The sequence below is a fragment of the Silurus aristotelis genome (genome assembly GCF_946808225.1).
Source record: "Silurus aristotelis genome assembly, chromosome: 13".
Classification (NCBI taxonomy): domain Eukaryota; kingdom Metazoa; phylum Chordata; class Actinopteri; order Siluriformes; family Siluridae; genus Silurus; species Silurus aristotelis.
Window position 1 is genome coordinate 2,064,601 of NC_139586.1, and position 127,500 is coordinate 2,192,100.

General features: G+C 41.6%; 1 protein-coding gene and 2 long non-coding RNA genes across 4 annotated transcripts; 2 read left to right on the forward strand and 1 right to left on the reverse strand.

Moving 5' to 3' along the window:
• The first annotated feature begins 11,096 nt into the window (after positions 1 to 11,096).
• Positions 11,097 to 70,460, forward strand: pcdh17 (protocadherin 17). 2 transcript variants are annotated; one of them, XM_083557761.1, is made up of 5 exons: positions 11,097 to 11,783; positions 12,645 to 15,424; positions 36,259 to 36,317; positions 36,549 to 36,721; positions 68,523 to 70,460. In XM_083557761.1, exons 2-5 carry the CDS (start codon positions 12,923 to 12,925, stop codon positions 69,176 to 69,178), a joined length of 3,390 nt encoding a protein of 1,129 aa, XP_083413887.1. In that variant the 5' UTR covers positions 11,097 to 11,783; positions 12,645 to 12,922; the 3' UTR covers positions 69,179 to 70,460. The 2 variants fall into 2 exon arrangements, with proteins under 2 accessions (XP_083413887.1, XP_083413888.1); XM_083557762.1 differs by having other exon boundaries at positions 36,552 to 36,721.
• On the reverse strand, positions 56,870 to 92,988 carry LOC310735203. The gene is made up of 3 exons (XR_014536243.1): positions 92,797 to 92,988; positions 91,328 to 91,534; positions 56,870 to 57,072 (listed from the first exon to the last, which is right to left on the reverse strand). It is a non-coding gene; the product is annotated as an uncharacterized lncRNA (long non-coding RNA).
• Positions 92,989 to 93,053: 65 nt separating this feature from the next.
• LOC310735204 lies at positions 93,054 to 101,882 on the forward strand. The gene is made up of 3 exons (XR_014536244.1): positions 93,054 to 93,116; positions 93,227 to 93,304; positions 100,978 to 101,882. It is a non-coding gene; the product is annotated as an uncharacterized lncRNA (long non-coding RNA).
• The last annotated feature ends 25,618 nt before the right edge of the window (positions 101,883 to 127,500 follow it).

A 127,500-nucleotide genomic window follows, 5' to 3' on the forward strand; every position in this document is an offset into this window, starting at 1 on the left:
ATGGAACCGAGTTTGATGATAATGCACTGTTTTGCGTATAGACCCCTGATGGTCCCCGAAGGGTTTTGGAAAGTAAGAAGAGACGAAGGAAAAAAAAAAGAGAGAGGGGAAGGGGTGTAGAAAAGATTCGCATTGGGTTTTATCCGTCTGTGATGGATGGAGGCGGCGAAAAAAATATATATATATAAAAAAAAAATGGAAGAGGCCTCGAATCATTACTCTCGGGTGGTATTTCGCTGGAGCACTTGAGAGCTGGCTGGACTTCAACTCTGATCAATAAGCACACATGTAGGACATTAGGAATTCGTGCCAAGCCTCTGTCCCACTTAGAAATAAATTTCCCAGCCTCGTTGGGCAATCAGGAATTATCCGTCTTGACTCCGGACGACTTACAGATGCTCCTCCTTATTGGTGGTGCCACGTTACATGCCAAAAACACGTTTATTATTGAAAGCTGACAGCAGTCTAAGTGGGACTTCGGAAGATGGAAGAGGAATGACAAATATATATATATATATATATATATATAAAAAAAAAAAGTCGACAGGGTAATGCACTTTGCGAAGAAGCGGGAACGTTGACATCGGATCTCGCGAAACGACACGCTCATTAATTACGCCCTGTTTTCCGCGACGTCGTGCCAAACGTCGGCTAGTTACCGCCGAATCATTTTTGATCGGACCTGACGGCTGACCAGGAAGTTTCGAGAAGCTAATCAGGAGTTGGCTGATGTTTTGTGTCAGTTCCATCGCTAGCTAAACCAGAAAGTGAACCCTTCTTTTCATACCTCTGGCTCAGACAAGCAGCAATTACCGCTAAGTTGTTTGTCTGGAGTAAGAAATGAAAAGGGGGTGGGGGTGGGGGTGGGGTTGAGGGAACAGGTGGAATCAATCTTCTATCAGCGAAATGAATGAAGAATTAATCCCAGTCGTCTCCCATGAATCGTTCGGGTTTTTTGTTTCGTTTTGTTTTCCGGTTCCGAGGAGCACGCTTTCCTTTACTCCTTTTAATCGCCCGGCAAACCTTGAACTGTTTTTGTTTTCTTCATTTAATCTAAAAAAACAAACAACGAAAAAAAACATTCATTAAAAGCGTGAGGCGAAGACAGTCTCTGAGGAGGAAAAAAAAAATAGCGGGAGCGCGGCGCTCCGAATCGCCTCGGTCTGCCGATCGTCCGTTTCCCGAGGTTTGTCAAAGTGACAAAACAATAATTGGAAATATGCCTTCGCGAGCTTATCTCACACCTGCAGAGCAAAGAAGAATGAGGGAGAAGAGAAGAACGAGCGAGAGCGAACGAGAAGAAGGAGAGATCCGGGAAGAGTTGAAAGGAGAATAGGAACGGGAAGAAGTCTGAAGGATCGCAGCAGGCGTCCGGGCTTGGAAACACCCGGCCACGGATTCAGAACATGCACCGATTCGCACGCAATATCTCGCCTCTCTGCATGTGTGTGACCTCCGAGCAGCGTGTGAGCCGGACCTATGCCACGGTGTGGGACATTGTTTGCCGTTCCCTCAGGGTACAAGATCTATTTATCTTCTATACTTAAAGCCCCTTCATTACTGTCTTCTAGGGGCAAGAAGGGGTCCCCACACACACACATACACACCAATACACAAACACACACAGGGCTTAACCCTGTCTCGCTAGTCAGTAAATACAGCCCACACTGAGAAGCATTGCAAGTGATAAGTGGAGTGTAGCTCACACACACAAACACACACACTTAGTGCGACACAGATCTCTACCCACAAAATCTCAGCACTTTGATGGCTTTTCCCAAAAGCTGCTCAGACAATTTCACACAACAAACCACCATCGGTGGGGGGTATTGGAGAGTGTGGTGGGGAAGATGTGTCTGAGATCCACCTCCACACCACACTCTCAGCGATAACATGACGTCCAAGGAGGACAGATGAAGACAGAAAGGCTTCAGGGTCATTTTCGAGGCAGGTGAAGTAGCACAGGGATTTTTTTTTTAAATACAAACAAAATCCTGTGATTTTGAGTAACAAAATCAGCATTTCCGCTCAAATGACGTACGGGTCAAGATTTACTGACACACAACCAACCATCATTATATTTGGTTGCGTTTCAAATATCGATAGCTTGTAATTTTTATTTTAACAAATAGATAAATTCACTGTGCCCTAGAATATTTTTAACGGGGCTTTAATACCTAAAAAACCCGTTTGCCTCTGCCATGAGGTTACAACTTGGGCAGAAATAGAAATGGAAACACAAGATCGATGGGAAACGGCGTGTCCTGGACGTTTGACCCCCGGATTGGTTTGGAACGTGGTTCCACAGGCGAAAACGTCTATGAATAGAAACGGCGCGTGGAAAAGTTTGTTTAACCTCCGACCAAACAAGAGGCTCAGCGGAGTATTCTCGCGAGGGGCGATTAACTATCGTGTTGATAACAAATTTGAAGCTTTTTTATAAATAAAACTGAATATAGAAAGAGCGGAGCTAATGTTAGCACAAAGCCAAAGTCTCACAATTTGTGTAGGATGGCTCTGGATGTGAGGGCATGAAATTTTCCCTTTTGCTTGAGGCCCAAAGTTCTAAAATGAGAATCACTGACGGGAAGATCGGATCATTTTAGCGACTCGGTTCATTGAATCGAAATGAACGAATCGTTGTTTTTTTTTGAGACGTTTAGTTCATTTCTTTTTTAGATCAGAAACAAAATAATGTAATTTCAAGAAAATGTTCAAGAAACAGCTCCCTGAACATGTTTACATACACAAACTTGGACTAGGTTTCCAATAATTTGTCACGTGACAAAAGAACAAAAGACTCTAACCAGACGACTCTTAAGACGAATGACTCAATTCTGTTTCCTGTGTTTAACCTGCATGGGAGTCATTCGATAGAAGGACTGATTCAGACTAGAAGGGTAGAGAGGTAAACTATTCGATTCTGGTTCCTGTACTTACCCTACAGAGATTTAAGGAGATGCTCATCCAGTAGAAAATGAACGAATCACTCTTTTAAGATGAATCCTTCTCCACGTTAAAGACTGGTTTGAAATAAACGAATCGTACATGAATGACTCATCACTAACGAGAATGCTCCTGTCCTCAAAGCCAGCTCCGTGTAGATATGGTCTACATGGTTTGGAAGATGTTTAAGATCTTGCCTGCTCTAGAGCTCAGAACTCAACCCTTGAATTGGAACACAATTTTTCTTCTCGCCCTATATCAGCATCTGACTTCTGGTCTTGCATGAGCCCAAATCTCCACAAGCGTAAAATTTTGTGGAACATCTACCCAGAGGTTTGGAGGTTTAAAAAGCACACACTAGTCTTCTCCTTTAGGTGGACTTCAATCTCTTGTTCAGGTACTTCTCCACACTCAAATTCATTCTTCAGATTTGTTATTTTGTTTTCTTTCAAAGTGTCGTCCGACGCAACGCAAGCGACGGCGCTTACAAACAAATGCACGAACGAACCGCAAATAATGGATCGGTCCCAAAACCGATCCTAACAATAAACGTCTGCTTTGATATCGCCGGAATGCTTAGACGACTTACTCGGGAAATCTAAGTGCGTTATTTTATTGCTGTCCCTCAGGATACGTCTCTCGTCTTACGTCGTCTCTCTCTCATTCCTTCTCTTTCGGCTGTACAGAACTGTCACTTTTTTAGCAGTTGGGCATTTATAAAAGCAGATGATATTCGTATGGATTGAAAAGAAATTCTATAGTTTCTGCATCAGAGAGATTGATTATGCCGGTAAAAGGAGTTTGAGCAAAGTAAAACGCAATCGTGTACAAATGATGCAATGTTAATAGACCTTAATCTTCTTCCAAGATGGGACATTTGATGAAAAAAGACAGCAAACGACTGTCGGAAAACAAAAACAATATATTGATGACAGAATTGAGGTTCTGGAAATACTGCAGACATCGAGACGACGAGACTCCAGGAGTCTCTTTGCGTAGTCTGTGGATCCATAACGGCTATTATCGAGACAGGGCTAAATATAAAGCGGGCTATTAAACGAAGCAAGGTAGCATTTATTTCTATTGTACAGCGGTAGAATGAGACAAAAAAAAAAATCATTCCTGACTTTCAGAGACACAAAACAGACCGTAGGTACGAGCAAAGCCAGTGATTAATAGTCACTGAAAAGAAGTGATATAGATATAATAGACGCTCGCTAAAGACTGGATGATGGTGTGGTGTTTAAAAGTTACTTTATTCTTTAATGAAAAAAGAAATGAATGCGAAACTTTGTCAAATTTTTGAAATTCTTTGGGCAAAAACGTGGCTTAACGCGGCACCGTGGGAGACGGCAGGTGACAAACTCCTACTCACCATATGCAGTGTGTAAATATATCTCGGGATTTGGCATTATAATAATAATAATTATTATTATTTTGATATACTAATAAAGCTACTACTACTAATTAAAAATATGAGTGATGTTTATAATAAACTACTATTAATAATAATGTTAATGATGATTAACAAACTATTACAACTAGGAATAATAATGATACTAAAAAAAAACACTACTACCATTAAAAATATTAATAATAATAATAATAAAATTATAATGATGGGACTTATAAACTACTACTGCTACTGATTATGTTACTAAAAGCTACTAATAAAAATGGACAGACTACAACTACTACTACTAATAATTATTATTTTGGTATACTAATAAAGATACCACTTCTAATAAAAAAATATTAAAGATGTGATATTTAATAATAATAAACTTCTATAATAATAAAAATAATGTTAATGATTATATTACTAACAAACTACTACAACTGAGAATAATAATGATTATACTAGAAAACTACTACTACCATTTATAATAATTATATTAATAATAATAATAATAATAATAATAATAATAATAATAATAATAATAATAATAATAAGACAAACGACTACTGCTACTGATGTTATTAAAAACTACAACTAAAAAATGATGAGCAGACAAACTACTACTACTAAGAATAATAAATAGTAATAGGGATAATGCTACTAAAACTACTACTACCAATAATAATAATAATAATAATAATAATAATAATAATAATAATAATAATACAATTATAATGATGAGACTAATAAACTACTACTGCTATTTATAATGTTACTAAAAACTACTACTAAAAATGATATAATAAAATAATAATATATAATATAATAAAATGATATCATAATTAATATTTTGTTATACTAATAAAGCTACTACTACAAAAAATAATGATGTGATGTTACTAAAAAACTATGACTAATAAAATGATGAGCAGACTAAAACTACTACTAATGATAATAATAATGGAGATAATGCTACTAAAACTATTATTACCAATACTACAACTACTACTAATAAAAATGAGGATAATGAGCAGCCTAAATCTACTACTACTGCTTATGATGATGATGATGATGATGATGATAATAGTAAAATCTACTACTACTAATAAAAATAAAAGGCTTCCCACACTTGTTAAAGCACTCGTCTGCCAACCTTTTTTTCAAAACTGAGCCACTTTCTGTCTGCTGTTTTTCCTCCCCGTGTCTGTGTGAGTTTTCTTCAGGTGCTCTGGTTTCCTCTCATCTCCTGATGCCTGTAGGTGGATTGGCAATGATAAATTGCCCCTAGGTGTGAAATATATATATATATATATATATATATATATATATATATATATATATATATATATATATATATATATATATATATACCATCTCAATCTCGCCTCCCTTACCTTGTCACCAAAACGTCCTACATGCGCTGTCCCTCTAATAAACTCGTTTCTAATCCTGTCCATCGTCGTCACTCCCAACGAACATCTCAACATCTTCAGCTCTGCTACCTCCAGCTCCATCTCCTGTCTTTTACTCAATGTCACTGTCTCTAATCCAGACAACATCTCAAGTCTCACCACAGTCCTATAAACTTTCCCTTTCACTCTCACAGATACTCTTCTATCACAAATCACTCCTGTCACTCTTCTCCACCCTGCCTGCACTCTTTTCTTCACTTCTCTAACACACTCTCCATTACTTTGTACTGTTAACCCCAGGGACCTGAACTCCTCCACCTTCTCCACCTCTTCTCCCTGCCTTTTAATGGGAACTTCATCTGAGGAATTTTGAGGAAAACGCTCCAAATAAACTTTTATGGGAATTTACGAGAATTTATGGTAAATTACAAGAATGAATTAGACATTTGGGGAAATGTATATACAGTATCAAGAGCTAATGTATGCAAATTTATACAGATTTAAAAAAAATGACATTTTTGACTTGTTAGAATAATTTTGTCCCGCAAAACTTACACACAGCTCAATATAAATATGTAACTAATATTGCATTCAATTTGTTTGTATTAACCTCAATTTTCCTGCAACGTCTTTTTCAATCACGTTTAAGTTCTCTGTTGTAGGCGAACCTGCATTTTCGTAAAAAATTCCCAGATTATTCCTATTAATTCCCATGGAAAGTTTGCAGTCTTTAAAAATTCCTGGCATTTTTCTATTCAACACAGACGTCCTTCTCAAATGAACAAAATGCAAAAAAACATGCACTACATGGCAAAAGTTTTGGGACACCCAACTTTCTCACTCTTCAACTGTCACCACAATGTTGGAGACGCACAATTGCACACTACGTCTTTGGATCCGGTGGCATGGAATTTTCCCCTCACTTGAACTCGGAGACCCAAACCTGTATCCAGCATGACGACAAATCCAGCTTTGTGAAGATCTGCTTTTCACGAGTTGGACAATGTGGAAGACCATGAGTGGCCTCCTGATGATTTGAAATGTTGATTGCACCCAATACCACCTCAGGTTACATCATGACCTGAGCATATTAAGGGCTTAATGAGGCCAAATCTCCACAACAATCATCTTCTCAGAGGAGTGGCGGTTCTTATAACAGGAAATGGAGACTAAATGTGGATCAGTTGTCCACAAACCTTCTTGTATCATGAACTCTGCAGATATTTTTTATAATACTACTATTTAATACTCTATACAGTCTTATAAAAAAAACACCAACAAAACCAACAACCTGCCGTGGCATCAATCGGACCACCTGAAAGCGTTGCCGTATAATGAATGCAGTTTTGGTATTTCATGTGAATGTGTGGCACAGACTGAAGCAGGGTTTGTCCTTCGCCCGAGCGTGTCCTTGTCTTGATGGTGGGTGGGGGAACGGAGTGGGAAGGGGGAGGGGGATCGCATAATCTCAGCATCACAGCCACGTGTACCTAATTTAATTTGAAAAGCATTAAACAAACTGAAAAGATCGGAAAAAAAATAAAAACCACAGCAAAAACACTCGTGTCCTTTACGAACCTCGCAAATCGGTATTATTGCGTCGAACGGCATTGTTGAGCCAACAGTTTCGAGAGGGCACTCAGATCGCCCCGCTCTAATTTTGTCATACCGAACGTCTGAATCGAAGTCCGGAACAATTCGTGCCGGCCTTGCACAGGATAAATGGGGAAAATGTTTTGGCAGAAGGAAATACGATTTGTGCAAGTAGCGTTTTTACTACGAATCCCGCCGATTCCACGGAACGCGCTCTGTAGCTATGGCGCGCCAAAAGGGTCAAAAAATCAAACTCGACTGAAGGCCGCGGGTCGCGTTATTTCATTTTGTTGCATTTAAATTAGGCTGCCATGGCTTTCATGATATCTTATTTAGAAATAATGGAATAAAGAGAAAACAAATCTCAGTAATAATCTGCTTTTTTTCAACACAGAAACAATCCCATTTATAATACAGAAGAATTCAAAGCCTAATACGGCTCTTCAGGTGATTTGCATTCCAGCCATATGAGTGCAGCCGACTTACTGACTCAGTCAGGATATTATGTAGGTAAGAGTCAGACAGTCTGATCTACTATGGCTTTTTTTTCCTCCTCATGATGTGATAGCATGATGTGATCATGCTATGATCACATCAAAGGTCACCCCTAACCGTAGCTTAGCCATTAACCATAGTTTAGCCATTGATTTAGCTCAACAGATGGATGGATAGAGAGATATAACTATAACTATGTAGTTAAGTGGATATATAAAGAAAAAAAAAGATTGTGACAAAGAGAAAGAGAGAAACAGAAAAACAGAGAGGGAGGAAGATAGATAGATAGATAGATAGATAGATAGATAGATAGATAGATAGATAGATAGATAGATAGATAGATAGATAGATAGATAGATAGATAGATAGATAGATAGATAGATAGATAGATAGATAGATAGATAAGAAACAGATTGTATAAGAGAGATTGTATAAGAGAGAAAGAGAGAGAGAGAGAGAGAGAGAGAGAGAGAGAGAGAGAGAGAGAGAGAGAGAGAGAGAGAGAGAGAGAGAGAGAAAATCTAGATATGTAGGTAGAGAGACACAAAATGATTAGATGGATGGACAGACTGACAGATAGATATGTAGCTAAGTAGATAGATAAAGAAAAAGAGAGATTAAGAGAGAGAAAAACAGAGAGGAAAAAATCTAGATAGGTAGGTAGGTAGGTAAAGAGAAAAATGGATCGATGGATGGATGGATGGATGGATGGATGGATGGATGGATGGATGGATGGGTCCCAAAATCAGCCTTGAATGCATTTAAAATTTTACCAAGTTTTTGGTACTACATAAAAACTTTCATTTCCGTAGAAGGACAGAGAGAGAGAGAGAGAGAGAGAGAGAGAGAGAGAGAGAGAGAGAGAGAGAGAGAGAGAGAGAGAGAGAGAGTGGTCAATAGAAAAAAAATGTCTGTGAAAAGGAAGAACTTTCTCCCAGGACCAGCCTTGAAAGAAAAATGTAAATTTAATTAAATGTTTTGTACTACGCTCATTTTCCACAGAAGGGACAGAAGAGAGAGAGAGAGAGAGAGAGAAAGAGAGAGAGAGAGAGAGAGAGAGAGAGAGAGAGAGAGAGAGAGAGAGAGAGAGAGAGAGAGAGAGAGAGAGGAAGAAAGGAAGACTTTCCGTCTAGCCTGTCCAGAGCTTAGCCACTCTCTCGGTCTCATTACCTGAAGACAGACTGTCGCCATTAAATTGAAATTTAATTTACGGAATTGCATTTTAACGTGCCTATTCCCTTCCATCGCTCCGAATACGGTTCCCGTTGCTGGCGTGTCCTAAGGACGCCGATTTGGGCCATTGGACGAGTCTTTCCATAGCACAATTTCTATACGGTTTCTTTCGTCCCATTATAGCCTGCGGACATGCTGGACGCAGTCCTGACTTGTTGCACCCTGTTTTTTTTCAGCCATTTTTTTCCGTCAAGGTCTCTGCAATTTTTTTAGTCATTATCCAGAGACTTCCTAGCAAGAACGAGAGAGTGAGAGAGCAAAAAAACAAATGAAACGGCGATCCTTATTGAGTCTCGCATGCTCATCGTGGACGTAGCGCTCCGAAATGTAGTGCGAGAAATGTCACCAAGAGCGCCCCCATCAGCGCATAATCAGAGGGTGTTACAGACTAAAAAGCTTCAAACGGGCTGCATTAAACAGACAGCGGTTTAATGATACGACAAAGGCGAAGCGGCTAAAGAATATCAAACGCATACTGGGGGGGAATAACTAATGAGCTCCTTTGCGCTGCCCAGTGGCAACTCCGTCCACACTTCTTTCCCAGCTACGGAGCAAGTAACGGTTCATTGAAGAAGAAAAAAAAGGTGTCAACTCCACTGTAGTACAATGCTTATCGAATGAAGAAGAAAAAAAACGGTGCAGAACATCAACGCTCAAGGGTATCTGGGGATTTTTATATTCTGACTTGGAGAAGCCTCGTTCCCCCGGAGTGCTTATTCAGCAAGTGTTTGATCAAGAATCGGATTAGCATTTTCACATTTTTATTTTACACTCAGGTAAAAAATTCTAGAATCACCTTCCCTGTGATAGATACACTTTAGAGTAGATTGTCACTTATTTGTACACACACACACACATCTAATGCTCCTAATTTTAGGAATTTATTTGTATCTCTGCCCACCACTATTCCTAACGACCCATTACTAATCACATTGTTCCCAAATAACCAATCACAGAGCACCACCGAACCCAAACAACCAATCACTGATCATTAAATGTTCATAAGAAAAAAACTGGGTTTTTTTTCAATGATATACCACTGACAAACATTGTACCCAAACAACCAATGACTGATCACAGATGTTCGCAAAGACTAATCGCTGATCACATTGGTGCCAAACAACCAATCACTGGTCACCTTGGCTTCCAATGACGTCAACTAATCTTTTTTTCACCCTCACTGACAATTTACTAACAAACTACTAGCAGATCTATTTTATATATCTAAATATTCTCAAATATATATTCAAAAAAAAGAGTTTGGGGTGCATTGATTAATATAATATCATTTCATAAAATCATAAAATCATTTATCAGCCACTTTCCTCTGAAAAAACTTGGCACCAACGGCCGAAGAGTGAGAAGTCACCACTAGAGGGCAGTAATGAGCTAAATGGACACTGAACCAAAGTCTGCCAGGGATTTTACCGTTACCGTTTCACTACCAGGCAGATATGTGAAGGGTGTTTTAGGCCAAAAACTGATCTTAAGAAGGAAATGTGTGTCATGAAATCAGGAAGGCAAAGGAGAAAGAAGAAGAAGAAAAAAGGTTGGGGTAAATAGATACCATGATAGTTATAAAGCAAAACAATTTTTTCAATCTGTTTATGTGGATTGAATGTGAAAGAAAGAAAGAAAGAAAGAAAGAAAGAAAGAAAGAAAGAAAGAAAGAAAGAAAGAAAGAAAGAAAGAAAGAAAGAAAGAAAGAAAGAAAGAAAGAACCCCATCACAGAACAGTCTATGGGATTGAACCATGTCCATATCCAGAGGTGTAACGGACATCAGTATCACCACCATCCTCCTCCTCATCACCATCATCATCAGGATTTCAAATCCCGCAAGGGTGAGATTTTTGAAATCTCGAGCCTGGACCAGGAGGGACGTCCCACTTGGCGCACCGGTCGCCTAACTCCGCCTCCAAACCTCGAGCGCACGATTTGATTGGCAATCCGATCCGGAAGCCACGTCCCTCCGCGTCGCGCATTGGCTGGCGTCGGATCAGCAACGACCTTTAACGCACAGTGAGAGCGAGTGAGTTGAGTCAGAGCGAGCCGTGGAGAGGATGGAACCGGTGAAGGCATCAGACGCGCACTGCTCCTAACACCTCTGTTGACACCACCACCACCACTGGGATCTGTTCAACTTTTTATATCTAAAAAATAAAAACAAAAAACTGTGCGCGCTTCCTTTTCTTTACTTGCGTGGATCGTCTTGGCGCAAGGACGCACGGGGTTTGACGGCGGCGGCGATGCGATGCGCCGCGTCACGCGCTTCACTCCAGCGCAGACGCCCTTTGTGGATCTATATCGCGCGTCCAGGGCAACCAAGCTCTCCTAAAGGTTCCTCAGAAGGTTCCTCGGAAGCCCGGTGACTCAGTGCATGCCGCAGGCGCGAGCAGAGGGGACGCGCTGCATTCTAATAGGAGGAGAGACGCGGGAGACGACTCGCCTTGGTCCTATTACACACGCGCGCACACACACATACACGCGCACACACTCGCTGCTGGTGCACTTTGGATCCACGTCCACGCACCGTAGCGCGCTGGACCTCTCCGTGGCTTCCGTTTGGCTTTTTTTCCCCTTTTCTTTTCACAAGAGTGCGCATAAAAGGATGTAACCCGGGTATTGGTGATATATTTTTTATTTATTGATTTTTTTTTTTTTTATTTTTTTTTTTTGCAAACTGGATAGCAGCCCGCGTGCTGGGTAAGTGTGCATTTCTAATCTGTGATGGGATGTGATGGGGATGTGGGAAGAGACAGGGAATGAGAGATGTCCATGCGCGCGTGCAACCCAGAGCAGGACTTTGGTGCAACAGATTTTTGTTTTTCTTTTCTCTCTCTTTTTTTTTTTTTTTTTGCATCCGAAATAGAAAAGAAAATGCATCATTGCAAAACCCTAGAGTGGAGATGGTGAGAACGTGCGTGAAAGAGCAGAGAATTTGGGGAGGGGGGGATTTTTTTTTCTTTTTTTACGCATCTGTATTCTTAGGGTTGCCTCAAGACGGACAGGTACAGATGAGGGGGGGGGGATACTTTTTGTGCTCAATGAAAGAAAAAAAACAAACAGCATTTGGGGTGTGTGTATGACAAGTGAGCTCAAGTGTGTTTTATGTTTTTTTTTTTTTTTTTTGGCTCGTGCGCTTTTCTATATATATCCTTCATTTTCTTCTTTATTCAGGAAGCACGTTTTGCTACAGCACGATAAATAAAAAAAAAAAAGAAGAAAAGATCGAAAGAACCACGGAGCGCCGGTGATGTCGCTGTCAAAGCGTCCGACGCGTTTCAAGGTTACATTATTTACACGCCGTTCACGTAGTTCTCCGGGAGGAACGAGGAATATTACGCGTCGGATGCGCTTTTTCGTGAGGACGGAGGAAAGGAGGGGGAGAAAGAGAGAAAGGAAGAGCCAAGCCGCATTAAAAAAAAATAAGCAAAAATAAATAAATAAAATAAATACTCGTACTTGAAATTATGACAAAAAAGAAACCAAGAAATTACCAGATAATTGTGCACGGTTTTGCATGAAATCTTTTTTTTCCATTCTTCTTTCTGTGTATTTGTGCAGGAGCAAAGAATCACCGAAAGGCTGCTCGCTCGTGGAAGCCGGATGGTGGTGATCCAGGGCGCGCAGGCTTTCAGCAGAATATCAATTAGATGTTGAGCCGCAACGCTGCTGCTCGTGGAAACGTCGGAGACACTGTTTGACAGAGGAGGGGACAAAAGAAAAAAAAAAGGAGAGATGTCTTCGCATTCAGCACGAACATACTCGTAAACTGAAAGGTGTGAACTGTGAGCTCGCTGGACGGATCAACAGGTCGCAAGCGTAAAGCGCAATCTGGAGCCATGGCGCTCCCGTTGAGACGGATGCACCTCACCGTTTTGTCTTTCATGCTCTTGTGGGCGCGGGCCCTGACGCTGAAAAACTTAAACTTCACCATTTCCGAGGAGAAGAACCAGGGGGTGATCGGAAACATCGCCAAAGATGCAGGGCTCGAGCTCAGAGAGCAGGGCAAGAAATCCAACTTCAGAGTGCTGGAGAATTCCGCTCCACACCTCATCGATGTGGACCCAGAAAGCGGGCTGCTCTTTATCAAGCAGAGGATCGACAGGGAAACACTGTGCAAACGCAACCCTAAGTGCCAGCTCTCTATGGAAGTCTTCGCCAATGACAAAGAGATCTACATGATCAAGGTGGACATACAGGACATAAATGACAATGCACCCAGCTTCCCTTCCGATCACATCGACATCGATATTTCGGAGAACGCCGCCCCTGGCACGCGGTTTCCCCTCGCTGCGGCCTACGACCCCGACACCCGGGAAAACGGCCTTAAAACCTATCAAATCACAAGAGACGATTACAGCATATTTTCTCTGGATGTAAAGTCTAGAGGAGACGGAACTAAATTTCCAGAACTGGTCGTCCAGAGGTCTTTAGATAGAGAGGAGCGCAGCCATCATACTCTAATTATAACTGCCACAGATGGAGGGGAGTACCCAAAGTCAGGCACAATGCAAATCAATGTGAAAGTAATTGACTCAAATGACAACAGCCCCGTTTTCGAGCAGTCTTCGTATGTCGTGGAAATTCCTGAGAATTCCCCACTGGGCACGGTATTGATCGATTTAAACGCCACCGACCCCGATGAGGGAAGTAACGGACAGGTAACCTACTCTTTGAGTTTTTTTGGCTCGGATCGAATCAAAGAACTGTTCTCGATAGATCCCAAAACGGGCATAATAAAGATTCAGGGGAAAATCGACTATGAGGAAAACCCGATTATCGAAATTGACGTTCAGGCAAAAGACCAAGGGCCGAATCCTGTTCCAGGCCATTGTAAAGTCACTGTTAAAGTGCTTGACAGGAATGACAATTGGCCGTCAATAGGCTTTGTGGCGGTTCGGCAGGGGGCCGTTAGTGAAGCAGCGCCCCCAGGGACTGTCATTGCTTTGGTGAGAGTGACAGACAAGGACTCTGGTCGAAATGGGCAGCTGCAGTGTCGGATTTTAGGCAACGTCCCCTTTAGACTTGAGGAGAACTCGGACAATTTTTATACAGTGGTCACGGACAGACCGCTGGATCGAGAGGTCAAGGATGAATATAACATTACAATTATGGCCAAAGACAGCGGAAACCCTCCACTGAACGCCACAAAGTCTTTCACTGTCAAAATTCTGGATGAGAACGACAACGCCCCACGGTTCACAAAGATGGTCTACCTCCTTCAGGTGCCTGAGAACAACATCCCAGGAGAATATCTTGGCTCAGTTCTGGCTCACGACCCAGACCTAGGCCAAAACGGGACAGTTTCTTATTCCCTCCTTCCATCCAATGTAAGCGAGGAATCCATTACCACCTATGTGAACATTAAACCAACTGATGGAGCCATATATGCTTTAAGGAGTTTCAATTATGAGCAGACAAAGTATTTTGATTTCAAGGTACAGGCTAAGGACTCGGGCAGTCCCCATCTGGAAAGTAACACGACAGTACGTGTGAGTGTACTAGATGTCAACGATAACATCCCGGTCATTGTGCTGCCTCTGTTGCAAAATGATACAGCAGAGATCCACGTCCCACGCAATGTCGGTGTGGGTCATGTCATCACGACGGTCCGGGCTGTGGACAATGACTTTGGCGAGAGCGGCCGGCTCACATACGAGATCACGGATGGCAATGAGGAGCACTTGTTTGAGATCGATTCTGTGACGGGAGAGGTGCGAACGGCTCAGCCTCTGTGGGAGGAGGTGTCTTCTGTCGTGGAGCTCATCATCAAGGTGACAGACCATGGAAAGCCCACACTGTCGGCCATGGCCAAGCTGGTGGTGAAGGCTTACTCGGGGCCCCTGCCAGAGGGCGAGCCGCGGATCAACGCCGAGCAGCACGGCTGGGACGTGTCGCTCCCTTTGATAGTCACGCTCAGCGTCATTTCCGTCATGCTGCTGGCAGCCATGATCGCGGTCGCCGTAAAGTGCAAGCGGGAGAACAAGGAGATCCGCACCTACAACTGCCGCATCGCCGAGTACTCGCACCCGCAGCTGGGCAAAAGCAAAAAGAAGAAGATCAACAAGAATGACATCATGCTGGTGCAGAGTGAGGTGGAGGAACGTGACACTATGAACGTCATGAACGTTGTGAGTAGCCCCTCGCTGGCCACCTCGCCGATGTACTTTGATTACCAGACGCGCCTCCCCCTAAGCTCTCCCAGGTCCGAGGTCATGTACCTCAAACCGACAGCCAACAACCTTAGTGTTCCCCAAGGTCACGTGGGGTGCCATACAAGTTTCACGGGACCTGTGACCAGCACCACAGAGACGCCGGTTAACAGGATGTCGATAATTCAGGTAAGCAAGGCTGTGTTGCCCTCTTTTTTCCCTTTCTGATCACTCTGACCATCCTGCTTTTGCTTCCCCTCTTTTCCTCTGTCTGTTCAGGTGAATAAGTATGTCTATTCTGAGCAGCTGGCAGAACGCCTGAGGAAGGAGAGGGGAGAAAATGCGAAGAGTAGGTAGGAAGGGGGTCCGTTTGTTGTTTGTCACCCTAGTTTTTTACATACTGCAAAAGCCAACCTCCCAATCCGTCTCAGTCAGAAGCGTCTTTGCAAGTATTGTTTCAAGGTAATGCGTTTTGGCGAATCAAACTGATAGCGTAATTGTATTACAGACATTTTGTTTAGATGCACTCGGAGGTGTAAGTGAGATGCTGATAAATAGACAGGCGAGGTGTCTTGCGTTTATTTTATGAATTACTGCTTTTGTTCATGAAGGGTACTCCACAAGCCTTGGCAAATGAATAGAGCTTTCATCAATCTTAAGCTTATTGTCCCTCCTCATTGTGTAATGGGGTTTAATTTACTTTTACCACCGGATTCTCTTACATACATTCTTCCTTGTTTCCTGCGTCTTCACGTGCAGCACTTTGAGTAAGCCACTGCCAACTTCTGTACGTCTCTTAACACTAAGCCAGTCTAAATGCATTTGAAATCCATCGTGTCAAGCAAGGCTAACGTCCCTATTTTAAACCACTGTGACGCCAGGTGCCGGCACGCAGACTTTGAGATTACAGCTAGCTACAAGTCATTTACCTGTCGCTCTGCCCTTTCATTCCTGTAAGCTACTATTTCTTTTTGTGCTCGCAGGGAAGTTCTGTCGCCTTGAGCCTAGCAGCACGTTCCGTACGAAACCCGATGACGTATTGAATTTGTCTTATCATATTTCAGAGAAAGTGAAGGTTTAAAGAGAGGCAAAATTGTTCTGCGTCTGTGCACTTATCATAAAGCTGTGGATACGTGTGTGTGTTCTGCAAGAGGTGTTGGCTTTGTGTGTGCAAGCTGTGAATGGGCGTTCCGGTCTATCGTTATGTACAGTGTGGCAGATTGTAGGTCAGCGTGTGTGTGAGTGTTTATTACGGGGCTAATAATAAGCAGAACGGCTGTCGCCAGCGAGGTGCAATTCATCAACAAACCGTTACCACCTCTTCATCGTGTACAATCAAAACACACTCTTCAAACAGCGCTAGGTGAGCAGAACAAGCTTTATACACAAACACACACACACTACTAGTCAAGCTTCCCCCTATACATCAGACTGAGTGATATCACTCTTTCTTTTTTGTCCCCCCCCCCCCCCCCCCCGAAATGATGGAAGGACACCAAGCACGGATCCCGTTACAGAAACCGTAAAGCAATCGCAGCTTGCCGAAGTCGTAGATCTGAGAAGCATTCTAGGAAACATGTCGATCGAAGTTCATCCCGCACTTGACAGACTGACCAGCGTCGATACACACACATTCCATCAGCCCTGAATAAAAAAAGCCAAGCTGCACAAGGGCACCTTAAGCAGTTCCCATCAGGCCTCCAGGATTTTTAATGATATTTTATAGCAAGAGGTCCAGGGGTTGAGAACAGCTGGCCACACCATGAGTGGGGATTGTTTGGAATAAGAAATGACTGCATATTTGTGTGTGTGTTAATGTGCCACTGCCGCAAGCTCTTGGTGAGTGGAAACGTCATGTAATTCGCCTGGTAGTGATGGAGCTCCATGATAACAGGATGGAGGATGAGTAATGGCACTTAATTGTGCTGCAGGCACCCGGGTATATTACTTACTGCCGAATCAAGGTTAAAGAGAATTATCCGTGTGATCCCTCCAAGCCAAGAGCAAGGGATTTCACTAATTTGTTCGGGAAAAAAAGTGCTCCATCTTTCTTTTCTCTCTTTTTTTTTTTTTTTTTTTTAGCGGTCCTTACCTTCAAAACGATCCACGTGCTACTCGAATTAAAGCCGAGACAGGATTATCTATCGGGGTTCTTTCTTGCATGCGACGAATCATCTCACTCGGGCCGTAATGGGTTTTTATGTACCACCTGACAGATAGCGAATGTAATAACCAGCATATCACGAGCCGAGCGGCGAGACACGAGTGCACTAAGTGCACTAAGGGGAGGGTGGCTGTGAAAAGTTGCCTCTAGGTGGCGACAGTTTGCCTAGAAAGTATCTGAGATGCCTGGAGGATCAGAGTTGCACAGGTTTGAATTTAAATAAGAGTTTTTTTCTGTCGTATGCAAAAAAAAAACAAAAAAAAAAGGTTGGACGCATGCAATCATGTCATAAGGTACAAATCCTGCTGTGGTTTAAATGTAAGGCGATTCGATTACTCCTGATCCTGATACAGTATGCTTTTGCCCCCCCCCCCCCCCCCCCCAAGGTAAAATATGCAAGAATTCCTTGAAGATTTCACGTTTCTAGGGTTAAATATGTGGCAGGTTAAGTTTGTGCGGTGACGCTAATAGTTTTTTTGCGATCTTGTTTTCTTGTCGCATGCGGCAGGCAAATTCATCAGGTACTCGGTGGCACATGGGAGAAGCGAAACGAAACGACGGTATTTTAAAGAGTCAGTACGTGTCTACTACGTAACCCCCTTACGGTTCTGCATCTCGTTTTTTCTCCGCCACTTGCATGCTCGCACTCTCTCGGCCGCTGTGTGTGTCTGGTAGCGTGTTTTCGACATAATTCAGTGCGCGTGCGAGGAAGCGCAAGTGCAGTCATGCATGCTAATAGATATGTCCTTGTGTAGAGACCGTCGGCAGAGCACAAGCTGCAGAAACGCAGTGCCTGCAAGGAGCTTTTCCACTTTATTTATTTTATTTGCTCGCCTGGACGGTGGGGTGGGAGGGGGTATTGAAGGGGGCATTATATATTCCAGGCATGGCTTAGTCATAGCGCTTCCTTTATAGGTGTTCGACAGCCAACTGTTTGTCCTTACCATTCTAAGGCCTTTTCTCCTCTAGCACCCTCCCTCTCCTCTGCCTATAAAAAAACCCCCTTCTCTTTCTTTCTCCTTACCTCTGCTTCATTCGTTTCCTTTCCTGTGCGCCCCTTTATTTATTTTTTTTATATTTTTTCCTCCCCTGCAACTCGATCTAGTACAGAAATTGTAGATGCACTTGAGTGAGCAGGTGAAGGAAAATAAATGTGTGTCTTGTTTGTTTGTTGCTCTGGGTTTTATGTAAAGGACGTAATCTGAGAGTGTATGGGAGGGAGGTCAGGGAAGGATAGAAAGAAGGATTCGGAAACTTGAAGTTAGAGCGTTATGGTGTATTTTTTTCTCGACATCCTGTCCGCACCGTGAATGCTGAAACAAACGAACGGTTGGAAAACGGACATTGTAGAGTGAAGGGAGATAAACAGACATATTCCAGAACAATGGCCTGCTTCTAGGTGCGGATACGGTCACGTGACGAGTTTGACACAAAACAAACAAGTTCATCCCAAAGAGCTCCACAGCAGGCAATTCAAGATCTTCCAACCCATTTAAACTTTTAACTAAGGCCAAGGGCCTTGCTGAAGGACCCCAAAGTGGCAGTTTGGCGATACCAGGGCTTCAACCAATGATCTTTCGATCAGTAACCCAAAGCCTTAACCACTCAGCTAGCTGCTTGTATTAACAGGTTTGGGTCCCTAGTTAAAAATTCCACGCTACCGCACCCAAAGACGTCCTATGCAATTGTTTGTAATAGACCACAAATAGCGGGAAAAATTATGTGCCCCAATGCATTTGTCAATATAGAGTGAACAAAGAGATAGAAACGATGTGGTCATGTTTTTGTTCACACATGCATAGTACCAGCATGTAAGTGTTTTCACACGTCTCAGTGTGGACGAGTGTTTTTTTTTTTTTTTTTTTGTCCCCCATTGCTTTCTTCTTGTACGTGTCTCAGTGTCTCCCCTTTCCGTCTCCTCCATTTGCCTGCGCATTAAACAGCCTCGTCGTCCCGCTCTCGGCGTATCGTTCTTTATTTCCAGATGCCGATACGACTGTGAATTATTGATGTCAGGTTTTTTTTGATACACACGCACGCCCGAAATCAATGTGTTTTGCAGGCTGCGAGTGGAAAGAAAAAACATGCATGCAGATTAGATCGCGCTTTAGAACCCGTTTGGTTTTGTACTCCTTTGGAACATGGTTGTGAGCCAGAGGTTTTATTTGTCACCTTGTTAACACTATGTATTAGCGTACGTGTGTGTGCGCAAGACCGAGATGGAGCGTACACGTCGAACGCTGCACTCTGATCCCGCGCTATATTTAGTCCTTCGTTAATAAATCAGCAGGTTTAGCCAATCAGACACGAGCACCGGATGTCAAGATACTCTGAAATCCTTTATTACATGCTCTGTGATCACAAGAGGAAAAGGTGTGCTTGTGTGTGTGTCCTCATTTGTATACAAGCTTTCATAATTCATTTTCAGATTAAGCGCACACACTCCCTCACGCTTTCACACCCGGTTTATTTACGCTGCACGCCAAAACTGGGACTCGAGCGACGATTTAGAAACAAATTAGAGATTAGCCTCTTTTTATTTTCCCCCTCCTCTTTCCTTCTAGCTTTTGCTTATGTGCGCTGAAGTAACGTAGTGACGTAGCACGGAGGCTAGAAAGCAAACTTCGATCGCACGTCGACATGATTAATTAGCTAGTCGTACAAAGTGCCAACGTCTAACGCTAACACACGGGGCGTTTGTCGAGCTGGCGTGCATTATGTATGACGGTCGTGGAAATCCGAGTCACGCCGTTGAATTATTTAGCGACTTCTATAGCCGTAATCCGGCTCGTGCCACTTTGCCGCGGACGGGGGGAAAGGGTGGGGGACGGGGGATAGGTTGGGTGTTATTATTAACTCATAACCCGATACCCCTTTTACTCTCTCTGTATCTCATAGACTCAAGAAATCATGGACACCTGAGGATGCATCTATTTTTTAACATACTTTTCCACATATGGTCCCCATTTCCTGTTAAATTATGCTCCACTCTTCTGGGAAGTTGTTCCACTAGATTTTGGAGGGTAGTGATTTGTGAGATTTTAGGTACTGATGTGAGGAGGCCTGGGGTGCACTCAGCATATCTTTATGGAGCTGGCTTTTGTGGACATGGGTATAGTCATGCTGGAACAGGTTTGGGTCTCCTTTTCAACAGTTTGGGGGGTAAAACCACATATGGCTGGAGAAAACAGGTGTCCCAACACTTGTCCATAAAGTTGCTAACACCCTTGCAGCTAAATGAGTCCAAATCTCCACAAGCACACACTAAAATCTAGTGAAACATCTTCCAAGAAGAGTGGATGGGACAATGGGGACTCAATATGGAATGGGATGGTCATGGTCAGGTGTCCCACAAACTTTTTTTGCTGTGGATGTGAAGGCAGCAGCAAGCGGTTTCGGAAGGTTGAGTCCAAATCCCAGTACTGCCAAGCTGGGCCCTTGAGCAAGGCCCTAACACTTAACTGCTCTGTTGTAAGTTGTTTTGGATAAGGGCGCATTTGCGTATGCACGTGTGCATCTCAAGGTCTACAAGTCGTCCTTGTAGAAGGCTGAAGAAATATCGCTTACTCAGTGTTGCATGGTCGGCTTATTTAATTACCTACGCAGGCAACACAAAGCTATTAGCGTACACTGTAGAGCAGAGAGCGAAAGAAAGAGATGAACTGGCGTGATGATGCGAGACCACAAAGCCCGGCTCACGAAGCAGCAGATACAAAAGTACTTCATATGCGCCGGACTTCGCAAGCACTTGCGGTTTAGGTTTTTTCATTGTTGTTTATTTTATTGCGACTTGTCAAACCGGAGCGATTGCGGCGGACACGCTCGCCATTCTGCTTTTAATTTACAGGCTTCAAGTTGCTCTTCATGATGCCTGCTTGTTTTTCTCTCTTTTTTTTTTTACAGGATTTTGAGGTTTTGTTTCTTCCATCGATCTTACAGTGAACACAGGTTTTTTTTTTTCTTTTCTCCTCGTACAATGCGCAAGGTGTTTGAAGAGAGCAGCCTGCCACTGTTAATCCCCGTCAATATTTGCTCGTGTTCCTCTGGTGCGTGTGCTAGGACCTTAACCGCTAATGCTAGACATGGCCAAGTGCTGAAAGGCCTCATCATTAGACGTGCAATAGATCATACTCTGGTGAGAGTTTATGTTTGTTTATTGGGGGGTAAATGTGTGTGTTTTTGCAATACTGCTTTCTATAGAACTCCAACTCGTCCCAAAGGTTTTAAAATCGGGTTGATGTTCAGAGCTCTATAGCAAGCCATTCAAGATCTTCCAACCCATGCAATTATGTCTTTATCAAGCTTGTGCACAGAGGGGAAAATGTCATGCTCTCACATCTGAAGACATCCGATACAATTGTGTGCCTTCATTTTTGTGCTAACCGTTTGGAGAAGAACCACATATGGCTGAAAAAGTTCAGCTTTTCAACATAGTGTAGCACAAATCTCTTTAAAATCTAGAAAGAGTAGAGATTATTATACCAGCAAATGTGGAATGGGATGTTTAAAGGGCACACAGGAAACTAAAAGCATTGTTTTAAGTGATAAAAAAAATACTATGATGTAGTAAATCTCTAATATGTTCATGCTACAAGGATGAGAACACCAAGTCGAATTTACGCATTTTTTTTTAGGAAATATGCAGTATAATAGTCAATTATAGTGAAAGATAAAAGGAAAATGGCAACCTTGAAACATAAGCCATGTTTTCATGGAAATAAATAATTTTTTTTTTTTTATTGGAGATACTTGTTTGTGTTTGTTGGTCGGTTCTGTGGTTTTGCTGATCCTGTGAGAAGTTTGTGGTTGTCCCCTGCCCTTATGTCACTGGAGAATATGTTTGTTCAGACCTTTGTTTGGTTTTGTTTGCTGTGTGCTGTAGATTGGAATGGAGGGGTGTGGATGGTCTTTCTAGTTTGGCCCGTTGTCAAATGCCTTTGTTTCCTCACTGGATAATCAGTAATGAAATGTTTTTTGAAATAATAGGAAATTGATCGATCAAACAAATACTTTAATTAGTACATTTTAAGGATTTAAGTAAAGTTCCTCTTATTATTTTTGAATAAGAAATCCTATCCTGTTGGAGCATTGTGGGTAATTTTAGGAAACAAACACGTTCGGGTTCCGAATAAATCTAGCCTTAGCGCCTCGAGAAGTGGTTTAGGGTGGATTTTTTCCTTGAGCACGTTCTGGACCAGGCTTCAAAACAGTGAGGAGTCTCTTTTGGAACTGTCTTCAGTCAGAGATGAACAATTTGTTCACTCCATGCTGTGACCCCAAAACACACACAAAAGCCGAGTTTTGTGGTGCACTCTGCCTCGGGGGAATGAATAGAAGCCGAATGCCGCTGATTCTTCGCTGCCTGGGTGGGTTCAATCACCAGCTGTGTTTTGAAGTACCATCGCGCTTCTTTATTATTTCCGAATTATTCCGCCGGCCCAGCGGGGCATTCCGGAAGTCCTCTAGGGCCCTCGGGCCATTTTCTCACAGGGCCTTCTTGAGCTTAATTGTCTAAGTGGGAAGATCAACTCTCACGGTTCTGTTTGTTTGGTTCCATTTTTTAGACCCTTCGGTTTCTAAAGGACTTCGGTCTTGTTAGCTGAATTACGGGGGGGACGCGTTCATTAGCATTCCGTAGGACGAAGGCGAATTTTACTGTCTGGATTTAAAAAAAAGAAATGTGTGGACGGTTAGTGTTTTATTTCAATGTCAAATCAAGTGGAACTTTTTTTATAGCGTTGGCAGTCACCCAAATCACACCTCATCTCCTCTTTGAGTGCCCTCAGGTAAGTTCCTGTGCTCGGGGAATGAGTCTTTCTTCTGAGAAGCCGACAGAGAGAGAGAGAGAGAGAGAGGCCCTTCTTTTTCACGCCAAACTCATTTGACTTGCAAAATTGTCCTGTTCTTTTCTTTTGTCTCTTTAACTATAATAAAACACTCATTTGAGGAATAGCGATGGGATTTATATTTATTTATTTTTGGAAGCACTGCTGTCACTAACAGGCACTTCCATGGAGGGTATTTTCTTTTTTTTCTGGCAAGGGGGATGTACAGCACCTGTGAAAATTAGAAAAAACATACTAATCTATGGTTTTTGATTATACACAAATGGATGTCCATTTTATTTCTATGCAACAAACTTGTTTGAAAATGTTGCTTTGCCCAACAAATCTAGAAATGTACAGATGTTTAACCTAATTTCCACTGAAAAACCCATTCTTGAGGATTGAATGAATAACATGAATAACAGATTTACACATCCTGGACAGTTTCTCCAAATGTTTAGCTGAAATACTTTGCCGTGCCTCTTGGAAAACTTGGCAAATGTGTTCACTGGTTGGAAATTTCTTTACGGTCTAGTTCATTCCAGAGCAGTTCAATAGGCTTTAGGTGCGGTGACTGGGCAGGTCATTCCATGGTAACACTCCAGACGACTGGGCAGGTCATTCCATGATAAATAACACTCCAGACGTCGTCTATTTCGTATGGGGAAGTCTCTTCCAACGAGCCGCTGTCCAGACGGAATTGCATGGTATTGAAATATGGAATAGGAGCCATGTTGATTCAGGATTTCCTGCTCCAAAACTACCCAAAACCATTACGCTTTTACCTCCATTTGTGGGGGTAAGGCAGTCTGCTATCATCATTTATTCTGGTCAATGTCTTACATAGGTCTTCTTTTTTTCTAAAGAAATTTTCAACTCATCGTCGTTTACTGTCTAATTCTTGTTTTTTTGTAGCTTAGTTTGTTGCATAGGAACAAAAGGAACATGCATGATTCTGCAATTACTTTCCCGCAGAAATCGACTCCATATTGTAAAACGTGTCGAAAGTTGATACGACAAAAAGGATCGAATGATACCGGGCGCATTCCTGAAGTACGGCGTAGCCTCAGTAAAAAATGGTCACCTTTAATGACAATCCTGATACAGGATTACCAGCGGGTAATTACAGGCCGCTGGTTCGACCCCCGAGTGCTTGACCTCTTTTTATAGGGCGAAAGCTATAGCTAGTGCCCAAGAGAGTGGTTTCTCAGGTCACTGATGTCAAATCAATGGTCAAGTCCAAATGTGGTAAACAGTTCGACTTTCCACGCCTTTGCACATGCTTGTTTTCCTTTCCAGTCTTCTTAGACTGCTAGAAGTCCTAGGGGTGGGGCGGAGTGGAGTAATATGAACCCGCTGACTGTGGCCTTGTCTGTTACACAAATCGGGCTTGTCAGCACTCGTGTTTTGTACACACGATTATCTGTTTATGGTGAAGTCTTGCCCCGCATTGCCTTTTTTTGCCACTCGCCCGGGCCCATCGTAAATAAAGGATCCATTGTTGCCATAAGACCGCCTGAGTGGCAGGACCAGTTCAAACACATGTATCCTGATACACTATGGACTGATGGACAAGTATTAGGAGACTTGATTTTCCAGTCACATGTGGTTCTTTCCCAAACTGTTTCCACAAAGATACACACAATGGTATGGAATGGCTTTGGATGTGAATGTTCCGTTTATTGAAACTAGCGACCCAAACGTGTTCCAGAATGACAATGCCCCTGTGCACATAACCAGCTCCGTGAACATGTGCTTTACATTATATGCAGTGGAAGATTTTTGGTTAAGTCCCCACTAATACATTTTTGTTTGAAAACGCATTTTTTTTCTCAGTTTTGTCCTAAACAGAGACGGCGTTTTCAGTCAACGAAAATGTAGCTTTTTGAAAACTCTCCCCAGAGTGGATAAATCTGAAAGCTCCATTTTCATGTCACTGTGTGGACTGTGAAAAAGGAGGCTTTCGAAAATGATGACGCATTTTTTGTCATTGCCGTGATATTTCAAAGAGCCAGAAAGTAAACATTTGGTGGAAACGATGCGGGTTAAAGTGCCTTACGTTTTAGACAATAATGCCATTTTCGAATGTATTCATTAGTGTAGTGTAGATGTACCCTTAGGGAAATGGGAGCCAAGTGGACAAGATGTTGGACTTCGGATCGGAAGATCATGGGTTCAAATCCCAGCACCACCAAGCTGCCACTGCTGGGTCCCTATTAAGCAAGGCCTTTAACTGCTCAGCTGTATAATGGATATAAATGTAAGCCGCTCTGGATAAGCGCGTCTGCCAAATGGCATTAATGTAAATGAAAATCTTGAGCTTTACTAACCTGAATCCTCACAAGCACACTCCAAAATCTAGACATCAGCTCAGAAGAGTGGAGGTTATTACAACAGGTAATAACACATATGAGACTTTAGGTCTGGTCAGGTGCCCACAAACTTGTCTCTAAAGCATATCAAAACGTATAGGAGACACTCAGGTTATTGCATATGCAGAGTTTCATATGCATGTCTTTTTGAGTTTACTTCGAGTTCTCTGATTTTCTAGAATCGGAAATGCATGTGAACATTTTGTGGACTCATGGTCCCAGGCAGAGCGCTCTTTCCAGCCCCATGTTCTGAGTACTAAACTAATAGAAAGATGTATTTTTAAAAATCAATATTTGCTTTTTATTCCTTTCTTCATTTCTTTTCTATCTCTTGAGGAATGCTGGCGCAACAATAATAGACTTCTATGCTGGCACTTAACATTTTTCAGTGAGGTTTTAACAGGCGCCTTTTCGAACTTAGATCCATCTACAGACTCAGACCGGGCCGATCCGATTGATCCGGAGAGGGAGGAGTTTGTAACTCATTTCGTCTAGCCGGAGAAATTGTTTTTCCCGGCTGATAAATACGCACATTCTCATGCTCTACCACACACACAGTTCATTTTTGTCGTTTGAAATCATCGGCACGATGGTTCACGTCCGCGACGACCCGAGCCTGGTACCAGATGATGAGATTATCCTGTCATCGACGTGAACTTTGCGCATTCTCCACAATCGATCGGGTGGAAAATGGGTGTGTGTGTGGTGTGGGTGGATGGGGGGAGGGTCTGTCAGGAAACGACTCACCGCTTCATAACAGCGTTCCATTTCCCGTGACGGAGGTTTTCTGAGGTTTGATTTCTGCGGTGTCGTTTAAAGGGCAAATGGCTTTATTGGTGCAGATTATGTACAACTGTATCTTCAGAGTTTTGGTGAGATTTAGAGATTAGATGAATGCCTGAATGATACCTTGTCCATCAACTCGCAAAAAGGGAGGTGCAGTGTTTCTTTGAGCATGTGTATACACTGTATTAGGAACATTCTTCTTTGCTCTAGTGTAGTAGGCCAAAAAAAGTGGATAGATACAGTGGTTCTTTATGCAGGATATGGGCACCACTGCTTTTCTTTTTAATCCAATACCAAGAACCTTCAAAAACCAGAATGGTTCCATTTGCTCTTATAAAACTTCCACTCTTCTGGGAAGATGTTTCACCAGCAACTGAAGTGTGCTTGTGGACAATTGTGGACATTCAGCAAACAAGTGTCTTGATGCAGCAAGAGGTGTGGAGGTTGAGGTCAGAGGGTTGAGGTTGAGATCAGAGCCGGAGCTGGCTTTGTGCATACAGATGTTATACAGGTTTGGGGTCTTCTAGTTTGAGTGAAGTGGAAATTTCGTGCTAGGGCCCCGAAGACATTCTATACAATCGTGTGTCTCCAATTTTGCGGTAACAGTTTGGGGAAAAACACATATGGCTGGTAAAAGGCTGGTGTCCCACTACTTTTGTTCAAAGAGTGTATGGTCGTACTCTGTTATGTTTTCATTGGTAGCCCACATTTTACTTTATTCCAGCTACAGACATTTTAACATTGAAAGAGATATGCCTGGGTTGTTATATATAGATTTGTTTGCCGTGTGCTGTTTTGTACAGTTTGCCGATTGCGATCTCATCAATCTCATAATTTTTCTCCTGTTCCAGAATGAAAACAGACATCCTGCCCAAAAAGGCATTTTTTGAATTCATCCAGTTTTTTGTTACACGCAACTTTTGGGAAAACGCTCTCGAAACACACGGAACTTTTTGCGAACGCCCTCCGATCTCGATCGCATTGTGGACTGTAAAGAACGCTTCTACCAACCAAGTGTGCATTTCATTGACCGAAAATGCCATCGCATTGTGGACGGAATGCCAATACGGAGAGAAAAATACCTGTTTTGAAATGGAAAAGTATTAGCGTGGACTTACATGGCGTTAGAGAGCAGTTTCTGTCGGCCAGTTTAGAGAAAGCCTGTTCTATTTTCACGTGAGAAGCATGTACATCGTGTTGCATTATTATTTTTGCATTGCTTCTGTATTCATTTCGTTTTTCTGAGGTAAATGTTAACAACGGTACATATGGAACTAATACTAGTTCGTCCCCTCGACATTTGGCAATAAGACACTGTCCAGCTTACTCAGATTGACCCACACCAGGTGGCTCACGGCCAGTTCTTGCCCCGTCTCAGAGATGCTTTCACAGACATACAAGCATAAGGCAGGATTATGGGGTCCTTTAACCCGCTGCACACATACAACATACCCCTTGTGATTACCATAAGCGTCTTAGCGAGAGCAAGTCCTGACGGGATGTTTACAAAAGGAAAGAGAAATGTCTAAGCTCAAGGACCAAATAAATATGAAAAAAAGAGAGAGACTGAACAGATTTATGTTCTACATTTTCAAACACAGCAGGATTCAGTGGTGTGTTTGTTTGTCTTTCGCTTCCCGTAATGGGAATTGAAGGTGGCGAGAATTTGCGTTGCTATCGATTGTTTCTTTGGTCCTTCTTTCCTTCTTTTCCGTCTGTCAATCCTTTCACACTTCCTCCCTTACTTCGGCGGTAATCCGGGTCCTCGTTCTCTGTTGAAACGTTACGTCACCGGTGAGTCATGTTGCCCTCACCGAGTGTTAAGAGGCGCTGTCCGAGTCAGGGATATTGATTTTATGTACTTGCCGTGTCATCTCTACCTCCCTCAGAGTCGCTGTCTTTCTCTCTCACACCCGCTCTCTCTTCCTATCTCATGTCAATAAACCTCGCTTACCAGGGTATTAAAGGTGTGAATCCAGAAGGTTGTGGCTTTTATTTTCGTTCTAGAGGTCATATATATGTGCATCTATGAAATTTTCCCTTTACTTGAACTAGCAGACCCAAACCTGTTCCAGCATGACAATACCCCTGTGCACCAAGTCAGCTCTCTGAAGATATTACATGGGTTGGAGGAACTTGAGTGGCCTGCACTGAACCTTTGGGATGAATCGGAACAGCACCTCAGGCCTCCTCACCTACTTTATTACCCGACTTGGTGGTTGAATGCGCACAAATCTCCACACTCCAATATCTAGTGGAATGTCTTCCAATTAGAATGGAGGTTTTTATAACAGGAAATGGGGACACAATTTAGGAATGCGCATACTAATCAAACTAGGAGACCCAAACCTGTTCCTGCATGAGAATGCAGGGTTATGACTTGCATGGGTTGGAAGATCTTGAGTGGCCTGCTATTAAGCTTCGAACATGAACACTTTAGGGATGAACCCCAAGCCTTCTCGCCTCAAGTGCATAATCTTAAATGAAAGGGTTGCCAGGTTTCACCAAATTTCATTAAATGACATGCTCTACCTTGCCACTCGAACCCAGTAGTGGACTGTAATAAAGTAAATGAATTCCTTCGCTACTCGAGTAGTAGCTTTTTCGCATATCTGTGATGTACTTACTACATTTTTGCTAAATCAGTCGTTCTTTTTATTTATGAGCAAATAAAACAAACCACCAAATCAGGGTACTGGTGCCAGGTACCTTGTTTTGCTTGGCGCTTGGTGGTATCTACTGTACACAAACATACAGTTTAGCGTCGGTTCAACAGCAAGCAGAACATTTAGAGAGAAATAAATGATGGAAGAAACATCTGACTCGAACTCGCCAAAACAATCGTGGCCTTATTTTTGCGATTTTGTTTTATTTAATTTTTTCAAGTAAGTAAAAAGAGGTTTTGGACTCATTTGAAAAGATATCAGTGTCTTTCACATACAATGAATTGATTAAGCAAAGAATCTTGTGACACAATGATAATAGGAACATTATAGCCATAATACATCATAATACTTTGGATACCTGGGGACATTTAAAGGAAAATACTTTTGTACTTGTAGTTTAAAGGGAGCTTTTTACTTTCATCAGAGACATTTTAGAGTAGAGCGGATCTCTACTTCAACTCAACTACACGGTTTGCGTCCACCATTTCTCGAACCTCGCCCATCCGCTCGCCTGTTGTTCCTGTCTTTTGAAATATTTGTTGTCATCGACGTATTGTGTGTCTTTTGTGTCCGTTTTTAGGACTTTAAAAACATTCGCCTTTTGCATCCGAATACACTTCTTTGTTTGTTGTGGACGCTCGTGTTTTAGAGGACAGGGTTTCAAGGACTTTTCAGACCTGCCCACTTTTTTTAGTTTTTATGTCTGTGTGTTTGTGTTTTAAAAGGATTGTTGGTGTTCATTGTGGACGTTTTTTTTAAGGGAGACGTGCCACTACAAGAGACTCGTAGGGAATCGGTCGAGGCAGAAACATTAACCTGAAATCGCTTCGTGCATTCGGGTATCAGTTACACGCCGCTTTTGCCAACAGTGTTACCGCGCCACGCGTTTTGTTTAAGCGACCCGACGTGCAACGTTACACCACAGTCGCGTCTCAGGAAGCAGTCCAGAAGCCATTTTTGTAAATATGTGATCTTGGTATGATTTCGGAATAAACTGTAAAAATACGGACAGCAAAACCCGGCCATTTCTCTCTCCTCTATCTGTCCTTGTGCGGGGAGAATTAAGCAGCCCAGGCTCACGCACTCTCAGATTACAGGATTATATTCTGTTATTTTGAAAGCCGAAACCGAATTACATCCATCATACATCATACACACATCTGCCTGCACGACCTTACCTCTGTTTAACGATCAGACCATGAGGTTGTTTGAGGGAAATCGGACATGAAATTCGGTTCTAATTCGACTCTGGGTTTAGGTCCAATTTTTAAATGGGTTTATTTGATGAAAGAGGAAAAAACAACAACATTGATTACTATTGAAGATATGAGATTCGTTCAGTTTGTATTTAAAGACCAACTAGGACAAAGAGTACAGATTTTTATAGATATTATTATAAAGTTTTTATATACTTAATACCTTATTATATCATTAGAATTCATAATTTGTACTTTTAATAAAAAAAAACAACAACTATATATTTAATTCTTTATTGCACATAATGCCTGCATTTTTTCATTTTCAAACCATTTTTCTCAGTATTTATTATATTAAACTTATTAATCAAACGATGCACACGTTATGATTGGACTTATTTTCTAAATTAGTGCCTTTATTCTTTCATCCATACCTTTATTCATTCCTTAATTCTACGATTCATTTTTTCCTTAATTTATTTATTCATGTATGCATCCATCTACTCATCCATTTTTTAAACTGCTCGAATGTTTATTTATTTTTAATGCCTAAATTGGCCCATTTCCAAATTTTCGCGTATTTCCAAATTCCCAAGTATTTTGTATTTCTTTATTTCTGATCTTTTATATATTTATCAAAAGCCATACAACCTCATACACAGCGATAAAAGCGAAAGCCAACAACAGTAAGCCATCCTTCATTGATCTGTTCCTTCATTCCTTAATTCCATCATTCATTTATCTACCCATCCCTTCATTTGATACTGAATTTCATCATTCCATCATACATCCATTCCTTATTTTTTAATTCATTTTTACATCCATTCCATTAATTAACCAATTTATTCATTCATTCATTCTTTCGGCTGTTCCCGTCAGGGGTCGCCACAGCAGTCCATCTGTCTCCATAGTTTTTCTTTCTTTCTTTTTCATGCATTCATTCATGATTCGTTTATTTATTGTCCATGCCTGAATTCGCCCAATTCCAAACTATTTTTTCAACCCAATTTCCTCGACACCGTTCTGAGACAGACGTACACCTTCTACACAGCGAGTAACGAACCACTAAGCCTTCAGTCATGCAGCTGTTCCTCCATTCCTTCATTTACTCTTTCCTTCTTTCTTTCATCCCTCCAATCGTTCAATTTATTTATTCGTTTGTTTATTTTACACGCCTGGATTTGCCCATTTCCAAACCATTTTCTAAAGCAGATTTCCCCCGACACCGTTCTCTTTTCTTTATGATATTTGATGTATTTATCAAAAGCTGTACACCTCATACACACCAACTAAAGTGATACAATGAAATGAGTGATACATGTGAAAGCCAACAACACTAAGCCGTCCCCCGAGAATAATTTAGCGGGATTCATTTGGCAGTTTAGAGTAAGTCATCTAGTGTGTGTGTGTGTGTGTGTGTGTGTTGCATATTCACTGATAGACCACTGTTCGGAATTAGGACGACTTTTCTTTGTTCGTTAGTTTTTTGTTTCGAGTCCTAAATAATGCAGAAGGTTTGTGGCACGTCTTTCTAATTAATCCGGATGGATCCGGTTCCTGGCCGCAAGTTTGAAAAAAAAATTCCCAAATTTCGAAGCAGACGGGAAATGAATGACTATGGCATTTAGTTCGGTAAGGCCAGAAGATTAATTGGCTCTGTAGCCACAGAAAAACACGCATCTGATTAATTTAATCCGTTGGAGAATGGGCCTGATCGATGCCACCGCGCGTCTCTTTTCCTTCTTTGTCTCCCCGTTTTTCCGTCTCCCGTCTTTTGTGTGCATCGGTCCGGGTCATGCTTGAGGTCTGGAAAAAGTCTGGTAGAAAAAACAGCCTTCGCTCTAGCTTTTGTTTTCTCGAATCGGGGTCGTGCGGATACTCGTCCAGGCCCTATTTACGACGTTCTTGTAAACATCGATTGCTCTTTTGTTGCACGTCACTTTATAGTACATGCATACAGATGGCGGTTCTCCCTACGGGCCCTCGTGCCTAAACAACAGCTCACACAGTCTGCTCCTCTGTTCTTGAGTCTCCTGCTGTAAAAAAATATATATATTTTATTTTACTTAGGTTTCCCTGAGAGTCTAAAATCTGATTATTTGATCCTACATAATTGGAAAAGATTGTGGGGAAGTGAAAGATTGTTTTGGAATCTCATAAGGACCTTGGAGAGCGTAAATTGTTCTGAATGCTTTTTCCTCAATGACTCAAACATGTGATCAGGACAAGCAGGTGTACCGCAGGTGGCGGCTGGTATGTTGGGGGTTGTCAAAAGATGGTTACTGGAATGTTTTGGGTCCAATTAAAAGAAACGGCTCAATGCAAATCAATACACCGGTTATTTATTACCCGTATCTACTGTCCCGATGGAAACACTCACTCAGTTGACAGATCAACACAGCACAAGACTTTATTGAACGCATGGACGAGTATGAAAACGGTGCAAGTCAGACGTGACGGATTTTACAGGCTCTAGATTGACATCTTACACCTTCATTACAATAAAATCTGCATAGTTCAATTGAGCTTCTTTTGCATAGCACTTTTTCTTCAACAATGGACAGCATTCATTCATCCATTCATTCAAAACATTAACATTCTGTCAGCTTTATTCATGCCTTCATTTCAATTCTTTCTGTCCTTCCTTTATTCATCAGTTTATTCATTTCCTTCATTCCATTCATCTGGAGAGATAATGGACTGAATAAAGGAACAATTAAAGGGATGGATGGATGGATGGATGGATGGATCAAAGGAATGAAGGAATGGATGTATAGTAGAATGAAGGAATCATTCATCATTCCTTCATTGGTTAATTCATTACTTTCTTTAGTTATCTGTTCCTTTTTTCCTTCCTTTCATCTGTCTATCTATCATACAGGCATTCCTTTATTATTAATTTATCCATTCATCCATTCATTCCATTTCTTCCTTCCATCAGTCCTGTTCCTCGCTTCCTTTCTCCATCCACCCATCCATTGATAGATTCCATCCCTTAACCTGTCATCTGTCCAATCATCCATCCATCCCTTCATTTGTTCCATCGTTCCATTATTCATTAATTCAATCATAGATCAATTCCCTAATTCTTTAATTTATTCAATCAACCAGTATTCATTCATTTCTTCCTTTATTCATTCATCCCTCCATTACCTCCTCTCTTCCTTCCTTCCGCCTCCAGGCATCCCACAAGGTTATCCATTTTCATTCGGTCTTTCTATCCCTTCTATCTCACCACCTTTCCCTTGTTCCTCTGTGCCTCTTTCCCTCTCTCAACCTTATTTATAAACACACACACACACCCTTGTGTTCATTTGTCTCTATTGAGGGGTGTCTTCAGAGAGACCACTGAGGATGCACCGAAATAGATCAGCCATTTTATACTGAGAGCGAGAGAGCGAGTATACACTCACTCACATCAGACTACTTGTACTTTTTTTCCCCTTCCCTGAGGTGTTAGCCATATACCACTAACACACACACACACACACACACAGAGCCAGCAAAGAAAAGACATCCTGGTAGGCCCAGGAATGACTAGAGCGCTTTTCACTGAGAACGTTGGCAAGTTTTCGGCAGCTGTCAATAAAATGGTGTGTGCCGGGAGGGAAAGTCCGTGTCTGAGCTCCTGCACCTCAGGCTGTTCGATGATGTGATTTTTTTCAGCACGAAAACGTTTCGCACCATTCCGCACTCGTTCATGCGTAGCTAGCAGGAGCGTTTTCAGATTCCGAAATTTAAAAGGAACATATTCTAAAAATTCCTCCGCATTCCGAGTATAGACCGCCATCAGCTCTCTTCACACACTCTCTTTTTTTTTTTTTCCTCCAGGGATCGTTTAAATGCAGGCATATATTGAAGGAAAAAAAATTCTTTCCGGAAAAGTGCTCTAATCGTCCATTTTAGAGTGAAGAAGGCTAGGTCATGGTCATGCGATAGCACGTAGCGCCTTCCTAGCATCAGCCTGGAACAAGGTGCTAATGCGGGCTAAATAAATTAACCCCCCGTTTGCCTTTTGCAGTTTCTCGACAACTTTTGTTTTTTATTACGCGAACATCAGACAAAGGTCTCAGTCTGTAATCCTAGCCCAGGTTAGCATTTAGCATCCACTTAAAGATTATACAGACCGAATGAAACCCAAGTTGCCAGATATTTCACCAGACCCCGAACCAAGACGCATTCTTGGTTGCCTCAGATCTCTACACATTTTAACGCCACGTTCCACGATTTTCTTTTTTTTTTTATTAGACATCCCCTTCCGATGACTGCACAAAGCATTCAGCAAAGGTTCTTGTCATTTAAGGAGGCTAGTTGGACCTTCTCCAGCGCCTCCATCTTGCTGATATCCTCCCTTTTTTTGTTTTGTTTTCCCCTCACACATTCTTTTCTTTGGTACCTTTTTTTTTTTTGAATACTTTGAAGTAAGGTCATGAGCCATCCATGAAAAGAAATTTCAAGAAAAAAAAAAAAAAAGTGTCCTTTCTTGCTTGTTTTATGTTCACCAGATGAAGATTGGAGACATGGAGACTCCTTCTGCAAATCTTCCTGTTTGCCTAAAGTTTCTTTCCTTTTTTTGATTCAACAAGTCAGTCATCCATTTCTTTATTTGTTTTTTCTTACAGGGAGGTGGTGGCTTAGTGGTTAGGCATTTGACTTTGGATCCGAAGGTCAAGTTCAAATCCCAGCCACACCAAGCAGCCACTATCGGGCCCCTGCGCAAGGCCCTTAACCCTGTAGCTGCTCTGTTGTACAGTATGAATAAGAAAATTTAAAGGCGCTGTGGATAAAAAAGCGTCTGAAAAATGACGTGTAAATCGGGCATGCCGGTTAAAAGGTTTCCTAGGTTAGTTGTTGCCATGGAAACAGTGACGTATTCGAAGGAGCACGTTCGTTAGCTGTTAATCAGCTTTAAACTATCAGCCGAACTAGAGTTTGAGGGAACGTCATATCATCAAAATTTGGAAATATTCCAAATTGGAATATATGGAAATTTATAGGAATTAGAAGTTTGAGGAAAATTTACATTTTGCAACTAGGGGGCGTGGCCTCAGTAACCAGAAATACAAACGTATATGCAATCTATAATATGGAAAAATTTCCAACTGAACTACGTTACACTTTGGCAGAGTGTGTTTGAAATTCCAGGCCTGCCTTCGAACTTCGAGCCCATGAGCTCGGCTGGACCGCTGGACCGCATTCTTTTGAGGTTATAGGGTTCACCTCGGGTCCGAAACCTCAGATTTGCGCGTTTCAAAGCCGTTGTTTTGCTGCTAAGTTTGTGAGGCCGAGGGAGATCGAGACAGGCGAATGTCTCGTGTGATGTGAGACGCAGAGTGCATTAGCCTTCGTTCGGAGGGGGTGAGGGGGTGTATTCAGCAGTGTCGATATCGTCTGGACCACAGCTCATGCCTCCTGCTCTGTCCTCTCCACCACTCCGTATCGACTCTGTGCTGCAAAGCAAACACTCCGCGGCGACATCGACGGGACCCCGCGAGCCGAATAACTGCGACCCGTACGAGACGGAGCGAACGACCTGTCGAAAAGAAGAGCAGAGAATGACGTTTTTACGTTTCAAGCGTCGATTCACGACAAGCCCAGACATGAGAAACAATACATTCAACACACCTGGGTACGCACATGGGTAAATACAGTACTTAATGCAACTATAGCAAAACCCAGGTGTGTCTCTTTGCCCTCTGTCTGCATTTCTTTCCTTTTTTTTTCCTCTCTACTACTGTATTTCTTTACTTTCCTATTTATATCCGTGAGGTCGCAGCGAGTTCGCACTTGCTCGAGACAATGTTTTGAATGTTTAATTGCTGTATTATGTTCAATAATTAAAACATACAAACGCAAAGATTAAACACCACCCCCCTCCGTCCTTCCCCTTTTTTTTTTTTTCTTCCCCTGAATAATTCATAAATTCCGTTCAACTCGGGAGTTCTCGGCGCACGCTTAGGATGTGTCCGGATGTCGCGCGATGCCTTAATTTCCCTCTCTTTCCTCCTTCACAGACCGACAACTTCCCCACCGAGCCCAATTACATGGGGAGCAGGCAGCAGTTTGTTCAAAGGTAAGTTCTATTAAACGGCTTGCTCAGCCGTCTCGGATGCCTGGACACCTCGAAACCCCCCCCCCCCAAACACACACACACACACACACACACACACACACACACACACACACACACACACACACACACACACACAGGTATTTCTTTCTACACATTTTCATATAAACGTTGACGTGTCAAATTAAAAAAACGTCCTCGTTGCTACACGTTGCTTTTTTCCACCTGATGTAGCAGTTCGACGTTTAAGGACCCCGAGCGAGTGAGCCTGAGGGACAGCGGACACGGGGACAGCGACCAGGCCGACAGCGACCAGGACACCAATAAGGGCTCGTGCTGCGACATGTCTGCCAAAGAGGCGCTGAAGATGAAGGCGACTGGGCTCAAACCTCAACCTCTAGAGCAGGGTGAGTTTTCTACGTCTTACAGGACCCCCATCATATATATACACAATAAGTGTGCAACGGATCGCAGCAGGGATCACGACTCACGTTCCGGCGCGAGTGAACCGCGGATCAGTTCATTTTTTTGTGTAATCAGTCAACAGCAAACCCTGGTGCAAGAACTTCCTTAGGGCAGTGAGCTTGGGAAGAGTTCATCCAATGGGCTGATGTCCAGGTTTGCTGTAAAGACCAATGGGAGCCCAGTGTAGGCATTTTTACAAAACATACGTGTTTCGGGTCTTTTTTTTTTTTTTTTTTTTTTTTGCTATTCAATGCTCAGGAACTTTGAGTGTCAGAAGACAGTGAAGGAGATCTTCAGAACTGAGATGTGTTCTCGATATCGGGCACACCCAAAAAAAAACCCACATTCTGAAATTGTCCTACAAAATAATGCCATGTTAATAGATTTATTTTTATTCTATTTATTTAAGGTTATATACGTTTACAGAATTGAGCATACACCCTTATAGAGAGCATACAATCATCCCATTTGAGCAACAGTGCCAGCTGGTGGTTCTGGGATTTCTCCTGACCTTCGGATAATATATGCAATATTATTAGGACCCCCGACGTTTCTCATGTGGTTCATCTCCGAAACGACATTCCCCCTTCACGTGCGTAAGCGCCGTGAAGATGCTTTACGTGGGTTGGAAGATCTTGAATGGCCACGAGGCACCCCAGGCCTCCTCGCTTCCTCCCCCGTCAGTACTTCAGTCGCTGAATGACCTCCAAAAGTCTAAATTTATTGAAATATCTTTTTTAAGAAGGTAGAGTACAGCAAATGGCGACTAAATGTGGAAATGGATTTTCGAAAACACAACTTTTGCACGTGTAGTGTATATGGTACGTCAGCAGTGGACAGTAATGAAGTAAATGTAATCGTACTTAAGTAGCTTTTTCACATATCTGCACTTTACTGAAGTGTTTCTATTTGGGGAGACGTTAAGTCAAATATAAAATATCTAAATAAACGATAATAGGAAAATTATAGCCGTAATAAATCATAGTACTTTGGATACTTGAGTCCATTTGAAAGCTTTGTATTTCTACACAACTTTTAATGGAGCACTCGTACTGTTACTGGAGTCACATGGTTGGCGGACGTCGCCCACCCCTGCTAGCGTGATCTATATGATTTTACCTCTGCGCTTACCGTAGCTCAACAAACCCCCCCTTCCTCCCTTTTCGTTCCTCGAGATTATTCGGCTTCACCGACATGACCCCCCACCCCGCGCGTTGCCAAAGCAATTACAAGTCGGTCCGACGACATATAACGCACCCGCTGCCAACATATAAACAACATTAATAATTTACATTGGATCCCCCGCCGCTAGCTCTCATTCTGTGTAGCGCGTTTCGTTGGCCTGTGTGCGTTACAAGGCAGCGCTGCCAAAGCAATTACAAGTACCCCCCCAAAAAAAAACAAGATTCCAACATACGTAGAACATTTCCACTTTTCCTTAAATTTCCCGCTTCTCCGCTATTCCTATTCTCGGCTTCATTTCTGTGTTATTTGTCGCTATTACATTGGATCATCCTGGTTACATTAATTCCTTATAATCCCATTTCATATTTTGTTTGATTTATAAACCCCAACACCACCACCACCACCACCAAAACCCCTCCTTTTCTTTTCTCTGAATATTCCATCTCTCTCAATAGCCTTTACAATCGTTCCTTTTTTTTCCGTCCCTGGCCTAACCAACCAATCGTGTTCTGTCATGTCTTACTCTTGACACATACTTTCTCTCTTTCTCTCTTCCTGTGTGTGTGTTTGAGTGCGTGTTGTATTCCAGCACCGTTCTCGGTTTATCAAAGCAGACAAGCCCATTATGATTTTATAAGCCGAACCACTTTAGCCTTTCCATTTAGTCCACGCTGGGGGGAAGGCGCTTTTCTTTCCTACTTCCATAATAGAGCACGGAAAGCGACTTATCGCGCAGCAGGAGAAATGACATGCTCGGCCTGATTAAATATGAATAATTATTCGCTGTTCCGTGTCGACGACTAGCGACACGCGTCAAACGATCCCCCCCCCCGACGGATTCAAAGGTTTGAAGAAGGCTGGGGAATCGCTTGCTCTTGTTTGGAAAATTACAGGTTCCATAAAGGAGTCACATCTTAGGCTAATAGTTTGATTTTTTGAGAGAAAGAAAAAAGTGTGTGATGCAGAAACGGCTTGTAAAAAAGAAAAAGCAATAAATCAGATATTACAGTGCAATTAATCAATAGAACTGAAGAAATCGTGCGCTACGTGGGTCGAGACAGTGGAGTAGCACGCCATTGATGTCTTCCTCGATTTAACCGCGTCTCATTGTGATTCAAGAAAGACAACGAAGAAAAAGAAGTGAAGCGAATACACTGGCAAGAGAAATTGGCCAATTAAAGAGGGCCATATGTTTCTTATTTTTATGACAGTAGTCATTTAATGGTGCATGGGAATAGTTGGAAAATGGCTGAAATGTGTTATTTTAGCTGTGGGACTTACTCATGTGCTCAGCAGAGCGATGTGTGTGTGTGTGTGTGTGTGTGTGTGTTGGGAAGCAAGGCAACAATCTAAATGGGGGGATTTTCGTGATACCTGATGGGAAGATCGGATCGTTTTCGTGACTCGATTCTTTGAATCACAAAATGAACGAATCTTTTTTGAGTCGTTTAGTTCATTTTGTTCTTTCAATTAGAAAACGAATCAAATCTTACAAGAAAACAGAAGTTTGGATTGATAGCTGTTTTTAATGATATTTAGTCCATACAAATGTTATTATTTATTTATTTTTTTACATTTTCAAGTAACTAGATACTTCAAAACTATGGGAGTCGCTTTGAGAAAAGAACAAACGACTCAGACCAGAGGACTCATGAACTGAACTACTTGTTTCCAAACTACTCGAATCTGTTTAAAATACATCCATTGTGTGTATTTTTATTTATTTTGAAGATCCTGGGCTTTGGAACGGAGATGATCGTGTTGTTCGGAGGCGATGAGAGAGCAGTATAGGCGTCTTATCGCAAGCAAAGTGATCCATAATGCATTATATTGCATTACCGCTGCGTGGTTTAAAGTGGAGGCTTGTAGTTTACAGCAAGCAGGGGGCAGTGTGTGTGCGTGCCCGTGTGTGTGTGTGTGTGTGTGTTTGAACACAGCCCTTGTAGCAATTGTATTTTCGTCAGTGCCGGAATGCATTATCCGGGGAAATGCCTTAAGGCGGCGTAAAGTCCGTCTTATCACGTCCTTCTTTCCTTCCTATTCTTTCTGTCTATGCCTTTCTAGTCCTTTGTCCTCCCCTTTAATCCTCGTTTCATTTTTAAGAACAGATTAAATAATCGATACACTAAATGGACTAGTTTTTGAACATCTCACTTCACACACACAGAGTTTGGATTTGCTCTTATAATAACCTCCAGTCTTCTGGGAAGATGTTCCTCTAGACTTTTGTTGTGGAGATTTGAGCTCATTCAGACATGTAAGTAAAATCAGGCAGTGATGTAGGAAAAGGTAAAGAGCCCCAGCATGGGCTCCAATTCATCCCAGAAAGGTTGAGGTCAGAGCTTGAAAGCAGGCCAATCAAGCTCTTCCAACCATAGTAAAGCACGTGTTTGTGGCGTTGGCTTCGTGTACAGGGGTTTTGTCATGCTGGAACAGGTTTGGACCAGAAAAGTACAAGTGACGGGAACATTCCATGGCAACACATCAGGAAAAAAAAAAATCCAATACTGTTGTCAATATTGTGTAACTTATGTAGAACTAATATTTGTTATTGTATCCGGATTGTTCTTGCATTAACCAGTCAATTGTACACACACACTAATTATATATATATATATTTCTGAATTTCCTCCCTTAACTGTAGATTTGTTTCTTCTCTGTCTCGCACTTTCAACTTGAAAACATAAACAATGCCAGGGGTTTAAAAAAGAAACGAGTTAGCGCAGTGTCACCGTGGCGACTCACTGTACTGGAAATACGATTTGTAGCATGTCGTTTTGCACTTGAGCGAAATCGGTGCACTTCCAGCCATCGCGAACGCTAACAATATGGATTCTTTAGCATTTTATATCCAGTTTCAGGAATTTCTTATAAAAGGAGTAAATCCTGACAATTCCCCATGTCGAGGGAGTGAAGGAATAAAAGATGGAAGGAATTAAGACATTCGTTAAAGTCTGCTAAAATAGATAACCGAACACACCCACACTTATAGATACATTTGTATTACCAAAATAGGGTCTAACAAAGTTAATGTCAAGTATTAACAAGTATGACAAGTATTAATATTTTTCAATGTATTTAATTTTATTGAATCCGTTTCATTTGTGCCAATTTAATCGCTTACGCAATTTAAGCGATATAATAAAAAGTGCTGATTTATTCGATTTTATTTCTTGGTTTTATATTTTATTTTTTATAAAAAATTATTAAATATATTATTTTATATATTATTTAACCAAGCAGGCATTTTATTTTAAATTATTCAAATGTTAATAATAATAAATAATGAATTTTAAAGAAATTACATTTAAGTTAAAAAAATTACAAAATGACAAGCAAGATTATATTTCTTCTAGATAGATAGATAGATAGATAGATAGATAGATAGATAGATAGATAGATAGATAGATAGATAGATAGATAGATAGATAGATAGATAGATAGATAGATAGATAGATAGATAGATAGATAGATAGATAGATAGATAGATGTGGACAGACAGACAGACAGATAGAGGTGGACAGACAGACAGAGGTGGACAGACAGACAGAGGTGGACAGACAGACAGAGGTGGACAGACAGACAGATATTTCTTGAATTGTCTCTCAGTTGATGCTTATTAAGCGATAAATCTTCAGTATCACGAAGGATCGAAGCGTTTAACACAACGCAGGCAGATGGCTGAACTCTAAAGATTTATTCAGCTGCCTCAAAAAAGAAAAAAAAAAAAACTCCCGGATCCGTCCTCTTGAACAGTCAGTAAAGCATTGTCGTGGCAATCGAGTAGCCCAGAGCATGGACAGTTCATCCTATCCATGTGCAGGTCCACGTTCGCTCCTTGGGCCATGTTTATTAGGCAGTAATTCAGTCCGAGACAGAGAAAGCGAGAGCAGGATCAAGGCTTGAGGCTCTGCTGCACATAAATAAGCAATGCTGCTCAGAAGTGCGTCTCTCTTTCTCCATTTCTTTCTCTTTGGACCTACAGACGATCCACTCCAATTATGTCGTACCCTACAGCGTCCATTTGGTAGATTTCGGACAGGAAGTCGAACCTGACCGAAATGCACGACTAGCACGAATTCAACAACCGACTTGATCTTAAACTATACTTTGTCCCAGGACAGACACCATAGATAATCTTCTGCCACTTTAGCGACTCAAGAAAGATTGCGAACACCAGAGCATAAGATTAGGACTCGCTTTTTGAGCATCCCATCCCACATTTAGTTTTTTGTTTGCTCTTATATAATAAGCTCCACTCCTCCGAGATGATGTTTCGCATCAAGAGTTGGGTGTCCCAATACTTTTGTTTATATCGCGTATATAGATTTCTCCATTTGTACATGTCTCTCTCTCTCTCTCCCTCTCTCTCTCTCTCTACTTCTTTTCCCTTTTTCTCATCTGGCCATAATTGCATAATTGGATTAAAACCAAATTGCTCCACACACACACACACACACACACACACACACACACACACACACACACACACACACACACACACACACTCTGTATTCCCCATCCACACTGTCCACTGCATTAAGACCATGCTTTTTCTGTTTTCCATTTCCTTGGATTAATTAAGCGTCCCCAAATTGCAAACTGTGTATTAATTAAGCAGAAGTGTATCACGCGCTTTGTTTTTTTTTTCCGTTGTTTTTTTTCTTCTACTTCCTCCAGCGCGTGTCTATTAATTGGTGATTAATTGATGCGAGGACTCGCCCAGAGCACCGTCTAATCCTGGAACGACTTCATCACTAGCGATTCAGTCCTATTTCTGCGTGTGGTGATGCCTTTGCATGATAAAGTGTGTGTGTGTGTGTGTGTGTGTGTGTGTGTGTGTGTGTGTGTGTGTGTGTCTGGGGGGTGGTTTCTTTAGATTGCAGGGTGAGTGTTCTGGATGACCTCGTCTAATTGCGTTTGATTGAAGCGCGATAATCAAATTGCTTCCCTTTTTATTGTCCCTTCTCCTCTCTTTCATTCAGCATACTGCCACGGTAACCTTAGCTTATTACGGAGTGACACACACACACACACACACACACACACACACACACACACAGACGAAGAGAAAGAGAGCATGGTCTTTTTCAGCAGTAACAGCAAGGACTAAGCAGCATAGAGAAAGACAACAGGCTTCTCGACACATCTTGTCTCTTTGGCTTGCGTTATGGAATCGGATTTCTCGTAAACATCTCGGCGTATGATACAGTATGAGACACACAGACTCACCCTAGGTCCAGACTCGACAGGTGGAGGGGACCAACCAACACCAAAACCATCAGCACCATCATTATGCATCACCAACACCATCGGCATCATGATCTTCAGCACGAGCATCACTAACACCATGACCATCACCATCAATACCACTAATACAGTTTCCAAAATAAACACCGTCAGTAACATGATCATTAAACATTCTTCAACAAGTTTGATACCACGATCCCCATCAGAATCACCATGATCATCACCACGCATATCACACCATCAGCATAACGATCATTACGGCTTCAACACCTTCAAACCCAATAACAATCACCATGACCATCAGATCTATGAAAATATGAAACTCAGCAAGACTCACACCATCATCATCAGTTTCACCAACACTATGACCAACACCATCACTAACTTCACCAACACTATGAGTCAGCATGACCGACACAATCACCAACACTATAACAGTCAGCATGACCTTCACCATCACCAACACTATGAGAGTCAGCATGACCTTCACCATCACCAACACTATGAGAGTCAGCATGACCTTCACCATCACCAACACTATGAGAGTCAGCATGACCTTCACCATCACCAACACTATGAGAGTCAGCATTAACTACATCACCAACACAGAGTCAGCATCACCTACACCATCATTAACACTAAGAGTCAGCATGACCTACACCATCATGAACACTGAGGGTCAGCATGACCTACACCATCATTAACACAGAGTCAGCATGACCTACACCATCAACACAGACGGGCAGCATGACCTACACAATCATTAACACTGAGGGTCAGCATGACCTACACCCTCATTAACACTGAGGGTCAGCATGACCTACACAATCACCAACACTATAACAATCAGCATGACCTACACCATCACCAACACTATGAAAGTCAGCATGACCTTCACCATTACCAACACTATGAGAGTCAGCATTAACTACATCACCAACACCGAGTCAGTATGACCTACACCATCATCAACACAGAGTCAGCATGACCTACACACTCATTAACACTGAGGGTCAGCATGACCTTCACCCTTATTAACACTGAGGGTCAGCATGACCAACACCCTCATTAACACTGAGGGTCAGCATGACCTACACCCTCAATAACACTGAGGGTCAGCATGACCTACACCATCATTAACACAGAGTCAGCATGACCTACACCATCATTAACACTAATAGTCAGCATGACCTACACCCTCATTAACACTGAGGGTCAGCATGACCTACACACATTATCACTGAGGGTCAGCATGAGCTACACCCTCTCCAACACTATGAGAGTCAGCTAACAACGAGTGCGGCAGAAGGTAACGAAGTCTAGGGTTACCGTGGAAGAGACCGAGGGAGTCAGTGATGTAAACATGAGGGAGAACAGAGACATTCCTGATCATCTTTTCTCTGCTTGTGTTCTACATGGTGGTTGTTCAGCTTGGATACATTCATTAGCTAACATTTAAAATTTGTTTGTATTAATATATTAATATGATGTGAGGTCCAGTTACCAGCGCGACACAAACAGCTAGTAGCAATGGCTACTTTTTACTTAAGTACATGTCGGAACCTAAACGTCTTTTTAAGTGAAAAAGTGTAGTCAGAACTTTTATCGTTTATCAAAGTCTTTTAAAACATAAGTATCAGTACTTCTACTTGAGTGAAAGATGTATGTACTTTTGCCATCTCTGACCATCACAATCCCACCACTTACTGATGTTTCTATGACAACCAGTACTAGAACCGCCTCCTCGTGACCTCATATTGACTTGTAGCAATGCATTTTTTGGTTTGGAGTTCTGCCACATCTACATGTACACTCTCTACAATCTCTTTACAGAATTTAGTGCAGCGAGTTCAGGCCTCTGTTCAGGTACATGTTCGCGCTAATTAAAAGTGTTACCCAGAAGGTCATGAGGCAATCGCAGTAAATTCAGATAGCAGAAAAATAATAATAACGTTAACACCAGTAATAATAATGAGCCACTCGTGGCATCTCGCTAGTCCTCTTTCTTTTCCAGCTCTAGACCCCTGCAACTCATTCACTTCTAAGAAGTCAAACAATTAATTAGTGGTTTGTGTCCACATGCCCTTTTTAAGTAGCGTGCTACCAGGTTGCACAACGAACCGGGATTCGGCGCAATCCTTACCGATCGACGTTCTAAAGGTCGTTCACATTCGGCTGCAAAGAGTCCTGAAAAAAGTGCAAATCGGCCGGTTTGTTTTCCCAAAATGCCTCGCATTTACAATCCACCCTTTTCTTGCTAACCAACGGAATAAATTGTGTTTCCTGCTTGTTCCTTGGTAATCGCTAGCATAAGTGCAACAGTATTCAAATCGCAAAGCAAGTCGAAGTGGTCGTGATTTTCTAGGCCAGTAATGGGCGAGACTGTGGGAAAGCATTAGCAGCAGGAAGGTAATGTCTTTTGAGATCCCTAGCTAAAGCTGTTTAAGATCTGGCCAGCCAGATATCAAGCAGTTGCACAGTCAGTTTCCCAGGTTTGGGGTAAAAAAAAAAAAAAAAAAAAGACGCCGTACTGGGGGCTGCGATAGAGACCATCTGCAAGGTTTTTGCTTCGAGTATGGCACCTAGTTATTATTAGCTAATCCAACACATTTCGATGTATTTAAATTGTAGTCTCTGGCTCCTAACAGCTGGCTCTTGTTTGCCCAAAATCCCCCTGTAAAGGGAAAAAATATATAAAATTGTATATATATATATATATATATATATATATATATATATATATATATATATATATATATATATATATATATTTATTTATTTATTTATTTATTTATAGGTAAGAGAGTATAAAGAGTGGTGACAAAGAAAAAACTAGACGTTAGCATTTGCTTTAAAGTGCAGAGCGCAAAATAAGTCTACCAGGCCTTGAAATTTATTTCCCTGAAGCTGATACAGATGAAACCAGGGGCCTAGTTGAATTTAGATTAATTAAAAAAAAATATATATTTTATCCATATTCTTGGTGAATTTACGGAGCCCGGTGCCAGCAAGAATAAATTACTAGCATGGTGGCTCAAACAAGAATGAATATCATATGTTTTTTGACTGTTCGCATATTATTTATATTGTGAAGGTAGCTTTTTTTTCCATTCACTTAAACTAGGAGACCCGATTAACTTATGGCTGATATGGCTCGATCTTGAGTGGTCTGCTATAGAGCTCTGACCTCAAACCAATTGGGATGAATTGGAACGCACCCCAGGCCTCCTACATCAGTACCTGTCTTTACTAATACCTTTGTTTCTGAGTGGGCACAAATCTCCCCAAGCACACTCCAAATTCTAGTGGAAGATGTTCCCAGAAGCTTAATAGAACAGCTAATGGGGATTAAATTTGGACTGTGGAAGGTGGTAGCTTAGTGGTTGAGGCAGTGGACTTTGAAACCACAGGTCAAGAGTTGAAATCCCAGCTGCCACTCATGGGCCCCTGAGCCCCCGAAGCCACCCTGGATAAGGGTGTTTGCCAAATGCCATTAATTTTAATGAATGGGAGTGTCAAAAAGGGCACGACAATCTTGGTGTCCGCCAACTTTTTTGGCGATGATAACAAAATAAATTTTGCCTTTTGAATCGAATCATTCTTGATAAAGTTAAGGCTCTGGGTTACTATTCGCGGTCAGGGTTTCAAGTCCTAATATTGCCAAGCTGCCACTCTTGGGCCCTTGAGTCCGACCCCAACTTCCTGACAACCTGGGTTATGCGAAGAAAGAATTTCACTGTGCATATATGTAAAAGCAAAAAGTAAAAAGCCCCTTGTTATGAGCACGAGACGAGGCCGGACCCCAAGTCCGTGGTAAAGCAAAATCCAGAATCGGCCTCGTAACGAATACAGACAGCTTGGAACGTACAACGATCCAAGCGCTGATGCTACTTTTAAAGCATCCTATCTGATCTCATTCGGCAACATGAGCTCGGTTACGGCTCAGGCTCCCGGTAGGGCGCCCACGCTGCGAAAGCGAAGGGGATAAACATTTTGCGTCTTGATGTTCCTTGAAGATGATGCGCCCTTGAAAATGAGAGCTGTTTATTTTTTCCCCCCACTGAGCTCGAATGCGTCGACGAACCCACCATTAACGTCTTCTGTTTGATGTTTGGATCGACCCCTCCCCCCTTTTGACAGATGTTATGCAAATTTGCTTTCGTGCCGCCGCGTTTTGTTTTTCTTTCAAAGCGCGCCCTTTTTCACGGTTCGCTCCAAGTAAACAGTGTTCCTACGGTATTAATGGCAGAACAGCTGGAGTGGGTCGCCTCAATCAGGAACGGTTTAATCGCCGTGTTTGCATTTGCGGACGTTCAACTGCTATTGTATTGCAAACTTCTTGTACAAGATGACATTCCATTCCGGATTTCCAAAAAAGGAGAAAAATATTGTTCTTTGTTTGGACTGATGTCCCACCCCCCCCCCGTTATTTCTGGATCAATTCTTGCCGAGGGAATGCGAGCCTGTGTTCGGAAAGCATTTTAGCCCGCTAAGCCACTTCAATCCCGTAGAAATGCTGCGAATCGTTTAAAAGGAATATCACCATCGTAAGCCCCCCATTTCGTTTTATTTAAAGGGTTTAAAGGATTATTTCTTTTTTTTTCTTTACTTATTATTCTTCTTCTTAATATGCAAGCTTTGGATCTATTGTTTGAACGGAGCAGCAGGGCAGTCTCGGCGTTTCTTTGCTGTATTTTATCCCCGACATGATTCGCTCGGATGTCACACCCACACACACACACACACACACACACACACACACACACAGCTTTAATCCGCAGCTCTGCAGCTGGAGTTCGGAGGCCTCGTTAGCCTCCGGTCGTGATATCCGAGGTAATAACAAGACAGTGTCCTTTTGGCTTTTTTCAGGGAGCCGGATATACATCTGCGACATTTGCTTAGCGGTGCCGCGCTGACTAATTGCGGTCCGTTTCTGAAAGTAACGGCTCGTTCGTCACGTGACATCACTATCGGCTCACAATTCGGACGTCTCCAGTCCTTCCAATTACACCAAGTCATTTACCAAGAACGAGAGAACGAACGCATTTGGAGATCTTTTCCTTTAGGTCATTAATTAGTGCACGAGTTAATTCCTAATTCAAAAAGCACTGCCTTCATTGCCCCCGCCAAAGATATCTTGAAGGCAGGGCTTTTTAATTGGCGGTGGTCAGGACACTGTGATAGTCCTCAGCCTTTCCTCGTTCTTTATGATCTTTCTCCCCATTTGACCTTATCACTCGGATCCAGCCAGTTTGACTTAAAGGTTGGAAACAATGTTTGGCGTTTTGGGGGTGGGGGTTTGGCCTAAAAAGGCTAGTCCACTTCATTTTGAGAATTGTTTCATTTTCTTTAAAAGTTTCACCCAGATTGATTCATTTTTAAGAAAAAAAAAAAACAAAACAAAAAACAGAATTGTCAAATCAATTATACATACAAAAATACATTTTTAAAAAGTCGGGTCCCGATTCTACGAGAAGTCACGAGTTTTCACAATGCTATACAAATCCGGTAAGACCAAACATTTCATTGGGACAAAAGAAATACTCTATAAAAGGAGGAGGAGCAAATGGAAGCTACCTCGCTCCAGTGGCTGGGCTTCTTTACTGGAAGATGGATGTTTTTTCTTCCTGTCATCCTCATGATGAATTAAGATCATCCTCATGATGACTGTTAATTGATTAAGAATCCTACAAACCCAAATTGCTCAAAAAAACCCCTGAATAAATAAGATGCTAAACGAGGCATAATCTTAAATCGCAAGGACCCGGACACTTTCTCCTGCTTTCGAAAGCCCGGAAATATCTGACGTCTGTTTTTTATTTTCCTTGGTTTTCATTTAGCAGCTTACTGTAACTGGCAGGCAGCACTTGTTTGTTTGTCGTTTTTTTTTTTTGCTCTCGCTCCCTCTCTCTCTCTCTCTCTCTCTCTCTCTCTCTCTCTCTCTCATACGCCTCTCTTCAGGTCCATGTCAGTTTCGTCTGATGAACATCTTCATAAGTGTGATAAGCACACATATGCTAGATTAATTAATGAAACGCATCTCCCCTGGGCGTTAGCAACCCATATTTTGAACCTTTTTTTAAAGGCATTGTCGGCTTTATAATTACGTTTTGCTTGATTAGATCTATTAACACTACTGACGAGACAAACCGAGGTAGAATTTCTCGATTCGAGTACAAGGAGTCGCTAGATATAAGCAGCATGACTTTGTTTATATTAAAGACGAGTACTTGAGCAGTCGTCCAGCAGCCACGTCTGGTCCGAGTCTGGACGCAATGCCTGTATCCAGCAAACGGTTGCAAAAGGGGTGGGAAATGTCCGGAAACTTTCTACAGAAAGTTTATCTGGGGAATTTGGGAAATACTCCAAGTTGGAAACTTACCAGGAATTAATTACCAGGAAATTCATTCATTAATTAGGGGAAATTTATATAAACTGCATCAAATATAAACATTTTGTTTGGTCCTAAGCTGACATGCATGCAAACTAATACATATAAAAAAAAAAAATTATAATAAAAAAAAAAAAAAAAAGACTTACTAAATTGTTGTACAAGTTTGTGGTATAAAAAACTGTTTAAAACAGATTTATGTTACATTTCTAATTTCAATTCAATCCTTCAATCTGGTTGTTTAAATAAAAGATTATCTTCAGATTTTTTACATAAATTCCCTGTTATAGAAAAAATAAATCATCTTTTTTTCTCATTAATACTCATGGAAAGTTTCCGGTCTTGTCTCGGAATTTTGCAGCCCTAATCCAGCGTAGACAAAAGCCTGTCCAGAAGGCCCGTCTTTGCCACGCCACTTGTTTGGAGTCTGAACGCAGTGCCAATATCTTACATGGACAAAGGCCCAGCTCAAGGATAATCATTCTCCTTTTACACACACACACAGCTCATGAAAAGGGAAATTGATTGGGTTTATCGCACAATAATCAGCTTTTGTTATTTCTATCTTTGGCTTCCGCTTCTAACAACCCGCTTCCCCCATGTCCCCCCCCCCCGGCTCCCCCGTCCCCACCCCGGCTTTTGTAAGAACTTGGATAGCCGAATAAATACTGCAAAAGAAACGGACCCAATATTTTCCTCCGTTCTCCTCGTATACCCGCTTGTCCACTGATTTAACGATGTCCCATTTCACATCCTAGGGTTTCTGAGCGGCGCTCTAAGGTTGCTTAGCTAATATGCTAACATACTGACAGAAGTGTATGCTCCTGCATGTCCATGTCCACTTCAGAACCTAAGAGAGATTTATGAAATGCATCGAATATTGCGATTCGGCTTATGCGCAAGCATGAATTCGTATATTCGCAAAGTGCGTGATGCATTTTTTAAGATGTGGTCAGAAATTGTGTTCTGAAGCAAATGGAATCAAGGAGTTGCAACATCATTGGTAGCTCATGTGGACAATACATACTTCATACTAAAACTGGATGATTGGTGTGTGTGTGTGTGTGTGTGTGTGTGTGTAATTAAATGTGTGTTAGGACATCGGAGCTACAGGGATCTTACATCAGACTTACAGCCTGCCTCTTTTTCTTAGAGTAATGGCACGAGTTGTGTGTGTATGTGTGTGTGTGTGTGTGTGTCAATGTCCATCCCCAGACTCAGTCAGGGGAAACGTTGTCCAGAATCGCCATGACGATGACGCCCCAGAAGGAGATTATGATGATGCGTCCTCACATCTTGGCACCCCGCCACTTCTTCCCATCTGTCCTCTGTCTTCATTACAGCGTGGAATTGTGTGTGTGTGTGTGTGTGTGTGTCACAGTTAAGCTGTGACACTAATCCAAAGCACTGTCAAAGGAGGCTTTATATGGCGTTCAGGCTTCACCCATTATGGACTGGTGCACTTTGTTCTTCTCTTGACATCATAATAATTCCTGAATCCTGACCTTTTTTTTCCATTTTTTTGGGGCCCTGCATTTAAAATTCATCGATTTCTACTGTGGCTGCTAATAAGTTGGGTCTCAGTGAGCCCGAGTGCCTGATAGGAACCGAAACATCGTCTCATGAATGCCAGGGTTGATAATTTGATCAGTAAGATACTTTTTCGAAAAAAGAAAGAAAGAAACAAACAAACAAACCGAGAATGTACGACGGAGATACTCAAGAAGGGTGTATGATTGAGTTATCAAGTCTGTGTGTGTATATATATTTGAGTGTAACCCGTCCTATTTGCTGCAATGCGGGAGATTTGAAGGGGGTTCAAAGTGACACCATGTTGAGCTTTTAAAAAAGAAATTAAAAAACCTAATATTTATTCATGCAAAAGCCTAGCTTAGCACCCTTCAAACAAGGAAACGCAAACTCCACCAACTCCCGTGTCCCTTTTTCATCTTCCTCTCCCCTACAACCGTATCGACGATCCGGCGTTCTTCCGGCGGCACGTCTCTGTCGCCGTGCCTTCCCTCCCGTAATTGCATCACCTTACCTTTTAACGGCGGGACGCCTCTCCTTCGCCGTTGGCGAAACTACTCTCGAAGGCACAGAGCCGCGGACGTTACGTGCCTCGCTTAAGTAAGCGCCTGCAATTACAGTGCATTAGTACACAAAGTTTTTCTGAATGTTGTACTCCTAAAGAATGCTTATCGGGCGCAGAGGTTTTTTTCCCCCCGCTCCTTTTCCTCCCGATAAACAGATTGAAGCTGTTTGTACGAGTCAGATTTCATACCACATTAAGCTATGCAAATATTTCTCTCGCTGCACGACGAAACGTTTTCCGCATTTTAGTCGCGTCGCATATTCAGCCCTCCAGCATCGGCTTCAAAAGGCATCGTTTTGATCTTCAGAATTTTATTCCCTCCCTCTCACCCCCTGCTACCCCATGCTCCCTCTCTTACAGTTTGGATGTCACTAGTCATGGCCTGGCTGCCTCCTGCGGAGAGCGAGATGACAGCCATTAGGAGAAATTGGGGAGGAAATAGAACAATGTTGATTCGGGGTTGAGAGAGGAAAAGAGAGATGGAAAAAACGATGGTAGAATATGCCAGATGAATCAGTGAGGGAGGGGTGCATGGAGATCCAAGGCTGAGAGGTTGGATTTGAGATAGGACGGTGGTAAACGGAGAGCTCGAGAGCCACACAACAGGGAGGGACTGAGGGCAGAAGAAAGGATGGAACAGCAGGCATTTTCGCAGTAGGAGGCAGGTTTAAGCAGCATACTTCTTCCCCTGCTTTCTGTGGGCAAAGAGCCACCTACAGTTCAAATAATAATCAAAAGGAAGGCTGGCGACAGAACTGTGGTGTGGAGCTCTAGACAGGGGACAGAAGTTTGGAATATTTCAAACAAGGTCTTTTTGGAATGCAAGGGTACGAGGTCCATTTGAATACTGGCAATGGGCAATGCCACGAAGGGATACCTGAGGACAAGCTAGTTAAATGGGGTAGCTTTAATCCGAGTCCCCAGCCAAGCAATATCTATGAAATTCATGTAGACAGGATGGAGAACAGATGTTGGTCCAGACCAGGATGGGGGACTGAGGCGGAGGGGGGCGGTTTGGGTGGTCGAGACAGGAGAAATGGGCAGTGTAGTAGTGCAGTGTTTTATAATCCAGCCACCTGTCTTTTGTCTTCCTGTCTTGTACATGTGTTGTATTGTAGAAGCCGGAGTGGCACCAGGGGAATCGAGGCAGGTCGACCTGCTTAATCGTCAGCTGTTAAATCCGGCAATTAACACCGATCCGAGCATGAGGCGGATCAATTATGGAGATTTGGACTCTGAAATCTCTCGGGTCGGCATGCGGGAGTAAAGAGTAAAGCATGAGCTTGGGATTTGGGGTGTTTTAGTAGAAGGGCAAGGCGGGGTACTTGTTCAGATATGTGGGCGCTGGAAATCCACCACAAATCCAGGATTTACAGAAATATCAAGATCAGGCCTTAAGTCTTCACATCCCCCAACACCACCCAGCAGACACCTAACCCCCACCCCTCCACTGACCCCATCCCCTTAAATCCAGAGCTCCAAATGGGAGAGAACCAGATGACAGACATAATCCAGTCAGGCGCTTGCGATAATTCCCATTGACACAGCCAGGGACAGGGGACAAAAAAAATAAAAAAAACTAACTCTATAGCTAAGCAACAACAAGAGCATTTTTAAAGCTGGGAAATCTGAGACTTCCCTCGTTTTGTCAGAGACCTGATATACAAGGACTCCCCATCACACCAACATTTTTTGAGCTTTCTAGAAACAATTAAAGTTTTTCCACGGGTTCCATTGCTATTCTTTGTTGCTTCCAAGCTACTAATAGAAGAACTGCAGAAGATTTGGATGCTGGTTGTTGATCGAGGTTTGGGCAATAGGCCACCTGGAAAGATGGGGGTTTAAAGACAAGGGGAGGGAATGCTATAATGGAGTGTTGGTATGACCCTCAATACACTAAGTAAAAAAAAAAGATAGCCGTGGCATTCAAAGTCATTTGCATTTTATTTGTTTTGCTCAAACTTGCCATGCGCCCAGATGTCAACCCGAGTCCCTAGCATCGTTTAATTAGCTTGAACTCGAGCTCCGAAATGTTGACGGCCTGCCACAGACTCAATACGGTGCAGTGCTTTGTTCGTGCTACGTGGCCCGGGTGCGCAATAAGGACAGGCGGATACATTATCAGAGGGCTTCGTGTCAATAATCCCGACTGGAACAGGATTTTTTATTTTTTTAAAGGACACGGTCCTGCTGTTGTTATTCCCGATACAAATCATCATTTTGGATTTGCCGGTGGGACGTAGTACACAATATTTCTGCCCTGGTGGTTTTATTTGATTATTGATTTTTTTTTTTTTTATGATGATTTTTTTCTAATATTTAGACATGTGCTTAAACATCTCCGAGCATGTATAATCCTGTTCTGATCCCTTGTAAGCCGAGTAATCTTTGACCTTAATCTTTATATAATGCTTATAGTGGGTTTTGTTTTTAGGATCGCACCCGGCCTTTATATGAACTGAGACCTTTCAGCATAAAAATTTGGTTTGCAAGCTTTCAGTGAGGGAAGGGAAAAGAAAAAGGCTCGTGATTCTTGATCAAGTTGAATAGATATTTTTTTTGCCATTTGATTTTATTTATCACAACATTCTTTTGAACCAACTGAAGAAAGCGCAAGAATGTTGAAGGCCATTGAATACATAAGCAAAAAATAATTTGGGAGTGGGGGAGGGAACTAAACGAAAGCAAGAAAGCGCAATCTCACAATGATTATCCCTCGACAACCCAAAAGGCTAATAGTCTCTTATTGCATTTCGTTCCAACGTCTCGTCCTAATTTAATCACATTTATGAAAACAAAGCAAATATATATTTCCAGGCTACGTTGCTTGCCGGGGGAGGGAGTGGGGTCTAGCCGGCAAAATGAACAGCGGCGTACTCTGGTAAAAAAAAAAAAAAAAAAAAGGAAACGTCGATGCTAACTCGATGGAGTTGAAACAGCGAGCCGGCTAGTGCACTAGCTAGCTAAGGCAGGATATGGGTGGAGGAGATGGAAGATGAGAGTGGACTGGATCGTAGCAGGAGTGTGTCAGTTAGCATTTTAACCGCATTAGCGCCATGCCTTCGGAAACCAATACTTCGCAGCAAGTCCCGAGTCTCGAGGCCTGCTTACGTCTGGGATTCGGGATTAGCTCGGCAGCTGGTTTCATGTAACAGTCGAGATCTGATTAGGCCCGAGTTTTGCTGGGCCTGTGTGCTTGTTGACGTTGGGGAGCATTAGAGAATTGATAAGGACAGTACTCAAACATTTGAGGGCATTATTTCCTTCCTGGCTGTGGATGTTTCGACAAGGAAGCGACGTTCTCTTGCTAATTATCAGCCACTTCATCTGTTGATGTTTTGTCTGTGTTTATCTATTTACACACTTCTTGAGCTTTTATTTTTTCCTCTTCCTGTCTGGAACCCGTCCTGGCGATAACTCTAGGCCACATGCAATCAACTAGGAAACAAACAGCGACACCAGACACCAAAGTTTGGACCAACCAGAGTCTGAGAAGGCTAGACAATTCTCTGTTGTACTTTATTATATTTTTTATACTTTACAACACAGTGACATTTTATTTGCACATTCCAGAGATATTAGGAAGCTGAGATCAGCTATAATACAGTGGAGGGCATTGCTGAAGGGCACCAAAAGTGGTCGCTTAGCGATACCTGTGCTTGAACCCTTGATTGTCCAATCAGTAATGCAAAGCTTAAACCACTGAGCAACCACCTCCCCAATTTTTGCATATCCCAGCTTGTCAGGAAGCTGGGGTTACCGATGAAACAGCGCCCCTGGAGCATAAAAGGTTAAGTGCCTTGCTCAAGGGCCCCAACAGTGGGAGCTTGGCCATGCTGGGGCTTGACCCCCTGACCTTATCATCAGCAACTCAGAGACTTAACCATTATCCACACTGCCTTAGTGAAGTGACCTTGATAATGGTTCTCCAGAAGAAGTTTGGAACATATAATATAATGAATATAAAACCGAGCCATCATGGCCTCGATAGGAGAGGTGACCAAGGTCAGTCTGGTTAAGCTCCATAGCTCATGTACTCGATACTCCATTGATGGAAATGGGGGTGTTAATCAGTTTAAGGATGGAAAGTTCTAGAAGTCCCTATGAAATTCCCTGAGATACCCATCATATATATTTTAAATAGCACAAACCCTGATTATTCTTCCCCATTGAGATCGGTCTCGAAGCGTTCCAATCAGAACCAAGCGAGAGAAACCCAGAGAAGGGTGAAACGGTGGGAATACTAGCACTGGGAGAGCGCCTGAGAGAGCGAAGTGTCACTGTTTGAGAGTGAGTATATTAGTGTTCAGTAATGTTGGCACAGTCCCCCCCCAATCCTAGCGCTATCCACTCAGGAGGCTGAACAGCTTGCTCTCAATGACCCACAATCATCAGGCAGAAAGGGCCGGCTTTGCTAGATCAATTACCTCCATGATTACATTCATCAAACGCTTGATTGAAATTCATGAATCCTGTAGAATGGATGTTTTTTTATCGTGCACTGGCCTTTTCTCTCACATTACACGGGATTGTTTTAATGTTCAGGACCAAACTCTCTGATCCCATTTTTATACACACAATCTCGCTCTTTTGTATACACACTAACTCTGTACACACTTCTACACAATTACAGTATATACACAAAAAACACACATACACAGTGGCAGTATATGTACAAACAGTTTATATACAGTATATCTATACACACATTTACTGCATGCCCACAAACTTACTGTGTATACAGACACACACTGTACACAAATTAACACACATTTATATACACACATAATGTACATAGACTTACACATAAAATATAATTCAGTTTATATATAATTTTTTCCATTCACTCAGTCAGTGTTCAAATTGAGGAGGGGGGGCTGGGGGGATTCAGGACTCCCGAGGCATAAGACTTTAGTTGAGTTAAGTCTTATTGGGTGGGGTCCCCAGTTGTTTAATTCATATACTGTTTACTAAAACAAGTAAAGTCTATTTTTTGTACTTGTCATGGGGGGTCCCCAAGATTATTTTAGTAAACAGTATATGAATTACACAACAACTGGGGACCCCCTAATAAGACTTGACTCAATTCAAACACTGCACTCAGGTAAAGGTCTCGTAGTTCTACCCCATATTTTGTCCCCCCTCCGAACGCCTCATCTCATGTCCTGATTTGCTACACTTCCTCTGCTGATGAGCGATCAGATACAGGAACGAGTGCATGTTCTGAGCGTGCCCAGTAAGCGCGATCCGTGGTCAAGATTTGCGTACGCCGCTGACTGCAGGATAATTGACAGAGGCGTAATCCTCTTACTCAACACTCCAGAGAGCGATCTCGGCCACAAAGAGATGATACGTGGAAGTACCGAATCCGGCTGGAGGGGGAACAAAACATGCCATTCTTAATGCTGGAGGCTGATTTGGAAGGAAAGTCTGATCTTTTTTTACTGTGCTTGGTGTAGCGTAGTCTTGAGTTGCAGCAATGCTTTTTTTCCTCTACTTTTACACGTATATGTAAAGCATTTTCATGGAAAAACATTCATTAAAATAAACGGCATCAAAAATAAAGAATAAAAAAAGACTAGAGGGAAGAGGTTCTGCAAAACATTTTTAGAACTCAGAATAATTCTTTAGGAATAATATTAATACTACAAATTCCTTCCTACATTGATTCCTCAGTTCCTTCATTCAGTCCTTCTATCCTTTTTACCTTCATTCATTGCTTTCTTCCTTGAATTGTTCAAGCATTTTTTACCAGAAAATGACACACACACACACACACACACACACATACACACACAGCCACGCCTAAAACCCACCAGCAGAACACAGCGTGTCTCTGATCCCCCGTGTCCTAATTACAAAAGCTTAAATAAAACGGAGGATTGCTTTTCGATTTGCTCCTCTTTCTCTCGTTCTGTGGACCTTGTTTGTATTAAATTAGAAGGCCTGAAGGAACACACACACAGTGACTAAGAGAAAGAAAAACAGATAAAGAGAGAGAAACTAAGAAAGAAAGAACCAGAAACAGAGAGAGAGAAAAAGAGAAACACACAAACAGAGAGACAGTGAAAGAGAAACCGAGAGAGGGAGAGAAAAACAAAGAAATAATATAAAAAGATGTGTACGTGTCTATTTTCCCCCAGAATGTACTGATTCTAGCCCACTTTCCTCTACCAGGTAGAAGCTTCCGAGCACGTCTTCCTATTTGTTCTGCTCTGTGTACCATGTGTGCGTTTCATCTCCACTTCAGTACAGTGTGCTCCGTGTTCCCTTCCTCCATACGCCACGAGATTGACTGCTAACAAGGTTCTTCTAGAAATCTGTTCCAAAATGAATTAAAAAATGATCTCAAGTTCCACCAGAGATCCAGCAAGAATAAAGCAGCAAGTTCAGGAAGCTCCTGAAGCGACCACAAGCGTGTTAGAGTTCATCGATCACTAGGTGTATTTTATTCCATGTAGTTACTTTATACACACCTTACAGACAATCAAAAATAGGACACACCCCATTGCCAAAAGTATTGGGACACCTGACTAATCCAGCCATGCATGTTTTTTCCCCAAACTGGTAGCGAAGTAGGAAAATCCAAACCTGTTCCAGCATGTTCCGCCATGAAGATACAGTAGAGGGTTTGGAGTGGAAGATCTCTGACCTTAACCCTAATGAGATGAATTGGAACGCTGCATGCACGCCAGGCCTCCTCATCACTTCATCTTCCTCTCTTTGCTAACACCCTCATGAGCACAGATCTCCACAAGCGAGAGGACATCGCAGAAGATCAGGGCGTCCATAAACGTTATATATATATATATATATATATATGGTTTTTTTTTTTCTTTCTTCCTACTATAAAATTTAACATTTATCTTTATTGATCTTCCTTTCTTCATCGATTAGTGTAATAATTCATTCAGTTATTCCTTCCTTTCTTCCATCCTGCCTTCATTCATTCCTTCCTTTCTTTCATCCTGCCTTCATTTATTCCTTCCTTCCTTTATTCATTTAGTTAAAAATATTTTTTACAATGTCTGCATGAGGTTCCTTCAAGGTTCTCTGGTGGACATTCTTATGGTCCAGCAGATCAGTTGTTCACCAACAGTGCTGGGAAGCATCAGTCCGTTTGGACATAAAATTCCACTTCGGCAATAGTTTGTTGCACTGAAACCGTTTTTCTACATTTACTACGAGCTGTCAGTCGATTACCGTAGCAACACGCAACGCTCAGTACATCCTTCGGTTCTTCGGGGACCGTTTCTGTTGACAGAGCGAAAACATTTGACGTGTCTATTTTAAATATTCGCCTTCGAGAACTGTCGTATAGAAAGTTTCTACTGAACACTGCGTTTATCTCTGGCTGGATCCAGCGCTCTGCTTCTTCACTGTTGCTTCGTTTGTTCTGTCTGCTTGAAATCGCTGGAATTCCGAGAGGATGAAGAACGGGGGGAAAAATGTGGCCATATGCTGTCATTGGCCGTCGTATCCAAATCTGTACAAGTCCTGCATTTTTTAGATGCTTTTCTCTATATCGAGTTTGTAACAAGTAGCTTTTCGAGGTCGTGTAGCCTCCTTTTTCTAATGAACTGTCCACTAATCGAAAATATTTTTTGGGGGTTTTCGCATCATGTAAACTCCGGGGAGTGTTTTGTGGTGTGTAAAAATCCCTGGAGATCAGCAGTTTGAAAAAAATTGTCCAATTAGCCCATCTGGTACCAAAAACCATGCCAAGATACTGAGATCCAGCCTGAGTGTCGTAGACACTACGTGGATAAAAGTTTGGGGACACCTGACCCCCATTTCATATCCAGTCCCTTTGCCTTTGTATGAACCTTCACCCTTTAGGGAAGATGTTCCACCAGATTTTGATAAATAGTTATGGAGATTTGCATTCATTCAGCTAAAAGAGCTTTAGTAAAGTCAGGTACTGATGTAGGTGAGGTGAGGAGTTCCAATTCATTCCAATAAGGCTTTGTGCTTCCGCCTCCACGCCACATGCCTGCGTGGTAAAGGTTAGCGCTGTTTTTTTTGTTTTGTTTTTTCTCTTCCTCAAAGGGCAGAGTGCCTCAACCCCCCACATAGGCTTCGGATCGTAATCCAAAGACCGCCTTCGCTCCAACCGAGCGACTAGAAAAGCAACGTTCTCGTCCCGGCCGTCCCCCACCCTGCACTTTTGTTTGATTTTTTTTTTTATTCCTGGTTTGAAAAAGAGGGGCGGAGCCAAAGGGGAGGAGGGGGCGAATACGGCTATCGATTCGGCTTTTGTGCACGCGTTTTGGAGAATTCTCTCCCGCCGATGTTCTGTCCTCTCAAGGCGGCCCACACGCCGGGGGATCCGCTTTGAACGCTTTAACCAGGCCGGTATTCGAGGAAAAGCATGAAAGGACACAGCGAATCGAAAGGCTTTGAGGGGCCGCAAGTTAAGTTGGCTCTACCTTACCGCGGCCGCTTCTCTGAACTCGTCAATGCGCCTCAACGGGGGGTATCGGTATTCACCTGGCCACCCTGCCGAGATAAAAGCGCCTTTGCACACGGGGCAGAGTGAAAGAGTGTGGGTGTGAACAAACCGGGCCTGGGCCAATCAAATCAATGCAAAGCTTACTATGTGTAGGGGGATGGTTTGTATATTGTTGATATTGTAATAAAAGCAAGGTACAATTTTTATTTTTGGTTTGGTCGTTTTCAGAAAACAAAAACGCTTTTTGAAAGCAAAAGAACCGTAAAAATCCGGGACCGACTTTCACACAACTTTCCCTTGTAATAGATAAAAAATAATAAATATCAAAAGCTATGTGCATCTTGAAAGGACTAAAAGATCCAACGATTCGTATCGGCGCGTCGGCATTAATAGGTAACGGGGTGACCCGTCGATTTAAAATCGCGTCGCAACACTACGGAGACCAAGGCGTGTCCTGAGAGTCACATAGAATATAAATGATCATGGAAACAGGAAAAGAACGTCTGGTTTTTCATCTTTTTTTTCCGTTTGCAAAAAGAGCCATGCGTTAAAAGTCAGAAGGTACTTAAGTAAATTTATGCATAGCATCATCATTTTTCCATTGGCAAGCTTTTCCTGTGTGCTGGATGTGTTGCCCCCATCATCATTAACCGAACTTCTAATCCGTCACCGCCGCTTCCGCGTCGTCTCGGAAAAACCGCGTCTAAACGCAATCCGCGGAAGAACATCCAGCGATTGCCGCTGACCTACTTGAGAGACTCGCGCAGTTAAAAGAGACCTCATTCCCGGCTGTGGAATTGAAACCGCACTCGTTTCCAGTCGCTCTCATTTCCATATACAACACTTTTTCCTCCACTGGTGTGAGCTGCAAAATTGACCCTGTTGCACACCTACTGTAGCTTCTCAAGTGCACCCAGACACTTACACATGAACACACGCAGATACACAGTTCAGATCCCCTCAGGTGGTCAGGTGCTGTGGAAGTCAGTCACCAAAGCCCAAAGACTTGTTCCAGCTGCTTTGTGTACCGTATTCTTTTTTTCTTTTCCCCCGCTCCGTCACTCGGTGATCCTCTCTCTCCAAATGCCCACTCAACCTCTACCACCTCTTACACACACTCCTAACAGCTGCGCCGCAGCCTGCCAGGACACAGGTGCTAGCGCCCTGATGCTTCGCTAGTCATGCTGCGCTATGGTACAAGACGCGACACGGATACCCAGCTAGCCGCCCGCTACCCTGCCGAGCTGCCATGCTGCACTGTGCCCGTTTTATTTTTTCCTTTCTCTACAAGTGCCAATTTACTGTAGGCTTTTCTACTGCAATTCATCCCTTTACAAGGTCATTATTATCTCCATGACGTTCTGTTCCAATCAGGGGGAAAAAGTGGAACAGCATTAAAAAGGCTGTTTTTTTTCCAATGGGAAACTTGATGTCCTTGAATTAAAATAAAAAAATTATCATGTCCTACTTTAAATGACAGACATTTAGTTTGGGTCATCAGAGAAAGTAGAAGCATAAAGAATTAATTAACTTATTATTTACCTAGAAAAAAAAAAGTAAAACGATGTATCGTTTTTATATATGTTTACTGGCCAAAAAAGAAAAAAAAAATTACTCTACTGGGTCTGTTACTATGGCAACGACTCAACAAGTGTTAATGCATTAACGATAATACGTGTTAAATGATCTACGCTGAAGATTATTCCGGCACGTATTCTGTATCCTATGAAAAGGTCCTTTTACACAACCTATGGAATCTAAAGGTTTTCGGGCACCAGATCATATGAATAGCATGTGCTTTCTGGACATTATCTCCCACACAGGAAATTTTTTTTTAAGCCCTCTTCTGAGATGTTCCACTCGATTTTTGCGACTGTGGGTATGTGTGTTCATTCAGCCAGTTGGGTACTGAGAGGTGAGGTGAGGAGGGCTGGGGTGTAGTGGGTGTTCCAATTTATCCCAAAGGTGTTAAATAGGGTCTTTTACATCTTCCAACCTGGGGGTCCCAGTAAAAGGCACAAAAATTGGGTACGCAGTATAGGCAAAGGGGCGCAGCATATGGGGGCCCTTTGGATGTAGTGTATCTTTATGGTATTTACCCCTCTGTTTTTAGAAGGGGGGGGGGGGGGGCACCAAATATGATCTTGCAGATCTTAGCAAATATGCAGTTGCACCCCTGGTCCCAAACCCATGGTCTGGTCTGGTCCGGTCCATAGTTTAGCTGTAGATGAGTAACAGCAGTGACCTTCAATTTCCTACCACATCTTGTGCCTCACTTTTGCCCTGAGCTTCTACTACACACATTTATATACAATAAATAAATCCTGTTAAAACTTGCTAATAAACCAAGCCCATGCCTCAGCTACCAAACCTGACACATAGGTGACATTTAGGGAAATCAACTTTCTGCACATCATGTTCTCTGTGCATGGAAAAAAAAAAAAAACATCTTTTCACACTACACTTGCTATAGGAGACGCGAATGCGAATTTATCCGAGAAGGAATGTAAAGGGAACGTCGCGAGCGGTTCGTCGACAGAAGCGAGGAATCTCTGATGCGTCCTTGGTATTTCATGAACGGGAACATAAAGAGAATGGAAGGCGTCCATCCTCATATTTTTCTACAGTTCGCTTAAACCATTTGTTATAGGGACTTTGTTTATAGTTTATTTTGTATTTTTTTTTTTTTTTTTTTTATGAAATCTTTTAATTTCAGAACCTTCAATGTGAAATGGAGCAATTGGAATGTCCACCAATGAAAAATTACATTATATATATTTATATGGGGAAATTTCATGCCACCACATCTACAGAGATCCTGTTTGGGAAAGAACCACATGTGGCTGTAAAAGTCAGGTGTCCCAATAACTTTATTCCTTACATTTATAAGGTCCTTCAGGTCAAACTCAAATTCATAAATCTTTTTTTTTTTTACAAGGGGATTTCCCTGGGGGTCCCTGCGGCGCATTCTGGAAACTTTCGGCAAATTTCCTTGGTCAAAGAACTTTCTAGAAGACACTATTCAATGCAATTCAATTTCCCAATTGAGGGAAAAATTGTATGTTACCACATACACAAAAACAATCTACAATTGTATGCCTTTAACGTTGTGGCAACAGTTCGGGGAAGAACCCAAAGAAGGTTGAGGGGATTTTACCCATTATTCTTAGTCTGAACAGAGGCTTTTCTCTGACGTACTTTACAGCACTGAAATTTCCTGAAATCTTTGCATATCCCAGACAGAGTCAGAGAGCAGGGTCAGCCATGATACAGCACCGCGGGAGCGGAAAAGCTCAAGGGCCCAAAAGACGCAGTGTGGAGAGGCTGGGGCTTAAACCCCTGAGAGTAGGATACAAAAAAATACATGTACACATAAATGTTGGTGGAAACCTGACTGGTTTGTGCCTGCATCCTGTTCCACATTTGCTGTTATAATAACCTCCAGTCTTCTGGGAAGATGTGTCAGTAGATTTCATGCAGATATGTGCTCATTCAGCCACAAGGGGGGGTCAGGAAAGTCAGGTACTGATGTAAGTGAGGAGGCCTGGGGTGCAGTCAGCGTTCACATTCATATATAGACAGAGACAGACAGAGAAAGAGAGAGTGTTGAAGGTGTTTGGTTGTGCGCTAGCGTTGCCGTGGGATCAGCTTGGCGAGAGCGTACACACAGCGGGCCTGAAAAATAGGGATGCTAATAAAAGACTTGGCAAGAGCCCTTAATGCACCCAGTCTGAGCATTAGAAATACACCAGAGCCTCACATACTCTCTCCCTATCTTCCTCTCTCTCTCTCTATCCCGCTGTCCGCAATAAAAAAATAAATCCTACGAGAATTTTCAGACGAGAGAGCAGAATCTAGGGGGGGGGGAAAGAAAAAGAAAAAAAAACTGGCTCTCAAGTATGTAGAATTTGTTTGAAATCTGAGGCAAGGGGTTTGTTTACTCCTAACTGTCCTCGTTAATTCTCACGGGAAGGTTTTGTTTTTAACCGGTAAATTGCTTGATGTGCAGTGCTCATAACTGTAGCTTTGGCTAGTTGTGGCTAAGAACATGCATGTTAGCATCAGCAAATCGACGCATAGCGTTTCGATACATTGTACGCGTAAATCCAGGGGAGACGTCTGACCGCTAGCATCACGTCCCATGCAAAAATCGGTCACCCTCTCGACTCACGCAGAAGGGAGCGGCACGTGACGAGATGAGATTTTGCCCCACACATCATTAGCCTGATAAATGGCCAGACTTGGATCCTAGCATGCGCAATTTCCAATAAGGGACCACAGCACGCCGCTTTCTCGTCAATGCTAGTAATTGCGGAGTTAATAGGAAATTCCTAGCGTTTTCTTTCGCAGACGAAGGGCGATAATGCGCGCCGATCCCACCGGTCATATGTAGTGTCGCAGTGATGAGGGCTCTTCATCCGATCGATACATGGATCCATGTGTGGATAAGGCAGGAAAACGCAGGAATAGCAGCTTTCAAGCTTTAATTAAGTGGATCCCAAAAAGCCAATACACAGGCATGCTCGTGTGTGTGTATATGTGTGTGTGTTAGCGGTTGTCTAAGACTTTGCCTGCACCATTACATCTCACCCAGCTTCGGTACGCCTTATCGTTAAGGATTCAAGGTCGCTCACGTCGCCCAGGCATGAATAATCGACAGCCGCTTCCCTTCCCCCAGACCGACCGCGTAGAGACGGATTGTTTATGCTTTAATATGCCCAGGTCGTATTCCAGTCAAGTCCAGATTACGTTGTACCCTCCAGAGCAATCCATTCGGTTTCCGTCGGTGCTGTCAAAAGTATTGGGACGCTTGACTTTTTCCCAGGGAACACACACTGGGATTGCAAAAGTTTGTGCACCCTCAGGGCTGAATGATTTGCGCCCAGAAAGTTCATGTGTCAGATTACGCTGGATTTCAGGCAGGAGTTTTTTGTTCATTTGGTAGAATCAGGTAAAGAGAAAGAAGAGGAAAAAAAGAAAAAACACTCCTTTGCCTAAGGGAAAAAAAAAACTGGAATTGTGTTTAAATATCCAACGATCGATCAATCGATCGGTCGTAAAATTGCAGTAGCTTTTGAGCACAGCGAGCTGTAAAATCTGCACCAGCAATCCTACCACATACACACACACCTTCAAACAATAGTGCAATATGTAGTAAAAACAACACAAGGAAATCCTGTTCTAGTTTCACCCCTTTGTGTGTGTGTGGAGACCACCCACACCATCCCCCCCCCCTCAATAAAGTGTACTGCATCTCAAATGTCAAGTTCTCTCACAGGGTTCAGTATTTTTCTTTTCGCCCCACCAGAAAAATCTCTCATCTCGTCGTTTATACTAGTTCTTCTGAGCTTTCGATGCATGTCTGCTGGCCCTTCAACCCCCCCCGAAAAGCCCACAACTCTACCCCTTACAACCTCCCCTACCCCTTTTTACCCCCTCCCATACACACAATGAAGCAGAACTGCTTAGACATGGACAAATGCACGTCCCACCATTCAGGGTTAACAGGTTCACTCACTCCGTCAGTCACCTCGATCCTCGGTGTATGTTGTGTTTTGCCGCTTTACCCGCGCACACTGTCGTAAGTAGCTACAATCGGTAGTTAGCTTTTCTCCACGCTCGTTTGGGAAGCAGTGTTTTGATGAATCTGGAATTTTTTCTTTCAAGGTTAAACTAGTCCCTAAACGCTCTCAAAACACACTCATACACACTCATACACACAGCAGGGAAAGGCATTGGTTAGCCACATGTAGTGAAAACAAAAACAATAGCGACTCAGGAGCCAGAGGGAGACTATCGTTTGTCATGAAACCGTTCGGAGTCGCCGGCACAATGGAGCGATTTCAGCTATGATTAAAAGATGATTAGAAAGTCAAAAAGGGTCCATGATTTGTTTGTTTTTTCCAGCGTAAACCATGTAAAAGTCTTTACTTTTACAGGACGTAAATATTTTTGCCGTATAAAAAAATCGATTCCAATATATTATTTGCTATTTTTTGGGGGGCAAATAAAGAAATGGTGAAAAATAAGAAGGAAATTAAATGCAGGGGTGAAAAAAATATTGCTGCTCTTAAATGAGCATTGCGACAATCTTTTTTATAATAATAATAATAATAATAATAATAATATATTTACTATTATGAAATAATAAATAGTAAGTGGCAAAAATATTCTTGCTTTTTAAAATAAATTTTTTTAAAGAACACTGCTACAGAAAACAATAAAGGAGAAAAATTTTTTTTTAATGAGCAACACTACAGAAAATAGATATGCAAAAATGAAAGCTGCATAAAATAAAATCAATAATAATAATGGAAAAATATTGCTGGTTTTATTAACCAGAGAATGAACAGGAGTCTGCAGAAAAAAAAGTTTATTTGCCTTTTAATATAAAATAAATTAAAATTAAAATACATTTTTTTTATTGCCAAAGGGAGGGGGAAAAAAAAAAAAAAAGGGGGAAAAATTTCAAGGAAAAATAGAAAATTCAGGGTGGTGGTGGGGGGGGGGGGGGGGCGGGGAGAGATAATGTTTAATAAGCATCACAGCAGGTGTTAAAAAAAAAACACTATCACGCTTCCCAATTAACAATTCCTGGACCCATCAAAAACCAATAATAATCCAGAATAAAGATGAAAGGGACGGACACACAAACACAAGAACAAACACTTTGTGGCATGCAGTGCTAGACACTTGGTTGAAAGATACAAGAGGCTGCCATGGGAGATCTTCAAAGCCCAGTGACACAAATTTATGAGAGCAGCACCAGATATTTTTTTAGCCAAAACGCAGCTGCTGTTGTTTTGCTGTGTTCAGGGGTTTGGTGGAGAGATGGCGCGATGATCAAGAGAGAAAGAGAGGAAGGCGCGCGAGCATGGAGTCTTCGTTGCCATCTACTTGATCATGTTCATTGAATACGCTCACTCAACCAGCTGTTCCACCCTTCCCTCCTCGGGAAAGCAGCCCCTAAAAACGCTCTACATGTTCTTCATAAAAAAAGTATGAGATACTTTTGAACAAAAAAAAATGGCCTTTTACATTTAGGGCATTCCCCCAGACACCGTTATCCAGATCATACTACAATTTTCTTATTTTTACAACTATGCAGCTAGGGGTTAAGGGCCTTGCTCAGGGGCCCGGTAGCAGCTTGGTGCTGGGATTCGAAATCTTGACCTTCCGATCAGAAGTAAAAGGTTGCACCAACTGAGCTCCCATTTCCCTTCAATCAGAATCCCTCTTGACCCTCCGAAATTTAACAATTCTGAAGATTTCATCCAAAAATAGTTGTCTACAATAGTTAAGACTAATCTTATACACTCTCTGTATTATGAGCTCTAGGTTGAAAAAGACTCCTAAGGTTGTCCACAAGCGCTAGGAAAGTTTAATGAGGTGACCAAATGACCTTCGACCACTTGTGTTGAAAAATATCCCAGAAGGTCTAACGAAGGGGTGGTCGAACTGCCTTGCAAGAATACATGGACTGGCATTACAGAGGACACACCTTATTTAAAGCCTGCCTGATGCATAATTTCTCAGCAAAGGCTTGCCGAGTCGGCTCGGCTACTAAAAGGATGTCAGTAGAGGATACGTCAGGAAACTCAGAGTACCAGGTTAAGTATTGCACAAAAAAAAGGAAAATGAGGTTCCCAGGGGAGCCCGCAGCATATAAAGTGCATAATAATTTCTGAAATATCAGCTCTTTGGTGGGTTAGAATTCTTAATGGACTATGTATCTAAACTGTGACCATTTCTCATTCTGTCTTTTAACCTTAAATGTACAGATGAGAAGGTTTAGACTTGATGACCTACAGTGCTACGTCCCGCTTAGGTCCTGCTCCCAGTTTCAAAAGTTCCTATTGTTTAACCCAAGGGAATGTGAGAAAGCAAAAGAACTGAAGTGGCCAAAACGTGTGACACTCAAAACACTCGAACAATAGCATGATTTCATTTCCAGCTTTTATTACGTGCTCGCCATTTTGAATCGTCTCATATGCCACAGTTTACGTTATTGCCACAAAATCCGGGGGCCAAGAAATCTGAATGCTGAGCATTTATATAGAAACAGCAACACGAAAAACCGGTAGCTTGGCTTGTTTGATGAGGTAAGGAAATAATTGGCAGCAGTAATTGTTGGTGAAATAGTACCCCGTTATGAGTAGTGATACCCAAGATACTGGGACTTAACAGTTCCCTTGGTATATCAAAAAATACTAAGCAATCAATCCAAACTTGTTCAAAGACAGAAAAAGCATGAGGTGAACTGAGGCCAATTTGGTCTTTGACAAGTGGCACTACTACTTGCACTTGAATGTAAAAACTTCAATCATGAAGACATTGACTATACCATGTCTTTGTTGTCTTTCTCTGCAGAAGAAGACTGCGTGAACTGCACTGATGAGTGCCGGGTCTTGGGTCACTCAGACCGATGCTGGATGCCCCAGTTTCCAGCCCCGGGAATGGCACAAGCTGAAGGTCTGGACTACCGCACAAACCTGTTCGTTCCTGCAGGAATGGAGGCAGTGGCCACCGAGCCAGAGAGCTACGAGGCGACAGGAAACCCCAGCGGCAAGAAGACCTTCTGCACTTTTGGCAAGGAGCGACGGGAGCATGCAGTCCTTGTGGCCAATGTCAAGCCCTACCTCAAGGGCAAGCGTGCTCTCAGTCCGTTGCTCCAGGAAGTGCCCTCAGCCTCGTGCAGCCCAACCAAGGGAACCAAAGGCGTTGCAGACGGAGCGGAGGTCAATCCCAGCACCAGCCACTACGAAGGGCCGAATGGACTGTACACATCTCCGGGGAAGCCGAGTAGAGATCAGGGTTACTGTGCGCTTGTCGCATCAGATCCTGTAGCCAAAGTGCTCTTGGAGGCACGTTCACGCATCAGCCAGGAAACGACTCACGAGCCGGACGGGGCGCTGGAGCACGGAGAGGCGAGCCGAGGAGGAATGGACGCCGAGCAGGTGGTCAGAGACATCGATAAACTTCTGCAGGACTGCCGAGGAAACGAGGCCGTAGCGATGAGAAAGTGAACAGACTCAGACAGTGATGGGGAAAAAAATCTTACAATAAACGAAGACAGAGAAAAAAGATGAGAGCCTGCGAGCTTAGAAAACACTCTCAAAGAGTGAGGTGCTCATCAGGTTTGGACAAAGGAATCAGGACAGTGAAGAACTTTTGATGAACTGTTTAAAAACAACAAAAAAATAAAAAATAACGCCAGGTTTTCTGGATGCCATGTTGTCTTTTGGGGAAGGGGAAGGGATTCTTATGGAGTTTCAGGCTTCTTAAGCAAGCTTTTTCTTCAAGTGCCCACCAGCTCTGAACTAACTTTCCGACTCGGAGACGCCACAAACCGCAAGAAAACGGTCGATCCGAAGACAATCGCAAACAAACTTTCGAACACTCCAAAATGCGGTTGGATCTCGCCAAGACCGAACCACGCTTTTACTGTTTTTTTTTTTTTTCTTTTGTTCAGACTTTGTAATAACATTGTACGGAAAACATTGAATAATCTCCGACTATCTCGGGATCTACCGGGGATGGGGATGGGAATAGGGAGGTAGTGGCAACCCGGGGGTGCTTACTTACGAAATGTTCCCATTTCTTCATTCTGCCATTTCTAGCCATACGTGTAAGCCGTGTTTCCTCCTCCCATATATAAGTGTATATGGAACATTCCAGATTGGTGAAGCTGTTACTCTTTTTCCCCCCTTCTTCATTGGTCCTTCGTGTAAACACTTGTCTTTCGAACCTCGTCTTCTACTCGTCACTCCTTTTACAGTGACCTTCCACTCGTCCTACATTCAATTAAGGCAATCATAATTCTGTATATTAGGGACATATTTCCTTCGACTGTGAAAAATATATCTATAAATATATAGATAATATATATAATATATACATATATGAACTTATGTATAGTGTCCAGATATTAAAATATTTATACCTTTTTTTTGTTTTTTTTTTTAAAGAAAAAAAAAAAGCGTACTGAAGCCGAAGATGCAGTCGTTAATGATATTTATTACGCTGCAAAAGGACGCCGGTTCAAAGAAAATTCAGAGAAAAAAAAAAAGAAAGAAAAAAAAGGAAATGTCCCTTCACGTGTCACTTATTCACGATATTCATTTAATGTGCAAAATGTATCCGATTTAATGTGTTTACACCGAAATGACATTTTTATTGATTTTTTTCTTTCTCTCTATCTCTTTCTCTTTCCTCCTGCAATCTCTGTGCATATGAGCCAAATTGTTACGTGTACAAGAGCTATATTGTGTATTTTATTAAATTAATATATAGTTGTGTTGCAGTATACATGGGCTTATATTGTATTTGGCAAACTGTTGCCTTAGTAGCCGTCGAACTCTGTGAGTTTCCTTTGCTGTCCGTATTTTTCGTTTTTATTTCTCCCCGTTTTGCCGTTTGTATGTTTTTTACCTACTTGTCGTCTTTTCTCTGTCTGTGCTCTCACCAAGCGATCCGGCTACCGTACAGCTACGCTAGCGGGGCTATTTTAAATATATAAATATATACACATATATATATATATAAACAGACATGTACACACACACACGTTTATTCGCTTCAACACAGCTTATTCAGCCAGCACATTTCTATAAAGATTTTTTTTTTTTTTTTTGCAATGCTGAGAAACTTACAGGGCAGCTATTTTTTAAATTGTGACAATTTCTGGTCATTTGGATGTTTTTCCTTTCTTTTCTTTTTTCGAATCGAATCCTGCCATTCATAACGCGACGTCGAATCCTCGCCTATCCGTCCTGTGATACTGCCTTACACACCGAGAAAAGCTCACATTGATCGGCCTATTGTAATGCTCTACAGAAACCACGTGGGTTCTTAAGAACGTTTGCATCCAAGGCCTTCGAAGCCATCTGCGCGTTCGCGTCACGTACCAGAACGCGCCGCCATCACGATCCAATCACGAGATCTCCACCATCAGAAACTACAAATACGACTGGAAATCTGTCGGAAGCTCCGTTGTACCAAGGAGAGGCTTTTCCGCATTTACATCAGTCTGAGCGACTAGCCTAGCTTTTCTTTTTTTTTGGAAAGAATTTGATTTATTTATTTTTTTTTCGTTGATTCAGCAAAACACAGACTAAACTGCTTTAAAATTTGTTTTTCCTTGAAAAAACAAAAAAGCCTGTAAAAGAAGGTAGCTGATTAAATACGGCATGGGCGTGAACAGGAAACAAAGCGCTTATGAGTTTCCTGTCGGTTCCAACCCTCAGGACCTTGACAAACAAATGACTGAATGTTTAGGACACCTGATGACATTTGACTTATACATTAGTGATTATTTATTTAAAAAAAAAAAAAAGAAAAGAAAAGAAAAAGAAAAAGGAGAAAAAGCTTTTTCTGAATAGTTCATATTTACATCACTGATTGACTTCACGTATTTATTGCTTTATATGTATTTATTTCTTTAGCCACATTATTTTTTTGTTTTTTTCACCCAGGTGCATCTTTCACTTCAGGGAAGGAAAAAAAATAGTTTTTTTCTAAACAATCTTTTCTTTATTCTATTTTTTTACCTCTTTGACCCACGACGACGAGCGATATTTTTCCGCCCCCCCGACATAACCGCTGACGGAAATGATGAAAGGCAGAAAGGGATCCGAGTTCCGCGCGGCATCCGACTCCTCGTTGTCGGTATGGTGCTTGCGCGACGCCGCTGCACTTCTTTTCAATTCGAACAAAAAAACGTTCAAGAGCAGAGGATGATCTTATGCGCACTTTAACCCGAAGCCAGACGGAAATAACTTTGTTTGCCTCCGTTTGTTTGGGTTGTTTTTTTTTTTCTTTTCTGCCGTCGCACTCGATTCGTTTGGGAAGTTTGCTCCTTTTTAATTTTTTTTTCCCGTGTGTTGTGCAGTTGTGGATGCAGTTTTCTGACTTAGTGTGTGTCTGTGTGTCTGCCTGACGACCTCAATCCGACCTAGACCTTCTTTCAATCCCAATCCAAACCTTGAAGACCGTCCCAAGGTGTCTCACGTTTCCAAAAAAAACTCCTGCTCAGGTCTCCCACTGAGGTGGAACGGCATGGTTTATTACCCGGGCCTTTTGCGAGCTATTTGCTGTCTAATGGAGAAGAAGTTTGCTGAGGTCAACACATAGTTGGAGATCCAGCATAATGCAGTTGCGCCCTCATTATTGTCTAATTACACAAGCTCGGCATGGAGAGGGATTGATCGCTGCATTAGTCAGACCGGGGGTATTTTTGGCCGTTTAAGTCTTGCGCTTCGATGCGTAGTTGAATGAAACCCATTTAAAAAAAATAATAAAAAAATAATCATTTTGCTGTTTCAACCAATTCTGAACACACAAACACACACACACAGTCACACACCAGGGATCCGGCAGACGCCTGGCGAAAGAAACGAGGCATACATTGTATGGATAAGCTTAACTGCTATTGTCTAAGGCTGTGTTCTATGTGATCTATCTGAAGAAAAAAAAAAAAAAAAAAAAAAAAAAAAAAAAAAGAATAAAAAGCAAATTAATACATTTAATACACACGACTCCTGACTGTATCTACATGCCCTAGTGCTTACCGCCGGTATGGGTTTCATCATATACATTTAGTCCCAATTAGCTGGAAAGCGACACTCTTCCGGGAAGACGTTCCACAATTTGGGGTGTGCAACCATTTCTTCGTGGAGAGAGCTTTGAGCACAGGTCATGCAGGTCATGCTCAAAGAGGTTTGGACCTCCTAGTTTGCTTCACACGAAGAAAAACAATTCACGCTTTAGCATCCAAGAGACACCCGATACGATTGTGCAGCTCTAACTTGGTGAAAACTGTCTAAAAATGTAGTACATATATCTGGAAAAGGTGTCCTAATACTTTTGGGGGATACCACATACAAGTTTCCATAGCCTCCCCGTTTGCTAAAGCTACACATAAGGAATCTGTATTATTTTTTTAATTTTTTATCTCCGCACACAGATGATATCTTAGCTTTAGGCTAATAAGTGCTAATTTATCTCATTAGTTCACATTCCCAACACACAGCGAGATTAAAGTGCGAGCTAGCTGAAGGGCACCAGGCAGCTTGATCGTCAAAGTGGAGTTTTTTCTTGGGTTTTTTTTGAGCACAGCCCAGCTACTTCAGGCTCGGAGCCAGGCAGTTTTCGGGCAGCTTTTCAACGCTTCACTCAAATGAACAGACGAGCAGCTTTATTTAAATATCCTCGGCGATTCGTGAATAGACGTGCCGTGTCCGTGTCTAGCGAATGCGCCTGCGCCGTTTTGGTTTCCAAATGACCCGTAAAGTTAGCAGCCGAACGCCACGCTGGAGTGGCAGCAGGAAGTGGCAGAGTGACACTGTGATATAAACGGCTTTTTGAGTAAACCATGGGCTTCAATCAATTGCGAACGGAAAATGTGTCTAGAATAAATCAAAACACACAGTACTGGCAAAAGTTTGCGGACACCTGGTTGGTACGTTACGTGCTTTTTGAGCGTCGCGTTCCACATTTAGTCCAAATTTGCTCTTGCAATTCCCTTCATTCTTCAGGGATGTTGTTCCACTACATTTTTGTAGTGTGCTTATGGGAATTTGTGTTCATCAGCCACAAGGGTGTTGGTAAAGTCAGATGTAGGTGAGGAGACCTGGGGTGCCGTTCCAATTTATCCCAAAGCTGTTCAGTAGGGTTGAGATCAGAGCGCTGTAGCAGGCCACTCAAGATGTTCCTCTCCAAACCATGTCTTCATTGAGCTCGCTTTGTGCACAGGGGCACGGACATGCTGGAACGTGTTTGGGTCCCTAAAAATGTTATTACAGCGCATCTAAAAACTAAAAATGTAATTGTGTGCTTTGTGGTAACAGTTTGGAGAAGAACCACATATGGTAAGCAAGGTCAGGTGTTTGCAAAAATAGACTAAAGGTAATGCTTCAGCAGCACTGAGCCATCCACACACCGGGGCTGGATGGCCTTGGCTTAGTTTAATTCCATCCAGTCCACCAATGGCAGATGAGTTGGTGCTAGGATTTGATCACACAAACCTTAAGGACAGACAGAAAAATCAAGAGTCCAGAGGCTTTTAACTCTTGACTTGTCTGTCTGACAGAAAGATAATCATAATTTCTACTTTGCATATCCCAGTGATGTGAGGAAGCTGGGGTCAGAGAGCAGGTCAGCTATGATGCAGCTCCCCTGAAGCACTGAGTGTTAAGGGCCTTGCTCAGGGGCCCCACGAGCGGCAGCTCAGAGATACCAGGGCTTGAATACATCCATGAAAAACATTTATTTAAAAAAAAAAAAAAAAAAAAAAAAGCATGGCTCTTGGGGGCTTCCGAAGTTTTCAAAATAATTCTCACAAATACATGCCTCATTGATCCATCTAAAGCCACACCTCCGAGCACTTCTTTACTTTCTGCCAAAACACTGACTATGCATTCATTATTTGGATTTATTTATTTCTCTTGAGTACCTGCTGTCTCCTGGTCTGAGGGACAGGGTGGAGCTTGTAACACCTGAGATGGACATTTAGACCTAAGGGCACTTCTTAAATGGTTAAATACACTAGGAGGTAAAACCAGAAAACATGAGAAACCTCAGCAGAGGAACCTCAGCGCAGGCAGCAAACCATGGACCTAATGCTTAATTTGAAAGCATGTCCAGGATGCTATTGACAGTTTCTCCAAAACCAAATCATTCAAGATATTTGGCAGACTTTCTTATCCAGAGCAACATTTTTTTTTTTTTACAAAACTCCGTAGACGGATAAGGGCCTTGCTCAAGCGCCCAACAGTAGCAGCTGAGCAGTGCTGTGATTTGAACACACAACCATCTGATTAGAAGTCAAAACAACCACTGAGCCCCCCCTCTTTCCCCAAACACTCATGAAGAACCGTGTGCTTCCTTCTGCAGCGCTCTGAACCAATTAAGGACGTTCACCAAAGAATGCATAATGCATGTTACAATATTTATCTTCTTCAAACTGGGTGAAAGGGGTGGGGGGGATTTCATTTTCATTTTTTGGTGTTGTCTTGTTTATACGTAGCCCTGAGGCAGATATTAATTAAGGAGAGAGAAGAAATGGGAAGGAATTGAACAGTCTGTGCTTCTGTGCTCTTTAGAGGAAGAAACTTGGAGCGCACTAAATTAACATTTTGTGGACACCTGACCATAAGATTGGTAATTTATTTTTTATTTTTTTAACATCCCATTCCACATTTAATCCCCATTTGCTGGGGAAGCACCAGTCTTCTGAGATGATGTTCCACCAGATTTTTGGGAGACTTCAACTACAAGGCATTCGTAACGTTGAGCCATTGATGTAGAAGGAAGTGCGGAGGCCTGGGATGCAGACAAAGTTCCAATTCAGAATTAGATAGCAGGTCACTCAAGATCTTCCAACCCATGTTAAGCATATCTTCATGGAGCTGGCTGCACAGAGGAATCGTCTGGGTAGATCAGCTTTGGTTCTCCTAGTTTTTTAGCTAGCAAATCAAGACCTCCTAAACACTAGTGCACCTCCATTTTTCGGATGACAGTTTGTGGAAGAACGACACATGACTGGAAAAGGCAGATGTCCTGATACCATTCTCCACATAATGTATAGCTTAGGCATTTAAGCAGGATGATTGATGCCCTGTACTTGGCTGGAAGTATCTCAGATAGACGCCATAGCTAAAAAATCTGAGCGCCTCTAAATAACGTTTAACTATTAATGTCAGCATCAACTCCGAATGGGATACGTACCTCTGAGCAGGGACCTTCAGGCAGGAATGCTCTTTTTTCAAAATATAGCCCTCAAGAAAAGACAAGGGCAGGGTTATAAGCAGGCATAGACCAGGAGTAGGCACTTCAGAAATCAGTGTTAATGACAACGATCAGATGGACCGCAGCAGCAAGTGACAGGAAATTAAGCTGTCAGCTCGAGCAAGGACGAAGGTGGCTGCGACGAGACGCCTAGCACCCAAAGTAATCATAGCCAGGGGTGCCAACAAGCCTCATGTCATCAAACAGCCACAGAACAAGCAGGGCAAAACAATACGTCCCTCTCAAAAAACACCCCCCGCCTTCCCACATCCGTCTTCATGGTGCGCTGATCCCAGGCTGTACTTCATTTCTCTGAATATATACACACATTATTCCACGTGCAGAGACACCGGCACGTGATTAGAGCAGAATCCCCAAGACGTCCTTCGGGAATAGAGCGGCGCTTCATTTTAATGATATCTCCACAGGCATCTGAATTAAACCCCGGTGCCATCGACGAGATGAACAACACCCAAGAAGAAAAAAAAAAAGGGAAAATAAAAAAGTGACTTCCAATTACTGATATCAGATCATCACGACGCAGCCATGTTGTTTTTTTTCCCCCCTCTATCTTTTTTTTTCCTACTGCATTAAGTGAAATGTCAGGCAGCTAATTAGAGAAGCAGAGCTCACCGGAGGTCTGCTGGAGGACAGGCTTAGATTCCCAACATTATGCTCAAAAAGGTTCATATCGAAATCCTGGGACTTTAGCTAATCTTCGAGTGCATCTCTCGGTCTGCCTAGCTACAGGTTCAACCCAGGGGGAAAAAAAATAAAAAATATATATTTCTCTTCTATTTTAAGGGTATCTGTTTAAAAAGGTAATTGCGACCTCAATCATGAGGGAAATTTTATTGCATTTTCTGCTGATCCATTAGGATCCGAAGACTGGATTGTTACCAAAATGATCAAACGAGGAAGGAAAGGACGTATGGAACGGCCGGACGGACAGCGCATTTAGGATGTTTTGGAGACAAGGTGAGGGAGGCGTGATTGAGATGGTTTGGACATGTGCAGAGGAGGGACATAGGGTATACCGTATACCGGTAGGAGAATGCTGAAGATGGAACCACCAGGAGGAAGGAAAAGAGAAAGACCAAGAAGGAGGTTTATGGATGTGGTGAAGGAAGACATGCAGGTACTATTTTAAAAAGAGGCAGATGTAGAGGACTGGGGGTAATAGAGACCGATGATCCGCTGTGGTGGGAGCAGCCGAAAGAAGAAGAAACCAGCTAACTGAATAGCATTAAATTGGCAATGCTTCGTGAAACGATTTTGAATGTTTGAGGGGAACCCTCGTGTTAAGAGGCAATATGGTGCAATTTATTGCACCGTATTCTTGTACACACAGGAAATCCATTATGATTGTCTATATGCCAATATGGCGAGTGCAATGACATGACCAAGTCAGAGTCGCCAATGTCCAAGAATGCCGTGCGCAAGTTTAATATAAAAAGGACATCCAATTCTCATCAAACGGATTTTCACCAGTTGCAATGTGCAACATTCAGTGAAGCCGCCAAATCAATTCGGAAATATCAGATGTTACGACCGGGCTTCCTGTGATACTGCTGCTCAGAGGAATTGGAGGAAATGTCACCGGCACCTTCTGAACCTGTTCTGTTTTTTTTTTTTCTCCCATCTTTTTATACCATGATTTTGATCTTTATCTCTTTTGCTTCCTGTTCATAGTTTCATTGAATTTTTCATTGCAACATTCATTGAATATTTTTCATGGAATGTTACATAAAAAAAGAATAAAAAAGCAAAGCTACAAAGCTTTTCAATGCTCAAAACATCTCTTGCTACATGAGCAAGGCTACAACTCTATCGGAAGAAAGAAAAAACAAGCAAGCTATCATTTCCTGATTGTTGCAAAGTCACATGTTTTAAAAGGCTAAGCTTGCACATCATGCATAAATAAAACATGGAGTAGTTTGTTAAATGGGATCCCACTTCTTGTTTTCAGGACCAAATCAACAGTGGTTGTTCGATTCGGCATCTTTGGTTGTGTGGAAATGTACACTGTACATGACCAAAACTTTAGCATGTTGGCATTTGACCATTGATTGCTCCAATACAAAATTATTGGGGGGGGACTTAAGAACGTTTGGAGTTGGTCAGTATTTGTGTTCAACAAGCCTTGCATAATCATAGTGGAACAGGTTTGTGATTCTTATATTGGGACTCTATCGTGTTTGTCTATGTATTTATAATTTATATATTTTACGTGTCAGCTAATATCACTAGCATCGCAAAATTTGTCTAGCTTATGTACAGCACAGGAACCAGAATCGAGTAGTTCATCTCATGGGTCCTTTGGTCTGAGTCGTTTGTTCATTTGTCACGTGACTCCTATAGACGCTATGCAGTTCCCCACCTTACGAACGAGTTACATCCCAAACGACCGTTCGTACCATGAATTTGTTCGTAAGTTGTTACTGTGTTAGTTATTGACTACGCAAATCTCCTAATGATGAAAAAGCAATAAAATCGTTTAAATGAACAAAATATACTAAAACAAATCGAAATACTGAATACAATATTTTGTATGAAGCAATAAAATTATAAAAATGTATTTAAAAAAATGCTCGTTATGATCGAGGACTAGCTCGCGGCGGCTCTGTCCAGAGTCTCTTTTTCGACTCCGGACAAATTTCACATTGAGGACAGGTTTGTTTGTATCCGCGAAAGTCCGTAAAGTAAATGTCTGTATATATATATTTTCTTCATTTTTAGAACTATAGTCAAAGTTTGTGTATGTACATGTGTTGGGGGATCTGCTTATTAAAAATGTAACATTGCTTTTTTTTCCTGATCAAAGCAAAGAATTGAACTCAATGACTCGATGATTGAGTTTGATAAACGAGATTCAAAAGGACCAAGTCGATACAATAATCTGATCTTCCCATCACGAACACGTGAAGTGCAGTGGGTGGGTGAGATTCCGATGCTAACTGCGTACAGTCATCTTAGAAAAAACATTAGGAAATGAATACAACAAAGTACAAAAGTAAAGCCCAGACCCCCAGCTAGTGATCTCTCCACTCTTTTACTATTCCATCAAGTGTACCTGATGTTTTTCAATACAGCGGCAGATCTTGATGACCTCCTTATCGTCATCCTTGGTCCTCCAATACACAAATCTATACCTAGATGTCCTGGCTTCAGGAACAGCTAATAAAGGGGATATTCTGACTAGTCGACCTATTTGCTGTCAGCTAGATATGTTGTCGACAGGAATCGATACCGAACCCGGGAGAAGATAGTAGGTTAAGGAAGGCATTAATCAGGCCACCTGTCTGAAAAAGTGTCAGTGTGGATGTGCCAGCCTTAGGTTCTGCCTGCATACAGTACTGTTATGATTAGCCTGCCAGGTTGTTAGCACAAGGCCACTGTTTATTAGGAGTACTCGGGGTGCCATGTTAGAGGATGTCGCCTCGCTCGGGCGCGACTGGAAAAAAAGGAATTGCAAAAAGGAAACATACATTGCCTCCTGCAATAATTTTTTTATACGGTGGACAAAGAAAACGATCGATACGCTCTGCATGGCAAAGCTCAGCCCAAACTAGAATGTCAAGAGCAAGGATCAGGAGCACGGCGCGTGGCTAATGGGCCGTCCGAGAGCAGTGGTACACGTAATGGTCTTGCATTAATGGCAATCAAACGTAGCAAAGGGAGGAAAAGTTAAAATAGTGCTTACTGGATAACTTGCTGGAGGAGGAGGTGGAGGAAGCCGAAGAGGAAGGAAGGAAGCAAGGGAGGAATGTGTTTCTTCTGAGGAAACACGAGGTTAGTTCTCAGCATTTGCATGCGACCGGGGAAGGCAGATATCAAACATCAGCCGGAAAAGCCTGCTCCTGTGGTAATGGTGTGATATTGACCGACACCAGGAAGAAGGATCAATGAACGACGCTGTCATTAGAAGAGCCTAGCAATTGCAGAGTCATTCCTCTTTCAATGTTAAGTGTAGGATAACCCATGTGAGGTCCACACACACGTATTTTGCTTCAGGGTAAAAAAGTAAGCACGCAAATAAACATTAGCGGCACCAAAAATTTTTTCAATGAATATTTTTTTTTATGCGAAACCGAAAATAAAAAACCTTGTTGACACATGTGGAGCTCTTTGAGAGACTTTTCCTGAAGATGTCTAATTAAGTTTGCTTTGTTATAAAGCACAAAGACAAACAACAACACATGGTAATTACAGTCCTTGCTTCCCTTTTCTCTTTTTTTTTTTTGGCTCAAGTGACCGTTTGCGAGGCCTTGACAGGATTTTAATTCGCTTCATCTTCGGGAACACTGATGCAGCCGCCTCCGAACAGGCTGACACGGTGGCTGTCAGCCTCCGAGGAGACATTAGCCTGGCATGACACTGCTGACAGTGGCATGTCTTTAGTAATTAGGAGGAGACAACTACAAGCCGCATGCATCAGAATATGTCGTTCGGCGCCGTTTCGCCTCTGAGAACCCGCGCACACACAGGAAGTGTTCTGACCGAACGATTTCTTTGCACAAAAGCACGCATAAGACACACTGCCTGGAAGTTGTGAGATATGAAAGCAGGCTCTTGGTGCGCTTGTCAGGCAGCATGCGATTTTTTTTTTCATCATCAGCATGGAATTCTGTTAGGCTAAATCCGTACTGACTCCCAACGCGGTGCACTTGGTTTGCTTAGACTAGGGTTCGTGACCCAACATGCGTGATGAGCATTTAGGAAAATATATTTTATTGATTCCACAGGGAAACAGAGGGTTAAAGGCCTTGCTTAAGGGCCCCAAGGGTGGTAGTTTGGCAATACCAGGGCTAGAACCCCTGACCTTCTGATTAGAAACCCAGAGCCTTAACCACTGTACATTTAATGATTGTGAAAAGAAAAATGTATTAAAAGTGTGGGAGGATTTGCTCGTGCAAATTCTTTATTTGGAAAGGCATTGTGAGTAAAACCCTTCTGCACAGGGGGCCCATTGTGACGAAGCTTCGCTGTTGTAAAAGCACTCGTGTTCAAGGGAGGGCAAGTACTGTACTTTCTATGCGTCACAATAAAACCTGGAAATAGGTTAAGAGATGCAAACAAAGCAGTATAAATGAATTTTTTATTTTTTTTCCACGTGCACATGAACTGACTTTTTCCTTTATCCTTCAGTACTTCTAACGCATAAAATTCTATCCATCGATCACATTCTATTTATCTAAAAACAAACATTGGGTGAAGACATGTTTGGTTAAAGGGCAAAAATATTTTCAAAGTTTATCCTAAAACACCAAACCCACCCAGCAAACCCCCAAGCCCAACCCAAACTGTCCGAACTAGCCAATCAAATACCCAAAAAAGCCCCCATCTAAACCCAAACCTCGCTAAAAGCCAAGCAATCTGAAACGCCTCAATGCCTAAACTCCCACAACCTAAACACCACCCCAAATGCTCAGTTGCCATTAGCAGGACTTAAGCGTACATTTGTGTCCACCAGCACAAAACCAAAAACTGCCCCCCAGTTAAACCTTAAAAAAAAGCTCTCTACAAACCCAAACACAATCAACCACCCCTGACCCAACATTCAATCACCAAAACTGTCCCAAATCCCCACTTAAATCTATAGGCACCCCATCTAAACATAAAACATCCCAAAACCCAAGCCAACCCCCCCCAAACAGAAACTGCCCCCCTCACCCCCAGCCAAACCCAAATCAAAACCTTACTTATTTGCATTCAGCAGGTATCAAGGATACATGTGTGTCTTAAACTGGCAAGGCTTTCACCCTGTCAGCAACACCATTCAAGCAGAACATTGCCTACCAACAGGGCTAAATTGAGATTAGGTTTGTGTGGGTGTCAACAATGCAGGAACAGGGGCATTCAATTGATGCTTTTTTAATGAGGTTCGATATTGAACTAATGGAAATGTGATTAAAATCAACTCAGGAAATGGCTGAAGCTTGGGAGGAAGAAAACTTATGAACTTCCCGCTAATTTCTATCCATGAACAGTAGCTTTTTTTGCATTTAATATTGTTACTTAACTTGTTCACATTGAGTCCCCATATACTGTTATAATAACCTCCAGTCTTCTGGGAAGATTTTGGACTCATTCATCCACAATAGAGGTCAGAACTATATTGCAGGCTACTCATAGTTAAAGGAAAAATGTAATTCTAGCTCAATTTAAGATCCTATACAATTGTATGACTGCAACTTAGTGGTAACAGTTTAAGGAATAACTACATATGGCTGGAAATGTCAGGTGTCCCGAATCTGTTGGCCATATCGTGGATATACCAAAATCCATACTTGGAAACTTTTATAAGTAACTTATACACACAGCAATTTGGCAACAATTCATTTAAAAGGATTTGCATTATTCCAAAATTTGGTTGTAATAAACCATAAAAACCTCATACCAACTGGGAATAAGAAAGCAAATAGATATGAAACTTATGGGACAAAAAAGATCACTAATGTACATGAGTTGCTGTGTGATGGATGGATTGATGGAAGTCCATCAATCCATCCATCCATCTATTCAATTTCACCCTATCCATTCCCCCCTATTTATCCATTCATCCAACCCATCCCATTCAACCCATCCATTCCCAACCATCTATCTATCCATTCCACCTATTCCATCCCATCTACTCCAATCCATTCTATCCATCGCATCACATCCAGTTCATTCCATCCACTTCATTCCATCTATCCCACCAATCAATTTAATCCTTTCCATCCACTTGATCCGATCAATTTTATCCACCCCATTTATTCCATTCATCCCATCCATTCCATTCGAATGATCTCCTCGATCCATTCATTCCATCCACCTAATCTCATTCATCCCACCTTTTTATCAATTCTATCTATCCCATCCATAGCTGAGAAATCGCAAGGTTTTCCATTGTTTCTAGATACAGTATGTTAGCATACATTTTCCGTTTGTTTGTTTAAATATATATTTAGGCCACACCCACTCCAAGTTTGACTCTGGATAGAGTTACAGATAGATCTGAAATCAGATAGATACAAACAATTATTATGGCACTGCATTATACACAATTCTCCAAGAGAGCACCTTGAAGCTGTATTATATCATCAGCTTGAATCCTTAGATTTCCCCAAACACGTCACCCCAGAGCTCATCAGAGAAATTACGAATCGAATGAGTATTCCTTCGTTGCTTGGAATCTCAGCACTGCTCAACTTTTAGCGATTTTTTTCCCCTCTTAAACACTACAATTGTGCTTGTAATGTCAGCAAATCTCTCGAGCGTTCCGCTGAGCACCATTTTTCCGTCTGGCTTCTGGTGGTCTGATGATCTTGAACAGCAACAGTCAATAAAAGATGTGTGGAATAAAGCAAGCATGAAAAGTAAAACATAATATAATTTCCTTTGCAAAGTACAACGAGAAAACCATTTTCAGGGTAAAGTCGGAAGCGGCTATATTGAACCGTCGTTCGAAAGGATGAAAAGAGAAAAGCCGTGAGGTGAATTCCTGCGAATCCACGGATATCATGGTTTGGGTAATTATGTTTTTATGCTAACATTTCGACTAGCTCCACATTAATGGCTTTGTTCCTTTTCTCTTTTTTTGTTCCTGCTTGTGTGTGCTGAAATTCCTTTTCCGAAATAGTTTTTTGTTGTGATGTCTTGGGCCACACTACAAAAGTCGTACGTTACGTTAGCGCCTGTCGAATAAAAATTACGATTTATTCTTGTTTTTTTTTGTGTCATCAGATCCACATTAGAGAAAAGAAAAGAAAAGAAAAGGAAAAAAAAAAAAAAAAAAAAACCACCACACACTTCCAGATCTAGATCTTTTGAAATTTTTTTTAACATACGTGACCACATTTGAATAGACAAAAGATGACTGGTCAAGCAGTCTCTGATCTTTGATCTTTTATGCATGAAATCAGGATTCAACTTGAGACTGTACAACTATAGCAAAACATCAAAATGGGTTTTCAGGACCATCCAAATCTCTGGAGGAGGGAAAGATTATCCCCAAACCCGGCTCCTGCGGCCCCCCCATAACCCTAAATGTGTAGCCCAGGAATTGATCCTTTTGACCCATAAGCTACAAAGTTTGGAGATACTTGAGATACTTTACACCCCAATTTGTCATTGAATATCTTTTTCTAAAAAACATGGCCATCAATACTGGCTTGGTTCCACTGCTCTTATAATAAACTCCATTTATCTGCAACGTCTACTAGATTTTGGGGGGTGTGGCTACTCTGATCAATCAGAAAAGAAAAGAAAGAACATTAGGGAGATCAGGTAGTGATGTTGAGAAGATAAGAAGGTCTGGGCTTTAGTCTGTGTTCCAGTTAATCCCAAATGTACTCACTGGAGTTGAGGAGGTCAGAGGTTCTGTGTAGGAAATATGGGTTCTTCTATCTTATCATATAGGAATATCGTCAGCAGTTGAAAAACACCTCTTATCTCATTCATACAACTGAGCAGCTATGGGGGCCCCAGGAGTGGTCATTAGTTCAGATCCCCAAATCCACAAAGCAACCACCTCCCTGTAAACAGTGTTTGGGTCTCTTAAATTGAAGAACAGTCTGTAAAATTGTGAGATTCCAAACTGTGGTAACAAGAGACAGACCCCATATTGTTTTGATGGCCAGGTATCCACCTTGCTCTTGTGTATTGAGCATACATTCCTAGCTTGTGAAATAAAGACCGTAGGGCTGTTGGGCTTATCTTTCCACTCTCCTTTCTTTCCTGATCGATTGAGGTAAAATCAGGAGCTGGATCATGTTACGGGTTTCGCTTAAAGATTCCATTTTAAAGTTCGCTTTATACGCTGGTCAGGGGCTCTTAGAAGTCTAAGTTAATCTTGAGCTGAACTCCGATCGCATTTATTATAAAAATAGTGGGCAAAAGTAGGATCCCAGTACCGTGAGAAACCACTAATCTCTGGCCAAGTGAAAACGAGATGGATTAATTGGATAGTGTTTCTTCCTGTGTCCAGGCTTGTTTGAGCCTGTCCCTGAGTGACAGATGAACAGAGGAAGGATCATGACTGTTGCCAAATCCAGTGTCCTACAGGCAGGCACTGATGGCTTTACATGTGCTGTGTAGTAGAGTGGAACAGTTAAGTCTGTCCTTACCCGTGGTCAAAGGATGGCAACATCGGCGGAAAACTAATTAGCAAAAGCCATATAATAATAGAGCGCATCATAAGGAAACAAACACAATGGCCTTGGATGTGCAAATCTGAGGCAAAAGACGATATCCATGTATCGTTTCACCTCAGGTGGATCGGGTTCCCGGATCATCTTTAAGTGTTTTCAATATGGGCTTGGATTTGATCGAATATATCTGATATCCTGCTGTTGAAGTGAAATTCAGTAGGAGAAATAATTCTTGAATGGCTTAGGAGGTTATGAACAAATTCATGATCAAGTAGCTCATATCACTCCAGAAGTCATTTCCAATCGCTTGCTTGTCAAACATCGGTTCTTCGGAACGCAGACGTGTTCCTGTAACGATTGAATCTGTTTCAGTGTTCCAAAATGTGGTTAATCAGAGCAAGAGAGAGAGCATTCAGGAAAAAAGTTTTCCAACCCAGATGGCAGGCCATGTTGCATTTGAACCATTAAATTTGCAGGGTTTATGCCCATGCCATGGGTGGCAAGGCTGCAGCTGGTGTGTGTGTATATGTGCGTACGTGTGTGTGTGTGAGCTTCTGGACCACGACAACGGCGGATGCTCATACACAGAAATACTGGAGCATAAAATTACAGGAGGCCAGCATACGCATGTCTGTTTTGCTCCCCCTCAAACCCCACCCCCAAGACATAGGGAATTTGAGAGACAATGAAATATTTAACATTTTAGAAAAAACCTTGTTATCTGATCATTTAAACAACAAATGTCACGTTTGCACCCATCCCACGTCGGGTACAAGTCGTTGTATTCAGGACGTGCCTTGGAAAATCGCCGGAGCGTGATCGGTCGGAAAACGCGTCGGTATTAATTGTATTGTGTGACAGTCACGCTTGGTGTTTTTCTTTTCCTGAATCCAGGCGCTGTTCGAAAATTCAAAAGGGAGACGTGTACCTCTTGTACTTCCTTTCGCTTCCTGTATGCTGGTCATAAGACTCGCGGAATACAAAGGATGTATCCTGATGCTCCTGACTCCTTATGTAGCACGCGATTGTGAGCACGAGGATTGTAGTTCTGATAATAACCCTCCCTTTACTGGGCCAAAGATGTTAGAGGAGACAGCAGTCAGAGAGCCTGTGTGTCGTCTGATCCGGGGCTCACACGGCACAATATAAACACCTCTCGACTACAACGCAGAAGGGATAACGTTTGTCAGCTAGGGCAAGACTTGCCTAGTGAAAATAAAGAAGAAGAACACTCGGCTTTGTGCCTCCCGAGGTCATAAATACTTCAAGACCGGAGTTTTGTCATTCCACAGCTCCGGAACAGCCACCCTCGGAGACGTTCAGCACTTAGGCAATATGCCCCCAAGCCATACGTGCACTGACAGCACCATATATTGTGATGTATCGTCATAAATGTTTAAACGGCCGTGCCACTAAGCCAACGGAATTGCAACCTAATGCGTTACCTTACAAGACACGGAACAAGATTGATCATATTTCAGGCATAAAGGGTGGGATAGGCATGAATTGTGCACCACGGGGTGCATAATTTTAGACCGTTTGAAATGTTGACAGAGTAAGCTTTTAGGCGAGGGTGTACATCAAGGGACGGACGTTATCTTAAATTCCAGTTTTGCAGGACGTCTTAAAACTCTCCCAACCCAACCTGGACTGAACAAGCTTAGCACGTGCACGACTTCTTTTCGGTGCCAACGCTTGTTTAGATAGAAAGCTTTTGTCATAAAAACGGTGGCTTACGCATTTATTTGAAAGAAAAATACCTTGCAAATGCCGTTTGCCATTTACATACAAACACTTTGATTAATGGCTTTGTTACGATTAAAGAAGTTCACGTGTCACATTAGGATGAATTACATGTGGTGGCAGCTTGGAGGGGAGATGATGAAAAGAGTGTAAAAGTAAAAAGAAAGCTAAGGGAAAACTAAAGGAGGAGGGTGAGGAGAGCGGGAGTGCACAGTGAAGGAGGAGAAAGCAAGACATTAAAGCAGAGCGCATGAATAAGCATCAGACAGGAAACTGATTGCTGATGAGATCTGAGGGAGATTGGGAAAACGCAACGAGATTAGCCAAAGTGTGTGTGGGGGGGAAACGATACATTAATCCGAACGGAAAATTACAAATTGGGGGAAAAAGGGAGGGGTTCGGGGGGCAAATGAATTAAAAAAAAAAAAAAAAAAAAAAAAAAAAAAAGGAAAAAGAGGTCACAGTTACCATATGCCCACTGGCTTCCCTAGTGCCCTGAGTGGGCTTTTCTGCATAGGCTAATTCACACCTCCCACACACACACACACACACAAACACACACACTTGTGCAGAGGTCACTTTGGCTTTATATCCAGCTAGACTAAAAATGTGCCATGAGAATAACAGCTATTCTCTGCTAGACACTACATGGTCAGGAGTCTGCACGAGCAAGGACATAGGTTTTTAGAATTTTTTTTTCTTTTACGACCCAACATGCTGGCTTAGCCAAGCGCAACAGACACTTGACCACATGGTCGCTATGACATTGGGGTTTCAAATCCCAAGAAAAAAGAAAAAACTAGGACACCTTTTCAATGGACATGAAATACAAAACTGATCCATTCATCAAGGCCATGACAAGGCTAGCAATTTCACAACAATTACCTGAAAAAGAAACGTGCCAAAAAAGAAAAAAAAAAACTAACCAATTTTCTTTCAATGCCAATTCAGTGCCATGTGGTGCCCTGGAATAGATGAAAAGAGCCTTTTGCGAACCTGGCTACCATTGTTCTCCATTCTGCAATGAAGGTCAATTAGATGAGGTTGCTGTTCTTGATGGCTTTCGACACAGGCCCAACTAGTGGACACACCTTAGTGGGTTTGCTGGACAAGGACACAGTTAGTTTTGGGATATTTGACACAGGGAAAATGTAAAGGAACTCTATGTTGCTAGGTGTGCTCCGGTATCTACATTTACAGCATTTGGCAGACCCCCTTATTCAGAGTGACTTACAACTGTGCACTTGAGGGTTAAAGGCATTGCTTAAGGGCCCAACAGTAGCAGCTTGTTTGTGCTGGAATTTGAAGTTGTAACCTTCCGATCCAAGTTTATTTCTATAACACTTTCACAACAGACATTGTCTCAAAGCAGGGCCCAATGCCTTAGCCACTAAGCTACCACCTCCATATCTGGTATAAAAACATTACCAGCAGATCTATCAAGGCCTGCAAGTCAAGAGCTGGGGCCTCCATGAATCAGACACTAGTACATCCAACAAATACTTGATCGAATCATAAATTGGGGAATTTAAAGGGCACCTTTAACTCATTCTGGAAACTATTCCTGAACAAGACTGCAGTGTGAATGTGCAAAGAGCAATATCCTTTTTAAAAAAGCCATGAATGTTAATTTGCCTATTGGGGGAGATTTTGATGGTGTACAGGGGTCAGCTAGTGCACTCTGAATAATCTGAAGCTGCAAAGCAACTAAACTTCTGGAGCACTTGGTAGGTACCAAGAAGTGTATAATTGGAACCCTGCAACAGGCCTACCATTTTAGAGACCCAGTAATCTAGACCTGCATTCGGGCCCTTGTCAAAGTTACTCAAATCCTAAAGCTTGCCCATTGTTCCTGCTTCCAACACATCCATTTAAGAACTCGATTGTTCACCTCCTTCTGCCCAATATATCCCAGCCCTTGACAATGTGCTATTGTTAGCAGCAATAAACAATGTTACTCGCATCACCTGCCATTGGGTCTATTGTTGTGGCTGATGTGCGTGTATACATATATAAAAGATTTTGTTTGCTTTCTCTAGGACGGATTGACATGCAGGGCTGTGCTTTTCAGTTACATTTTGGGCAGCACCCCAGGAAACCAACAACAACAACAAAAAAAACATGCCTTATTCCGCTCACCTTTTTCTGTTTTGTCACGGATAAACCGTAATGTGTATGTGGCCTGGTATTTGGCAGCATCAAGCCAGTACAAATGCCTGAAGACAGACAAATAACTCCCAAGTACCCTAACATTTTGGTGACTTTTACTCAAAGATGCTGTTTGAATCCAGATTTATGAGATTGGCCTCGCAAGCCTCGGGCTGAAGATTGCTTTGCCAAAGTACGCCTATGAATGTGCAAAATTCACTCCTTCTCCCGACAAATATGAAGCCGCAAAGTGATGAATGTGTCTCTGCAGTTCTTTAGTAGCCAGAATGCTGACAGCAGTGGCATGGCTGTCCTTTGTCCAGATCCAATTGATTTTTGCAAAAAAGGGTTCAAATGTTACACTACAACGTTTGCATAACTTTGTCTGGAGTTCTTTCAGGTCACAACAATCTATTCATAGCTCTATTCAAGTCCAACTGGGCTAGGTTAATGGCGGACAGACATTATCGGTCCTCTTTAACCCGTTGTCCTTTGTGTTATGTAGGAGCGCATCGGGGCGTGTGGCACATTTTTCAGGGGCAGATGCCAACCATATTAGCTGGAGCAGCTGTGGCTTGTTGGTAAAGGCCCTCTCTGGATTGACCTTGACAGAGAAGTGTACTGGTGACTGGCCCAAATCTATAACCGCCCTCAATCTCCACTCCCACACTTCAACACCATCACCAGTCTTATGGGGACATTTGTGACAATACTTGGTATAAGATGTAATAATGCTCTTACTGAGTCTGATATCACACAAACATGAGGCCTTATCCTAACATTTAGCATTATTCTCTATTGCTGTTTGTTTAGAGACTTGGATTTGTCCACCTCCCATTAGCATTTCTTTGTGTTAACTGGCTCGGCTAATCGGTCCTTAGCGTTGGTCAAGCATATGAATGTGTCCAAGTGTAAAATAGACTGGTGTCTCATCTGCCTTGCGCTCAGTGATCCTGTGATTGTCTCCCGATCTGCTGCAGCTCTAACCCATATAAAGGCTTTCGCTAAAGATACCACAAACAGCACTAACAAGGCATGGCCAATTCTTCTTTAATAGTTCTTTGGATAGAAACTTCCTGTTTTATAGGGTTTTACAAAGAGCATTTGAATTTCCCCAGAGACACACCGAGAACCCATTAACGATTCTAAATTTACCTTTAATACTGTACAAGTGTGAGAACTACTGTATGAGATTACTGTAAGGACGCATTACAAACATAGCACTAGTTACGACCCGTGACACCACTTTAAAAATAAAAGTTACTATTGTACGCAGAGAAAGTTATTTTCTTGTACTGCAGCAATATTTGTGCTTATCAAATGCTACTTCGGATTATCGATCAAGTTAAAATTCCATACTTCAGCACAGTATTTCAGTGCATATTACTGGACTGCCCACATAAGTTAAACTTAGCTGTAGTGTGAAAAACGCAGAAGTAATTTTCCCTTCATATTGAGGTCACCGAAAAAGAGCAAAAGTTAGGTTCGGTTTAACAAAGTAGATTTTTATATTATATATTTATATATACACCAAGTCTTCATTATTGTCCACTTGGTCGCTAGTGAGAAGTTGAACAACAAAGCTCTGGTGTGCTGTACTGCCATACTTTTTTTGTGCAAATGCAAATGCAAAAAAAAGATATATAATTCTCCTTGTTGCTAATGATCTCGGGGCTTCTGCGCTATCTCAGTTTCTCCAGCGAGCATCTGCCACCATCCGCCAAGCACTCTGTGCTCAAAGTCACCCGAGACAGCTTTGGAATATCAATCCTGGATGGCTTGCACGTTAGTGACTTGTGTATCAAATTACCAGAGTTTGCACATCTTGCCTGCCATTTTGCTGAATCATGCAGCTGGAGGAAAATAAATGTCGGAGTGCTGCATTTGGAAATATCCAACATGTTTTGAGACCAAAAAATATTTGTATCTTCCGTTATTGTTCGGTACAAAGCAAGGCTATAAATTCGACTTGAAAAGTTACTATAAAACCAGTTCATTGTTACCTCATGCTCTTTTACCACGAAAATGTAAGCATTGCAAAGCTCCAGTAAACAATAATTCTGTGTCTTCTTCCATTGTAGAGGCCGTCACAAACTTTTCGACATCCACGAGCACTGTTCTACCAGCTGTTCTTACATTTTTTTTTCATGCTAACATCATACACAGTGGCTAGCAATGCAGGGTCACAAATATTGCACAACTCAGGAGGGGGTCTGGCACATGGCCATATGTGAATATTTGGGGGTTGGGGGCCCTGGTAAAAAAATAACAGTAATTGACGTTAAACCTCCTTTACACTTCGTACACGTGTGCGTTAACGCTTCTTTACGTCCTTGACAATGCTGTTTTGAGCAAGTCACTTACCGTGTACTCGTCCCTGCAGACCTCTACATGCTCTCCGTGACGCGCCACAGCCATCTGTGGGAAAGCTGCAGGTTCCAGATGTGCAATCAAGACCCGAGTCATTGGATGAAGAGACAGATAGGGAAGGACGTGGCAGAGAGGAAAGGTGCAGGGCATCACAATGAACTAGTAGCTTTGGAGATGCAGGCTTGGCTGGAGCAGGTGGGCCTGTATGCAGAACAGATGATGGGTGATGCATTAACCCAAGCAGTCACCCAAACACAGACAAGGACACAGCTGCACACACTCTCAGGGATGTCTTGTAGAGGAAGAAGAGAGGAAGTAATAAAAGCATACACACATAAGGGCATGCTTACAGTCTCTTTCTCATACAAACACAAAAAATAAACCAACAACCTCGAAACGAGAAGAAAACCTGCAGGCAGAATCACCTTGCTGTTGAAAGGGGGCAGGAGAGTTCAAGCTAAACAGGCTACAGCGAATATTATTTTTATATAGTTTTTTTAGATTATTTTATTGATCCCACAGGGCAATTGTTATTTCTTTACGTATCCCAGAGCGCAGGTTCAGCCATGATACAGCACCCCTGGAGCACAGAGGTTTAAAAAGAGGCAGCTTGGTGATACCAGGGCTTGAACTTCTGATCAGTATCGCATAGCCTTAACCACTGAGCTACCATCTCCAGTTTTTGCATACACCAGCTTGTCAGGAAGCTGTTGTCAAAGCACAGGGTTAACCATGGTACAGCCCCTCCTGGAACATATAGGGTTAATGGCCTTGCTCAAAGCCCCATAAGAGAAATCTTGGCGATACCAAGCTTGAACCCCTTACCTTCCAATCAGTAACCCATAGCCTTAACCACTGAGCTAGCCCCCTTAGTTTTCACATATACCAACTTGTCAGGAAGCAGTTAAGCACCTTGTTTAAGAGCTACACAGTGGCAGCTTGGTGGTGCTGAGGCTTGAACCCCAAACCTTATGAACAGTAACCCAGAGCCTTAACTACTAAACCACCACTGCCCTAAAGTGAAGCAATTCAAAATGGACAACATGGAGAACCTTGAGGCAGATGGCCTACAACAGTGAAGGTTGCTTTCCTGTCAGCAAAAAAAATCTCAGAATTATATAAATTGGGCAGACGAAAATAAGAAAACTTTACCTAGTCTGAAAGGCAAACCGTCAGGGCAGAATTTGGCACAACCAGCATCTAACCATTGCCTGAACTGTCGTGTGTTAACAGTTCAGGATGGTGGTGCGAGTGGTGGAATGCTGTGCAGAATTTTTCCTTGGCACATGTTGAGGCCCTTAATACCAATCAAGTGTTGTTTGAATACCACAGTATACTGTATCCTACTCTACCAATTCATGTTAACATTTTCCTAAGAGTTTAGTTCCCCAATTACAGCAGCCTTATCAGTCAACAGAACTGAAATGGGAGAAAATGAGAACCGAGATCCAAGGTGGTCTTACCTTGTATAAGCGTCCAGTTGATGAAAACAGGCTCAGATATAATAGGGGTGAACAGTTTATGTGAAATCCAAAGTAGACAACTCCAAAACATGAAACAGACAATGAGGAATTCAGGAAATCAATAAACAATCAAGGTTCGGTAAAGTCAGGAGGACTAAAACTAGAATGTAGCTAACTCAATAGGTGTGTTTGTGTGCATGATTCAGCCTAGGTGTATTCAATATTTAACTGCAAATTGTGGGAGATGTAGTCCATGTGGGGGCCATGTTTGTAGTGAGTATTGTTTGCTGGGAATTGAAGTTGTTCTGACCTGACAATGGGTATTGCATTCCTAATAAAATGTTTTAATGAACTTGTCATTATTCATCATCGTTTGATGTTTGAGACATCCAGAAAGGATTCTGTCTTAGAAATGTTTTTTTTCTTGCAGGTCAATTCTCAGGGCATGTTGAACTGAAGCTTATCTCTAGTGTATGGAGCCAAACCGATTCCCATATGTCTACAGGAGGTTTGTATGAAATGATCAAGTGTAATAGCCGCATTAGGCGCACCAATAAAAGCCTGGTAACATGCTATCCTAATGACACCAATGCTTCTTTCGTCTCTGCGGCACAATTGCGGTGATACACACATTGCTCCTGGTCCATTGCTTCAAATGCAAGTATATTCGATTGTTATAATTTGATAGGAAAGGATGCACCCATGTTGCAATTTTTTGCACTTTCATGGACAATTACAGAGAAGGGAAACAGTAATTCGTCCACGTTTATACCTTCTTTTTTTTTTTTTTTTGGTTATAAAAAGGACACTCAATGTCATCACAGGCAATAAAATGGCAGGAAAGGAGGACTCTCTCTCTCACTTCCACTTTCAAATCATGTGTGTTGCATATCTAATTGTGTCCAGAAATCTGCGAAAGGGCACTTTTTATTAACCCGTAACACCTCCTCCAGCATAGTGATGCTGATGAATATGCGGTCTTGAAACGATTTTTTCTTTTTTTTTAGGCTTAACTATTCTTCTCATGACACTGTTTGCTGCGGGGTTCGGGTTTAAACACTCTTTTCCCTTTACAGAATATTGTTGTCGTTTATGGGAAAGAAAAACTAATATGTGAGTGACGCATGTAAATGATTGATTAAAAAATTAACAGTGTAACTTTCTTTCGGCTTCTCCCATTAGGGGTCGCCACAGCAGATCATCCGTATTCGTGATCCGCATGTTCGATTTGGCACATGATTTTACGCTGGATGCCCTTCCTAACGCAACCCTCCCCATTTATCCCGGCTTGGGACTGGCACTAAGAGTGCACTGGCTTGTGCAACCCTAATGGCTGGGTTTGGTTCCCTGACCGGGAATCGAACCCGGTCCACGGCGGTTAGAGCGCCGAATCCTAAGCACTAGACCACCAGGGAACCCAGTATATTCTATATAAAACATCAGGTTTGGCCACACCCACAGTAATGTAGGTGATTTAGCATCGGGTGTTGTGGTGGTTTTGGTTCAGTTTTTATTTTTATTTTTTTTTTGTTAACTGTACAATCACCCAGCAATTAAACATCAAGTGAACCTTGCCTTAGTGCTACAAGCTTTTCAAATACATTAGATTGTTTTATGGCATTAGGCAGACACCCTTTTCCAAAACGACTTACATTTATCCTGTTTATAAAACTAGGCAGGGCCTTGCTCAAGGACCCAGGAGTGTCATTTTGGTGTGGCTGGGATTCGGACTCACGACCTTCCAATTCAAAGTCCAATGCCTTTAAGCACTAAGCTACCACCTCTCACATATCCGTCGTTCCTCTTTCGCTCTCTTTATGTTAAAAGCCTGGAGACTTGAACAGATCACATGCATATATCAGCCTAGCCGACATCAGCGAGTCAGCAGATTCTCATTCCTTCCACTCAGTTCGTTCGTCTCGTTCGCAAGCGACAATTACCGTTTTTTACAAATGTACCGAGATTTGAAAAATGATGCTGAATAACTCATTTTCGCTTCGAATGGTACCATCAGAGCAATCGTATTTTTTTTATCAAGTGCTGATTTGAGAGGAAAAAAAGCTCAACACTTGCAGTAAAACGTTAAGTCCACATTATGTTTATTGTCTACGGCCATTATTATATCTCATTACTGTACATAAATGTGCAAATTGTGGGTTGAGGGCCTTACCCAAGGGCCCATCAATGACAGCTTGGTGTTGCTGTGATTTTATCTCATGACCTTCTGATCAGAAGGCCAACATTTGAACCAATGAGATACCACTATCTATATTCATAGAATTGGGCTTCATGGGCAATGGGCATTGACACAAATACAAAAGAGGTGGAGCTGGAGGTTGCCAGTGTTTAAAATGGTGCGATTTTTAATGCTGCTAATAAATATTTTTATTAAAGGGACTATGCAGGTGGAATGTTTTGTGGACAAGGTGAAAAAGGCGATTAAGATGGTTTGGACATGTGCAGAGAAGGGACATGGGGGGATAACAGTAAAAGAGTGCTGAGGATAGAACCACCAGGCAGGAGGAAAAGAGGAAGGCCAAGGAGGAGGTTTATGAATAAGGTGAATGAAGACAAGCAAGTGGTTGGTTTGAAGGAAACAGATGTAGACGGCATTGGGTATTGAGACGGATAATCCGCTGCGGCGACCCCTATTGGGGCAACCGAAAGAAGTAGAAGAGGCAAATATAGAAACTCTTCCTGAAGTGCCTCTTTTGCTTCATGACACGGTTTCACCTCGTTGTCTTCTTAGTGAAATAGTAAGACTTGTTCACGAACCTACAGTCTGAGTTCGAATCGGTACCGCTCTCATTCAGACTCAACACCATTCTGGTTCAATTATACAGTAGGTGAGTTTTTTTTCAATAGTTCCAATCAAGAACAGGAAATACAAGTCGGTACATGGAAATAAATATGCCGATTTGTTCATGAACGAAAAACTGCCAGTGTAGCTATGCAGAAAAACGAGCACGAATTAATTACCCATGGTTATGGCTCTGTTCTCATTAATCAAGGATCGATTAGCACGACAGAGTCTTTTTTTTGCACTGCCTTTTCATTATCTCATATTTAGCATCGATTTGCACCTTCGTGTTAGCTTTGGCAAGGCGGAACAGGTTGTCTACATATATACCGGTACTGTTAGCATTTGTTTGCCATCACTGCAAACCTCAACATCGTTAAGCTGCAACAAATGGACATTCGGTGCCATCGAGATAAAGACCGGTTCCCTTTTGAGTCTGATTCCTTTTAAGGTTTCTTCTTCTTAATGCCATCTCATGGAGTTTTTCAATGCCACAAATCAAAATGAATTGAATTCAATATAATTACGTTTCTCATGCGGACTGCTCTTCCTAACACATTTCGCTTGGAAACGCATGACTGTAATGTAAAATCTATCCAGAAATTCATAGAAAGCAGTAGATACTTGACCTAGCTTTGTTAGACTCAGCTAGCTAGACGGATAAAAGCAGCACATCCATGGTGCAAACCGGATGCGCAAACGCTAACCCAGTCTAGAAAAAATGAGAGCGGGTTTTTAACGTACCAAGATTTCAAACCAATATCTAGCTTTTTTTACGGTTCCCTGGTGGTTTAGTGGTTAGGATGCGGCACTCTCACCACTGAGGCCCGGGTTCGATCCCTGGTCAGGGATCCAACCCCAGCCATTAGGGTTGCACAAGCCAGTGCACTTTTAGTGCTGGTCCCAAGCCCGGATTAATTGGGAGGGTTGCATTAGGAAGGGCATCCAGCGTAAAAACATGTGCCAAATCAAACATGTGTATGATCCGCTGTGGCGACCCCTAGTGGGTGAAGCCGAAAGAAAGTTTTTTTAGCTAGCTTTTTTCATATGACACCAATTATTAAAAAAACTTTGTGTGCTAGCATGCGCATCCTTGGTAAAGCCTTGTTTATGTTGCTTCACTGTAACACGTGGTAAAATTTATTTCCCTTCCACCCCTGATTGGATGTTTTGCTTCGGATAGCTGTAGCTGGGAATCGAACTCAATCTCCTGACAACAAAGCAATCGCTTTACGAATGCGGTGGAAGTGATGGAAGCGAAGGCGTATTGTTGCCATCCTTTTCCTTTGTCCTTCTGTGGCAGTAACAATGACCAGAGAATTTTTTTTTTTTAATAAAGACAGTATATTGTATTGACAGCTGCAGGAGAACATGTGACAACAAAAATATTACAAAAGCAACTCATGCTGACTCAGCACTGCGTTAGATATACATTCAGAACTTCATCTCTTCTTATTTCAGTTTATTATACTATAAAGCAACATGATAGTCCTGATTCTTATGCTCAATATTGATTTGTTTGCTGCCCCTTTGTGAGGCTGCGTTTGAGTGAAAATATATTTAAGGACTATATATACAGAACTAACTTTTCCAAAATAGGTGGTTTCTCTCCAAAATGTTGGGACAAAGTTCGAGACCCAAACCCATTCCAGCAGACCCCTGTGCACAAACTCTGCCTTATACATGCTTTACATGGGTTCAAGTTGAACATCTTAAGTGGCCTCCTACCTAACCAACCCTATTGAAAAAGTTTGGAATGAATTGGAACGTTCCCAGCACTCCAAGACCTCCTCATTCACCATGTCCTACATCATAATGTACCCAAATTAGCAAGAATATCCACAACCAAAATCTGGTGGAACATCTTCTAAGAAGATTGGAGGGTATTCTAACAGGAAGTGTGCACTAAGTTTGGAAAGGGATGCTCTGAAATCTTAGACAGATGGAACAAATAGATGATTGAGGAACAAGTCGTAGGTTTGAAGTTCTATCCAGGGCAAAGTAGATTGAGTAGTGCTTCCACGGTTCATGGGAAGACGCTGATATCGAGCTGAACAAAGGATTCCTGCAATGTTATCGACTCAACGTATTCATCAAGGCCGTGTGTCCGAGTTGATCCCAGGAAATCAGGTTTGTTTCGCTTGCTTCCTGTTTCTGAAAGCCTGGGCGGTTGCTCGGGTAGAAATATATTTACATTTCATTTTGTTTTCATCCCGAAGAGCTCCGGAGGTCTGCAGCTCGGTCATGCGGAGGTGCTTGCAATCGCATCTCTCAGGCCGGTGCCTTTTTTTGTTGTTGTTGTTGTTTTCATAAAGCTGTACACCAGCATGAGGAAAAGCTCCTGCACTTCTATTTCACTTTGTCTTGCAGGCCAGTAGCCATGAAAAGGAGAGCGGTGTGTGTTATTGATCTTCTGCCAATGCACTCCGGGGACCATGACTTCAGCTTTAAAGGAGTCGTGCAGGTGGGAGTTCAGCCTCAAATATGAAATGCTGCAAAACAAAATGCCAAACGAACACCCGGACCTCGTATAGCAAGAGCAAAAACGTTTGACCTTAACGTTTGGCAGGCTGTCAGAGGAAGATTATATATGAGGTATTTCGTATGTTGTACAAATTATTAGCACATATAAACAACGATTTTAAGTGATTACAGATAAATACATTAGCAGAAATATAATTTATTATTTTTTTTTTTTTAAATATATAAGAAAATTGCATTGGTCTTGGACAATGGAAGGGTTCCCCAATGGAGGGTTGAAGTATATCAGGAGGTTCTTCGCATGTTCATCGATTTTATTCAGGTTTTGCTGGATATATATAATAAGTACATATAATATATAATACAATAACCACATGGCGTAGTGCGGTTTCTATCGAGAATGAATTCTCCTGCCTAATCCTGGGATTGATAAAATAAAAAAAATAAATTGCAAAAGACACGACACCGGTGTAGCATCTGACCTTTTACCTGACATTATTAGAACTACAGACGGAATCATGTGTCATTATCAGACTCGCCCCCGTTTCCTTCATACACAATATGGTGGTGAATTACTGATGCTTTGGGGCTCTGGTGGTCCTGGAGCTCCTGGACAAGACTGACAGCATCACAAGCTCCAATAATCACCAGGATGCTTCAGCTTTAAAAATGGTTGCCACAAATATACTTACTATACATTCTTATCTGCTCTAAATGTACCTTAAATGAATACTTTTTTAATACTTATTATTAATGAAACCAAACTCAACATGCATAAAGGCAAAATATTTTTGTAAATGTTTTTAATTATGGTGTTTTAAATTACGTAAATCATTACGTAACCAAACTGAACTTTTGATGTTTCCACACGGACGGTTTTAATTGCCGGATTTGCGCATCCTGGTGGTTTATGGTGCTTGATTCGAGACCTGGCGCATAAGCAAATATTCATTGAATAAAAATAATTGTTCGTTAAATTGTAATCGTTTTATATCGAAGGTTTTCATTTTGCCTTTTATATATTTATTTATTGCTATTTTTAATTGTTAGTGAAAACCAGAATTACATGCTACATTAACAGCGCGTTAATAAAATGAGTGCCGTTAAAATGCATATGCGCTAACGCGTTATTAACATGAAAATGTTAATGCGTAATTCGCATGAAAATAAATACATAATTAATAAATGAATACATTACAATGGCATTACGCATATTATTCATTTTGAAATGAAATTCGTTAAATGGTTACAGCAAATAAATGTATATATATATATATATATATATATATATATATATATATATATATATATATATATATATATATATATATATATATATTAGCAGCGTATGCTCCACACTCCACTCGCAAACTGGCGCTCGTCCACATACATATATACTGTTTAGTTTGCCAGGAATTCTAATTAATTTATTAGTTTAATTATTAATAAAGACAAATATTGCAGGAAAATCAACAAATTAATGACATCAAATAATTATATAACCTATTTTAAACATTCCACCATTAAATTCATTGAGTAAACATTATTTGCTCCGATTTAATTCTCCTGAGTAAAAGCAAAATCCAGTGTAAAAGCATTATGCCATGTGCCAATAATTGTGGAATTGGCAGTGCTCTTTTTATTAAAAAAAATAAAAAAAAAAAATAAAAAGAAGAAAAAGAAAAAAAAATGAGTTCCTTCCTTCCTTCCTTTTTTTTTTTTTTTTTTTTTTTTTTTGCTGTGCTTTATACTAATAGAAATGGTTTTAAAAAAAAAAAGTCTGGGGAAATGAGACCTCTGGTCATAGAAAGACTTTTTAATGTTCAGTGAGTTGCGGTAAACACTCATTTACTTCCCTCCACCAACCACTGTTCCAGGTGCAAGTCGGAATGCTTGAAATGCCAGGGAGTGAGTGGGAGAAAGCGAGAGAACAGATAAAATAATGACATTTCCTTTCCACTGCTTATGTAAACTCGACTCGTGACCCGGATGCCTTCAAAACTAATATTTTAAGCAAATCTCAGGCTACGCTACAGGCTAAATCCTGCAGACTCAAACGGAAACTTCAAATGCCTTCCCACCTTTTGCATCTCTCTCTCTCTCTCTCTCTCTCTCTCTCTCTCTCTCTCTCTCTCTCTCTCTCTCTCTCTCTCTCTCTCCCCTCCATTGGAGCCCATTTGCTCCGAGCAAAAGCACAGCTAAATATTTTGTCTCCAAAACTGCGAATTTACATATTGTTTTGGAGGTAATGGAGCAAAAAGCCCCACGCACTCACACACAGACAATGACTGAAATGAACTATTAAGCTTTCGCTGTTGACGCGGCCATACCTCATTTGCGTTTCCGTGCGTAATTGTTTTGTTTAGTTTTTTCCCTCTCTCTTTCTTTTTCCCCGCACACATCTTTCACGGGAGTGCTTCGTTTTATATTAACAAGAAAGCAAACAAATTCTCACCACACTTTTAAAATGCTTTTCTAGAGAATACGTTAGAGGAAGGTAAGAAAATGGAGAGAGAAAAAAAAAGGATAGGAACCACGAATAAACCTGAGGCTAGTTTGTTGCTTCGTGTGTAAGCCGCCAAGCCAAACGAATGGACTTCACTATGGTGATTGAGGAGTTTATGATCTGGAGGGCTGGAAAGTGTCTGCCAGATCTTCACTGGCTCGGAATCCTCTGTCTAATCAAAATGGGTTTGGTGGCACAGGCCCCTTGGAGTGGTGCTCGATCTCAATAGACACTTGCAGACTTAAGCCATCTGGCTACAATCTTACAAGTCACGACATACAAAGAGTGTATAAAGCCCTTATGACGATTAGCGAAAGAGTGACGAGGGGCGAAAAAATGTCCCTTGAGATATGGATTCAAAACCTTCAAACGAATTTTTCCTTTTGCTCTCGAGGTTTCTTTATTGCTGCGAACGAAGACCCGAGGGATACGCTCCCTGTCTCCGGGAAGAAGACAGAGGGCCTCCTCTCCTGTTTTTGCCACGCCCCCCTGTTCTCCACTTGGCCTCTGTACTCGTCTCCGGGAAGAAGACGAGGACGAAGGCAGGGGCAGTGAGCGTCTCTGCTCTTGGCATTGTTCCTGATCTAGGCCCATCACCTTCTGTAGTCTCTGCCTTTCAAGTGCCAGATGTGCTGCACTGGAGGCCTGCCAAAACCGACTGTATTGGTATGGTAGGGGTGGGCTCGCAGTGGCTGACTGACACACACACACACACACACACACACACAGAATTGCATTGTGAATATTTTACAACACATTCAGTCCTCTGTTTGAATTCTGGCATTCCTGACTGCGTAATTGGTTTCTTTATTTGTCATTAATCTACATTTAAGGGAGAAAAAAACCCTGGTTTTAATGGTTCTAATGGGAATTGTATCAGTTCAAATTAAAACTGGAATGGTGTACCCCATGCGTCTGGTAATTGCCGGTCTTCTAATTGGTATCATGTTCTGTCTGATACCATTAAGGACCAATAGAACACATTTGGTGACTTGTACAGCATGTCAGGTGAGATATCTATGGGACACCATCAAGGTCTATTAGTTGTCTATGGGACACCATTTAAGTCCTCTATTGAGCATCCAGTTTTCCAAGCTCCAAGGTTTGCTGAGATTGTGATTTTACAAATAAACACACCTTGGAATAAAAAGCATTTGGTTAACAGCTGATGGGTTGTAATGGGATTTGTAGTGGACACTATTAGAATTTCACTACAGCCCTCCTCTCTTTGTCCTACACAAGTTCCTGACACCCTTGTGGCTGATTGCTCACAAATCTCCACAAGCACATTCTTGTGGAACAACTCAAAGAAAAGCTGTTTTTTTGCATTAGGGAACTACAAATGTCCCCACATAGACAACTGTCAAAACGACTCCCCTTGTGGGAAATTTTTGGTCCTTACCAAGATATTAAAACCTGCCCAATACACACACATTCTCTCTCTCTCGTTCTCTGACACACACGTGATTCATGCCATGCCTTTGATGAGAATAATCCTTTGGTCTTGCGGTCACTGGGGAGTGGAGTGCGAGCGAGTGTCCTATATGATTGGCCTATTTGTACGGGAAAACAGCTCGCTTCATTAGGGTGCTTCCACGGTTCTTTGTTCCGACGTCACTGTTAACTTTAGGAAAACTGTCTCGTTCTGAGCGGAAAATTCTTCAAGTCTTTAACCCTGAACGTCAAAACTTTACAACGTACAAGACGATTCAAAATTCCTTACCGTCCAGTCAATAAAGTCTCAATAGTCTCTTTCATTGCTCATTGAGATTGACCGAAGAACTTATAGGGACGAAAAGCTCTAATATACTAGTTTTCATAGTATAAAACACTACAAAAAAAAGATATTAGAAATGAGATATTTTTTATTCTAATTATGTTATGATGCCACCCTGGAAAATCTGTGTTGAGGCAGGGGGGGTGGTGGTCGACAAGGATACCAGGTTTAAGTAAATATCTCTAGCGCTTTTCACAATGGACATTGTCTCAAAGCAGCTGTACAGAATGTGAAAATGAAAACTATCATGCTTCTGCATCTAAAGGCGTCCTAAACAACTGTGAGGCAACAGTTTGGAGAAGAACCGCAAATGTGTCCCTTTTTTTCAGCGTCTGTTTGTATGCAATAAGTATTTATTAGTTGGTTTTGTATGAAAACTCGGCTCAGCTGCACAGTTGCAATCAATAAAGCTTTCAATCTGGATTTGGTTCCAGCTGATCTGTTCTTAAAAAAACTTCATGTGAGGCTGGGAAAAAAAACCTTACCTGCTCATTAGAGTTAGGAAAATAACGCGTTTCTGTAATTCTGTTGAGGGTTTTTTCTCCGTTCGTTTGTTTTATTTGCAGGAACCTTAAGCTGACAACTACTGCTTTCAAATGACTTCATGTATCTTTCACTTCTCTTCAATTTGCTTCTCTTAGTTAAATCTATTCTGCTGAATGATTTCTGATGCTGGTGTCCATTTCAGGTAAATAAGATACGAGGGCATTTGCGAGCGGCAACGATTAGTGTGTCATTTCATGCCTGTGTTTTTATGCATCTAAAATAAAACCACCACAGGGATGTTTTATTCTACAAACTTAACAATTAGCACTTGGCGTCTCAGAAATTCTAGCGTTTTCTCAACAAATGGCAAATTTCTTGACAAATCAGCTGGTCATCATTATATAGTGTACATTATTGCATCATTTTCTTAACCTATGGGAGGTTGTTACTTAGTGTTTAATGCATTGGATTTGAAGGTCGTGAGTTCAAATCCCAGCTGCAACAAGCTGCCACTCAAGGGCACCTGAGGAAGGCCCTTGAGTTGCATAAATGAGATAAATAATTTGGACATAATGCCATAAATATAAATGTAACCTGTGTACTGGAATCTGGAGGATTAATGCCGTTCTGATGGTGCCTTTTTGTGTCCATGTGATTAAGTCTTAAAAATGTTCTACTGGTCCTTAGTGGTATTAATTACCAGTAACCACAGGGTTACGCCATTACACTTACCATTAAACCCAGAGCAATTTGCATTATTATTTTATTACCGATAAAACCGATAAATAATTCTGTAAGGATTTTTTAGCGATGCGAAAAAACTTCTCATTTATCGCAAATTAAAAAAAGAACAATATATATATATATATATATATATATATATATATATATATATATATATATATATATATATATATATATATATATATATATATATATAATTTATAATATATAAAAAAAATATAAATGACCTGAAAGAAAGAAAAATGGGAAAAAAAAGCATAATAGATATACAGTAATTCCCCGCTTTACCACGGTTCGAATCTGGCGCCCCCCGGTTTATCGCGGAATTGCGTTTGCCACATAACTAATTAGTTTGCCTGTTTTTTCCCGGTCTCTCACAGCGAGCACTATAGACCAAAAAACTTATAGGGAATTGTTTTTATGAAGGTTTTGTTGAAATAATGACAATTATTAATAAAAATATCATTATTAATTATAAAATGAAGTAAAATTAATACAGTACAGTACTGTATACATAAAATAGCATTTTTGGGGTGGCGTCCGTTTATCACGGTTTTTGCATTTTTCAGCTGCAAATTAAACACACAAATAAACAGTTTAAAATCTGATCTGATGTGATTTCCTATACTGCTCAGTTGTATAAATGAGATCGTTGTAAGTAAGTTGTTAAAGCGAGTAATCGCAATTATCCCGATAAATTGTTCTCCATGAGGGCGTCTGCCAAACGCCATAAATGTAAACTGTAAATGTAAATAGCCTCATTTAGGTTGTCAGTTATGGAATAATCTGGTGTGCTTAGGATCTATTTTTTTCTTCCCCATCTGAAACCCTGTTATGAGACTAAACATGCTGCTGTTTATGTTAGTGGATAGTGAAGGTTTACCAACACGACAAGAATGTTTTGTCTGGTGGAAGCGCTGAGTCACGTCCCAACTTTTCATTTATGTCAGTATTAAGTTCGATCCTGTTTTTTTTTTTTAATGCAGCTAAATGTATTAACTACTGACCAGGGTGCCTTCTGGCCACGTGGAATTGCGTTCATCACAGCTGGAACATTGAAATCCGATGGTGTCAATGGAAGCAAAAACATCATCATTGAGCAGTGTTTGGTTTTAACGAATAGGTTCTATTTTATCGATTGCTGTCCAATTAAGGTTGTAGATTTAAGGCAAGGCATATGTGCAGTAAAGGAAATTACTATAATATTAAGGCTTAGAACTACACATTTGCATATCAGCTAACTAGAACATCCAGGTTCCCAATCAGCCAATCACAATAAACGATATGGAAAAAGTGAATGATTTTTCCACCCATACTGTTACCACAAAGATGTATATATGGCTTTGGGTGTGGTACAAAAGACCCAAACCTGTCCTGCCCAGATGCGCTTTACATGACTTCGAAGATCTTTAGTGGCCTGCTATTAAGCTTTGACCTAAACCTTATTAAAGCAATTTGGTGATAAATTGGAATGCTGACTGCACTCCAGGCCTTTTCAACCCATTTACATCAGTATCCGACTTTATTAGCCAGCCGAATAAACCCAAATGTCCAGAAGCGTAGTCTAAAATCTAGTGAACCATCTTCCCAAAAGATTGGAGGCTTTTATAACAGTAAATTGGATATTCAAAAAGCATGTACGACACTTATGATCAGGTGTGGACAACCTTTTTGTTCATATTTGTCACCTTCCTGGCACTGGTACTCGAGTCCAGAAACTGTTGATTGCTGGGATTTTACACAGAACGGTACACAAAAAACATGCAACAAGCTGCAATCCTGCAAAATGCCTCATTGATGAAAACTAGCTAGAAAACAACAGGGCGGCTATGGATAATTCAATAATCACTCCACTTGGGGGATCCACTTTAACACAGCAGAACATCGGGTTCCACTCCACTGATAGTCAAAGTCCAGGGATCTGAAGCGTTCATGGGCACTAACGTTGAAAAAAAAAACGATTATTAATGTTTGCATGGACAATTAAAAAAAAATTTTTTCCATAATGAACCAAAAAAATGCCTTTTTCTACATTATTATTTTTATCCATCTTCTATATTAAGTATAGATTTTTAATTCAAAGTGCAGACACACAAGGGGTTTGTGGACATAGGAAAAACGTGTGTGTGTTCAAAATGCATTGAATTGAACAGTTTTAGAGGTTAAAGGTAGGATTTGGTAGCTGTAGAGGGAACAGTATTTCACTATAGTAATACAGTAAAACCCCTATAAAAGACTGTGTGTGTATGTGTGTGAAATATTGCCACAGCCGAGGTTTTTTTTTTTTTTTTTTTAAATGCAGTCCACCTTGACAAAAGGAAAACGTGATTTATGAGTGTGCGAGAGGACAGCCCTATTGACTGCGGCGGCGCTCTGGAGTGAAAGTGTTACTGCGATACTGGATCTATAGCGAGGCACTAAAAACGGCACACTTTAAACAGCTGTCAGGGGAAGGGAAAAAAAAATACAAATAAAATACACAGCTTTGCCTATTGAATAAACATCACTTCGTCAAATTGTGTTTTACAAAGTGGATTACGAGTCTCACGCTTCAATAATATCGGGCCCGAGATTATATATTTATATATATTTCACGGAACGCAGTAGCAACTACGAGATTTGAAACCGTGCCAGGGATCTGATGTTCCGATTTGGTATGGTGTGTATAATATAATTGTGTATTAATATACATAATACACGGTATATAGACAAAAGTATTGGGACACCTGGCTTTAACATTTGTATGTGGTTCTTCCCAAAACTGGTTTCCCAAAATTGAAGGCAAACGATTGTATTGTATTTGGATGTGGTACCATAAAATTATCCTTCACTTCAACTACGAGACCAAAACCTGTTCCAGCATGAAAAAGCTGTTATGCTTTGCATGGGTTGGAGTGGAAGATCTTGAGTGGACCGTTATAGAGCTATAAACCCTAGTGAGCTCCTTTGGTATAAATTAATTCAAAATATGTTGACCTATAAAGCCCTAAATCGTATAGCATGGTATTAGCATTTTTAATTGTCTACACTCCAAGGCGCAATCTCCGCTCCTCTGATTTAGTTTTTTTTTTAATGTTCCTTCTACCTGTTTACCCGTCTATGGGTTTTCGGGATTGTTAGCAACAAAACTTTGGAATTTTTTTCCCATTGAAATTAAACAGGCTGAATGCTTTTAGCATTTTTTTTTTTTTTTTTTTTTTTACAAAATCTGCTCTTAAAACTTTATTTTTTTCAGGATAGACTTCAGGTGATTTTGTTTTATTATGATAAATATTTTTGTGATGTGTCTGTGATGTTTTATTATTTTTTTCTATTAATTTATTTGTTTATTAATTCATTAATAATTAATTTATTGATTTATTTCAGCCAAGGTTGTTATAAGGGCATGACAACATCTTCATCGTCAATGAAAATCCAGAGGAATGTAAGTGCGAAATTTTAAACAGCTGACATTAAAAAAATGTCCCCAGAAACACACAGAGTCGGGGCGGTTTTCCAGTAAAGGGAAATGTCACGTCTCCAGCATCAGTCTGGAGAGCACTTGGTAGTGATGGGTCTATTTCTATTTTTATTGTAAAGCATCCTTGATTTTATTTCACTGCGAATTTGATTGTTTTGTTCCTCTTTATTTATTAAATTTTTTGATTGTGCCAGTTTTCCATGATTTCTTTTTCCGTGTGTAAATTGAATTCACAAAATCTTTGTGTCATCAAACAAAACGACTATATGAATTCAACAATTTACACATAGAGTCACATCTCATACTGTACATCTACAAACTACCACCACTTCTATCTCGGAGCTGATCACATTTTTCCTCGGTGTCTGATCAGACGAGTGTGGGCGTGTCTGATCATGTCCTGTCTGTATTGGTGTTTTAGCAGTTAAATAAAGTGCAGAGAAACAGTCACAATCACGTCTACTTTCAATTTAGTGGACACCTGACCGTAAGGATGGTAAGGTTTGGCAGGCGCTCTTATCCAGAGCATCTATGTGGTTAAGGGCCTTGCTCAGAAGCCCAGGAGTGGCAGCTTGGTGTAGCTGGGATTTGAACTCATGACCTTGGGACCCAAAGCCTTAACCATTAAGCTATGACCTTTTTATTTGGACCTAAGCTCTAAGATACCACCACCCACCTCTGAGTGTCCATTTCCTCTTATAATAACCGCCACTCTTCTAGTAATATATTTCACCAGTTCTGATTTTGGAGCTACCACCTCGTTTTTTGGACCTAAGCTCTAACCTACCACCACCCAGCATCCACCATCCACCTTCAACTCCACCCAACTGAGAAGATATAGGACCATATTTTGGAGTTGCGACCTTATATTTGGACCTAAGTGCTAAGGTACCACCATTTATCACCCACCTGACATTTCCATTTACTCTAATCATAACCTCCACTCTATTGGGAAGATCTTGCACCGGATTTGGGAGCTACCACCTACCATTGAGACCAAAGCTCTAAGCTCATACCTTAAAGCTTCCATTTACTCTTATAATAACATTCACTCTGCTGGAAAGATGTTCCACTAGATTTTGGAGTGCACTTTCGAGATTTGTGATCATTCCAAGACAGTAAAGGCGAGGTTCTGATGGAGGAGGAAGTGAGGAGGCAGTCAACGATTATACCAATAGAGCTCTATAGCAGGAGATCTTCCACTCCAATCCATGTCAAGCATATCTTCATGGAGCTGGAACAGGTTTGGGATTTTTCAAAGACATCCTACAAAATTAAAGTTTGTGGGACGAAAAACAGCATGCGTTCGCGCAACATGGATCGCATACTCTTGCACGGTGAGAGAGAAGCATCTCCTCCACCCACCGTCGGCCGAGAAACTGCAGAAGTGCCTGCAGATCAGACGCATGAATTTGTTTTCTATTAACGCCCAAATCTGTCTGATCGTCCGCATCGCACAGAGAGTTCTTCTCCATGTGCCAGATTGACTGACAGATTTCGGCACTAGTCTGTAAAATTAATCGAAGCAGTGTGTTGGATGTGAGAGAGATGGAGAGAGGGAGAAAAAAAAAAAGAACGAAAGAAAGAAAAAGAAAGAAAGCGAGGCAGAAAACGTGCGCGTGAGAGAGACATCTGTCATTTTGTCGGTTCGAAAAATCTTTATTAATGCCCGTTCAGAGAAACAGAAACACTCTGTTCATGAACATACAATGAAAAGGAAGCTGTGTCGCTCGTGTGTGTGTGTGTGTGTGTGTGTGTGTGTGTGTGTGTGTGTGTGTGTGTGTGTGTGTGTGTGAGAGAGACAGTCTGTAATTGTGGTGCAATCCTGCTCCTTCCTATGGGTTTCTCTGCTGAAATATGGGGCCACTGCAAACTCTGGAGACTTAGACACATATACACTTTGAGCAAAAGTTTGTGGACACTTTGACCATAAGATTCGTTTGGACATTTGTCCTCATTAAGTCAGGTATTGATGTAGCAAAAAGTGGCGAAGCCTGGGATGCAGTTACAGAGTTCCAATTCATCCCGAAGGAGTTCCATAGGATCGAGGTCAGAGCTCTAGAGCAGGCCACTCAAGATCTAAACATCTAAACCATATGTTCTTGGATTTGGCTTTATGCACAGGACCACTGTCATGCTGGAGCAGATTTTGGGCAGATCCGAAGACGTCCTACACAATTGTGTGCCTTCAAATGGGTCCCAATACTTTTGTTTACATAGTGTAACTGCATATCAACTGTCAATATCAGTTCTATACAATTTAGGGAAGAACCACATATAGCTGTAGACATCTGGTGTCCCGATATTATTGTATAAATTATATACAATATTAGATATATACAGACTTCGAACGCATGGCCCCTTTACACACATGGAAAAAGAGTGCAAAAAAAAAAAAAGATGAAATGAAACCAGACGTTTTTTTTCCTGTTCTGTCTCCAGCAAGATTCAGTTTCTGCCTCTGCCATGTCAATATATATTCTATGTGACTCTCAGGACACGCCTCGGTCTCAGTCATATTCCAGTAGCAGCAGTGATGCTGAGAAAACGTGAAAAACACTTTAGAGAAGAGAAAAAAAAAAGATCTATACAGTAAAACCCCGTTGGACGAGCATAATTCGTTCTTGAAAAGCTCGTAGGTCCATTTGCTCGTACGTTCAAACTGATTTTCCCCATAGGAATGAATGTAAAAGTGATTGAATCTGTTCCAAGATCTCGTTCGATCGCTTATTTCTGCACTTAAAAAGTATTTGTAGCCTATTTTAATAAACAAATACACCGTGAATTACCGTAATGTAAACATAATTGAACCATGTGGTAGTGGTTGATTGCGATTGTGAGACGCGTACCACGCTCGTAACCTTCTCGGTTTCCATGGTAATTTACTTTTGTATTCACAGCACCATCACTGATTTTCTTGAGAGACATTTTTCAAGATTTCTAGTGAACTAAAAATCTAACGCTAAAAAAATTTATGTTTTTGCTGCACTGAACAACGAGAGCGGCCGAGTGATACGTCATCAACTAAGCCACTAATGCGACCCTCCGCCGAAAACGGGGAACCGGCAGTGTGGGTTTGCTCGTGCCTTCAAAATTTGCTTGTGAAACAGGGTACAATTTTGCAAGCACGGTCGCTCGTATCTCCGTTTGCTCGTACAACATGGTTTTACTGTATATCATATATGGGTCACTTTACTATTATTAATTATATATGGAGAAATTTTTTTTTTTTACATTGACAAGCAAACAATTTTTCCTCTCCAAAGTCTAGTCTCCTGGTGGTTTCTGGTCTCCTGATGCTTTTTGGGATGAATTCTAAAAAGCAGGACGATGTTGTCTCTTCATTAGATGTATATGGTATAAATGTTCAGGGGAAAAAATATGTTCCAGTTTTTTTTTTTTTTCAGGGTGGTTTTACCCCGAGGGAGAAAGCTAGACTGTCAGATACACATTCGCACACGCTGGCGGCCTTGTTATCTAAAGCTTACTCTTTCTTACAATTTCTATTCCCCCCCCCCCCCCACACACACACACACACACACACACACACACACACACTCCCACCACTCATTATCCCTGAGCATTGATGTTTATCCTGGATATGATTCACAAGTCTTCTGTGTTCGCGTACTCGAGTTCGTCCTGTTAGCTGGGAGGATCGTTCGAGTCCAGCGCTTTTCCAGTTCTGCCATTTGCTTTGATCTCTGGTCATTTAACAGCATTTCTCATTAGGTCTCTCCATCCCTTTTCCCTCCCTTTTCACCTCGATCTATGCTTCCCAGGGAATCCCTCCATCCGCTTTTCATTTCCAATTCGGTGTGCGCACAGCCACCCGGATCATCTGCACACTCCGATCCCGATTCCACACTCAGCCTTCATCCACGTCATGATCACTTCACCAAATGGCACGATCTGCCTAGACGAGCTCGAGAGCCCCTCTTCAGCTCTAAATAACATGCTTAAGGAGTCGGACCAGAAGATGAATGAAGGTGCTCGACGCCTACGCTCCGGCAGCCTAATCCTTTTTTTTTTTTTCATTCCTTTTCTTCATTTTCCTAAGACACGTTTAATGAAAAAGTACGCTTCCGAATGCATTCCGACTGAAGTGTTCGCTTTGTTTGTCAAAGCGCTCGAGCTCAAGCTTATTTAATCACATACCAATCAGGGGCTTAATTAAGGAATGACTTTTATACTGTAAGTTCCATACCAGTTTTCCTCTGAGAGATTGGCTTTTCAAACGCACGTCTACTTCGCGTTAATGGTTTAATAGCTAACCCCCCAAAGAAACTTTACACTTACAATCTCTTCGTAGAAAATATTCTCTTTTTTTTCCCTCATCTTCCTGAGAGCAGCTCTCACCAAAATGACCTCCTTATCCCCACTGACTCATGCAGACTGACATTTTACCCTGGATCAATAACTACTGGCCACGAGTGTGTCTCCCGGGGTTTTAACAGGCAGTGTAGCAGCCATGAGGTCATATAAAATCGCAATCTGTGGAGACTTGCCAGGGTCAAAAGTCCATGACCCCAGGTTATAGGTCCCTAAAAAAAATTGTGGTATATCTCTATCCATGGTGCTGAAACATAATCTCAAAGACGTGCGATATGACGCTAAATCAGTAACCTAGAGTGAATTGAATATAGATATCCTACCCATACATTATCATTTCCTGTGCGATGAATATTAAACAGGAGCTTAGTGACAATCTCTGTACGAACTATTTGCTCGGAAGAAGAAACGCTCACGTACGCAGCCGTCAACATCTCGGATTTGTCAGATTTGTATTTTTCCTTCGCCTTTGTAGGATTTGTAGATATTTACGCTTTAACATTCAGACTAGGTTCAGCTAGATGAAACTTTCAGTCTACAAAAAATAAAAAATCAATAAAATCTAAGGCAATAGCTAATTTTTTTTACCATTGTGCAAAACACATCCTTCAATTTTTTTTAAAAACTTATTTATTTGTTGGCTCACTCATTTCTTCACTTACATATTTTTATACTTACTGGCTTCCATACCTATTTATTTACTTACATACATGTTTTGTTTGCATGCATGTTTGTTTATTTACTTACTTTTTTTAGATATATACAAAAACAAGTGAATAAATATCAGGTCATTATATACAGTATATTATAGTACTGGAAAAAACAAACAAAATATAATATATTTATTTATTTATTTATTTATTTATTTATTTATTTATTTATTTGCGTAGTTTGTTAGTCTTATTACATAGATAGTTTATTTACATGTATATAGTTGCTTATGTATTTACTTATATAGTTACTTATTACTTACTGGCTTTCATATTTATTTACATTTGGGTTTTTTTTATGTTTTTTTATTATTTTTCCTTAAATATTGATTTACTAATTTGTCTATTTACTTCTTTATTTTTTTCCTTATTTTCTTCTGTATTTACTTATGTGATTACATATTTACATACTGAATGTATGCATTTATTTATCAATTTGCTTTGATTGATTGTTTCAGAACATTGTTTGATTGTTTCTTCATTTGTTTTCCGTCCATTGCTTAAACGATATAAGAAAAAATCTCTACAGGTCTGTGAAAACCCTTTCACTACTCAATAAGCTGCCTTCACATTACTCATTTACATAAACACTACAGGATCTGCTACAGAAGCCATGCTGGTCAATGTCTGAAAAAAAAAAAGGAAAAAAGAATTCATTCATCGATCAGCTCTACTAAAGTCTTTTCCTTGTTCTTGGTTCAATCTGTTAACACACTTCCATGGTTCTCCATCAGGGCAGCGTTCACCAGATGACAACCTCCTGCTCTGCTCAATGTTCATTTACTTCCCTATCTTCGGACAGGTGTTTCTAAGCTACACATAAGGCCACACCCCCTGACAACAATGTCACATGATGCTATATTCCCTGGCAATAATGTAACATCTGGCAACACCTCCTGATTAAAATGTCCACCTGACAACAATCTGACGTTGGGGCCACACACCCTGCTAATGATGCTATTTTGGGCCACACTCCTTGACAACAATCTGATATAGGGGCCACACCACCTGACAACAATCTTATATAAGCCAACACCCCCTGGCAACAATCTTAAATGGGGCCACACCACCTGACAACAATGACACATTGGGCCACACACCCTGACAACAATGTCAAATAAGGCCACACCACCTGACAACAATGTTACATGGTCCACATTACAAAAAAACATCTGATCTGAGGGCCAAAACATCCTAACAATCTCATATGAGGCCACACCACCTGAGAACAATGTCGCATTTGGGCTACTTCCTGACAAAAATGCCACATGAGGCCACACAACCTGACAACAATCTGATATGAAGTCAAAACACCTGACAACAATCTCGCATGGGGCCACACCACCTGACAACGATCTCATATAAGGCCACACAACCTGACTCTTATATGGGGCCACACCACCAAACAGCAATCTCACATGGGGCTACACTTCATGACCACAATTTGATATGGGGCCACACTACATGGCAACAATCGGATATGGGGCCACACTACATGGCAACAATCTAATATGGGGCCACACTAAATGGCAACAATCTGATATGGGGCCACACTGCATGGCAACAATCTGATATGGGGCCACAGTACATGACAACAATTCCAATTCCAAGCTTTGAAAACTTTTTCCAGTTCTACAGGTAGTATAATGTTAAGTCTGCTTTAAAACTTTTGTCCCCATCTGAGCTTTTCTACACCGTGCCAAACAACAGAATTCAAACACAGGAAACATGAGAAGAAACCCGACCCCTAAGGAATGTTCTGGAATTGGGTTTGGAACAGCACCTTCCTGGCCACAGCCTGCTGTGACCACCGAGGGACCAACAGAAGTGTTCTCCTTTGTAGTTAGGATGTTGTGATGACAGTTCCAGAGCATCTGTGCTTTCTGGGCAAGTGGCTAAAAAGAGCTCTGTATGTTTGTTTTTTTTTTTCTCTCCATTATTTATTGAAAAGGATGTAAAAAAAAAAAAAAAAAAAAAAGGCAGAATGTGCACATAGTATACCTTCGAATCCTATACTTGATTGCCAAACTGTCTGGGTGCACGGTATGGATAGCCAACAAGCCCGTTTTCCTCCAAAACCGGCGAGGTTCGCCTTCCGTTACATTTTCCACTTGAAGTGTTTTGGGTGCCGATTTGTCCTCATCTCCCCAGTAGCATTATCCAGCTCGGCTTTTAAACACCCATCGCTGGGAAAATGAACATGACGGAAGGTTTATAAATATCAGAGATTTAAAAATTCATTTTTATACTCAGGTCACAAATTGATAATTGACTCGCTTTCTCTTCAGCCTAAGGCTCCATACGCCCTCATTTCTTCCAACCATCTTCCATGTGGCCTATCCCGAGACCTCTATTTTGCAGAAGGAGGTTATCGAACATGGGTGCCCTTTTCGCTTGACCCTTTGGGAATTTACTCAGGAGTAAAGCGATCTATTTTGGATTGCTCCTGTATATGTAGGTCTAGGTGATAAAAAAAAACACCAAAAAAAAAAAAACGTAAGACCACAGTATTTCCTAATTGAGATTTCTTAATCCTGGGAACCTTTTTCTTTTTTTGATTTATTATAAAAAAATGAATTTTAATCAATTTTTTTATATATTCCTCTTGATTGGTGGAGCTCCAAATAACACCCCCCACCCCCCCACCCCCCCCCCAAAAAAAAGAGTCTTAAGACGTTAAAAAAAAAAGAAGTCTCCCACCATTTTCCTTTTCTTCCTGCCTCAATTTCACCCCCCACCCCAATACCTCTGCTACTCCATATGAGGAAATGCTACGATGCATCTCATGGGCTTTCTAGATATAACCTAAATCCTTCAGTTTCGCTTGAAAAATGGCTGACTGAGCCCACCCCAGGAGACCAACGGAGAGAAAAATGTCGGCCTCGCCCACGCCAGCGTCAGTTTACTTATTAAATATGAGATCTCCCTGCCTGCATTCCTCAACCTTCTCTCTTTCACGTCTTTCTTTCTTTTCTTTCGCATCCCTGAGGCCAAATGTCAGCCCCCGAGAGCTTAGTGTTTTTCAGAGTAAGGTGACATATATAAATAAAAAACAGAATATATTTGCATCGGTTGTTATCGGTAAACAAAAAAAGACTCAAACTCACTTTGCCGTAGCAGGGACCTAATGTCAAAGAATAGGATTCACCAAGAGCGAAGTATTTAGTATCTATAAATACTGTTGCGTATACAATATATTAACTTAGGGGTCAATCTCTGGAACCCTGGAGCTGCGAGGCGGCGACGTGGCGCCCCGCCCCTCGTCGCCATCCATTTACAGAGCTTATAGCTAACAAACTCAAAAGAAACGATGAAAAGTTATCAGCTAATATTAAACGTTTCTTTTTTTTTCGTATTCTTTTCTTTTTCTCGAAAAAAAAGCTTTCGTTCCGATTTGTATAGCTTTCAGTCAGCCTGACATTAAAGCCCCAGATGTACAGATAGCAGCGCTCTGGAGATCCACTTCAGCGGAGGAGGAGGAAGAGGAGGAGCCGGAAAATGGAGGAAAATCAAGTGATTGAAAAAAGAAACACTACATGAAAAAGAGTATGGAATAAAATCTTGCAAAAAAAAAAAAAAACGAGGAGCAGACGGGTGATTAATGAGTGCGAGAAAGAGGAAGGAAATTGAATAGGAGTTCGAGATTTGAGGGCTGGAGATATTTTTTCGAAAATAAGGCGATTTATCCAAACTAATCCGCTCTCCAATTACCACCTGCTGTTCTTGGAAAAATCCAAAATCCACCCACCTGTGGCATGCAAAAGCGCCGGGTCGGCAATAACAAGGACGTCATGCTAAGATTTTTTTTTTCGGCTTTTTGTTATGCTACAAGTCAAGGGGCAGGACGAGGACGGTTGGTCTCCTGTTAAATTTTTTCCCGAGCGATGAGTTGCATTCCCAGGTCCGTAGTCGATAGACGGTTGGCTTACAAAGGAAGGGCTAAGAGGACCAATGTCCAACGTAAAGCGGGACACAAATGAAACATTCACAGCCGATCTAGAAAAGATTTACGAAGGACAGTTTCAGATGCCGGTCTTAGCTTTTAGCAAAATTCTTAGCGAGTCTTTACGTCACACGTTTTAATAAATATATAGATTTTTTACACAGAAGATCAGAAACTCTCATTGGTTAAAGCCAGAGAGTGTGAGGTCCTGAACACTGCTGAAAAGAGTGTGACAGCTACAGAACGGTAGAGATACGGCGAGAGATTGAGAAACTGTGTGTCTCAGATAAGGGAACTCGAGACTCGGGGATAATTGCGAGCTTCTGACTCGATGGACAGAAAGGGAAGCTCCAGGTTCGGGACAGTTACTGTATGTATGCACATTATATAATGTTCGTTGTGGGAAGGTCAGTTAGCAATTTAGCATGTAATTAATTTATTCGTGTCTGGAAGGCAAAACCCTCTCAAACATATGGGAGAAATTAGCAAGTTTGGCGGGAGGTGAAAACAAATGATGATATTGAGAGATTCGTAGATATTTGTGGAAATTTTTAAGACTTGGTTTGTAGGAAAGTTAGTTAAATTTATTGTCCACAATATGACAAAAAATCGTGACTATAAAAAGATACCATATATACATACATATTCATCGTTAGTTGTCTAGTTAGCTAACAATTAGTTCGTTTTATTGTCTACAATTTGCCAGTTGTAGAAACAAAAAGTAAAAAAAATAAGTAAATTTGAGCGAACACATTTTTGCAACATTATTAGCCATCTAAAATCCTAACCATGGGAATCTCTTGTTAGCTGGTTTGTCAGTTAGCTAGCCAGCTAGTTGGTTAGCTTTGTTGTCTATTGTCAATTGTAAAAAAATTGTGACTAAAAATAAAAAAATTAAAAGAATTTAATGGATGGATAGATGGATGGATGGATGGGTGGGTGGATGGATGGATGGACGGATGGATGGGTTTGGTTTGGTTTGGTTTAGTTGGGTGGTTGGTTGGTTCATACAAATTACCCTAGTAAAAATAAATAAATTAATAAATAAATAAATAAATAAATAAATAAATAAATAAATAAATAAATAAATAAATAAATAAATAAACAGAGGCCATCAGAAAAATTCTAAATGGTTTCCTCTGCAAATCCCGACACAACCCATCACCCCTAAACCATCACCAATTGCTTTCCATAAAATCATGTGTGTGTACACTATTACATTGTTCTCATTAAACCAAAGAAACCACTATGGAAACCTACTGTATCATGGATGCTCAATTGTGTTCAAATTGTCCCTACTGGTATTTAGTATCACTATAGCAGTCCAACCCATATCTCAATGAGATGGCTTTGTGCACCAGGGTATTGTCATGCTGCACCAGGTTTGGGTCTCCTAGTTTAAGTGAAGGAAAAATGTCATGTTAGCACACCCGAAGACATCCTACCCAACTGTGTGCCTTCAGCGTTTTTGGTGAAAGAATTGCATATGGTGGAAAAGTCCATATTCTTTTGTTCATACAATGTATAATCACTGAGAATATTCTAATATGATGCTCTTCATACTGTATGATGCTCAACGGTTTTTTGAATATAGAGTGACATGCCGAAGTGTAAAGTGGCGATGTATATATTTAGTGGCCACGTCACGCCTACATTCTGTTTTCTTCATACATGCGTATATGTGAACAGTTATAGTCTTGACTTGACAAAGTTTGCCAGGGTGAATCATTGGAAAGAGAACGGGACCAACGGAAATAAAATATTTAAATGGCATATTTATTCCAAATTTGCTATTTATATATACTGTATATTTACAGTATCTCACAAAAGTGAGTACGCCGCTCATTTCAGCAACCGTTGTTAGAGCAGTTCAAATGTGGTGCATTGAGTACAATTCTCTCATACTCACCACTGGATGTTCAACATGGCACCTCATGGTAAAGACTCTCTGAGGATTTGGGAATTAGAACTGTTGCTCTCCACAAAGACGGCCTCTGCTATAAGAAGATGTGTTAAACCCTAAAACTGAGTTACCATACAGTGGCCATTATCATATAGAGGTTTTCCAAAACGGATTCCTCCTGGAACAGACCTCGCAAGGGTCCATCAAAGAGTCCACATGCTGTATATCAGGTGCAGAAGCTGCTTCAAAAAACAGATGCATGAGAGCTGCAGAACTGCTTCAGAAGTTGCAGAAATGGAAGGTCCGCTTGTCAGTGCTCAGACCGTGCCCTGCACACTGCAACAAGTCGGTTTGCAGGCGGTCGTACCAAAAGGAGCCTCTTCTGAAGCTGCTCACAAGAAAACCCGCAAACAGTTTGCTGAAGACGACCTGTCCAAGAGCATGAATTACTGGACCTTTGTCCTGTGGTCTGGTGAGACTAAGATAAACTTGGTGTCCAGCATGTGTTGGGACGCCCTGGTGAGAAGAACCATGGAAATTGTGTCTTGCCTACGGTGGTAGCATCATGGTCTGGGGCTGCAACACATACTGTAACTTTCTGAAGCAGAACAACAGTTTGCTGAAGATGACCTGTCCAAGAGCATGAATAACTGGAACCTTGTCCTGTGGTCTGATTAGACTAAGATAAACTTGGTGTCCAGCATGTGTGGTGATGCCCTGGTGAGGAGAACCAAGAAAATTGTGTCTTGCCTACAGTCAAGCATGGTGGTGGTAGCATCATGGTCTGGGACTGCAACACGTACTGTGACTTTCTAAAGCAGAACATAATGCCCTCCCTTCAGAAACTGGGCCGAACTGCAGGTAATGGTGATGGAGTGGCCAAGTATGTCCCCAGACCTGAACTATATTGGGCATCTGTGCGGCATCCTCAAGTGGAAGGTGGAGAAGCGGCACGTGTCTAACATCCAGCAGGGCAACAAGGCCCTTAACCTGAATGAACTAAATAAATGTATATGTCAAAGATTTGCAGGTCATCCTGTGGAAGGTTATGTATTCATATCGGAAAGACCTAGAAACAACAAGGAGGTCCATGAAAGTGGAAAGTGACATGCAGGGGCCAATTGGGGATGTGGTCCTAAAGCACTTACTGAAAGAGTATGAATGATTGTACAAGAAGTTGGAATTATAATTGTAGAGAATAAAGAGACTCGTAAGACAAAATATCTGATACTTTAATAAAACCTAAAATGTTTTTTGTATATTTTTCAGGGCCAAAAAAATGTTACGTCTCTGCATTACAATACGTTTCTCATAACCTATTTAAATTTGAGCCTAAGCACATCTTGACACCAGTTCCTTCCTCTAATGACTCAACACATACAAACACACTCGCACACTCACTCATGCCCACGCACTCAAACACACTCACACACACATACACACTTCCACATACTGAGAGGCGCATCCCACCAACACACTGCCTTCCATCACACTGACAATGGCTCAGCTGTGTTCAGAGAAAATAGACACGAGAAGTGAGCGAGGGAAGAAGGGAGGAGGACAGAGAAGACGAAGGGGGGTCTGGGGGGGCGGTAGCTGAGAAAGCAGAACTGACAGGCTGAAGAGGAGCTAGCAGGAAAACATCAGTGGAAAACTCATCACAATGTTCAGCAATAGAGCAGCTCCCACGGTGCTCGGCAGGCCTCCTATCTCTGCGGCTGGAGGCAGGTAATAGGAAACTGTAATCATAAAGACGGGGAAAGTCGAGAGCCACGAGAGCTCCCCCCCACCCCATTCACCCTCACTGCAGTGCTGGAAAAAAAACCCTCGTCAGACTGAGGAGAAGGTTCAAATGAGAGAGAGAGAGAGAGAGAGAGAGAGAGAGAGAGAGAGAGAGACTTCCCCCTAAAAGCCCTGGTTTAGAGAATGTGGTTTGGATAAACAAGTGAAGAAGTAGAGAGTAAAAAAGATAGAGAGAAAGAGAGAGAGAGAGAGAGAGAGAGAGAGAGAGAGAGAGAGAGAGAGAGAGAGAGAGAGAGAGAAGGAAAAAGAGACAATTTCACCTAACAGCTGCAGTTCCAACAATTGGATAAACAAGTGGAGAAGTGGAAAATAGGAAAGACAGAGTTGAGTGAGAGAAGTTGTCAGGAATATATATATATATGTATAGAGAGAGAGAAAGAGAGAGAGAGGGAGAGAGAGAGAAAGAGAGAGAGAGAGAGAGAGAGAGAGAGAGAGAGAGAGAGAGAGAGAGAGAGAGAGAGAGAGAGAGAAAAACTTCCACCTAAAAGCTGCAGATCAGAAAATTGGACAAACAAGTGGAGAAGTGGAAAAGTTTGAGCGAGAGAGAGAGAATTAATGAGAGTGAGAGTGAGTGTGAGAGAAAGAGAGCGAGAGAGAGAGAGAGAGAGAGAGAGAGAGAGAGAGAGAGAGAGAGAGAGAAAAAGAGTGTGTGAGAGAGAGTGTGTGTGTAACAGAAATGTTTAAGTAGCACTATATCAGCTGAATGCAACTGGATGGGTGGACGGACGGACAGACAGACAGACAGACAGATAGACAGATAGATAGATAGATAGATAGATAGATAGATAGATAGATAGATAGATAGATAGATAGATAGATAGATAGATAGATAGATAGATAGATAGATAGATAGATAGATAGATAGATGAAAACTAAAGTAATATAATACAATATAATACAATTAATTCATAATTAGAATAATACTAGCATAAAAACCTTCTTGGTTGCATTGCCATTATTGATACTAATACAGATGCCTTTCTGATCGTGTTCTGGGCTTCGACTTGTTTGTGGATGCACCACCTTCCATATGCACTTCTGGGAAATGGAAAAGCAAAGCAGAAGCTTCTGGGCTGAGTGGACAGGAGGATGCGATTATAAAGCTTCATTCAAAACTGCCTGCATTTTAGCAGATTTGGCAACCGGAGTTCATATTTATTCATCGAAACATGGAGAACGCTAAGTAACAAGCTTCATCGCCCATCCAAAAAAGACCCCCCCCCCCCCCCCCCCCCACACACACACACACACACACACACACACACACAATCCACCCCAACTAAAAGAAACACTCTTTGGTTAAATCCATCAGAGGCCCCAACAGTACAGCAGGTGTTTATGTATTTGAGCAGTTTTTTTTAGCACGAGCGTGGTGGTGGTGTTGGTGGTGGGGGTAGGGGGGAAGAGAAGAGAAAAATAGTTTTCTTGTTTGCAAGCCTCGTCTTAATAGCTTCCGTCTGTTGCATGAGCTGCGCTTTATAAAAACAGATTGGTAGACGGGCGACATCTCTGGGGCTTTTGAGAAATAGCGGTGTATGATATCGGACTCACCGATCTATCTCGATGTTCATCTCGCTGTTCGTCTCGCAGCACAAAGCGTCAAGGGACGGACGTCGCTCTCGAGCGGAGACATTTCTGTTGATCATATGGCGGCGTATTGGAGAGCTCGACCAGGTTCCTGTTAGAGAGCGGAGAGCGTTACTGGGGACGTGTAGTTAAATATTCAGCAGGTTCACGGAAAGTTTGCACGAAAGTTATAAAAAAACTATAAATACCGCAACTGTTGCAACCTTGTAAAACAGCCAAGGAGATTTGATAAGGCTGTTCTGGGAACCATGGAAAAACTCGGCTAAGCTTATTCTTATGCTATATGCCAAATATTCGTTGTAACTCTAACGGAAGTAGCCAAACAAAAAAAGAAGGAGATCGTTCTCCAACAGTAGAGAGCTCACTACTAGCTACAATGCTAACTGCATATATTACAATAGCAGGACTGTGAATACTTTCCGGATGCACTGTGGATAAAGAGCAAACTGAAGCCATTACACCTTTCATCAATTAAAAACATTTGGAAACATTATCAAACCTAAAAACACAACAAAGAACACCCAGAACTGTCCAGAAGCTAGAATCCTGTATCAGACATATTGTCCGATGTCAGCAAAATTGTCCGACGTGTACAGGATAGCGAAGACGTACACAAATTAAACAGATAACACACTTAAGAAACAAAAATGAGGAGCCAAAGAGCTGATTAATACATGAGGCGCAGGTGAGAGCGTGATTAGTAATTTGAATCTCTTCGTTTCAACGGCTTGGCGGCATGGGCATGGGCGTGGGGGTTCGGCAAGGGACTGTGGAAAAAGTTCCTGATAAATCTGATGGGGAAAAATCCATTGGTCCAATTTCAGGGATATGAATTGTGGAGACGCTAAAGCATCAGCAGGAAAGAACATACACTATATGGACAAACATATTTTCCCTTGAACTTCTTTCAGCCTCTCCCGTTAGGTGTCGCCACAGCGGATCATCCATCTCCATACCCCCCCTGTCCTCTACATCTGCCTCTTTCACCCCAACCACCTGTCTTCCTTCACCACATTCATAAACCTCCTTTTTGGCCTTTCTCTTTTCCTCTATCCTGGTGGCTCCATCCTCAGCATTCTCCTACCGAAAAACCCCATGTCCCTCCTCTGCACATGTCCAAACCATCTCAATCTCGCCTCCCTCATCTTGTCTTCAAAACGTCCTACATGCGCTGTCCCTCTAATAAGCTCATTTCTAATTCTGCCCATCCTCGTCACTTCAAACGAAAACCTCAACATCTTCTGCTACCTCCTGCTCCACCTCCTGTCTTTTACTCAGTGACACTGTCTGTAAATTCTACGAGACTCAAACCTGTTTCAGCTTGACAATGCCTCAGAGCACAAAGCCAGCACCATGACTATATGGTGTGCATGGTTTGGAAGATGTGGAAAATCTTGAGTGGCCTGAAAAACTTATTCTCAGGTGTTCCTGAAGGTATCCAGGGGTATTTCGCAATTACAATGCCATTTGTATACCATTGGTAATGCAGGGGAAAGTGTATCCATGAAGAAAGTGCTCTTTACAACTACCTACTAGATGCATGCATCAGACAACCATCTTAAAATCTTAGTTGCTTAAAAATTTTTTTCATTTACATCACGATCGCTTGGGCTGTTTGCTCGGTTTAGCTTCAAAGCCACTTTTTTGCAGTAGTGTGTAAATCCATTACCATCTCATGTTTAAAACACTATCTGTGAGTCATCTGGTAAACATTATAAGAATAATGTATACTGCAGTACATATTTTACTCGACCACGTCACCTAAATACCTTCACTGCGTCCTGTATGAAATAAGTATGTGGACACCGGAGCAAAGGAGTTTTTCTTTTTTTTTTTTAGAACTTCAACAATCAATGTTTTTTGTTTTGTGCGCCAGTATGTAAAAAAAGATGTGAAATTCTCAGGAGACCAAAGTACAAACATTTGAACTGCACTTTCCATACCGCATTTGGTCCTCATTTGCCATTTAAAGTAACCTGCACTCTTCTGGGAAGATGTTTCACTCAATATTTGACAAGTTAATTGTTAATCTAATTAGTCAGCTACTTCTTCTTCTTCTTTCGGTTTCTTCCATTAGGGGGCGCCACAGCAGATCATCTGTCTCCATACCACCCTGTCCTTTACATTTGACTCTTTTAAACCAACTACCTGCATGTCTTTCTTCACCACATCCATAAACCTCCTCCTTGGCCTTCCTCTTTTCCTCCTTCCTGGTGGCCCCATCCTCAGCAATCTCCTACTGATATACCCCATGTCCCTCCTCTGCACATGTCTAAACCATCTCAATCTCGCCTCCCTCACCTTGTCTCCAAAACGTCCTACATGCGCTGTCCCTCTAATAAACTTGTTTCTAATCCTGTCCATCGTCGTCACTCCCAACGAAAACCTCAACATCTTCAGTTCTGCTACCTCCAGCTCCACCTCCTGTCTTTTACTCAATGCCACTGTCTCTAAACCGTACAACATCGCAGGTCTCACCACAGTCCTATAAACTTTCACTTTTACTCTTGCAGATACTCTTCTATTACATAGTTAGTCAGATACTGATGTAGGATAAAAGTGAGGAGGCCTGGGGTGCACATAACCTTCCAATTCATTCATTAAGTAAAGGTCCGAGCTCGATAGCAGGTCTCTCAAGATCCACTTCAACCCATAGAAAGCATATCGTCATGGAGCTTGCATTGTGAACAGGGGCATTGCTATGTTGGAACCCAGTTCAAGTAAAGGGAAAATGGAAAGCTAGCGTATCCAAAGGCATTTTATATCATGGTGTCCCTTTGGATATCTAGGTCCATTTGAAGGCAAATACTTTTGTGTTTTTATTTAAGTAAATAGAGACACTTTTTCTGGAGTCATATTTAACCTAGTGGAAGTACATGGTTTGTACAGAATATGCTGCTGTAGCTATACATTTTCCCCTCATTGGACCAAAGGTGCTTAAACACTGGTTTCAGCATGATGATGTCAGTGTTTACAAAGCAAACTCGAGAAAGACATGCTTGTTGGTGTAAGGATTGGACCCGGGACATCCCCTGCACAGATCCCCTGACCTCCTGAACATCTTTGGGATTAGCACCTGACGTCACTAGCTAAATGATCCCAGATCCTCACAGCCACGCACTTATTAGTGTTCCAGAATAAATGTTCCAATGAAGCACTATTGGATAGAAAGCGAGGGATTCGATTCCGACTGTCAGACCACTTGAGGCTGGCCTAATTAAGCATGAAACCTGCAAACTCTTCTCGCTTTCTCTCTCTCTCTCTCTCTCTCTCTCTCTCTCTCTCTCTCTCTCTCTCTCTCTCTCTCTCTCTCTCTATTAATCTTTTTCTGTTCTTAGTTGGTGTGCATCAGAAACCTAAGTGGCATTCTATGTATTATGGTAATGAGTTTTTGCTTCTATTTTAATAAGCTTGAAAGTGAAGAGTTTCTACTTCTCTCTCTCTCTCTCTCTCTCTCTCTCTCTCTCTCTCTCTCTCTCTCTGTCTCCGTCTTGTAAAACGACAGACAGCGTATTACCAGCTCGGCGTGTGGGTGACACGGCCAGCGCATCGCTTTACTTCTAAAATCAGTACATTAGCTACGGAGGTGTGAAACGAGGGATGGCGAACGAAGGGAGAGAAAAGTGCGAAAGAGGAGAAAGTTCTCCGAATAATGGCTCTCAGAATGAGATGCTATCATATCTAAAAAAAAGTCAGTAGTGACCTTCTGGTACTTCCTCAATGTTTTCTGAGATGCTTTCCTGCTCAATACGTTTGCAACAAGTGATATTGAGTTCCTATGACTTTTTGCTCGTTTAATGTTTTTTTTGTTTTTTGCACCATTCTGTAAATTTTATTTCCGAATGTGAAAGTTTGCAGACACCTCACTAAAAGAATCATATGTTCTTTTTTGTTGGAATCTGTTTGTGGAGATTTCTGCTCATTTAGCCAGTTAAAAGTCATGTACAGATGTAGGATGAAGTGAGGAGGTCTGGGATGGAGGTCAGTGTCCCGGTTTATCCCAATGGGGTTCTATAGGTTTGTACACAGGGGCATTGCCATGCTGGAATGGGTTTGAGTCCCTTAATTCAAGTGAAGGAAAAAAATATATAAATATATAAATGATCTATAAAGTGTGTACTGGGAGTATAGCATGGTGGGGGTAGAATAATGCTTTGAGGCTGCTTATTTCAGCTAGGCCAGGTGCACTTTTTAACATCTATCTCAAGATAGATGTTAAAATAAACTCCAAATGCTAAGACAATTGGACTCAAATCCTTCGGTCATCTATCCAAAAGCTGAACATGAAGAGGAATTTTTTAGATTTCAACATAATGACCCAAATCAGCAAAGAAGAAAATAAATCATCCTCTTTGAACTTTAAATCTTATCGAAAACTTATGGAATGACCTAAAAAGTGTTAAACACAGGAGATCCTCTTGGAATTTGATGGAACTTGTACACAGGGGCATTGCGTTTGAGTCTCCTAATTCAAGTGAAGGAAAAGAATTTCAGGCTCAAATGGCTTTTCACATCAGTTCATGGAAAAAGATTTCCCTAAAGTCGGTAATCTGATAGTACTTATTGAATTAGTTACAAGCTCTCTCTCTCTCTCTCTCTCTCTCTCTCTCTCTCTCTCTCTCTCTCTCTCTCTCTCTCTCTCTCTATCTCTCTCTCTCTCTCTCTCTCTCTTTCTCTCTCATCCTGATGACTACAAATAGGGTCTCTCTCTCTCTATCTCTTAGTTTCTCTTACTTCCTCCCTCTCTTCAGTGTTTGTACCAAAACAGTGAAAAATTCTGACTTTATTTATTTAGTATTTTTCCACAGTCCCACTTTAACTGTTGAGTTTTGGTACATCCATTATAAAAATGTTCTATATAGTAATAGTATAGTAAATATAGTAAATATTAAAATATAATTACATTTATTAATAAATAATACTCATTATATATATATATATATATATATATATATAAATAATATTATATATATAAACTAATACTATACATGGCATGCACAATTCCCTGTAATATATTATATTTTGTATAATTTAATATATAATATAATAATACGTAGCAATCAGTCCAACTCTGATAACGAATTATTGACAATACACAGGTGTTGTATTTTTATCCCATGACTCCTTATCTGTTCTCACCTGACCAACACAACCCATCTCTTTAGCTTCTTGGGTAATGGGATTGGGCTTGAGATTAGGAGTGAGTAATAATGACCCTTAGTTAGGTTACATGGATGATTCAACCTGCTGCAATACCAGAGCAGCAGAAAAGACCACGGCATTATTAGTCAACACGCATTTGTGAACTTTCAAGAACCGTATGTTTACTTCATCTATGATCACGACCTTTTTTTTTCAGATTTCTACGAAGGTAACATGCAGCCGATCAGATCAGCGTAGTCTTGTGCAGGAAGCAGTCTTACGCTTTTATGAGCTTCGATGCTCGGTTTATGTTAAAACCAAGCAATTGCAAAACAAAGGCACGGGGTCTTGGGACCAGCCGCTGATTGTTTGCTTCTCTATAATGCTTACAAAGAGGAGATTAGAAAACGAAAAAAAAGGAATTTAATGGAGTTCAAGATTAAGACTTATCCCATCGGATAACCGTCCCCAACAGACTCCGCACTAATTGGAGTCTAGAATTGTCCGTGTTTCCCAGTCAGGCTTTTTTATGTGTATGTAGTAAAAAAAAAAAAAAAAATGCTGCATTTAGAACAAATGGGAACTCGGAAATCAAAACTTTGTGGACACCAGACCAAAAGATTGGTGTGATTATATTTCTTCTTTTTTTTTTTTTTTGCAAATCCCATTCCACATTTAGTTCCCATTGGCTTTTCTGGGAAGATATTCCTCTAATTCGTGCAGATTTCTGTTCATTCAACAAGGAGGAGGTGAGGAGGCCTGGGGGTGCAGTCAGCACCCACATTCATCCTAATATGGTTGACTCTATGAAAGCTCTATAACAGACCACCCAAGATCTTCCACTTTAACCCATGTAAAGCATATCTTCATGGAGCTGGCTTTGTGCGAACGTTGTCATGGTGGAACTGGTTCGGGTCTCCCAGTTTAAATTAGCAGAATATTTAATGCCAATACATCCATCGAACATACATTTGTGTGCCCCCAAGTTTGTGGTAAACATCTGTAAAAAAAAACACATGAAACTGAAAAG

Bases quoted from the DNA above. Each gene is read 5' to 3' on its own strand.
- pcdh17 (XM_083557761.1), top strand. From the start codon at position 12,923: ATGGCGCTCCCGTTGAGACGGATGCACCTCACCGTTTTGTCTTTCATG. The intron at 15,425-36,258 runs GTAAGCAAGGCT...CCTCCTTCACAG, and splicing joins ACAGGATGTCGATAATTCAG to ACCGACAACTTCCCCACCGA. The intron at 36,318-36,548 runs GTAAGTTCTATT...CACCTGATGTAG, and splicing joins AGGCAGCAGTTTGTTCAAAG to CAGTTCGACGTTTAAGGACC.